Source organism: Pleuronectes platessa, chromosome 7 (assembly GCF_947347685.1).
Source record: "Pleuronectes platessa chromosome 7, fPlePla1.1, whole genome shotgun sequence".
Lineage (NCBI taxonomy): Eukaryota > Metazoa > Chordata > Actinopteri > Pleuronectiformes > Pleuronectidae > Pleuronectes > Pleuronectes platessa.
The window spans coordinates 17,365,437-17,509,615 of record NC_070632.1 but is presented as its reverse complement, the minus strand read 5'-3'; the positions used below and the strand labels follow the sequence as shown (position 1 = coordinate 17,509,615).

Here is a 144,179-nt window from a genome sequence, read left to right as displayed (position 1 = left end):
GTTATTAAAATAGGTGGATAAACAATACAATATCCTCAAATCAAACAATTGGATGGTTTGTCCAATGGCTTGTGAGTAATAGCTGGAAAACTAGGGCTAAGTTGTAGCACTGGCGGGCCCAAGCACCCGCACCTTGAATCCTGTTGCGGTCGCTGTAGAGAGAGATCGATGACCAAGCGCACGTCTCCGCTTTGCATGCGTTTTGCGCACTGCGGCAAGGATAAACACTCCACTTCCTGCGTCCGTCACGCGATGTCGATCCTTGCCTGCTAATTGCTCATCGCGGTCCACTGTATCAAAATTTTATGTAAATCGAAAGATAGTTGTAAAACAAAGCTTACTTCCTGTTGCCAGTAGGTGGCGCCATCACTATTATTACGCACAGACATATAGATCTGTTCAAGTAGGCGCTCTGATGTAGCGTGAGCAATTTTGTGTCAGTTGGACAATGTTTCCACAATTTAATTTTCACACTGATCAGTAGGTGACGCTATGACCCTGAACTAATATGAATAATAAGGAGCTGTTCAGGTCAGGATTAAGATCAAAGGTCAGTAGTTCGGAGCCGGATAGATAATGCAAAGTGTATTAACAAAGTACTTCCTGTTTCATGGCGAATCAGTAGGTGGCGCTATGACACTGAGGAAATATTGACACATAGAGCTGTTTAGGCTTGTATTCTTATCATGTGACAGAAGTTTGGTAGTGATAGGACAATGCACAGTGGAGTTATGACAACATCGTGTCCTTTGGCGAAGTGCCATCCTTCGCCGCACATCAATGTTTACACGATTTGAGGAAATGTCACAATTCTGACCATGATCCAATGACTTGAATGAGCTCTTTTGAGCTGTATATTGTAAAGCAGCCAGGAGCAGCTCATCAGTATAAAACATGTCACTTCCTGTTGCCACCAGGGGGCGCTGTGATTTCAAGTCATAATTCCTGTGTAGATGTCATCAAGCTGGGACTCTTGTCTTACATGTCTAGTTTGGACTCGATTGGACAGTGTATGTCCGAGATACAGAACCTCTTGTTTTGATGGCGTTTAATCAAACTTTGACGCCACGCGACGGTCACACGGTGTTACGAAAAATCGATCTCTAAATCAATATTCATCTCCATCTAGTTGTGATGACAGTCAGCTTAATTTTAAGTTGATCTGATGATAGCCCTGGGACAAGTACTTCAAAGTAAAATTGTAGAAAATGGCGAAAATGGCGGGCTTCCTGTTTGTTCTAGCATATCTATCCAAGACACTTATTTCTTTGTCATGAAAAGACACATGTCCCTATAGATTTTTGTAGATGTCGTCCAATCGTAGTGTCGGGGCTGCATTTTAGGGGGCGCTAGTCAGTGACTTTGACACGCCCATTCCTTAAAACCATCTGAATGTCTGCAAGGGGGGGCTGTCAATACACACATATTTAGTTTGAGGGAGATGGAGCTATGAACACGGAAGTTACAGCGATTTTGTGTGTCATGGAGAGCTGATGAACTTTGATGCCGAGCCAAGTAAAGTTTAAATTCCAATATAAGTAGGTAATAATAATAATGTCATGTTAACGGACAAAGCTGCGAACATGGCTGCAGCCTCTGCATTAGGAAACTCAGAGTGTTTGCTTTCTTTCCTCTCTCAAGGCAACTCACCTTTCTTTCCTCCTTATTTAGGCATTTGTTTCTCGATCTGTTTACATAAGCTGGAGAGCACATCGAAGCGAAGGAGAAACACAACCGCACACTGGGCGAGCGAGGTCAGAATCTGCATGCCGGATAAGATTGGACCTGATAGTAAACAGAACCAGGCAGCAGGTTCCAGAAATTGGAAAATAAAGACGGGCTCAGAGTGGTGATACGCTTCGTTTCTGATTTCCTCTCAACACTCTGCTCTCAGACCTGCTGGTTATTTTTCTTTCCGTTTTATTTAGCTCGGCTATAGTTATTTAATTCGCTTTATCCTGGCATGTGTTAATCAAACTGATAAGACCAGATAGGCAACATATCCCTGACTTCGTACACGAACGATAGAAGCAGGAGGTGTCGGTGTGAATGAAACAGACAAACTGGAACAAGATGAGGTAATGGATCAACTTCATGGAGATCAGTCCATTACCTGACCCCAAATCCCACTACTGACCCCTTACCTCCCCCTGCTCTCTCTCCATACCTCTCCTCACCTCACAAGCCTCACCCTCGAAAATCAGCACCAACCAAAAGGGCAGCATATAATATCCAAGGCCGCTGCAGCTTAATGGAAGGAAGAAAGAGCTAAGCCAGTAGCTTCTCCTTTTTGGGAGGCTACGTGTTCTCCTATGTCTGCTTCCTCTAAGTGCTTGAGTTTCGGCCCACACTTGTAAGATTCAACCTGAAAAACATATTGTCAATGAAAAATTACACAAACATAATCTCCAGTCGATCTTAACTCAAAGCGTATTTGTCCTTGGATCTTTAAAACAAACTACTTCAGTCTTCATTGCACTTTCTTCACTGCTCAGTAATACACTCACAAAGTTGACCAGACCAACGGTTGTCAGAAAATCCAAAAACAACGTTACTTTTATTTTTGTTTACCTCCACTGAGGTGGTCATATTTTGTTGCCATTTGTGTGTTTGTCAGTTTTCAGTTTTTACATTTCTGTTTTGTTAACCTGAAACCTGGGAAAAATTTCCTAATTTCCCCATAACTTCTCAGTTGTAACAGACACCAAGTGTTTGTCATATGTAACTCTCTGGTGTCTTCTAAAGTCTCTTTTGAAAACATAAAATGAAGTCAGTCATAGTTGTTGGTGCTGAAGATCTAAAGCATGATGTCATAATTAATGCAATATAGAAGTGCCACATTCATGAATTTGTATGAATTTACCAGTTTTACAATATTTTCCACTACAACTCATTAAACTCATGACGCCACTGCACCGCTGATATTTAGAGGAAAAAGGATTGCGTTATTGCTGATTGAATGATCTCTATCAGACTTTTTATTATGTACAAATACTTGATGCACAATGTTCTTTCTCAGTAACATGCACTTGTGTCCGTCCTGGGAGGAGGATCCATGTGGCTCCTTCAGAGGATTCTACATTTTATTCCCCCTGTTAAGGAGTTTTACTCCTGTTGAGGGTGAAGGACAGAGGACGTTAAACCTTGTTAAGACCTATGAGAAAAATTTTGATTTGTGAATATGGGCTATACAAATACGAATTTGAATTGAATACTTAGACACAAAGATATATCTGTTATATTTTAAAGTTATTGTGCCTTTGACCTTAGTTTACTTGAACTGCCTTGGTCTGCATTTGGTCCTCTGGCTTAATCTTAGATCAAATTAGATTAAAGAGGAGGGGCTTCCTATGTCTACCCCACACATAGACCTTACCTGGTAATGCGTACAAAGAGGCAGTAGAATTACATGTGAGAATACAAAGCTCAGCAGAGAAGCAGCAGAAGAAGCAGCACAAAACTCAGTAAAAACATTCATCCCAAAGGCACTGCCACATAAGTATCCAAAAGAAAAGAAAAATATCCCAGAGTCCAGTGATCAAATGGAAGAGACAATGAACCAAGATTGGAGGAAGATTACTCCTGAAGAGATTTCCAGCCAAACAGCTGACAGACCCAACACTGGTAATTCCACCGTTAAACAGACCATGGTCGTATTACCTGAGGTGAAGTTCCATCGGATCTTGGGCGAGAAGAACCAGAAAATAGCTCATCTGCTACATGATAACAGTTTCTTTGTCTACAAGCTACAACAACTGCATTCGTGGTCAATTGCAGTGAAAGACCGCGCTACCTGTTTGTTGATTGCGGCTGAAACGAGGCAAAGAGCTACTGTCCTCAAACATGATCAGCTAGAGCAGTGTCTCATTGCTGAGAATAAAAAGAGGGAGTTGCTGGAGTCACGCCTTGCCAAAGAGGAAGAGGAGATCTCCAAAGTCAGATCTGCACTGGCCCAGGCTGTGAAAGACACAGAACAATCACAAAGCCAGTGGAAGCGTGACGAGTCCCGACTTCTAGAAGAATACCTGCCGGTGACCTCCAGCCTCACAGCAGAACTGACCAGGTCCCAGGAAGAGCTGGAGGCAGAGAGGAGCCTGTGGAATATGGAAAAGCTCTAGCAGCCAGGAGCAGTTCATCAAAGTATAAAACATGTCACTTCCTGTAGCCACCAGGGGGCGCTGTGATTTCAAGTCATAATTCCTGCGTAGATGTTATCAGGCCGGGACTCTTGTCTTACATGTCTAGTTTGGACTCGATTGGACCATGTATGTCCGAGATATAGAAGCTCGTGTTTTGATGTGTTTAATCAAACTTTGACACCACGCCACTGTCACACGATGTGACGAAAAATCTATCTCTAAATCAGTTTTTATGTTGTGATGACACTCATCTTAAATATAAGTAGATCTGATGAAAGCCCTGGGACTAGGGGTGTCACGATATCAAAAATTCAGTAGTCGGTGCCAAAAACCAGTAAAATAACACGATTCTCTATGCCAATTTCGATACCACGGTTAAATTTTTTTTTCTAAGATACCATGTACTTGAACTTGAAACATGAACTTCTTTTCTTAACATTGCAGCCATTCATATGTTGAACGTGAGTGAAAGTCAGGTTCACGTTCGTTTTTTAAATCATCATCGTATCAGGCCATCATGAAATACCAGGAGCGGAGGAATGTGTGTGTGTGTGCCCCGGGGCTCCGCCCCCCGCCCCTCTCACATGCTCAGAGACTCACACAGTGAGATCAGAGCTCGTTCACGTGAAGCAGCCTAGGGGCTGCGTACGCAACCTAGGGGCTGCGTTCCAGGAGACGCTGTTGAGCCATTTTGCCACGCCCATTTCAAATTACTCCAGAATACTAAAATATCCGTAGGTCTTGAATTTCCTGCAAAGATTCATAACTTTTTGAGCATGTCTAGACCCTGAAAAGCTCCCCCAAAGTGAAATAATAATAAGAAAAATTCTTACAGTTTCAATAGGGCCTCTCACCATTCGGTGCGCGGGCCCTAATAACTAGTGCTACGTTGTAGAACTAACGGGCCAGAGCACAGGTGATTTCAAGTCTGTTGCGGTCGGTAAAGAGAGAGCGTTCAATGACCAAGCCCTCGTCTCCGCGTTGTGTGCGTTTGCGCACTGCGGCAAGGATAAACGCTTCACTTCCTGTAGTCAGCAGGTGGCGCTATGATTTTAAATCATGATGTCTTTGTAGATGTCATCAGGTCGCAATTTTTGTCTTACATGTCTAGTTTGGAGTTGATAGAACCAAATAGGCCTGATGGCATGTAATCAAACTTTGAAGCCACACCATGGTCACACGGTGTGATGAAAAATAGATCTTTGAATCAGTTTAGATCTCATCATCATCATTATGCTGACACTCAACTAAATTTTAAGTTGATCTGATGAAAGCTCTACGACAAGTACGTCAAAGTAAAGATGTGGAATATGGCCAAAATGGCCACTAATTCCAAAATGGCTCCTGTTGTGTTTTTCATAATGCACTGAGAGACTTTTTTGTGCATCTGGTCATGATACACAACTGTCCTCATTTTCGTGAGGATCGGGGAATGCTAAATGAGGGGCTTTTCCGTAGGCTGGCTGTTGAGCCATTTTGCAACGCCCATTCCCAAATCCTCCAGAATACGTCAATTTTCACCACTTTCTAATTTACTGCAAACTTTAAAAGATTTTTGAGCATGTTGAAGCCCTCAAAAAGCCCATTCACTACGCTCAGAACAATCCTTACAATTTCAATAGGGCCTCCCAACGGAGATGCTTGGGCCCTAACAATGTCTGTCACAGTATGTTACTGATGAGACAACTGTCTGTAGATCCTCATGATTGACTTCCTGATTGTCATATCTTCAATAAACACCATATATAATAATGCAGGTGTATTTCAGCAGGCTTGTGAAATGTAGAATCAGATTACACATGATGCCGCAACCTATATTCACCATCCCTGATTCTTCCAGAGAAGTTGGACCTATGATTTATGAAAACGTTCTCAAAGTACAGAGCTAAGTGAAATCAGTAATTCCAACTTTAATATTTTGTTGAGGCTGACGAGACGTTCGACTTCAAGCGGCATGTTCCCACTGCCCGGTATTCTGCAGAGGGTTTCTAACATTTCAACAGACGTCCTCCCTTCATGTCTAAGTTGTCGGGCCTCTAGCGTTTCAGACAGTGACGTCAGAAGGACGCAAGTAATCTCCTAAAACTGGGTCACATTCAAATCTCTCCTTGCAATTGGCAACAACTGCTGGATTAAAAGTAATTATAGTCTGGGACTTTGATGTGGCGGTCAATCTGTTTCAGATACATTCATACCCAAAGTATTTATGAAGGATTTCTTCTCATGCTGGAGGGGTTTGTTAGCGCTGGAGAAAAATAAACTCCTAAATACACTCCTAAAAGCTTAATACCAAGTAGTTTCATATATCATCTTATAACAGTCGTTCTCCAATCTTATTGAACGCTGCCCAACACTCTGCCCAAGAGGAATTGCCTAACAACCAACCTGTTTCATAAGTTGAATGCACTGAAATCCTATGGACTCTCAAGATACCACATGACGCTGCAGTTGTCAGTGGGTGGGTTGAATGAAAAAAGGAAAGAGTGATGCTATTTATATGCATTTTTCTCACAGGATCATCGCTGTGGCTGATTACGCTTTATGGATATTTTTAAATTGTTATCCATCATCATAATACCACCAGGGGGCTGTCTGATTGCTCCCAAATCCAATCTGCAGCATGACAACAACCCCCAACATGTAGACAGACACATAAAGAGATGCGTAGCTTTAGAGAATATTATATATGAGGGGTACTGCAAAGGAGGTCCAATCCTGTTGTTGAGCAGGTGCAGCTTTGTAGAGTAGTAGAAACACACAGTAAATGGTGATAGATATACAGGAAGGGCTGATCATGCATGTTTATCTGTGCATGACCCTGCTAATTTCCTGACATGGCTAAAATAAGCTTTTTTGTATTTAAGGTATCGTTGTATAGGAATTTAACTATTTGTGAAAGACCCCAAATAACAGTGCCAGACTTGAGACCCCCATTAACCCATAGGATATTGATTTGAGCTAGTTCACAGTAAAAAAACAAACAAATGTGCACTTGTTTTGCTGAAACATTGCAACTGTTGCTTTCACTATTCTGAAAATCACCTAAGGGGTCAGGTGGGGACAAAGGAGTGTGTACAATGTGGTGCAGATCCAAATACAAATCCGGGTATAGTGACTTTAAATGTGGTTTTATAAGGGAACTTTTGGGTCTTGGTAGAGGCATGCACTCTTGCCCTTTTAGATTTAATTTAAAGTATAATAAAAATCCCTTTTCCCCTGAAATATTTATTAATATTGTTTTACCCAACATGAGCTGTAACTGCCATAGTGAACGTGCATTCCTATTTCGGCTTTCAGTCTATTGAGATTACTGCCAATGCATCTTAATTAGGCTTAATTACTGAGAACACTCATACAAGATGGATCACAAGATTAAGTGTCAGCCTTCTCCCCCGTTTCTCTCCATTTCCTTCTTATCCACTTCACATGAAACCACCGTTGTATTTAGAATCACTTTGAAGCTATTGGAAAACTATAATGTACAAAAATAACCATATTGTGTGATGCTGTGTAACAGAAGGAAGCCAGCTGATGTTCGTATGAGCATAATACTATTTTGCTGCAGAGTGATTAGGCACCTTCCAAAAAAAGAGCTGGTGAGCTACTGTTACAAATTCAATATGTTGGCCCTAGACCCTTCGACATTGATGGCTCCTCGCCAGGGTTATTAAACAAGTTTTTTTTCTTCTGCAGTATCAACGATCCCCATTCTAGAGTGTGACCTCTGAGTTCTGGTCCAAGAATTAATACTTTATTGTGGCAAGTGTTGAGTTATTCCGTTTCCGTTCTGGGAGAGCGAATGACACGTAATGGCTCTGGCATTTAATTTTTTAAGTCAGCATGGAGACCTTCTGAAGATATGAGTGACCTTTAATTAGAAAAGCTAGTGAGGGGCCTTCACCCGCTAAAAGTTTTCAATTTCAACTTGCTCGCAGTTGAATTAATAAAAAAGGAAGAAAAGAAAGAGCAGTCATCTCGTAGTGCAGCGGACTTAGTGAAAGTCTCAAATTGTATTGCAAATGTTGTGTCGGAGACAACTGAGATGGTGTCATCGTGAGTCTGTGTTCACGACCCGTCAGAGCAGCTCTCTCACTCTCTCACTCTCTCCGTCCATCTGTCCCTCTCACCATCTACTCGTCTCCTTCCCTCCTTGCATTGTTCTTGCGAGATGGGTTGATTCAAACATGCATTATTCATCCGTGTGTCCTCTCTGTCATTGCCAAGCCGAGCTCTGAATATTAGGGGGGGGGGCAAAACGAAACTACAATCAATCAGCCGGGGTCTGACACTCGCCACAATGGGATATGTTGATTGGATGTCACAGTATAACCAAGCAAAAAAAAAAGGAGTGTTGTGGGACCGTTCTGTACAAACTGGGAATGTCTGGGACCTTTTTGTGTACAGTTGCAAGTCACTGGTTCGCGGTATAGACAAAACACCTGACTCCCCTGCGCACACTGATGACATGGAGTTGGTCTAAAAACAGTGTCACTGATAGAAGAACTCCAGGAGAATGTGTAGATTTTTAAACAGACAGTCTCAATCAGGTTGATTCAAATGCAAAGCAGAAGCAGTCAACAGATGCCTTGAGGGACATTTTCGTGTTTTCATCCTAAACATCTGTTTCTTCTTCCCAGTGAGGTTTGAGTGCTCCAGCGGGGATTCACCAAACTCTCCGAACTGCCCTAACTCACTCTGAGCTGCTCATTTCAACTTGATTAATGGCGTCTGTTCGTGACTAAGTGTTTGTGAGATGTGGGTCATTAGCATAACTGACACCTTCCCTTTTCTACATCAACTCGTCTGTGGCATTTTTTTGACAAGTTTCACTCATGTTACCAAACGATAAGTCATTTTGCTGACATCATAAAGATATAAGATATAAAGTACATCTACTTACTTACTGCACTTGGGTACATTTGTCCTGTATATTAGCCAATGTCTGTACTTTCTTCTCCACTACATTTTACAAAGCACTGCGTTAATGTTTTTTTTACATATTTAAAGTAATCAATAATGAGAGCAGCAGCACCACTGGTGATGAAACATGGATTCAGAAGAGGCTGAGACTCAACAATCATGATGTAATAGATTGTTGCATCAGGGAATATTATACACTCTGCAAGAACATTTACTGGTATTACTTCAAGTCTATCTAAATGCAAGGACTCACACACTTAAGTTAATGCGGTACTCTCAGTAATACTTGAATATATTTTTGTTTTTATATTTGTACTTTTTACATATTCTTTACTCATGGGAAATGTTTGACTTCTGCCTCCAAAACCAAATAAACAGATCCAATCAGAGCAAATTTAGCAGCGTCAGGAGATGTTCTGAAACACTAAAAAACATGAATATAGTTAAGACCTGTCATCAGTATAATAAGAACAAGAATAATAACAATAACAACATCAGATAAATAAACATACAAAAAGATGATGGTTATATAGTGACCAGAATAGTTGAATTTAAGGTATGTATTTTAAATTTTGTTAATTTCTGTAAATAAATGTAAATGTCAATAGAATATTATTCTTGAATCAAATTTTTTCCCTTGTGGAGAAGTCTGTCTTTCACATGACTAGTGCAACCCATTTCATTTAGGATGAACTTGACGATATGAAAAATGCATCCAGCTCTCTTGAATGGTTTGAATGCACCACTTCACTACAATTGGATCTTGCATGAGGCCCATTGAAACTATTTGTCTGACTTTTAATTACAACGCCCAGAGTTGGTCATGTGCTGGAGGTCCTTCTGCAGAATACAGATCAGCAGGAAGACAAATCACGTTCCTCCTCAAGCAGTAATTAACGGCAGAGTGAAGACGTTTGCACCACGAGATCCTGAGGTTTTCAATTTCATCACCTCAGTTGATTAAAATGCAATCTCAGGGAGCGGGGAAGTTTTCGTTTGCAGGCTGAGCCACTTGCCGATTCACTACCTGGAATCAAACCGACACACTTTACTGAACTTGGACCCTAAACAGTGGCTACTGTGTGGGGTTAATGCTTTTATAAGGAAAACTGGTCCACTTAGTATTCTGCTGCATACCTAACAGAAGGAGCTAAGTAGAAAACTGAATTGCACATGTGCAAATCTAGTGGTTAAAAAAAAGTGCTGATGCCCAAATGTAATTATGAATTTCAAACAAAAGAGTTGAAACGCGGAATTGGTCCCCTAAACTCATCTGTTCTCTATTTATCAGAAAACTCAATTTCACAGCTAATGGGTTCATTACTGTGGTCACGCTTGAAGGGTCTTTGCTGATAAAACTCACTCAGGAGTTGAGCGCTAAGCCGCTGGAGCACAGGTCTTAATAAGGTTCCCTCTCCGTCTCTTTGCTTCCCTTTCTCATGGCGGCATTACAGCGAAACTCTTACCCTCTTTCTTCATACAACCCCCCCTGGATTTTAGACCCCTGTGACGGCCGCGTGTGGAGCCAATCCAGTGACAGAAGAAATCTCCTTGTTGTCGGAAAGGGCACAGCTTTGCCTCAGCTGCTCCATTCACTACAGACAATTTATCCGTTGTACAGGGGGGGGGGGGGGGGGGGGGAAGACTTGCTGCAAAGGTCCAGCAAGGCAAGACAGGTCTGTGCTGAATACTAATGACAGCCGACTGTTTCCACCACACAGCCTTGTCATCCTGCATTCCAGCCATGTTCTCCTGCTGTCACACTGCGGTGGAGATGGAGCGCTTCATAGGACGATGCGGCGCAGTCTGCCTCGCTACAGCTCCCGTGGACCTCCAGCCCGTGTCTGAAATTGAATTCTTTATCGTCATGACGAGAATCCTCAAATCCAGCCTGCGTCATGCTGTCTCTTGTGTTTTTCTCACACGTACCACACCCCGATGCCCTGATTCAGCAGAAAGGGTGACCCGACCGAGGCTGATGATTTTGAAAGCCTTTCGGGTCGCTGTACGCCTCCACCTGTCTAATTCCACATGCATGTGTAGGGAGCATTAACAATGGGGGTTTTCCCCAAAATCAAATTTTACCACAATTGCAAATTACAATCTTAAACAGAATCTTTGGAACAGCATTAAGTCAAATCAACAGCGTGTATTTTAAACGCCCTCTCGGCTGAGGTGGTGTTCTCCCTTTCATCTGTTCCAATCTAACTCTTCCATGTAAAATTCACCAGAAGACTCTGGGCTTATCCTAATGAACCACGAGGTCTAAATAATCCACTCTTTTGTTCCCAATCTGATTACTCTCTCTATTTCTCCCTCTCCGCCTGGATCTGCTGCTGCTCGCTCTCTTTTGTCATTCACGGTCTCAACCTTCAAGGGCACTGTTCAAGATGTAACAGTGCGTACTGAGTAGTACATGTTCCTCCAAACACACAGACGCACGCACATGTGCACAGACATGACTAATGGAGCTTGTAATGTTGTGCGCAGGACGAACAAATGAACAGTGGCTCATGTGTTTGCAAGCCATTAGTCTGAGCAGGGTCAGTGCTCTCATCTAATCCAGTATAACTGACCGGCCTCCCCAGTTCATATTGATTTTCAACTTAAATAGAAGATAAGTCCTCAGAAGAAAGATGGAGTTAATATCTCTGGCTGCCAGCGAAGGAGAATTAAAGATATTTAAGTGTTGGCTCTAAACTTCTCGAGAGACCTTAGCTGCAGGAGGTGCGATGACAGAAATTGAATCCATCTCTATTTACCACCGTGTGCAAACCGTGGCATTGGACGAGAGTTTTATGGAAAACAAAAATCAGCCAAGAGGGTCAAGTGCTTTTTTGGGGAGCTTTCATGAGCTAACACAAAACCTTGTGTCCCGTTTTCTTCTGGGTAAACAAAAATAACTGTGTAAGAGTTTGTGCTCCTTGGCAAAAGCAGCAATCAGCTCTATAAATAGCTCCCACAGACGGTGCTGGCCAATTATGTATGAAAAATAATGGAATGAATTGCACAGAGACATGTCACAGTTCAAAACAACATCATCCATCTCTCCTTCCATCTCAGTTCTCATTGCCCAAGGGGTGTGGGGGGGTGTTAAAGGTACAAAAAAAAAAAAAGAATAGAGAGAGAGAGAGAGAGAGAGAGAGAGAGAGAGAGAGAGAGAGAGAGAGAGACGCAGAAAAACCTGTCATTTTGAAAAATGTGTGAGGTGGAAGGCTGCCTGTGTAAACCACGCTGACGCTTAACACATCGTCAACATCAACAGGAAGGCGAGGCTCCAGAAATAGCGAGAAATCAAATGTCTTCATCAAACAGTGTTTCAGGGTCAAAAGATATTGGGAGGTGAATTTATTTCTGGATCAAAGATGTATTTCTGCTTCCCGCTACACACTGTTCGACTCAGAATATCATTATACAACCACCCCTCAGAATAAACCTGGTTTCAGGTAACATGTTCCCTCCTGCATCCCCGAACAGCACTACACAACACTGAGGCTACATCTGCACAACTACCTTTTAAAACTAAAACGATCTCTATCCACATCGGTTTAAATCCCCTTATTTCGAGACCACTCATGTGCACTGGGCATGCACATGCCCATGTAAACAGGAAGCAATTGGTTGTTGGTTGCGAAAAAGGCGAGGCTACAAAAGAGCTTGCAAACAAATAAAGGCTTGGTCACACATACACAAACGTACTAAAACGCAGAATTTAACTGCACAACAGCTGTTAACAAAGACAGCAGAGTCCGCTTGTGATTGATTATTCATGTTGCATTATACACTGGTAGCTGAGCCCAATGTTATTTATTCCAAGAAGGGGGTCACGTGACAGGAGACTGACGAACCAGCAAAGGCTACATCATGACTGAAAGGGACCCAATCAGCATGAGGTTAGGAGTGTCTGCTTCATCGATTCCAAACATCTCCCTTTCTGCCCATCCAGACCAAAACACAGCCCCGGGGTTTTCAAACTGAAGTGGGGTCATCAACTTCTCTTTTTTTAGCGGCTCTAAAACTCCAGTGTAACGTGGACGCCAGGCATTGGTGCGTTTGTTCAAATGAAAACACTGTAGCGTGGGAGTAGCCTGAGACGATTTTACTTTCAAATACAAATGTATTTAATAATATCCGTAACAGCATTGGCAGTTTGTTTTAGGCTTAAATCAAATAAAAAAAATACTGTTGTGATGAAAGATCTAAACAATATATTTGATATAGTAAAACCACTGGTGGCCACAACTACACGTGAGGGTTCATCAGAGAACTAGACTTGAAGGTTCTAAAGGATGCTGCTCTGTGTCTTGACAGCAACCAACCGAGCATGTCACATTTTGGGAATTGAACAGGCCGGGCCCATCATCAAACATTACTCAGCGTCAATGTTTAGTTTAGTGTAAATATCAGCCGTGGGCACAGAGAAAAGCCTCTGCACATCCTTCTCGGGCTGCCTCATTTGCATTTATATAATATAACACTGAAATATTATTATGACAGCTGTGATGTTGGTGAACTCGGTTGAGGACCAAGTTATGTAAGTATAAAAAAAGCTAAACTGCATTAAATCATATTCTAACGGTTTATTTATATGCACTCTCCTGCGGGTGGATGGTGGGGCCTCTGGAATCAGTATTCAGAAAGTGTGCCTCTCATGCAATAGAACATATTCCACACTCCTGGCAGATTAGGTGTTTTCTAGTATTTGAGCTGCACACAGGGACGGAGGACTTACAACGGCACATGTTGGTATAATCCCACACCACACACACCACAGACCCCAGGCTAGATTGTGCTTTTTCCATTGTCTGTTTATAAACGAAATGGATAATATACATTTCAAAAAGAAATTCTGAGGTCACTTCAGGTGAAGTGCCTGGATCATCTTCTGCATTATAAGTCAGAGTATACCTGTGAGCTTTAAGAGAACGATGAAACAAATTCAAAGCAAAAAGGAAAAGTGTCCTGGCTGCAATTTCGATCTGGGACACTTTGGTTTCAGCTCTGGATAGTGCGAGGAAATGGAGACACGTCATCCATCTTTAAACAAAGTCAGCAAGATTCATATTATATTATAAATATAAAGTATTAACCCAGGGGAAATGCCTGCCTAACGCAACAGAGCAATCCAGATCTGTAATTTCCCTGTTAGAAAGTTCCAAAAACTTAACTGCACAAGTTTGCTCTCTTTCCCTTTATTTTCCTAATGACCTTTCTATTGGTTTCCAGTTCTGCAGCTCTCTCAATTCTAGCTGAGTTCGGAGGCTTGCTTTAGTTTATGTCTTGTGGCACACTTACCGTCCAGCAGGAAACAGCCAGCACCCACACATTGAAGGAGGAGCGGAGTGGCAGATGTTGTTTTCAGAACTTGATGTAAATTAAAGTAGAGGTAAAGGAGTGTGAACATCCCTCCAAACTGTCTTGATACATGCTGTAGGTGGAAATAGGTGTGTTAACGTTGTTTGCGGTGCCAAAAGTGACCAGAGAAGTCAATCTCTGCAAATTTCTTTTCCATGTTTGTCTCCTGTGTTTAGGTTGTTTGTCTGGGTTCTCAGGGGAGGGAGGTCCGGAGGCATCGTCTCTCTACTGAGGATGCGACGGGATGACCTCAGAGGATAGAAAAAGATTGTGTTAACAGGGCCACTTCTGCTACTGCTCCATTCTGATCCAAGTCCTTGGCTGTAGGCACTGGGTTGCTGGAGGAGAAGAGAAGAGGAGGAGGAGGAGATGGAGAGTGGGACCAGCAGCACAAAGGCAGCTCTGATACTAAAGAGGAAAGGAGGAGGTGGCTGATGATGGTGTGAGTATTCTAAAGGTGTCAACATTTGGGATTATTTTTGTTATCCCCAGGAGATAACACATTGTAAAGATTATTAATTTAGCCAAGAAAGTTATGTTTTCATCTGCGTTTGTTTCTTAGTAAACAGGATTACACAGACTACTGGATGGATTATCACAAAATTTGGTAGAAAGATGCTATATAAGTCAGGGACCCAATCATTACATTTTGGTGCAGATCCAGAAATCTTTTTCCACTTTCTTTCACATTGACAGACGGGTTGTTTATCAATATTTTGGGAATTTCTCAAAGGATAATGCAGAGCTCTTTCAGGCATGTGTAGAAGGCTAATAACTAGATTACATTTCCTATGGATCTAGATAATGATCTGGATGAGTCTGATCTCAATACATGTGTGATATGATGACATACAGTATATGTGTTAGAGTGCCTTTCTAGTTCTTTGTGTTGCTTTATCAGCATTCATCAGGCATGTAATTGGCTTTGTCTATAAAGAGCAAGCAGGTTGGCATAGCCGGCTTTGCATGAGATTACAAAGTTCAGCTCTGAAATACTTTTAATTCGGATCTTTGCAGGTTTGGAGAATTTTCTGGAAGTGATAAAAAATTCTGGAATTTATAATCGGTTTTGATGTTTGTCAAATCTGATTTTCTCTCAGAGAAATTTGTCTTTATTATCATCAAGGACTGCAAATTTGAGTAATGATTCGGGTCAAAAGAATTCTACTAATGCCAAAAGAATAACACTGCATCAAGATGATCTATGTCAAGAACAAATGAAGAGCAATGCTTGTTTTCTCTCTTTCATTTTGAAATAAACTTGGGGCTGGTTCTTCACTTACAGTATGGTTCAGAGCATTGATAGTAATGCTGTACTGTAGTACAGTACTGATATAATATACAATAGTGTAATATTCTACATTTTACCTTTGAGATACGTCTTTCTATAGTCCAGTCAACCAGAGACTCATTCGAGCGGAGCTCAGAGACTATGAATTCTCACCTTAATCCTAATTGTTGAAATAAATGGTTGTCTGAATAATCTTCTATATTTGCATAATATCTCTAATTCTTCAGTTGCTGAATGAAAGCAGGGATGATGTGAGCTATACATTTTCCTCTTTCTCATTTTCCTCACCCTCATCCCTCCATCAGTCCTGCATGTGGAATACACCTAAAGAAGAGCAAAGGCCCCCCGAGTTCTCTTTGATTTTTCTGGGTTATGAAGATAAGAGCCAACACTGAGCCCACATGTTTCTTATCTAGATTTGAAAAACGTGTAGCGTGACATTTTGGCTTCCATTGACTGTAACTTGCAGTGCACAAGTACATGCATGAAAGGTCTCAGTCTGTTCTCTGTCAATAGAAATTTCCATGTAAAAAGAAAATCATCTTTCATCGGCCACAAAACATTCATAATGATGCACGAGGCTCCAGGTGGAATACGGCTCTAGAGGCAGACACTTCTATTCAGCAGTGATAAAACTGACTTTATACTGATTCCAAAGGAAAGATCTCTTTGCTTCTCAGTTAGGTTTATTATCATTTGACAATATCACTAACAAAAAAATTGTCGAAAAAAAAATGAGACTGGGAGTTACCCATAACATTTATTTTTGATAAAAGCTCCCTGCAAGGGTCTGAACATTGCAGAGTAGTTTTGATTTTCGGGATGGGAATATATGGGCATCTCAAATTTCAATAAATTCTTGATTTCCCAATTGGATTTGAGATAAAAAGTGCCAATACTCTTGTGTTTTTAGTCCCTCAAAGTTCAATGTCTATAGCACATACCAGTGCCAGGGGCCAACAGTCCACTTAAATCCAGTGAAGCTGCACCAAATCGCACACACTCAGAGATATCAGTCTCGTAAGCATGTCTGATTTTATCCATCAAGATCCATGAGTTATTTCCTAGGAAATTGGTGAAAATATAAAAACAATAATTAAAACCTTGAAAAAAAATCATGGATCAGCCCCCCTTGACTGGATCCAAATTTAATGGGATCTCGAACTATCTGGTAAATAAGAGAATATTTCTTGTTAGACAAATTAAACACAGCGTGTCTGGGAATATAACGTTTCTTAGTTAAGATCTGCAGTTGATTGGAATGTGCGCATGTTGCGGTCTTTGACCTCTTTTCCATAAAAAATAACAGGTGTGTGATTTATTTAGATTTAAAATAACCTGCTATAAAAGGACGATTGACTCGTCTCACATTGCCAGTAGAGGAGTTTGCCTGACTGGCCCCCCCCCCTCTCCCAGTGAGTCATGTTGGCGTCATGAATGAAACTAAGAAGCGCTCCCACCTCGCTGTCTTGCCAGTATTGCATTTGCACGACACAAAGAAAGAAAATAAATACTGTTAAACGTTGGTCCTGAGATGTTTAAAATGATAGGTACACAAACGCTCATGACTTTTTAGACGGCAAAGCCCGAGAGTTCAATGCGAGTCATAACGACAGACAAATTAAAAAGGATTCTGGTTCCCATCACTGCCGATCAGAGCCACAGCTGATAAAAACCTGTCTTCTACAGAGTCATTTGACCCCAGTGTGAATGATGGTTGTATCATTCCCATTGCAGACAAAAAGCCAGATGGTAGTGAGTGTTTTGTCCAGTTTTATGAAAAAAAGGTTGTTCATGTGTCCCGGGATACATGGTGGTAAAATGCATCATCCGTGTCATTCATATTGCTAACATTATTTCTCCTGTAGAGAGAGGAGAACAAAATGAAACAGATAATAGAAAAATGATTTTTTTTCAGTCTGATCAAAGCCGGCTGAGGATAAAGTGTAACAGTGTGTGTTTGTTGGTTGGATCGTTGCTTTGTGCTGGGGCTTGTTGCTCCACTTTGCTGATGTTTCTCTGACTGATGTTGTTTTTCTACAAAATAATTCCCCCTTCATCTTCGCAATCTAATTATTGAGCATTGAAATAAAAAATGTGCCGACAATCAACAGCACTTTAAAGCAAAGTACAAAAACTGATTTCTTGGAATTCGTGAATTAATTCTGAATCTTGGAAGAAAATAATTGTGATTCTCATGTGAATCAATAGCCTCCCCCACCCCCACCCCCACCCCTACTTCATGTTGTATAATTTATCACTGAGTCTAAACATTGGCCCAGAATCGACTCCTGAAAATGCATGCTGCCACAAAGTGTTTTGGATCGACCCCGTTCGAACCCAAAATAGATGACGGCGCCTCCTTTTCACTGCTCACACCCAGTGTTTTCCTGTAAAGGGAAAATGTGCACCACCTGCTACAGTGGAGAAAGCCAGCAGCCTCTAAGTCAGGCCCAGACACACATCTCCTGGTCTTCTCAGCGTGTGGGCGGACAAACTCCTTTCCACTTGGTAACAGCCTGAATGCCTCCCTACGTGTGTGAACTTCAGTGGCTCCTTCTTTTAGGCAGCAGCCTCCTTCCTATGTATGTCTCAGTCATCCAATGACAGGTTGGGGGGGTAGACGTATGAGCATCCTTTTAGACCTCCCACCAGGAACCCACAATCCAACCCTGATGTTTCGCAAGATCACAGGTGGAGGGGAAGACAGACAGACAGACAGACAGACAGACAGACAGACAGACAGACAGACAGACAGACAGACAGACAGACAGGCAGACAGACAGAGAGGAGGAAGAAGAACAGCAGAGACCCAAAGGAAGAGGTGTGCAACAAAGAGACTGGGAGAGAACATCAGTGCCACTATGCAGGGTCCTAATAAAAAGAGTGCACATTTTTACCACAAACACCATTACGCAACTGCCATTGTGGGATTTGGTTGCATAAAAAGTCAAACACAGAGGAGGCGAAAGCACGGTTGTTATGTGCTATCAGAGCAGATCTGAGTTAAGAGTGGGCGCGAGTTTTCCACCCTCTTAAAAATGACGCCTTGTTGTAATGCAGACAGATGGCCTGATATCATCCATCCGGACCGTTTCTCTTTTTTTTCTTCCCTTTCTTCCAAACCCACAACCCTACACTGGACCAAACGGGGCCCTGTTGTTGGCCATCTGCTTACCACGTTTGGCACTGGATCCTGTATTTCCTGTTGGTTTAGACCATCGATTACTCACTTTGACACACCTGTCATAAAGGCAGCTTATCGCTCTGATCACTTCAACATCCTATTCACATCTTTCTGTTGAACATCTTTTACCTGAGTTATTCAGGCTGGACATTTTAAATTAGAATTTAAAAAAAACCGTTCTGCTCGATCGTTTCCTTTTCAGAGCTCCTTTAGAGTTTAGAGTTCATAGTGGAAGTGATTGTCAGTCTCTGGGTAATGAAAACAGAAGGAAAGAGCATTTGAATCCAGAATGAGCAGTTGTTAGATGTTTGTTTTGCTAAGTCTTTGCCTGTGAGTTTCTTACAGAAGACGGCAGAAATCCAATCTCTACCGATCATCCAGCCAGAAAAAGAAATTAGAGTCACTTTGTCAAGTGGAACAGAAATCTAATCTGTTTGTGTAATGATATGAGGCTCCTTTCTACAGGGCTCACTAAACAGCCTGTTTATAAGTCCCTCTGTCTTCATGGCTTATCACATCCAACATTTAAAGTCCCCCATGGACATATTTATTACTTTTCAGAGCCATCATGAACATGGACCCAGAATAAGTTATAAATTCAGCAAATCTTAATCTTACAACCAGAAACAGACACAGACAAATATGTCAAGGGTGTGATTTCACATTAAAAGCCATTACGACCCACTGAGACGATGACATTTTTTCAACCATTATTCATTTTCATATACCAGTCATATACTTGATCAAATACTATTCATATAAATTGTTATATTATGGCACATGTGAGCCATGTTGCAGAGCAATGATTTATAAACACCTCACAATGTTGAAGAAGGTGAAAAAAGAATGGTGATCTGCCCCTTGAGCCGCACCAAACTGTTATGGGTCTTTCCCTGACCCATTCCACATCCTTTACCCAAGTTTTGTAGTAATCCATCTAGTATTTTTTTCTGCTTATAAAGAAAGGTAGATAACCTCTTTCTCAGAAAAAACTGGTACCATGGTTCCACAATCAAAGATTAAACTTTAACATACGAGAACTAACAAAACCCACAGAGCCTGGTCCTAAACTATGTTGTAGAATCAACTGTGTCCTGCTCCTTCTCCTAATCTTCTGCACAAACTTCTAAAATGGTTCACGTCACGATTTGTCCACTCAGCTCAACCTGCCCGTTTCCTACATTAAGCATTAACAAAGACAAAAAAATATATGGGAGCAACTTTAAGTAGAGTGCATACCTTTACCAAGGTCAATTGGTTTCCCTAGAAAACTGGTAAATATTTAAAGAACAGCACTATCTTGCAATTTTAAAGAAAGTTATAAAAAAAAATCCTGGATCTGCCAATTTGTTTGGATCCATCTCAAACTGTAATTGCTCATCCTTAGCCCTTCTCATCCTCCCACCACGTTTTGTGGCAGTCATTTCAATCGTATTTTTGTAAATCTGCTGACAAACAAAACAACCAACAAGTGCGAAAACACAATAATAGTGTAGTTACAGAGACAGCAACAGACAATGCTATAGGCTAGAGTGAGAGGCCAACTCACTCTTCGCCTGTTTACATCACACATTTTCACACCTATTTACCATTTTTTCCATGTTCAAAAAGAAACCTGAGTTTTGTATAAAGAGAGACAGCTGTTTGGCCATCCACTCCCAGTCCCTCTGCTTGGATTCCTGCCTGGATAAAGTATACGATCAATTCACATTCTGCAGAGGTGAGTAAGAGCATGAGAGCGTCAGCACCCTCCATGCTGATAGAGAGAGTAATTAATAGTAGAGACTAACGTCTCTTAAAGGGAAATTATCACTAAATAAGTGGGTACCACTGAGAGATCTGAATAATGTTGTTGCTCTTGAATAAGCTGGTTTCCTGCCATGACACCTCACAGCAGCATTTGATCAGGATGCAACTAAACACACGCCACAGGATGCACATGTTACAGTGCACTAGATGACTCAGCCACTATGTCATCAGCAAGGATACATCGATTATATAGAAATAATTCAGTATTCGCATGACTCATAGTGACACAAGCCCAAGTAGTCACAACACTCAAGTTGTGTGTTACACAATACACACAACTTCCATCACACAGATCTCTTTTAGAGCCTGTGCCTTGACGGTGAGAAGTGCTGAGGGTAGTGACCGGCCCTCTGTTACCTTGACCCGGTGCCAGACAGTCAAGGGCAACAGCCTGTTACACCCACAGGCAGGGCCAACATCCTACTGCTCCCACCCACACAGACTGTCACACTCCTGAGCAACAGTCATCCCACTGGTGCGCCAGCGACCAGACTACACTGCACCTGGTCTCTCAGATGCTCTAAAAGGAAAGAATAACTGCAGTGATTCGAGTACGTTATAATTAAAATGAAATAAATTCTACAAATGGCGAGATAAATTATCTTTAATCTTCAGTTCATTCACAAGTTGAGTTGTGCGTGACTAGTTATTATAAAGACCTCTATTCACTGACGCACTTCCTCACTACAGTATACAGTCAGGAGCCTGGCGCTGCGTTTAATTCTTAATTACTTTTAATTGAGATCTATTTCCTCCCATTCAAAGCGCAGAGAAGAAACAGGAAAAAGATACTGCAGCATCCATATATCTCCATCCCAGCATGAGCTCTGCATGGATCGGGAGGTGGATATTGACCTGGGTTGGAGGAGGAGCCCAGGTGGCGTGGAGATCCTCAGTTGGCGTGAAAGACACAGAGTTAAAGGTGCTGAGCTTCGTGCCACTGTAGCTGGAGGCAGGCCTTAATGAAGAGGTAACAGCAGAGGAAGATGGGCTCATCCATGTCAGAGCCGGGGAAGCGGCCCATTAGTGGGGGACCGCTGACAGGAGAGGCCTCACTGACAAGGTGTGACTCGGGACAGGACACAAGACGACAGCTAACACTGGCTTATTAATAGTTAGGGGCTAGCAAGGACAGAGAGAGAGAGAGAGAGAGAGAGAGAGAGAGAGAGAGAGAGAGAGAGAGAGAGAGAGAGAGAGAGAGAGAGAGAGAGAGAAAGAGAGAGAGAGAACGGGGGGGTAGCAATTTGAGGAAGGGAACAACAGCAAAAGGCTTGTGTCCACAAGTTGTAATACTGAAACCCTTTCCTGCAAGCGTTACATCTGATTTGAAATAGGACACCAGTCAAGAGCCGAATAAATCACCGGACAGGAAAGCTGCTCTCGTCGGAAAAATAGAGCGCGAGAGTCACCTATAGTTTGCTTTTTTCGTTTGGTGAGAGTTGAGCTTCCTAAAGAGCGGAGATTACTGTGTGTTGTTAAAAAGAGGTCAGCAAATTTAGAATATATGTTCACTTTAGTGTGATGGTGTGTGGGCATGTGTACGTGCCCGTGGAAGAGTAACTCTGCTTATTAGCAGGCCTCCTGTTGGTGTTCACAGGCCCATCTATTTGAAGTTAATCCAGCCAGCCCCCTAAAGACTGAAACTGAGAGGAGAAACAAAAAAGAAAAAACAAGCATTGTTCAGCATCTGCAAACAACGGGGTCCCAGTGTTCCAACCACAAGCCGTCCTCACATGTGAGGACTGATCGGCAAATGTATTGTACATGCTGTGAGCACCTTCTCCCTACACAGCAAAGTACACGCAAACATGTTATATCAGCTTCATGAGAACTCTATGAACTCTACACGTAACTATAATGGTGCTCAGTATATTTAGTAGCACTTATATGGCACTTATCTAGAGCACTTTGTAAGCTTTCTTGAAGAACATTGTACTTTCTTGATTCTTGTCGTTCTAGGTCTGTACCCGCATGGTTGAATGCACTTATTGTAAATTGCTTTGGATTAAAGCGTTAGCTAAATGAAATGTAATGTAATGTATATCTGTGTTTTAACCATAAATATCAGACCCCTAAACATGACAGGAGCACATAATATACACGTGTTTCTGCTACCTTCATAGGTTGCTCTGTTTGCCCCTTTCTAATAGTGAATCATCCAACCATGGACAAATTACTTGAAGGAAATGCCAACTTCAACTTGGTAATGGCACACCACACTGTGGAAATAGCAGAAAATGGCAGCAAATGTCATTATGCTCCATTAAGAAGTCCTTTGTCTGTGCCGATGCGGCCTTTAGAGCCTAATGATCTTTGTGTTATCGGCAGGTCTTTTCTTTCGCTATAGGAATTCCCTCTCAATTGGGTCCCTGGGGGCTTCTGAACACAGGCATAAGACATAATATTAGTAGAAAGTCTGTCAGGAGAGCCATTGGGGCCGACAGGATAGGGCCACAGGCAGCACGGCTCAGTCTCAGCTCTTAATTACACCAACGCACTAAGACAAACACAAACATGCAATCACATACAAAGATAAACATCCTCAATACAGTTATGATACAGTTATCCTAATGAAAGTCAATGAAAACAAACTTGTTACCGAAGTCCTTCAAGTAGCGGCTGAAGGAGAGTGGTGAAGTGAAAATAGCCCATTTTCAGTAACACCACAGCTCCCAGGGGTAGCAGCATGAGCAGATGAAATAAGACAAAACAACACTGTGTGCTCTGATGCCTGAGTGTCTGCAGGGATGAGCATGAATATTTGTGTTTATCAGAAGAGTGTGTGTGGTTGTCCACTACGTGCTTCCCCGCAAGATTCAGTGTGGGGTCCCGCGTGCCCTCCCTTGCATTCCCACGCCTTTGCTGACGCTCTTTGACATGGCTAACATAAACAGATGTTGCACCGTGACAGGAAGTGGCCGACTTCTTAGGAACTGGTGGAAAAGAAGCCGTTCATCTCCATGAAACAGAACAGTCAGGAGGTCACACTGCAGCAGGAAACAGCCTCAGAGAGTCTCAGTCCCAGCTGAGCATGTGTAGGCAGGCGTGAGGGGGGGATGAAGAAACTGTAACGCCAATCTCTAACCCCACACTCAGGGTTAAACAGCTGACTTTAACTAGTTTGGCTTTATGGTCCTAACCTCACTGACCTGCAGTACCACCAGGGTTGTAAATCACTGGCATAGTAGAGAGCTCATGTCTAATCAAAGCAGAGGGAACGACAAGTGATAGAGTACACGAAGGCCACAGAGCTGGAAAGAAAAGAGAGAATTCATCTGATGAAATCCTATTTTCACAACGTAGAAGCCCTTAAATGACAGCAACAATGCAGCAATGTTAAGTGGTCCTCATGGGAGCTCTCCATTCAGCACCACAACTCAAGCCAAAAGAGGAACTGAAATTCATTAACAGAATTAAAGGCTGTCGCTGATACGATCTTTGGGGCTTCAAAGCTCAGTGACAATTACTGGGGGAATGGCCAAAGCTTGGACAGCTACGGGCTGTGGAGGCGCGACTGATGGGGCTGAGGTCAGGATGAGACAAGGTCACATATCTGACTTGAACCCTAGACGTGAGGTCATGGTAACATCAGCGAGCCTGTCATTTGGTCACGTGTCGCTGTCTCAGTGCTGGTCACTAACATTAACAAGGTCCTCGCCTGAGAATAAGGAATGATAATTAAAGTTAATGCATTATGAATAATCTTGGATTTCTGTTTCTCATTTCATGGGCTTTGGGATTTGTGCAAAGTGGTGCGGTGCAGTGGTTCGCACTGATGCCTCACATGAGACGGTTGTGGATTGAACCAGGTGGTCTCTGTGTGGAGTTTTCATGTTCTCTCTGTGCCGGTGTGGGTTGTCTTCAGATACTTGCTCTTCTACCCACAGTCCAAAGACAAGCATCTGAGGATAATTGGAGACTCTAAATAGCCAGAAGGTGTGAGAGTTTGTGTGCGTAAGTCAGCCCTGTGATGGATTGCCCCGCCTCCCACCCATTGTCAGCTGTGATTGGCTCCAGCACCCCCGCAACCCCCAAGGGATAAGCAGTGTATATAAACTACAAGGGTGCTCTGAGAAAGCATACCTCTACCAGGGCAAAGGCTTTATCGCGCCATGTCAAGATCTAGATCTAGAATGTGGCGCCATGATCTAATTTGTCCTTTGACAGCTTCGAAATTACCCTTTTAAAAATAATATCCGAGATGTCTAACGTGGTGTTTTGCTCTGTTAATGTATTTTATAGCAGTGTACAGTGCGATCTTCTACATGCTTGTGCGATCATCCATAAAGTTGTTGCTATCCAAACAGACGTTATGGTGGAGGACGTTATACACTGAGGACCGTGCAATGTGTTCTTGCCTTTTTCCCTGCAGTTTCTCCTCAAAAATTACATCCAAAGTCCTTGAGGTGCTCTATGGATAATTTAAGGGAGTGAATGAAATCATAAAAATAAAGTTCATACTGACAAACTGACAAAAAAACGAGAAGCACCATATTCAAGTGCAGATAAATGTCTGCGTGCCGTCCTCTGCGTCTGCCCACTTCCATCCCACGATTGCATGATCTCCTGCTGAGGTTTGGCATGCAAAGCAAAGACTCATAATAACGAATAAGTTGGCCTCCGACGTTTTTTTTTTATTGATGAGCTCAGACTATATACAGACATATCACACACACACACACTCACTCTGCAAGGGAAGGTGTGAGCAAGGAGTAAGTGTGGTACAGGCAAAGATACGCACAGGGTTGGGTATCAACAGGCAGGCGCAGTGGAGTCTGGGGACGGAGGGAAAAAGCTGGATGAAATATTAATGAGAATGAAATATTAACGTAATTCTTCTATTGAACTGTGGAGTTTTGGGGAATGCAGTGTTTTTGCAGCAGCGTATGTATTCCTCTTTAAACCGAGAGGATTCCTGAAGAGTTGTGGCGGGGTTAATATCATCGGTCATCAACATGTCGACTTTCTGCTTCGTACAGAACTCTTCTTATGAAACATACAGTGCCTTGAGTGGCAGGCAGTGACTGAGATGCTGTTTTGCAATGATTTGCTGTGTAATTATAGTCTGACAGCCAGATGGATCCTGTGTAGGAGGCAGATACTTGGGTTGCATCATGGTGCACAAACTTACAATCCTACAGAAGCACATACACCAGACCGAACTATATATGTACAGAGAGAGTTGCAGACACACACACACACACCATCAACAATAATTACAGTTCTTTCTTTCCTCACATCTGTCAAAGTCTTTCCTCCATCTCGAACACACACACACACACCCACAAACACACACACACACACACACACACACAAACACATACGTGCCAAGCTCTACATCATGCAGTGTGAATATCCAGTGAGACTGAGAGTTGATTACAGGCTTAAAAACGTGCAGTCAAGTATTTGCTATTCTAAATCCTGCAGTAATTGGTGATCTCAGTGTGTCAACCAGAAGGAAAATGCTTATCTCAGAATGATCAGTTGTATCCAGCGTCTTTGATAAAACTAGATAGTGATTGAGGTTTTCCCCTTGACCTCCAGTTTGCCTTTGGGACATTAATGGGGAAGAGATTCCATCAAGAAACTCAGTGGGATGTGACCAGAAAGCTCATCATGCTACAAACAACAATCATGATCCGAGGGCAACATTGTGAGAGGAGATTTGTCTACGGAGTATACCCAGAGTTTGCCTTTCACAAATGCACAACACAGCCAGAGGTTCTCTGCACAGACATGTTCACAACGGCAACAAATCCTCTGCATTATTCAGTTACTCCAGTTGTTCCATTGTCCACCATTACCAGCACCTGGACAAAGACACTGGTCACCCGTTGTGAGAAAACAAGTGCTATACTCTTTCTGGCACTTCTTTATTGCTGTAAAAAGGACTTACATTTTCCAGAAAAGATTTATACCAGGCATAGGCAACATTATTTTAACTGCAGATGAGTGCTCTGAACATTTGAATGCACAAAGCCTTCATAAACTTTAAAACCACAGCCTACAAGAACCTTTTACTTTATGTTGACGAAAACATCTTGTCTATTGTTAATTCAAACCCTGAATGTTTGCTTCACTAAAGGTAAATGGTCTGTATTTATATAGAAGCCTTTCTAGTCTTGATGACCAGTCAAAGCACTTCACAGTACATTTTACAATCACTCATACATTCATACAGTGCATATATGTGCAGCACTTTCTCTATGAGATGGGAACATTTGTCATGTATCTTGTCCAAGGACACTTCGGCATGTGGACTAGGGAACAATGGGATTGAACCACTGACCTCCTGGTTACCGGACGACCGCTCTAACCCATGAATGAGTAGATATTCGATTAATTTGTTAAGAATAATATGCTGTGGCATCTGAAGCAGCAAAAGCGGGTCAGGTAGGAATACATAGCTGTAGCTCATTAACAGAGGGACGTAGGAGAGGAGGAAAGCAGCCGACGGGCTTCAGTGAGAGGGCCTGCCAGGGCAGAACAGGTGAGATTGACAACAAACACAGAGCTGCATTTATTAATATTGTTATCATTACATTCATTTTCTTTCAAAACAACGTGTGGCAATTAAAAAATACTTGCATTCTATCACAATTCCTCAAATGTCATCATCACAGTGTTGGTTTTCAGGAAATAACAAGAACAATAAAGCCAAAGCTATTTAATTTACAATCTTATCTACTAATTCCAAAAATCTGTTTGTCTATGCAGCTCGCATATCTCAAGTGCCGGTCATTTTATCAGCATCACACGTGGCATGAGTGCTGTTAAAGGGATAGTTCACCCAAAATAAAAAATTCACACATCATCTACTTACCTCTATGCCGATGGAGGGGTGGGTGAAGTGGTTGAGTCCACAAAACTCTTCTTGAGTCTCAGGGGTAAACTTTGTTGCAGCGGAATTCCGATACAATTGAAGTAACCAAAGTCTTAGACTTGTTCAAAAACAACAGCAAAACCTAACATGCCTTCATACTGCTCGTGTGGTGTCATCCAAGTGTACGCCAGTGTTAATTTTGGCAGCTATTTTTGATTTAGTCTTAGTCTTAGTCTTTTGACGAAAATGCATATTAGTTTTAGTCACCTTTTCGTCATTTTTATCCTTCTTAGTTTTAGTCTAGTTTTAGTCTACGAAAACGAATTACATTTCAGTCTAGTTTTAGTCACATTTAGTAGCCACATTTAACTCCTTTTCTTCTCTTCTCAGGCCCAGGGACCCTGTGTTGTGTCTAAAACTGCACAATAGTCTAGCTTGCAGTACTTAGGTTGTCCATTAGATATCCCTACCAGCATAGGACTATAGCAGGGGTCGGCAACCTTTACTTACTTATTTTGCCCCCTCTTCCCCCAAATAAAATGTGTCTGGAGCTGTAAAACATATTTGATAACAAAGCTAATCAATTTTAATATAAAGTTATACTATACTAAACTATAGTTTGTTGCATTTACGAAATTATAGAACGACAATAAAGTAAACTCTTGACATTTTATTGCTGTTTGTACCTGTTACAACAAAGTAAAACACTGAACACTTATGAAGAGAAGAAAATACACAGGCAAGTGTCTGCCTACTTTGTAATTAATTAAACACAGAACTATGTAGGGTTATTTGAGTCCTCCCACTATTTGTGGGCAATGTATGAAATAAGAAGAACCCTATTTTGAAATAAATAAAAACATATAGCTGCAGCCTAATAGCTTAAAAATATATATTTAGTTTTAAATGTAAAAACGAAAAGTGAGAGCAGGTCAGACTGGAGGCGAACACAGAAACTGAAGCTCGGTACAAACCACCTGCAGCTTCTGCTCTGATCAAGAAGCTGCTGCGCTGATCTCTGAGCAGCTGAGACCAGAGAAACTCTGTGTTTTCACTGTTTCCACTGTTAAGAAGCAGCCGTTTCATGTGAACGAGCTCTGATCTTGTGTCTCTGAGCGAGTGAGCGGGGCGGGGGCGGAGCCTCGGGACCGGTGCGCTATCTGGGGCGCACAAACACACACACAGACACACACACTCACTCGCCCGCTCCTGATACTTCATGACGGCCTGACACAATGATGTTTAAAAAAATTATTGTGACTTAGTCAACCCCCAATATTTTCGTCTCGTCTCGTCAACTAAAGTTAAAATAGATTTAGTCATAGTTTTTATTTTCAAAGATCCGTTTTCGTTACGTCTTCGTCTCGTCTTCCTCATGGAAAAAAGATCGGTAACGAATATTTTTCGTCATAGTTTTCGTCAACGAAATTAACACTGGTGTACGCAAACCCCGACACTCATAATAGACTCAAAAGAAGGTATTTTACACCATGTTTTAAACCTAAAAATCCAATGGAAGAGCTTAAGCTAGCAACGTAGTGAGACTTCAGAAATGTTTATTGACTCAAACTCTTCACCCACCCTTCCAGCGGCATAGTGGTGAGTATAGAATGAGAGCATTTTCATTTTTCGGTGAACAATCCTTTTAAGGGAGGCAGTGCAGTGTTGAATTTTGTGCGGCCTTGACAAGCGATACATTCATCATAATGAACGCTGCATAAATAGATGACCAGCGCTCTGTAGCTGCGGCGGCTGGGACCCATCACCATAAGCGATGTTGTTGATCAATACAATAGACAAGTGATTCTTCAGTTCGTGGTTCTGCGTTCTGAGAGGAGCTTTACTGAACTTTGAATAAACAGGTTAACAGCTCTTCAGGGTTCTGTGGACTGAGTCCTTCAGCCGGTCTTCACTTGCTGCTGCTCAGTAACTGCAGGTCACTTTTACAGTTTCAGACAGAAAAGCTGCAACCATCGTCTCCACAGACCAAGCAAAAAAGCCCATTCCAAACTGGCAGGTTTAGAACGGATACTGCACTAATAATCTGAATGATGGAAGGATTATCAAATTCTAGACTAAGTATCGGTTGATCAACTGCTTGATTAATTCACAAATAGTTTCCTTAAAGTTACAGCTTTGACTCCAATCTTTGTTTCTGTATCCAAGTGCAGCGACTCAACACCTTGAAACATCTGCCTGCCTGGGAGCAATTATTAAACTGTCACCATCAGAATAACAACACGTTCTCTGTGAATTGTTAGCAGGTAGCCAGGCCAGAGCAACAGATCCCCCCATCTTCTTCACTGAAGGCTGTCAGGTACCGAGATGCCCCCTGGCAATAATTGCACCTGACAAATGGGCCTTGACAAAACAATGGGGGGTGTTCAACCTTTTACTGATCTGACAGAGCAACTTAATTGAAACTATCAATCAGAGCCACCCTCCTCCATCTCTGCTTTTTGTGACTTTTATTCTTCCCAGCAAAATCTTTCTGTCCTACTCACAAGCTGCAAGAATTTATGTCTCTGTCAATCTCCCTGCCTCTCATGCTCACTTGCACATGCATATTAAGACCCATGTGCGTAAATCAGTATCCAAAAATATTGCTTCTCTCTGTTGGCTCTCCGTCCTCATCATTCCCCCGTACGGTCCACAAACCCATTACTTGATCATTATATCGTGACAGGGCTTATTAATACATCAGTCCAGCATTTTTTTTTTTTTTTGTGTTTTCCCTTTAACAGTCTGCCTATCAGACTCGGCAGCATGTTGTCGAGCAGCGGCACCTAAGGTCCCAGTGCAAAAGCGTGGCAGAAGCATTTTTCTTTTTTTTTTTACTAAATCACTACAGCCCCAAACGGGATGTCACAGTCAGTGGCAGGAAAGAGAGGATAGTCGGAACAAAAGGAAATACCTCCCCTTGCTGGAGAGGAAAGGGTTAAGCCTATTACAGAAGACCAATCAGGAATGGGGGAGCACTGCAAACCTCCGCAGTAAGAGAGAGAGAGAGAGAGAGAGAGAGAGAGAGAGAGAGAGAGAGAGAGAGAGAGAGGGAGGGAGGGAGGGAACGAGGGAGAAGGGAGGGAGAAGAGAGCAGAGCAGAAGATAGAGAGATACCAGGAGTGTAATGGTTTGTGCTCCTATCCAGAAACTGAGGCAGGGAGAGAGCACAGCGAGATGAGGAGCATTTACAGACCACATGGATGGATGAGAGGAAAACCAGAGACAAGGGAAGAAAAAGAAGAATCCCGCCAACATCACTGTCAGGAGTAACCTCTGTGGACTTGTTTTTTCTCTCTGCCCAAGACTCAGGAAGGAAAGAGCAGCTGACAGTAGTGTGACCCTTGTGCATTCCTAAATATTCAATCCTAATTCTTGGATTACCGCAGAAAGGATCAGAAACCAGTCCGAAAATTTGTATATCTGTCGACCTAGACTGTTGCAGAGGTGGGGAAAGGAGAGGGGGCAGCGTGGTGGGTGGACCGGTCCCGGAGCATCTGTGTTTACTCTGCATGGTGAGTGTGTTTTGATGGGTCACTCATACTTTGCTCTGGTTTTCCGCTGAGAGGAGCGTATGTGACAACTGAGAAGACTCCAAAGCCAAACATGTCACAGCGAAATTAATGCAAGGGATTAGAAATTGTACTTATTTTTGTGTTGTTGTAAGACTATAATTTATGGTTTAAACGAGCGAACGGATTAAGATGCAATCCCCTCTTGCACTTGTAATTCTGACTTCCTGCTGCTGTGAACATCCCATTTTGAGAGGCTTTCGTTAATTTATTTGTGCAATAGGACATCTGTATATTCGCATTCTCTAAGCACGTCCGTTTTCTTCTCATATTCAAAACTGTCAGGCTCTTCTGATATGACTCCTGATTTGAAGTTGAGCACTTTCAAACTGTGCATCCTTATAACACGCATGATCCTCTGTGTCTTTGACATTGGGGCTTGGTAAAGTATGGCACCCATCGCTGAAAACAACCTTGAACAGTGACCGACATGTTCCGCTGAGGAGATACATTGATCACATAAAGTGACATCGGAGGAGGCGTCCGTGTGTTTATGACAAGTTCTCCGAGGAATCACACAGCGCTACAGCTCTAACCACGTCTGTCCTGAACCAACAACATGCAATAATCTCCACCAAGCATTTCCTGTAGTAATTCACACTGTAAAAAACAGGAATAGCAAAACACTGTAGTTGAAATTACATCTGAAAACGTGAACATGAGATGTAAAACAAAAACGGTTGCTTTTGTACAAACCCTGTTTTAGGGCTTCTGTTATGTTAATGAAATAGCAGAGATGTAAAGTGCATCGGGAGATGCACAGGAACATGATAAGACATCAGAGGCTTGTTGCTATGCTAACACGAGTTTCCTTGTCGCCTCTCTGCTGAGGATATGTTTCTTTTCATTATCACATCCCCCACAATTTGCTCTCCTACTCCTCCTACTCTCTATCTCGCTACCATCCATTACCCCTTTCTTTCTCTCTCCTCAGGTCACTGTGAAAGAAAGATGTGGGGCTGACTGACAGAAAAAGGATGATGTGTGTATCTCCTTGTTGTCTGGGGTCTTTCATCGAGAACCAACTACCTACGGCGGGTGGGCGCTCTGTCTGACAAACCCCCTTCTACCACCTCAAGGGGATGACCTTCCCCTGAATTGCAAAATCAACTTCCCTCCTAGACGCATATAAATACTGGCGATCACAAATGTCACAATGATCAAACTTCATGGTGATTGGATACGTATGCACCCAAATAATCTGCTCCACTCGAGCCCTCTCCAGTGATTGTGGGTTCAGCATGTCAAAGGGCAAACTGGACACCTGTGCTGGATTTTCAAATCAGTGGCAGCTGGAGCCAGGCGTACAGAGAGTGATGAGAAAGGTGGAGAGTGAAGGTCAGTTCTGTTAGCGGTCCCAGGGGACACCGGGGCCTGGACGCTGCCCGGACACACTGACCTCTCCTGGACAGATTCGGGACGTTATGATGCCTTATACTGGGGGATCGATATGGCTGACTGACAAACTCTTGGAGTACAAGCTAATGGATGCAACAGTTTTTTTACATTTACAGATCTGACGGCTACCTTCCCACTGGGAACAAAAAAAAGCAAGGATTTGGATCGTACTATGAGCAGCACATTCCATCTCTGTGCAGGGGATAGAGTCTGTGTTCCTTTGTGTTCTTCGTTGGCTTTGTTTCTCCTGTCTGGGAATATCATGAGATTATAAACAGGAGGTGGCTCCGACATTTTATTCCTGTTCCACTCATCCCTCAGAGCTCCCACCATCACTTAAGCAAACGGACCAGAGATAAGAGAAAAAGCCTGTAGGTGACGTTAGCCGACATCCACCGGGTGCAGGTGGCTGATTCCTCAGCTTTCTTGTAATTGTGGACAGGAAGAAGTAGCTCATAGACAGTGGAGTGAGACAGGTGCTTCTCTGGCTGTCAGCCTCTCTGGGAGGACCAAGTGGTGAAAAAGGAAAAGCCTTCTCTTGGGGGGCCTTGTTCTGTGGATCCAACATGGACTCTATGGCCTGATTGCACAGCCCTGCTATTCAGAAAGTGCTGGAGGGAAGGGTAAATATTACACACAAAAAAATCTATTACTTTCTACATGTCCTCTTGGATGCCATTCAGATTGGATGTATTTCTCGACGGAGGGCTGGATAATTTTCAGAATGCACATTCTAATTAATTATTTTAATTTGTTATAGAGTGAATGTGTATCAGATGTTATTCCCCTGATCCAACAGTAATTACATTCCCAAACACTGACATTATTTTTGGTGTGTTCGTTACTCCATCAATTATTCAAGACCTTTTTCAACAAACATCTTGTAGCCTATTTCAAAGTTTGGTTTATGAGCCTGTTGATGATGAGGTAAACAGGATTTTCTGATAGAATATTCTTGTCAGTTATGAACCACCTTCAGTTGCTCTCATTTGGCAATGACAATACTGCTGAGATAAATTATGATTTTAGTTACCAAGGACCATGGAGAGTATTTTATTAGTTAATTATTTAATTATTATAAATTCCACCTTAATGGAGGAAATATCTGCTTCGTCACCATTGCCCTAATCCTCTGTGTTTCATGCTAGCACATTAAAAACATGTAACCTTGTTAATCAATGGATAATAAGCTAATGCTAAGCTACTTAAAAGCAATAGCCATGAGGACTGACACGCGCTTGTTTTAATGCTTCACCATCTGAAGCTAGCATTATTAAGCCAATAACCAATCAAAGTTACTTGCTTGGAACACGCAACATATGCAGCTTTTGTGCTAATGTCCCATTCAAACTGTATATGCAATGCTCAAGGGAAGAACAAGGGAATTAAACTCCACTACCAGATGAACATGTGCCGGGATCACAACTTGCCTCGGGCTTTTCACCAAACTCATTCAGCGTTTTTTGTCAGACAGGACTTGTTTTTTCAATTAAAATGATTTTACTGGATAGTGCCTACTACGTGTATTGGCCTAAACACAATTTATTTAGCGTGTCTCAACCCATACCCAACACAGAGCAACCAAAATAATGCAACAGAACCACAGTGCAGTTTGGCAATGAATGATGTTATAGATGCAAAGTAATTAAGCAGCGTTTCCATTGAAACATCCAATGTGTACGCACTTTCAGGCCGCTCCGGCTGCGTGCTTAAAGAATTGAATTTGTTCCAAGAGGTTTCTGTTTCATGATGTGCCTCTGTTTTGTGTGCAACCATCTGATCAAAGGGTTGTGTTAAGAGGAGTAAAGGCTGATTGAGGTGAGGTAATTACTAATTACTTGTGCCATGCGCACAGTGAGATAATCTAATCTGGCAGAAAGAAAGTTCCAGCCCTATTAAAGTGTTTGCACTCAGCATTTCTCATTTTTAAATCAAAAGGCTGTCTTATCATTAGACAACTGGCGGCATTACAGCTGACAAGATTTCTCAGATATGTGTTAATTACGACTTTCTAGATATGCACATGGACACCGACTTCTTCCTTTCATTTTGCTCTTCATAAATTACTTTTCTCTCTTTCTCCCTGCATACAGGATAATGCATATCCTTCCCAACCTGGAACAAGAAGCCACCATGAGCAACGTCACAGTCACTGACAACACGGAGCCTATCAGCCGCACCATGAGTCCGGCAACCCTGATCCCGTATCCCTATCCTGTTAGTTTTCAGGTCTCCCTGACTGGCTTCCTCATGCTGGAAATCCTCCTGGGGCTCAGCTCTAACCTCACTGTGCTTGCCCTCTACTGTATGAAGTCGAACCTCATTAGCTCTGTCAGTAACATCGTCACCATGAACCTCCATGTGTTGGACGTGTTGGTATGTGTGTGCTGCATCCCCCTCACCATCGTGGTGGTGCTGCTCTCCCTGGAGGGGGACACTGCGCTTGTCTGCTGCTTCCATGAAGCCTGTGTCTCCTTCGCAAGTGTTGCCACTGCTGCTAATGTGCTCGCCATCACCCTCGATCGTTACGACATCTCAGTTAAGCCAGCTAACCGGGTCCTGACCATGGGCAGAGCCCTGACCCTGTTGGCTTTCATTTGGGTGTTGTCCTTTGTTAGTTTCCTTGTACCCTTTATTGAAGTGGGCTTCTTCGCCCAGGGCCATGCTGAGCTGAACCAGACAATAGTGGAGAATGTGGTTCACACTAACCAGTACTATACAGAACTTGGCTTGTATTACCACTTGCTTGCTCAGATTCCTATTTTCTTCTTTACTGCTGTTGTCATGCTCATCACCTATTCAAAGATCCTGCAAGCACTCAATATTCGCATTGGCACACGTTTCCACAATTCACAGAAGAAAAAAGCTCGCAGGAAAAAGCAACCATCCATGACGGCCATGACAACGCAGCAAGAGGCCACTGATGGATCACAGAGCAGTGGCAGCCGAATGCCCACACTGGGCATGCGTACCTCTGTCTCTCTAATCATTGCCCTGCGCAGGGCAGTTAAACGCCACAGAGAAAGGCGAGAACGCCAAAAAAGAGTTTTCAGGATGTCCCTCCTGATAGTGTCCACTTTCCTCCTGTGCTGGACACCAATCACGGTACTCAACACAATCATCCTGAGTGTGGGCCCCAGTGACCTGATGGTCAAGTTAAGACTGGGCTTCCTGGTCATGGCTTACGGGACCACTATCTTTCACCCTCTACTCTATGCCTTCACGAGGCAGAAGTTCCAGAAAGTCTTGAAAAGCAAGATGAAGAAAAGAGTTGTGTCCATCATCGAGGCAGATCCTACACCCAATAACGCCATCATCCACAACTCCTGGATCGACCCAAAGAGGAACAAAAAGGTGACATTTGAGGACAAAGATGCCCGACAGAAATGTCTGTCTTCTGTGGATGTGGAGTGAAGGAACCCATTACCCCGTCAATAAAAGCAGCTAAAATGACATCAGGTTATGATGAAAAAGGGAAAACATTAATCCAAAGCAGTAATGTAAATAACATATGTAACAGAATGTACAAAAAGAAGAGGTGGATAATTTATTACTATTTATTGAGAACAAAAGTAGCTTTCATAGATGTACCATATACTGTACTGTAGATATTGCATGGCTTTTTGTAACTGTAGCAGCAAATTGTCAGTGTTTCCAATTAATTAGGTTATTAATTCCTAACTTGTCCCACCACTGATTCTTAATGAACCCCCCAAAAAAACACTTCTCATAATAACATGAAAGATTTATAGCGTAGTGTTTTGCGCCATTCCTTCATTAGAGCTACGCGCCCTTGGCTCCACTGTCTGTTTGTCTGGCTCTGTCTCCCCCCCAACAATCTGACTACAGACCGACACGACAGGAGAAATCCAACCGTGTCAGTTTTACCATCTCTGGCAGAACCCTGTATATTATAAGTAATTTCTGCTTTGGATGCGCGTATTCCAATGCCAGGCATGCATTTCTCAACAGGCAGGCAGACATCTCCATAGAGTAACACCACCACAACCCACCACAGATAGAATCAAATTCAGTGGGAAACACTGCATAAAGTACATTGTGTATATATATGATACATGTAAAGCATAGGGTAAACAAGGTATATAAATAGAGAGAGAAAAGTAGGAATTGTTTATATGTATATGTATATTTATAATAAATTTTGTGTTCACTCACCTAAGGCAGCCAAAGGCTTCCTATTCTTCCCAAAAGTAAAGTGTTTGTGATTGTGTAAGAGCTGTGAGATTAGTATCATTCATCACCACCATGCCACTTGCTCAGACACCGGACCCTGCAGTCCTCAGTGACCACTGACCTTATTGCCTAGCAGCCCTTGGAGGGAAGGCCCTCACACTGAAATGAGACTATGGGGACACAACAACGACAGACAGGGCCAATGTGGGGACATAGGAATGGAAAGGAAGTCGTGAAATATTGTCTATTATGTTCCTATGGAAGAAAAGCTGTAGAGGAAACTGTTCACAATCACTGCTTTTTCAAGTTCAGGAACATTCGCATTCCTGAAACACAACAGAACACCATGGTTCTCATCATCTCGTGTGATATAAACCAGATGTGAATCAAAATGTAGTCTGTTTTATGTTAACAGCCACCTCTTCGAGCCAACTGGAAAAATCTGCAGTTGCCTTATTTTGTTATGATAAATTGACTGTGACTTTATGGTGGGACAGGGTCTGTGACAGGGAGAGCACATATTGGACACAGTAAAAAAAAATATTGTTTTAATTATTAAAGACAATGAAATTCTCAAATAACATTCACAATTCACTTAGAAATGATTAAATCAAACTAAAGGCACCATCAAACTATTTACTTTTAATAACACTAGCCCGAAACTCCAAATAAGTAAATCCATAACAATAAAGGCCGACTGCAAAAATCTTGAAGCTTAATCAAAGATTCTGTTTACAATGCACAATAACAAATAATGAAGTTCTTCTCCTTCGCCTCTGTATATCTACCAACAGTGTGTGCCTTTCTTTGTTTATCAAAGACGATGAAATTATATTTCCCATGTGGCTGCTGGTAGATAATAAATGCAGCTAGCCTTGTATTTCTGGCTCAACTTTTATATGAGTTTGCCCTAGATAAGTTGCAATAATTTATTCGCACAGCAGCAGAAGAACTAATGTGGTGAGAATTTACAAGAAGAAAGCTTATTAGATTCATTCTGTACTTTAATACTGAATCTAAGGGCAGAATTACAAAATCCATTATCATACAAAATCATGCTCAGCTGACAGTTAACGTCACTGCAATCCCCAGGTCAAGGATTACATTCTTCCTCAGATTTTGAACTGTATAGCGAAGTCACATCCATGCATAGAGGTGGTACCAGGCACAAATGCATAGGAACTCCATACCACAGTATATCTCAGTAATGAGCTTATTACGCCTTTGCTGTCTCAGGTTTAGTAGAAAATTGAGGAGCCCTTTAGCTCCTGAGAGCACAGAGGCTGTTGGCTATTACACAACCTTGATTGGAAGCTCCTCTGGCTGTCAGCGTGTGGTTTGTAGCACAACAGAGAGAGCTGATATTGGAATATTGATGCAGGCATGGTTCTTTATGACCCTGCTATAAACAGGCAGTGTTGATGTCACGTTGCCTTGAGGGCACGTCTGTGATTGAGAGTGGAGTTGGGATCACAGCCAGCGACAGATTACTCGACAGGGGAGGGAAAATGACCTATGAGATGAAAACATGAGCCAGAGGATACATTTAAAAACCCTGATGTATACGAGTCAATATTGTAGAACGCAAACTTCCAAGGTGAGGTATCAATATGTAAATGCATCAACATGTTGCTTTTACAAATATAACAATGATACACAACCACAGCTCTGTTCCGCTCCTGGTGAATACATCATGTTAGGTCCTGTTCTAAACTTCATCAGCTTCAGCTAGTGAAAAAAAATCATTAGTATTGATTACCTTCTAAAACCAACTCAAAAGGCTAATGCTATGACACCAAGCATTGGCCTAGACTTTGAGGTCACACTATGTTTTTCATCCTAACATGCAGCCTCACTGACCAAGTCAAACAGGCCTTTCAAGTACAACCAACATTACAACATGATGTTCTGGCTTAGTGAGCACGCTCTTTATGTTCTTCGCTGGTGTTTAACGGATCAATGATGTAGACCTATCGCCGCCTACTGGCTTGGCTCGTTTTTAATCATTGTCGTGTTCTCAGAGAAATGTTGTAAGAAGAAGGTCATGGGCACAGAGTTTTTTTGCTTATTTTATAAAAATATCTGTAGTGCAACAGTCTTATATTTGCTTCTTTTCCAATTACATCTCAGAGGTGTGGGACAGTTAGCATAGACTAAGTTAATTGATACAAAATGTTATTTTTGTATCATGCTGAGCAACGTTTATTAAACTATTTACCATTTTATTGTCACAGTAAAACAAATATTTATTTTTTCTAAATGTTCTAAACAAAATGGTAAAAACATGACTTCTCTTTAAAGAAACACTTTCAATACATAATGTTTTTCTGAGTTAAGAACTGTTTCTTGCTCACTTTCTTTTACAGCCTTTACCTTTTCTATCCAAACTTGTTCCAAATCTATTTGGATTCTAATGTATCTAAATATGAGCTACGTGGAGAACGGCCTTTTGAAGACCATTCACTCACTTGAACCAAAATATTATGCAAAGCCTTTGGGGATATGATATAATGTTTCTGGTTGAAAATAGACATTGACCTGTGACTCCAATTTTGGCTTAACCTGATTGTAATGATGAGATCATTAAAACCACCCACGGCAAGGCTACAGCAACAGAGCCCATGTCCTTACTCGTCAAGTCTACACAATTAGGGCTTCAGTATTCAAATAAATATAGATTAATGAAGCTTTAAATATTCTAACTCTACTTACATAATATCTATCAGTATGTAGAGGTGGGATCATGTTCATTACTGGTCATAAAAGCTGCCATGGATACAAACCCCCAAGGCAGTGGTGCTGGTTAGTACATTGGACATGTTCACCAGGCTAAACTCCACCTCTAACCTGAGGTGACCGGTGAATACAATAGAGTAGTCAATAGCAGTGGTTCAGTGATGTTTGTAAGAATCACTTGACCCTGGAGTGTCCTTTTCCTTCTCCCCAATACACCACATCAAGGCTGCTACTTGCCGCTGTCCCTATCACACACATTACGTCCAGCCCTCTCTCGCTCAATGGCTGCCTCATTCCCAATTCAGATGCCATCTCTTCAGATCCCCTCTCTATCCGGCTGCAGACACCGAATAAGAGCCTGGGAAATCACATTATTCTGTCCATATGGAGCCTCAATTGCATTAAGTCAGCGAACACTCAACTGTAATTCTGCTGCCGTAGAGAAAGCAGAAAGTTAATTGAGCACACCAGCTCGCGCGGCCTGACAAATTGTTGCTTGTGGTCATTTTCTAAATGTTACTCTCACCAAGCCGCATTTAGAGAGATGGAGGGACACTTTACAGAGTTGGAAGATATATGACCATGATATAAAACCAATAATCTCTACATTGGTAAATCTATGGTGGAGATAGAGACCAGGAATTGAAGGCAGACAGACATAATGGAGCATGACCTCTACCTGCTATGACCTTAATGGCACCATTGTGCGGTATTGAAGAAAATAAGAGACCAGTCTGCAAAGGCTGTGTAGATTACCGTTATCAACAGAGAGCAGACGCTTCATGACACATCAAGTGCTCTCCTTTATTACTCACTCTACATCAGATAACAAACGATTCCTGGAGGGTCAACAGGGGTAAGCAGCTTAATCTGCATGCCCAAGGCAATATAGAAAGACGTAGAATTATGAATTTAAAGAAAATTACAAACACTAAAATAGCATTCAGAAGAGCATCAACCTTGTTTTAGGACCAACAAATGTGTAATGATATCCCAAATCTAATGGGTCCTTCTTCAAGCAAACCCCCTCCACAAAATGTCATACAAATTGCCTGAGTAGTTTCTGCGTAATCTTACCAACGCAGGAACAAACACGGCCCAACAGTCGTCTTATGAAACCACAATTAAATTGACTAAATCCAGATTTCTATTTGGATCTGCACACACTCGTATCGTAAATATCAGTCGACCTTCACATACCAGATTGTTTCAGGTATGTTTAGGGGACATAATTAGCATTATTAACAGATTAATAATAATAAACAGAACGTAAACTGAATGTGAAAAAGTGAAAGTGAAAAAACTATTCCTGGACACACACACACACACACAAATTGAATGAATTACTTCCTGTCTCCTCCAACATCCATCTTCCAAGTTTGATTGTAATCCGGCATAATCCCACGAAATAAAACACCGACAAACAGAGACAAAAGCATAACCTCCTTGGCAGAGGTAATGATATACAAATAATACGAATACATATAAGGGTTCAACCCTGTTTGCAGTCAAGAAAAAGAAGCAGCTCAATATCCCCAAACTAGAGCCATAAGCGGCATTCAAAAAAAAATTCAAAGCTGCTTAAGTCAGCTCAGATAGTTTACCTGGATTTAGACAAATGACACCAGTTGATCCCACTCTAATCTCAGTTTGCATGTTTTCTTTTTCATGGTTTACCTTTTGCTGCATCTGCTGCCACTATTCCACGTGTTGTTGTTTTTCTTTTGCTCTTTGATTTTCATGGCATACCAGGAACATTATACTGCTCCCTGCAGTCCTGGAAGAACAGCATGTTGAGTACCCACAACATCTGGTATTTCTGGTACCAAATGTACTTTAAAAAAACAAGTACCATAAGAATGTTCTAATATTTGGCATCGACTTGGTTCGACAGTACTGGGTGTCCTGACATTCCTTTTCAGGACAAAGTGTTGTCCATGAATTAAATCAAGTCATGACAACTCAACTATAGCCAGTACCAATTGCACTGTACAATAACAAGAACCTATAGCCAAGGTCCTGGTTGGCAGCACGCTTTGCTTTTTCACTGCATTCCTCCACCAACCTTGGCTTAAAAAGATTCAGTACTTTTTGCTTATTCCTAGAAGAAAACAAACATGGTTTTATATAGAAACTGGCCACTTGACAAAAAGCGCTCGTGCCATAAAGCATGGTCATGGAAGCCATTCAGTGTGTTCAATTTTACGTCTAACAAAATTATATTGTGAAATCGTATCGTTTGTGAAATGTGGCTCAGACAATGGTTCTGACTAGTATATTCCAATCACAATGAAGCAAAACTGTGAAGGACAAAAAGAAGTCAGACGTTTTGTGCCAACATGGCTGCATGCCCAGTCACTGTGTGTATGTGCACCTGACAGTCAGCGTGCCAGAGTGCGTTTGTGCGTGTCTACTCCAGCATACGCAGCTATGTTCATACAGTGTGTGCATGCAGCCAATTGTTTTATCAGGCTGGGACAGTGTCAACCCCTGTGTGTGAGAGGGGAGACAGCAGATCGCTGCCTACCAGCTCTCCTCACACTGGTGACTACTGTCTGCAGACAGGCACTCTTGGGTTGTGCTGCCACTCAACTCTCCACATGGATGGATATGAATGGGAGAAACACAATGAAGCTCACTAACACATCCTGGGAGCCAGAATCTGAAACTACATGGTGAGCATCTGTACTCACTCCAAACACAAAAGTCTTTCACGTTTTAAATGGAGTCAATCTTCCTCCAAGTGTCCTCATGTCACAATAGAATTACAGAGTGTTCAGTGCTCCTGAAGTACAAGTACTATTGATTTTCTCTGCAGACATTGCTGAGTTTGGATGGACTTAAAAGATATTACAGTTGAATCTTCAGTACATTGATGAGCACCAGCTGCCTGTGTGTATAACTTTCAAAATGCTGTTGTGAGACCTATATCGATCTGAAGGTTCTGAGGGAAATCCTGCAGGGTGAAGGAATGAGTTATTTACCAGTGTTAACCAGGCAGAGGAGCCGAAAAGAAGGTGAACACGTTAACAGTTGTATTGCTAGTTAGTCTTAGTGTGAAGCTGTCCTAAATGGGACCAACATATCTAAACCTTGATTTGTCTCGTCAAACCATTGTTGATTCTTTTCTATTTTTTTTACAAAAAAGTCAGAGTTCTCACAGAGACATTTTATCACTTTCTATAGTTATTTGGTATCAAGCTTTTTAACCTAACATTGGGTCCCATACTGCACAAGGGAGAAGGGGAATTAGTATTATAACACAAATATGTGGTGAATTAGAAAAATTCTAATTTAAATCTCTGTTTTGGCATCCTGGATAAGAGATGCCCCCCCAAAAAAGACAATCATACTAAATAAAAGAGAATAAAACTAAATTAAAAATAGAACAGAAAAAATACTAAAACCATTAAAAAAGATAAAGAATAAACCCAGTAGAACATTCATCAGTTTAAACCAGTTGACTTACTCTGTCAATTTTGAACGATTAGATAATGACTCTGGGGCATTTTGTTCCCACATTCCCCCAAAAAACAAAATTTTTGAAGAAATATATAAATATATATGAACTAACGAATACATATAGACAACACTCCACCAAGCCCAGTCTCAACATAATAATACCCCAGCTGCTCATCGGCTCATCGCAGGCCTTTTACCATAATGACTGCTCCGTCTCCGGAGTTGTGACCTCTGAGACGGCGAGCCAAAGGAGAGCAATCAAAGCACATTCAGTTCTGCTACAGTCATTTGCCCACTCTCAAAAAGCTATCACAGGGAGCAGCTGTAAACCTTTTGCTGCTCAGCACTCATGAGCCATGCAATCAAAGAGGGTAGCAGCTATCAGTCCCCTTCACAGAGGAGGCCTGTGTGAACACTCTGAATACAGTGGAGAAGGCGAAATACACACACAGAATAGTCCAGAGAGCTGAATTGGGTCAAAACCCCTCATTATTTAAGAATACACTGAGGGCTATTCTGAAGAAATCCCAAGTCTCTGTTCTTGATGTGCAGAACTCATGTAATGCATTTGTTTGTGAGCAAGCCAACAGCTGTTTATGGTCACTTTTAAAGACACACAAAAACAAAGAGTGGTGTTTTCAAGTCTTTTCTTTATGAATGATTTTTTTTTTTTATGAACCTAGACTCATTAAAGGTTTAAGTATAATTTACTTGAGTACTGATGTGTCAAATACTTTTGTCTTTGCAGATCTCAGATGGCCATATAATTCTGTTTGACAGGCAGGCAACGGAAATCATATTTGGTATTCCTCAAGGGTCCATTCTCGGGCCTCTTCTATTCACATCTGCATACTCCCTCTTGTTGAGGTTGTGGAAAATAACATCTCTTACCACAAATTATGCAAATGACACACAACTCGGCATAACAGGGTCACCAGGTGATTACAGTCCCCAACATTTTTAAGTGCATTCAACAAATCCATGCGTGGTTATGCCACAGGTAAAAACATGAATCATTATTAAACTGCCTTTGAAACATAGAAAGAACAAATTCAAATTTAGGGAAACACTGGTCCTTAAAGCACAGCCCTGACTTCCTGTGTGTCAAATGATCGAATTTAAAATCTATAAACCACTTAAAGGTCTTGGGTCTAAATACATCATTAATCTGTTTAACTGTATGAACATAGACTGTATATAAAAGATGAAGAGGAACAAGCTGGGTCTGCTAGAACTCAGTTTATTATATATAAGGGCTTAAAACATTATTGTCTGCTAACTAATTTACTACATACATAATCCACTTAATCTTAAACTGTTTGTTTTCTTGTTTTTGCTGCTGTTTTAATTGCAATCTAATACAATTTTAATGTGTTTTCATTTCAATTTCAATCTTTTAAATAATTCAATAAATTCATAAATGTAATGTTTACCTGATGTCCTGTTTTTATGTATTCGATGAATGGTTTTTTCTTGCCTTAGAATCACATTGTCTTGAAAGGTCTGTATAAATAAAGTGTTCTTGTCTTTATCTGCTATTTTGCTTCTTTGTATATAAACTCTGAACATAAGGAGTATTTGGATTTTGGACCCTCTACTTCCTGCCATTACTGTTATATCATTAGATAACGTCGCCACCTTGTGGACATGGGTTCACTTTGCTTTGTGGAGGAAATGCCCAGAAAAGTCGACATATCCAAAGAGATATTGAAATCTGCTTGTTTTATTTCAGTGTTAAGCTTGGAGTTAAATGTAAAACATTATGTCCTAAATTCTATAAATAATTTCAATGAGTGTCTCTTCTCACAGGACTATTATTGTACCATGACATGAAATGTGAGAAGGCACCAACATACACACTCACACACAGACACACACAAGAGGGAGAGAACTGCTCCACATGATTAATCATCTAAATCTAGCTGTTCTAAGTTATTAAATAGTATGAAATAAAGCACTTGGTCTGTGTGGACGTTGGGTTCTTTAACAAATCCGAAGGGGCTGACCAATGACAGAGTTTTATTTAGGGCTGCAGGTCCTCTGATGGTTCCCAGCAGCTGTTGTGACTGTGGGAGAGAGCTTGTGTGTGCGCATGTCTGGACTTTCTCATTCTTCTGCTCGCTCAACTTTTCCTGGTAAGACAACAACTCTATTCATCTGTCAGAACAGATCGACTCCTTCCTGCTCTTAAAGAAAATGAGAACAAAAGCTGCTGAAGAGTCACGATAGATTTAAAGGTACAAGTATAAAAATAGCTAAAGGCTTAGGACGATTGCTGCAGATTTTTTGTTGTATGAAACAACTGTGTGGGTGTGCGTGTGAGCGTGCGTGCGTGCGTGTGCGTGTGTGTGTGTGTTTGTGCTCAGAATGTTAATCCACAATGTGAAGCAATTGCATTTAGTAGTTAAAAGAGTACACAGGATAATAGGCAAATAGTGATAAATAATATATATTCACATTGACATTCACTACTACTTGTATAAATTGATTTAATCAATATTGCATATTGGAAAAATAAAGTATGTGTGATAATGGCAGGTTATGTCTGAAAATGAAGTGGTTAACATTACATCAAGGCTGTTCATAGTACACATATTGATAACACAATTTGTGTTTATTCTCAGAATAACAATGACTCTGCAGTGGACGGCTGTGGCTCTCTTCCTCTATGGAGAGATAGTCGTCAGCCTCATCCTGTGTATACCCTTCATATCAGCACAGAGGTAACGCAGTTTAATACACAAACACACAACATCATCTAAGGTCTGTTACACAAATCGTGGTCTCAATCGAATTTCTCATATAGCATAAGGATGTGGCCCACTTCAGGTAATGATGCAGCACTACATGACCTCCTATCACCCAGACAAAAGGGATGTGAGTCTAAAGTGGCCTAAATATCCCCCCAAAATGTTGGCCCAAATATCCCGAACCGGAAAATTACGGGCCTTTATTTGGCAAACATACAGTGCTTTAGGCAACATGTTACCTGGATGTGAACCTAAAGTGATCCATGTTGTGAATGGTGAATATGACTCAAATAGCATAAAACTAATTCGTGCCACCTTTTGCACCTTTGTCTGTCTTGCGGTTTTGCTGTGGTTTACAAACAGAAGCGGGCCGCCCATGTGCCGTCATTCCACTCAGTATGTGGTCTGAAAAACAATGTGGCAAGTGTTGACCAAATCTGTAACCAAAACAATTTAGCTATGTGGAGTTGTAAAATGATAAAACTGAAAGATGCAGTTCCCACAAATCACCAGCAGAGTGAGACAACATCCTTTCTAGACAGATCCGCTGTTTGTTATGGCAGCTCCACTCACAGTCTCCTCTTGACCTACTTTTTCAGATGGCGTTTGGTTTTCAACTGGAGAATATGGAACTGGTTATCGCCATATTGGAACAGATGCTTCTTTACTATGATCATGGTCCTCATTGTTCTCTTCCTTGGTAAGCAGTCTCCTGTGAGTCAGACACAATCTGCTGTGGGCGATGACACAGACTAATACTGACAACACTGACATGGTGTGTGTCAAGCAGCAGTGGTAATGTTTCCTGTCTCCTGTCTCACCTTCAGATGCCCTCCGTGAGGTGAGGAAGTACTCGGGGCCCGAGCCCATGCAAGACGCCAACTTGAACCCCAATTTGTACGACCATGTGCTCATGAAGCTGTTCAGAGCCCAGAGGAACCTCTACTTATCTGGCTTCTCTCTCTTCCTCTGGCTGTCAGTGTTATTTCTCTCCATCCATTCAGAAACCAAGAATGAACATCAATATACCGTCCACACGAATGCCTATTTCGTATTTGACCTTTTCTGATTTACTTCCTGAGGTCCCATGTTTTCATTTATTCCACTTCCTCTCTTTCCCCCGTCCTGCGAACTCATCACAGCATCATGCGCCGGATTGTCACCTTGCTAAACCAGGCTGCTGTCACACTGGAGAGCAGTGACGGCCTTCAGGCGCAGATAGACAATGCAGTCAAAGCGGCCAAGCAGCACCAGGAGGACAACCTGAAGCTCAAACATGTGAGAAATACAGTTAATCAGTCCTTGATGACCTGAAGTTTTACTCTTGTCCTCAAATAGGCACTAACTAGTCTATTATCACGTACCATCCACCAAGGTTGAAGTTGTTGTGGGTCATGTCCATTGATTTAATATTCTGTAAGCGGCAGCACAATCTCGTTTTCGATATGTTTCCTACTTTGTATGTACCCTGTTTCGGGGCTGTTAAGATAAACCATTTAAGCTCAGTAATTAGAGAAAATCCTTTGTGCTCAGGCGCTCCTGGAAGAGGAAAACTCCACGTCATCAAAAAACCAGCAAGTGAGGCTAGAGGTGGAAGAGCTGGCAGGTCAACTGAAGACCGCGGACGAGGGTGAGTAATCCTTGCTGCCTTCTGACATCACACTCTGCATTCAGTTACACAAAGCAAAGCGGTGTTGATGCAGAAAATTATACATAAAAAGCATGAACCACTGTGGGTCACGTCTTGCATATAGAGCATACTGCTTACAGAGCAATTTATAGACGTGGGACTTTGTGTGCCCGCAGCCGTGCACAAGTCTCACGCTGAGGTAGAAGCCATGAAGAGGCAGGCGAAAGGTCTGGCACAAGAGTATGACCGACTACTGACGGAGCACCATCAACTCCAGGTAACACTCACAGGTGCACATACATGCAAATACAAAGTCACAAAATACTGGAATACAGAAAAATTGTAGAAACTTCATTTTTATTATAATTTTTTTTTTTTATCCACAGAATCTCCAGAGTGCAGAAGACAAAAAGGATCAGTAACCACAGGAACAGTCACAGTAGTCGTCTCTCCTCTGTCTTCTCGTTACAACTGTGTGCTATGAGCAGTAGCTCACCACCACATTTGTGTTGCACTTTTATTTACCTACATATCTGAACTGAGGCACATGTTTCAATCGTCAGCATTAAACACACAAAAGAAAAGGCTGAACGTACATAAGGTGTTTTTGTGTATTGCTCTATTATCTATTCACTCGACAAATGAAGGGAAAACATCTCTTAATATTTCCTCAGGGTCTTGTGCTTATCGGTAATACTAATATTCAATAATAATTAATAACCCCAGACCACCACAGTTTACTGAAACATGCTGCGTTATCTCCAGTTTTGATGGTATTCATGCTAATGTTAAGTTGCTACTATAGTGTGGCATGTATTTCACATTTGTTTGTATGTTTTAGAAGTTTTGATAAATAAAACCTGGACAAAAGCAGACCTTATTCATATTAAAGTTTAATCACATGATTAACTCTGCCAAGCAGGTTATGTTTTCACCCCTGTCAGTTTGTTGGTTGGTATGCACGTTTGTTTGTTTGTTTGTTTGTATGCAAGACAACGCAAAAGCTATTGGACAGATTTTACCAAAGGAGGGATTCAGTATAGATAGGGAAGAAAGAATCCATTAAAGTCTGTGTGGTTCTGGATCAGGGGGCAGATCCAGTTGTTTTCTTTCACTTTCTTTGACAAAGTCAGACAGGGTGCTTTAAACATTTTCGTTGATCTCAAATAATAATAATTCATGGATCTTAATGAAAAAAAATGTTTTAAGGAACTGATGTTTACGAGTGTGTGCAAGTTGGTGCAAATCCAAATAAAAATCCGGATGCAGTGATTAAAAGCTTGGTTCATTCGTAGACTGTTCATGGGCCTTTGCAGAGGTGTGTGTTTAAATATCTATCTTCGTTCCAACATATAGTAAAATGGGACCAACTGATTTTGACTTTGTTTTTGTAATTTGTAGTTGCATTGGTATACAGTATGTACATTGAAAACAAACAACGAACCTTGACTGTGTGTTCCGCACGTTCATACAGAGAAAAAGGCCGATACCACACAGAAACAACATAAGATTACGTTTTCAAAACAAAATGCAAGGAGCTCCGTAATGACGAGGCACACTGGTGGCTACTGTACATATATTATACAATGTGCAGTCAGGTACAGTACATGTGGTTTGTAAATCAACGCTGCAAAACGACTCCAAGGCTCGACACACGCGCACTTGTTCTGAAGCTGTTTACCACAGTCCTCACCAGCAGACATGGCTTCTTCCTCTCATGGAGACAAGTTTGGCTGCCGAGGCCACAGATTGTAATGAAACAGCGATTCTACGGCAGGAATGATTTATTCTACATCTGGACTGATAGCTTGGCCTCAACATATCATCTTTCCTTGGGCAGCTGTTCCTCTGCTGCTTTGATCAGGATGCTGACCTCAGTCGTTGGCGGGTTCGAAAACATCGACTCTGTCTCAGTGCAGCCTCACTCACACTTATTCCAGCAGATGTGCCACAGAAACTGTCTGCAGGCCTGTTTAACGCAGGAATCTCTGCCAAAGTGAAAGCGAAGCCATGAATTCAGGCACCATAATATGTTTTGAATCTGAGAAATGATTATGTCAAGTTTTATCAAAAAAACAAACATATTATACAAAGCACAATTACAATAGTTTTTTTCTAAAAAAAGGTTTCAATTCATGGAAAAACACAAACACAAATGTACACATTCCTGAAGCAGCATGTTTATAAAGTGGCTCTTTGTCAGTAATCTTATGTTTCAGCAAATCCTGCACAGATTTATTCTGTACTTTATTTTGTGTGCTCTGAAATGCTCCCGCAGTGTGTGTTCCTCTGCAGTGTGTGTTCCTCTGCACACCTGAGGTGCTGCTCCCTGGAGCGGACTCAGAAGAGACCAACCGGTTGTGCTGAGGCTCACAAGCGAGTTTCTCTGTCAGGACTGCAGTCCAAGGCCAGAACAAATTGCTCACAGTGGGTGGAGCTGTCCTCCTCTTTCCTTAGGGACTCCATCTCTGCGTTCCCATTGGTCAGGGCGCATTTTTCCTCCCTCTTAATATGTCTTTTCAAGATTGCAAAACCAAAAATACAAAAGAAGAAGGAGACTGTCCTCAAGCCCAGAACCAGGCCCAGGTACACTATCCTGCCAAAACAAAAAAAATGACTGTTAGGGTGAATTATATCCAAGCTGGTTTAACAGTGTTTCTCTTCAAACTAATTTATTTTAACTTTTATATGGAAAAAAAACAAGGTATACAAAAGATAATTAAAACAAAAACAAAGTACCCACTCACATGACCTTCCCTCTGGCACCACTCTAGTGGATAACTTATGTTTTGTTCAATATCTTTTATAAATATCTGATAATAGCAGGGTGATTCCTCTATGTTTTATTTTGTTGATGGGCTCACCGTACTGCCAGTGTATTTTTATTTTACTTTGAGTTTAAAAGGATTCCCACTTGAGGTTGTGCACTGAGTTTTATTTACCTGTAAGCTGCAGTGTTATATATTCTGCATGATCCTCTTCCTCCACACAGCTTGTATCCCCATTTGAGGCATGTTGTGTCGATTACTGCTCCAAAGTATATAGGGGCAGGTATTCCAGCTGTTGTACAATTAACAGATAATAAATAATAATCAAATGACGAGCTAGAAGTAATGATTTTCTTCCAAATGTACAAAAAAATCCAGTAATACATTCTCACGACAAAGAAAATAGAAAGGTTCTCACCGAGTGTGCGTGTGGCCAATGTGTGGATCCCCAGTGCGAGTGATTTCAGCTCAGGTTTAATTAATCTACAGAAACAAAACAGAGGCGTTAAGGAAGACTTAACTCTTCATCCTGACAACAGACAATTGTTACAATTTTTATTGCAAGACTTAAAACAGTATGTGTGAGCATTATATTGATAATTTGCTTTAAGACCCAAAATCTTTAATCTTAAACATCTGAATTTGATATGACTCAAAAAACATGTCTAATTTCGGTGCAAAAGCCAGGTTTGATGTCTGTCATCGCAAACTAATTCTAAGACTGGTATGAAATGTTTAACTATTAAAAAGAAATCACAGACATTGTCCTGCATTTAATATGAAGGTATTATGGTACATAGATTTTCTATCAGCACCCCAGCACCACAGCACCCCTGTATCTCCATCAATTACACTGTATCATATAGAGGTGAACATATTTTCCGGATCACAGCAGGGAGGGAAATCTGTCCAGGAATGAGAAAGTGATGCACTGGTTCAAAACACAGACTGCGTGTGAGGATAATGAAGCGATTCTTTTGAGCAGGTAAGAGGAGTTGTGGAGAGACCTGATGAGCAGCACATAGCCTGGTGTTCCCCCGAGAGAGATGATGAACGAGCTGAGGACGGACAGAGCCAGGAAGTATGGGAAGATTTTTTCACAGCTGTCCCCGCGCGGACACTGGCCCAGGCTGACCGTCAGATTTCCGGGCTGGGTGTTAGCCGCAGCCACACACCTGCAATTGTCAAAAACCTAAAACAGAGAAGGAAAATAATTTGATGAAATGAACAGGAAACACTTTACGTAAATGTGCCACTGTTTAGAAATGAGTAGCACCAAAAACAGTTTTTATGAGAAGAAGCAGAAGAAAACAGCAGCAATCTAAAAATGTGTGTTTTCCAGTTATGAAACAAAGAGCTACAATGGCACTCAGTAAAGTGCACACCTCCGCCAGGGGCCAAAGCTTCAATCAAGCTGCACAAAATTCCCCAAGCTCATATAAATATGTTCATTACTCATTCCCTCAGAATATGGTGAATAATGTCTTACAGTGTTAAAGAAAGTGATCATGGATCCGACCCCTGAACCTGATCGGAAGCAACATTTAAAGGGTTCTTCCCTTACCAGTACCGCATCCTTACAATTTTCTCGGAAATCTGTTAAGTCGCTGTTGTGTAATCTTGCTTACAAACAAGCAAACAAACAAATAAACAAAAGAAACCAAAACACAAACAAACAGCGAGGCGTAGGTTGCTATAGATGTGTAATGATGACAGTGTTGTGTGTCTGACCGTGTTCCTCCCAGATCCAGAAGACGATGTGCACCCAGCCAAGCACGGGGACACGTAGGTGATCCCGTTCTCTCCACACACCGGGTCCCACTCCCTTCCGGAGCACAAGCACTCCGAATTACAGTCGGAGAAGAGAGAGCGCTCCTGATGAGGCAAATTGTCCACCCTGCATGTGACGACGTGAAATGATAATACATGTATTATTGACTGCACTAGTGAAAAATACATGACATAAGCCCAATAGGACCAAGGCATTTTTACTCTTCATTTGAAATGAGACAGAACTGAGATTCATCAACACAATATGAACGGCAATGGTAGGCTGCAACAAAGTACATTTACTTTATTACTGTACCTGAGTTCATTGTATATCTTTCGATTTACTTTCAGGTTCTTTGCAACTTTACTCTATTACATGTATCAGCAGATTTCTATATTTAGTTGTACTTTTTCTTAAGTAAAATGTTTCTCCACCACTGACAAAATGAGCCAAAGTGTGCTAGCTGTGATCAATGACAGTCATATACACAAACATCACATACCCAGTGTATGAGACAGTGATCCCTGCCACGTTGGAGTTATCACAGCCCATGGCGAAGAAAAAGAGTGACAGGAAGTAGCCCAGCAGTGATGTCCCGAAGGCAAATTTAGCTGCTCCCATGATACCAAGCTTGTACTTCTTCATGATGACCCCTCCGGAGAACATCCCGAGGGCCACGGCCGGGATGTTGATCGTGCCTGACCAGACGGGAGAACACAATGCTTTCTTAAAAGGACTCAGGGGTCAGGAAAGATCTTCATGCAAAACAAGCCGCCAGCCAAAAAGGATCAAAGTCGGAATGCTCATTAATTTCAATGTAGTCTCGTTGATGTTTCATGTAAAGCACGTAAATGCACTTTAATTTGACGAACAATATTTTGACAATTTGTCGAAAGAAATATTTTCAGCAAAGTATACAATTTGCTAGAACAAGAAATAATTTTCAAAATACATTCAAGAGGTAACAGTAAACAAGGACTAACTGAAATGAGGAGGTTACTGAATCACAATATCCTGCTGTAAATCATGGCCCCTTTATGGCCCCTGATTTTAACTGTTTTATCAGCTCAAAAGAAAAATTAGCATATGAACATCATGAAACAAGGAAACATTCTGAATTATCAAAATAGTCTGCTTACCCATGAGGAAATTGGCTTTGGATGCCGACTGGCCGTAGTGTTGCTCAATGTACTTGGGTTTGTAGGTGACCATCCCGATGAGAGAGTTGAACTGAATGATGGTCACGCATAAGTAGATGATGTACACAGGATTTCCGAGGAGACTCTTTAATGCTGGAAGAAATTCTATGAAAAGAGAGAGAGAGAGATGTAACAAATGTCACCAGTCGGACTCAAACTGGAGCCTTGTGGTTCACGATGGGCGTCTTAACCACTGAACGACCAGGACACCGGTTGTTTAGGGGTTAAGACACACATGTTAATCGAAATCTATAGATTGTAATCACCAGCATATGGCATACAAAGGTAGACCCCCCAAATGTGATCAAAGTGTATAATGGGAAAACCTGAAGAACAAGTTGTTTTTAGACCTGAACGCAAAATTTTAAATCACAAGAGGACGTAAAGTTTTTAAAAATATATATATATATTGAAATAGAGCTTTTATCAGACACAAGCTCAGCAGGATATTGTTCATGGCAGATACTTTCAGGACAGCAGCGAAATCTGCAGAAGATTGAGGGCTGGCGCCTGGGCAGAGAATACATGAAGCATGACATGATGTTCAAATTTCGCAAAGGAGATCACGTCTTTTGTTTACAGAACATCAACACAGGTGTCTTAGGCGCCAAAAGCTCTTGAATCTCGTTGTCTTTTCTCTCATGTTGACATCTCTGTCAGTTGTGCATCCATTGCGTGTTTGAAACATCGTGAATACGCCCACTTTCTTGAGCTGAATCCCCTGGACAATATCCTGCTGTATTCTCACATGGGCTCATTTGGACATTATCAGAGGGCTGGCACGAGAAACTCAAAGAAGAATGTCCGAATCAGACATGTGTTGTCACATAGAGCCCTTCAAAATGACATTAGTTCAGTGCATGTCTGAAATCAGCTTATGTCTCTTGAGAAATTGGTCACACAGATTCAATCAACTGAACACATCGCAATGCCAATACTCAATATTCACTGCAATTGTCGTTTTCTATACCTTTGACCATCTGATGTAAATTAGCCGGCTCCTCGGGTCTGAACTTGTGCTCCATGGTCGGGGAATCTTTGATGAACCGGGTTTGCTCTGGAGTGCAGCTGGTGTTGTGTTTATCCACGGGGATTGGCAGCGACTTGGCCAGGAACCAGAAAGGAACAGCGGACATGAGAGTGATGGTGCCGGTGATGAGGTAGCCCAGCCACCATGCCCCCACCCAGCGGGCATCCCCGGGCGTGATAGTCACAGTCTCTGCCAAGAGAAGAGAAATTATATGAACGTCATCACCAATGGGTCATTTTCATTAATTTGCTTCACGGAGGAATTTAATAAAGATACATATTTCTTTTAACTATATTTAAATATAGGTAATAATAGGTTAAGCAAGTCAAGACTACTTAAATAAGACTATGCTTTACATACAGGTCAACCTTTGGGCTTTGGTAAATGTTCAAACGCAACATGAGGAGACCACTGAAAGGTTTACAGCAGTTTCAAAGTGTTTCCTTCCCAGTAAGATTATACTGCAAGTATGATACTACAAAGACCCATCTGGCTAACAGTGGGGCCATCACGTGTCTCTAACGTCGCAACCTGTCCGGTCAGGAACAGGAAGGTAGACTTCAGATGGCTCCCTCGTGCCTCTCCCGCATTTTTAGGGAGCTAGCAGATGCTCTAGACGGGGCAGGGTTGTAACACATGCTAACTGTGGCAATCCCAGTCCCAGGCAAAAGGGATTACGACCGTGTACTGACATTGCCAGTGGAGCCTACAGCTATATTTGGCCCAGAAGCAGTGAAGTAATGCAACAGGCACAAGAGGTGCAAAGCGTCACATATCAGCTTGTCGGATGCACACGCTTTAAAACTGTCACGTACAACAACCACTTACCAAATCCTGCTCTCCACAGTGGAGTGTTAGTGTAGCTTGTTATTGTGCACAAATTGGTAATACACAATAAATCCATACCAAGTTCAAGCTGAGTCAGTCAGTTTATTAATGATGTAATGTTACTCACCCATGTCCACATAACCAATGTCGACGTAGATTTTGGCACAAAGCGATCCCAGCAGGTAGCCAAACACAGGACCAATTATTGATATTGTTTGGACACAACCTGTAATACACGACAAGGATATTTATCCGTTATCACTTGCTACTGTAACGGATAAATGTGGTAAAGTCAATTAAATAATCATAATGACATTCAATTTGTCTAATGACCATATTTTATCTGATAAAATACAGTCTGAACATTAGACATAACCATGAGAGAAATCAGGTAATTTATATATGTAAATAACAAATTATATATTATTACCAGTTGGCTGAAAATTTGATATATTGTAATTCTAAAATAAGACTGTAAAAAAAATCGGCTTCCGAATTTGATGATTTAAAAAATATTCTTAATTTTCAAGGTATAGGTGTACACATAAACAGAAAATAAGGTGCGCTACCGATATAGAGGGCAGCATTCTCAGACTGTGCATAATCATCAATGTAGGAGATTCCCAAAGGCTGTACTGGAGTCTCTCCAATCCCGCGCAGGACATTCCCCAAAAACACGTAGATCCACATCGAAACACTGGACTCACGCACACATCCTGCAGGTCAAAAGTTGACAGAAAAATTAGATGAGTTGAGTGGACCTAGAATTGAAAGTCTCAGAAAGTGACAGAACGTTCCTCTTTGACTTAATAATATCATAATGATGCGGACCACAGACTGTGTATAAGGACGGATGACACGTCTCCACGTCCCGATCAAGTCTCATCCCCCCATTAATCAAGTAACTAAATAAAACCAAACTTATTGGTTAAATGAGAACTTGATCATCCTACCTTAGTACTTAACTACCTCAAGTGAGAGAAACCATTTTGTTTTTTCATGTATACTTTCACTTTTTACTTTTGTTCATGGAGCTTTATGACCTATACTGCAGCCAGCCACCAGGGTATGATGAGGATTTTGGCATCACTTTTGATGAGCCATCATGTTGTCCATCTTTATATACAGTCTCTGACTCAGACTAATCTCCTGACTGAGCACAGTAAGAACCCCTAATCTTACCTTTAGAGGGCAGTATGGAGGGTCTGTCACCTGCCCTGATGGACTCAGGTGAGCTCACTTGACACGGAGAGAGGCTATTGGTGGAATTCAATGAAGATCTAACGGACGTTTCGATCTTATAGCTGCGTACAAAATACCAATGTGACTGTTAAACAAGGGGAGGAAGAAAGTGTCACGTATCGTTAGATACTCTGTGAACACATTCATCAGCGATTAAATGGTCTAAATAATACATACTGCATTGTGCTGACAGTGTTAAATACAGTTATGAGAGTTTTCCTACCGGCCAATGATGAAATGCGGCATGGCGATCAAGAAGGTCCCGAAAGACATCAAGATGCACCCGATTGCTATGATCTTGGGTCGGTGGAGTTTGGCGCCGAAATAGCTCACAAAGACAATCACCAGCAAATTCCCTAGAGGGTGGAGAAGATCAGAGGATGAGTCAAAGGCATAAAACATGAGACCCACTTGAGAGAAGATCCTAATTACAGTATGCTATCAAAGCTGTTTACAGTTTCTACTTGCATGAAAAGGGTCTTCAGATCTGATAACATGAAATGAATCCTTTTTTATTTATTCATCTGATGATGTGTGCTGGCACATGTAAACACTGCCTCTGATATACTGTATATGGAGGGATTTAACTGTCAGATGTCGGCTATTGTGATTTTCTGATCCGTATGCCACACAGTATGATCACCACCTTCAAGTGCTGCTCCAGCAGGGAGAGCTAGTCTTTACATTCAGACGACCGCACACATACACCTTGTTGAAAGAGGATCTGTTGGGAAACAGGACGAAGCTTTTTCATGTATTGGTCCTATTTCTTGACACTGGTCTGTTTTTGTCTTTCAAAGCAAAAACCTTGACAAATGCTGTGTGTCTGTGTTTGTTCATTTGGAAAGATTACATTGACTGGACAAAGCAGGGCTCTTTAATATTTGAGTATGTGTCTGCAAGTCGCTCACAGTGTGTCGGTCACTGCGAACTGGGTGTTCACACCATGTAAAGGACAGATGTGCCTAAGTCGATTATAGCTCTATAGCTTTTGATCAAAGCCAGTGTAAATAATTAGTAAATCAGCACACATGTACTATGAACTATTCTTCATATCATATTTCTCTCCAAGCCAACGTCAAATGAGGATCTCTCATTTAAAGTCAATATGTTACGCGAACGGTGACTATTCAGAGCTCAATGGGGGGTTGCATATATGAGGCAGTGTCAAACCGGCTGACATGCTGCGGACATATTATCAATCGACTCTCATCAGCCTCTAAATGATCAAATTGTAAAGTCCATGGATAGGCACAGTGATAAGAGACAAACACTGAGAAACTCACCTACTTCGAAGCTCCCGTCTATGATGCCGATCAGATAACTGGAGATGTCAAATCGCCTCTCTAGTTGGGTAATTGTGCTCTTCATATAGCTGCCTGATAGAGCCTTGGCAAAGTAGGCGAAGGACAGGGCTGCCAGGAACATCTACACACATACAGACAGAAGACAGAAGACAGAGCACAGTGTAAAAAACCATCCTGAATAATCTCTCCTCGCCATTCACACTCAGAACATATCATATTTTTCATTACTTTTTGGGGATTTTTATATCTCATGGTCAATTAAGTCGGCTGGCGGAAAGTAAACATGAGAAGTCTGAAAATGTTTTTTTAACCAGTAAAGCAAAACTCTGTTCCCAGTGCATTCATTTAACAATAGGCACTATCTTGTGGTTTGGGGAATACAAATGAGTGTGTACATGTATGATGCAAATTTGCACTGCAGATCCAGCTTTGTATCGGCCATATTTAGCTTCCTCCTATTTGTGCTCAGCCACCTGTGGACACTGACTGTCACTAACAATGGGAGGATTAGAGAAGCCAATCCCATAGGACACAGACACGTCCAGTGCACTGTGAGCTGACAGAGCCAGCGACAGGCTGCATGATTGGATACAGGTGAGAGGTAAACACAGCCCGCACTCTCCGAGATCAGGAAGCTTCTGCACGCCACGTAAGAACGCTCCTGTTTTTCATCAACTTTTCCACCAACAGAATTTGTTCTAATCTCATATGTGAGATTATATGACAAGATAAGTTGGTAAAAACCCAATTAAAAACCAAAAAATCCTGGTGCAGGTGTTATTTCAATCTTACTACATCTCTTATCAATTCATATGAGATCAATGTGACATTTGACCTTTGACCACTGTAAGCTGATCAATTCAGCTTTGAGTCCAAGGGAAAACTGTTCATAATATTCCATATATAAGAACTCATTCCCTAAAAGCAGCTTGAGATGTGACGCTCAAGAGGCCAGAAATATGTTTAGGGGTGGCCGTGACCTTTGACTTTTGGCCACATAAAAGTATTCCGTATAAACATTAGCATTAATGAACATTTGTGCCAAATTTGAAAGGAAATGGCATTAAAAACTTAAACAAAAAAAGTAAGTGCAATTGCTTAAGTTAACCACTTGGTCCATTTAAAGTGTATTTGGCACATTAGTACATTTGAATGCTTTGAGCGGGCTCAGTAAACAATGAATATGAAGTCTTTTTTGGTCCACAGGGTGGATACGTGGCTACCACCGCTGTCAATCACTGCAAATAAATGAGAAAATTGCATGGAGATAAGAAGGAGCGGAGGAGCTATGGCAACCATCAAACTGCTCCACACCTCTTAAGGTAAGTGCAGGCTTTGTTTTAATGTCAAGGGTATAATTATGTTTCCACGTTGCCCAGTATATTCGGATGTAATGCTGCTGCAGGAATGCTGGGGCACGACGGTTTTCCTCCGACTGCATTAACTGGGCCTGTTATGGTTAATGCTTATTCTCTGTGTGACATGATTTGTATTTTTTTTATTTTAACAATTTCTGAGAGAATTTTGACTCTGATAAGAGGGCGATTAACTCTTTAAAAGCCCTTGTTAGTTGTATTGGTTGATATCAAAGGGATAATCAATAGCATGGTGTTGGTGCGAATAGAGGACATTAAGACTAAAATCATGGTGAAAACGACATCTTTTCGAGTTGGATATTTTATGTCTGACAATCTAAAACATTTAGATGCATACAGGAGTAAATTTGCGGCGTGCTTGATGTGAATGCACCATAAAGCATTATACTTTTAAGTCTGAACTTGAGAAATAAACCAGCAAGAGTCTAAAACAGCCTGCTACTTTGTGGCAACAGCAATTTGACAGCTACCTGTACCTCACAATATTTGAATGAAAGGTTTGCTGCCGCAGCAGAAGCAGCAGCAGCAGCAGCAGCAAAAGACAGAGTCAGCTTCTCAAGATAAACAAATGTTTCATGTGAGGTTCACAGTGGGATTACCACACAGAAGGACTAAAAACACATGAGGACAAAACGGCAGCGTGACTGAAATTCCTCATTATTGTTGCTTGTAGCTGAAGCATTTCACTAAGCAGCTTTTTAAATTATTGTCCAATGTGCTTCTTAATCCAAGCAGGTGGTACCCTGCCCTGAAGTACAAACTATGTCTAAGGAATTTTTTCACGGCCACTTAATGCCTGGTCCAAAGGGCAGAGGGAACTGCTGCACTCAACACCATAGAACAGTGGTTCTCAAAGTGGGGGGCGCAAACACTCTCCAGGGGGGGTGCGATGTCACAGACGGAGAAAAAAAAAAAAACGACCGCCGACCTGTCACTGGTTAGTGAAAGCTCCCTCAGTGGTGAAATGCAAGGGGCTGGAATGACACAAACAAATCAAAAACTGTTTCGTTCCTGATCCACCAATCAAAAGAGGAGTGTTATCATTTGAACGCGAGTTGCACGTATGCTTCCGAGTATAAAGTAACTGCACGCATGGTCAGCCCTCACCCTCACTGAGACTGAGTTTGTGCGATTGCTCTTGTTTCCTCTATCATTCAGATATTCATTGCTTTATAAACAGTCTTTTTAAAGACTCACTCCTTCCTTAGTAATATACTACTGCACTTGCAGTAGGCCTATGCGTGGCCTAATCTAAGGAGTAATTTGCTCCACAGTCTTTATAGAAAGCTTGTAGCCCCAATAGCCTTCTAGCTAGCTAACTTCTTCCAACTGCAGCTAGCCCTTTTCTCCTTAACACCTCCCTTTAAATCTTCAATCATCCACCGTGTTGCAACAAATAAAACACCAGCACTTGAATACTATTCTGTGCTGTCCCTTTCTGGACAGTGTACTGTTAGTTTTGTTAGGAACCATTGCCTATCACAGCCTTATTCATTATTCGTGTGCAAGTCGATCACAGCCACACATACAAACACACTCACAAGACCACGACGTTGCAATTAGAACTTTATTAGCTTCACACACAATGTATCAGCAAACAAACACAACTATGGACACATTTCCGATCTATCTATCTATCTATCTATCTATCTATCTATCTATCTATCTATCTATCTATCTATCTATCTTTCTATCTATCTATCTATCTATCTATATATGATGGTGTTGTTGAGGGCGGCGGTGGCAGGCGGCGGGGGGGCCCCAACTACCCCTAACCAGCTTTGGGGGGGGGGGGGGGGGGGGGGGGCCAGCTTGCAAAAATTTGAGAACCCCTGCCTTAGAAGATAAACTTAGCTGTGATGTTGACCTGCAGCTACACAAAAACAAAAGTTGGTAACCTGCATCCACTGACTCATGTCAAGTTTTTTACAATTTTGACATGACTAACATTTCAATGATGACACATAATGTCTCTTATCATTCAAAATACTATACGTGTATTTTGTGTTTGTTGGAAGTAGATTAGTTCTATTTCATTGGTTTTTAAATAAAGTACCAATAAGGATGTATCGAACATAAAATGTTTACAAGATGCACGAGAAGACGGCTCCATAAAAGTGAAGCTACAGCAACTTGATCACTACCTGGTGGCTGGCTGCAGTATAGATTCCAACTCCTACATGTTAGTGGATGGGACATGGACCAAACAAATACACATAAAAAAAAATCTTCTCAAATATGGTTGTCTCATTTTAGGTAGTTCTTATCTGATTGTTGTTTGTAGACATCTCAATTTTTTTTCGTCAGTTTGGTTCGCAATTTGTTGAGCAAGCTTATCAACGGGACCTTTCTACCGCAGTTCCATCCCCCAGTCGCTGCACACTCTGGCTCCAAATACGGAAAATGGCCGTAATCGTATCTTGGATATTTCAGCTTCACTTCTGGATAATAGAAGGAAATTGAGATGTGTCGCGTGTGCATCAATATTGTTTTATTTCGATATATTGGCTTTAATTTGACTTTTTCTTTGTTAATTAAATGTTAACGAAGTTCATTTTGTCCCCTTTGTGTATAATTAGGCTGATCAACCAGTATTTATGTGACCCTTTTTGTTCTGAAACTGTTATCCCATTAGATTATTGCTTGTTTCTGTTAAAAGTTATTTTCAATTTTTTTGTGTAAATAAAGCACTTATTTTCAAAATCTAACGACTCCTCATTCCTTCCTGTTCAGTCCCTCACATTGGCCTGGTAGAAACATGCAGCACAATGCTGAAGCTCTCATCAGGAGTTAAAAAATGTATGGATTCACATTAAAACACACGGACAATACCTAAGTGAATTTATCTAGCTCATCGTGTGTAGATAATCTGCTTTCTAAATGACCGGGCAAAAAAAATTGTAGGAGGCACCTGCTGAACAATGGCTTCAACATATGCCTACTATATGTTCTATAGGAAACACATATTGATACCAACAAATGTAGCCTGTCTCAGTTTCTTATGCCAATGTGATTCAAGTCATATTGGTTTGTCTTCGCTTGGCCGGTCAGATGTCAGTCAGATGTCGGTTTAGTTAAGTCACATATCAGAACATGCTTCACTTTATTTTGCATGGTTTGGCTAAAGGTTCAGGGGTCGTCAGTGAGGATCTCATTTCTCCTCAAAGTACAATACCTTCAGATCGGGATGGCAGGAGTTCTTCACTGCAGAGGACATCTGGTTGTTGTCTAACTTCCAGCTGCCTGTGGCTGAGCTGTCCTTCTTCTTCATTTCAGCCTCCTGTTGTGCGTTGCCTGAGCGGCGGCTTTTTCTGCAGACTGTTTACTTTGGCTGTCCTCACTCACACCTATAGGAATGAATTCAGATTTAGATCAGCAGAGATCTGTGGATTCATCTGGCACATGTTCTAGGAATAAGATGTTGCATGGGCTGAATTGAATGTATTTATATGTTTGTGGTTTCCTTTGTTACATGTAAGCATGAACAAAGAGATTCCTTGAATTACAGTCAGTTGTAATTTCCCCTGGATAATCTGCTTCCTTTCACCCTGGTAATAAGTGGGTCAAGACCATGAATGAGTCACAAATCTCAGCAGAGGAAGCACGAATGACAAAGAGGATATAAATATCGTGTATGTAAGAATGAGTACATCTAAAATTCAAGGCCAAAGAGAATTGACATGGTTATACAATTGCAAATGTTGATTCTGTGATGTAAAAAATGCACAGCATGTCATGACATAGTCGGTATATACAGACTCTTGATTGTGTTCACACACATGAAGGTCAGGTATGCTCACATTAAAAACACACAGTGCACACAAGAAGGTGAATCAAACCAAGACTTCTGAGTGTGCGGGTAGGAGAGGAAACTGCAACGAATCGGTTAGAATCAAAGTGACAAAGATAGACAGGATAGAAAAAGAGAACTTTCATTACATTTTAAGAACAACTTGTTCAGTGGCAATGATTACACTTTGAGTTTTTTTAATAAAAGGCAAACGTTAACATTGAGAGGATTCATAGCACTCAAGGGAAAAATGTAAAGTAATAACCCAATGAGGATTAAGTGTAATCATTGGGCTGAAAATCATGGGCAGACATGCTGAGTCCTTTCAGCCTCAGGAGTTACACAGTGCTTCTTCTTCTTCTTCTTCTTTTGAGATGCCAATGGTTATAGCATAATAATATCATATTTACAATTCACTTGTTTTGCAAATGCAATCTGACCAGCGATGTGAAAGTAAACACAAAAATGTAAATACACTGTTAGGCAACGAGGGAGCAAACCAGGAGGGGACATAATGTTAACATGAGCGTGGGCATGGAAATCTGTTTCAGTCATGAAACGACAACCTATATATTCCGCCACCAAGGAGGTTATGTTTTCATCTCTGTCTGTTTGTTTGTATGTAAACAAGATTACACAAAATCTACAGAACTGATTGCAGTGAAACATGGCGGAGGGATGTGGTGGGTCAGGGAAGAACCCACATAACTTCATGTAGATGCAGATTAGATGACCCAATATTCTGAAATGTATATTTTAACATATTCTTTCATTATTTATCCTTCCTGATGAAAAATATCTGACACATTTAGGGGACTGATATTTATGATTGTATGAAATTTGGTGCAGCTTGAGTGAATCTAAAGGGAATATTTGGTCTAAGCGGAGGTATGCGCTATACAGAGCGCCATGCTGGTTTGCCAATGTAATCTGACCAGTTATGTAAACGCGAACAGGGTTCGGGAAAAATGAAAATACCTGCCAAATACGCTTTTAGCCAACTAAAGAGAAAACCAAAGAGTTTGACCGGAAAAGTGTGTTGTTTTAGTAACAAGATGACAAGTGATCTTTATCTTCATCAAGGAGGTTATGTTGCAGGATTATATGCAAAAACTACTGTATGGATTACGATTAAACTTGGTGAAAGTATTGTAACAATAAATGTTGTTGCAGATCTGGTTAAGAGGGTGGATCCAGGATTTTTTTTTCAGTCTCTTTAAGATTGCGGGGCAGACATTCAGAGAATAATTCATGGATTTCGATGAAAACAAAATCTGGTTTATTTAGGGAACTGATATTTACCAGCGAGTGAAATCTGGTGCAGATCCAAATAAATCCAGATCAAGCAAATTCAAATTTGGCTTCAAAAAGGGACTGTTGGGCCTTAGCGGAGGTATGAGCTCTACTGCTGTCATTCTAGTTGGATTATGTGTCTCTGGTGTTGGGGAAATATGACACTATTTAAAAGGCACTAGGCTCATGAAATCTCCCTAAAGATCCCCGCCCCATGCACCAAACTGAAAAATGGCTCTGAGCTCCGCATGAAACAAAATGTAGCTGGAGCTGACGACACACAGGCTCATGCTCATCTATCATTAATGGACATTCAGTAGAACTGCATGTAGGCACAGCAGGTCTATAAACTCTGATGACCTCCCTGTTTACATGAGCTGCCTTCGTTTCTTATAACCAATGCACACAGAGTATAGGAGGAGCGATACATCTCCAACAGTCTAATGGCTGTTTTCCCACACATGAGCACTGGGAAGATTTCTACATGCAAGAGTCAAAATATTTCATATTTTAAACAAATTTCATAGCTTGTCTCCATCAGTGGCTTTGCTCGGGGCTTCATTCACTATACACACTTTTATTCTCTGCCCTCTCCTGAGCCACTATAGGATTTATAAAAGACTGCTAACTCAAGTCTATACAGAGGGGAGGGGGAGTTTCCCAAAGGTGAGTTCAGCACTTTCTCCTCTCTGATAACAGGTCCCCTGTGTGCCATTTATCTCTATGTAATTTCCAGTACACTCTTCAAGCTATATAAAAGTAATATCTGCTAGTCTGAAATGTGGGCTACTGGTGTAGATCTAAGGGTGGGGGTCAGGGGGGTACTGACCCCAGTTGAAACCTGAGTGGCCCTCTGAAGTTTACCCCTGTCCTGTCAGCACTCATTTTTTTTTTTTTTAACTAGTCGTGGTGAATATGATAATTTGATAGGGCAGTTTTTCAAAGTACACAATGTGCTTGAACAAGGATCAATATTCCACAATGTGTGGCTTTGAATTAAAGCTGTAGAGCTAACAGTAAACAAGGAATTACATAAATGTACATACTGAGTCTGTAATTGTGCATTGATGTAAGACATACAAGTCAAGCCCCCCCCCCCCCCACCCACCCCCACCCACACACACACACACACACATAGAGACGTAAATTGTGGCCCCTTTATGGCCCCTGATTTAAAGAAATCCTAGATCCGCCCGTGACTAGGTGCACTGTTGGCCTTTGATTCTTATTTGTTCTGACAACCTGCTATAGGCTACCACTTTGCCCTATGTACATGTTCAACAATATTGTGTCATAATTATTATGTTTTTGTGTATTGCCATTATTATTTTATCATTTGTCCTTCCGGACCAGGATCCCTGACAGTAATTTTGAGAACATCTTAAAAAGGCAGATGATGAACTTGAGTTCAAAGCAATTTCTGATAGTAAAAAGCAACAGTCACATTATACTGATATGAAATGCGCACATGTTAATTGTTAAATTATTTAAATTTCTCAGTGGATGCAGGTCATCCCCTTCAGCTGACACCTCTGTGCACTGCACCGTTAAGTGATGCAGACTTGATGCTTCACTGACACTGTCATGATTTCACTCTCTCCCTTAAACCTGCATTCACCTAGAACCACAACTTGGCTTTAGGTGGTTTGACTGAATGGCAGTGAGTCTGATCGAAAAAGAACATCATGATACTTACACAACTCGCAACTTCCCACCTCTCCCGCTCCTCGGTGCCTGTGAATGCCTCTGAAGAATCCAAGAAGGACAAAAGACGCATGAATGAAATATCCCGGTGCTCCAGTGTGAAACGACCCTCCGTCACCTTGTCTGAGCGCGCACACGCCCCTCGCCGTGTCTTTATAGACAGAGTGAGGTTGGAGCGCTGTCCACTGAACACCGTGTTCACACAGACGCACACGTGATGCGCTGCAGAGAGCTGCGATTTGTACCAGACCGGATCCCACCCATGGCTGAGCGACGAGCCCACCTTCTCGCTCGGATCCCAGCACATGTCAAAGGAAACACATCTGCAGTGTGACGATAAAGCACAACACCACGTTTGAACCGTTACACCTGCAGCATGAGCAGTTCTGCTATTCATTCACAGAAGTATTGCAAAAATGTTTAGTTTTTTTGTTATCATATCCCCCGAACTGCATATTATTCCCGTACAACACCTTTTAAATATGACCATGCAATTAACATAAAATAAGATTAGAGAAAATAGTAATAATCATAATAATAATCATAATGCTACTACTGCAAAACATTATAATAATAATATTAATTCTAATTATTATTATTCCTTTTATAACATTAAAATACATTACAGATTAAGATTAAAGTAGACAAATATAAATAAATAAAATAAATAAATAAATGAAATATATATATATAAAAAGTCAAATATAATAAGTCCCGTAAAAAGTCTGTAAAGCACTTTTTAAAATTGTTACATAACAAAGGTGCAATTTATTTAAATACGTATATGTTCACATCATGCAGTAATGTGAGAACACAAGTAAACTGACTAAATATGCAGATCTCTTCATGTTTCAGTCTAATGGAGCACACATACAGGTCTGATAACTCTTCACTCACCACGACATTGAATTGATAAGCGTCTCACACTATAAGCAAGTCACTTATTCCAAATATAATGCAAATAATAATGTTTAAGATTTACACAGAGCATCACTTGCTCGTCCATTGTTTTAAACTTCTCTTCCTCAAACATTGTGATATTATGTTTTGGGTTTCTTAAATAAGTCACAACAATGTGTTTTATGGAAACCTATGGAATTTGAGATACATTAGCTCAATTCCAAGACTGGACCACCTTCACCTTCTACAGTGGGCTTCATTAGAGTCATCGAGGCAGCAAAAGTAATCTCACAAATGTAGGGATTTGATTTCATAAAGAAAATAAACAAACACTTTTAAAACCCATCTTTAACACAGAGGTGTGTCTTCAACCCTTGCCCCCACCCCCTAATAAAAATGTATCATAACATGAGGTCAAATCCCCTGTTGAGCAACTGCCACACCAGGAGATCAGCTCTAGTTTCTCATGTTTCTCTGATGCCATAAGTGTGACTGGTCTAAATGCAGCTGACACATATGCCAAAAATGACATATACATGTACAGCTGACCCACGTTAACATGCACACACCTCTGTCCTTGGATATAGGTTTACATAAACTATTAATGTCTCACAGTGAGATGCCGAATTGGCGGAGGGGTTAAAATGTTCTTTTCAGCATTTGCAATATCGTGTTAGAAGGGGAATATAGACTGTTGACTGTGTTCAGGAGATTTAACAGATAGTTATACTTTTGGTTCATCAGCGTGGGTGAGCACAGGTTCTCCTTGCTGCTTATTTCCGTAAAAAAAAGGTTTTCTTTATTATGGATTTTTTATAATAAAATTAGGATCTTATTTCCCTTAATATAGCCCCAAAACTACAATGTATCATCTTCTAGTCCGACCTTCAAATTCAATGTAACATGGTCAGACATGTTCGGGGGACAGGACTTGTGGAATACCTCTAATCTGTTACAAAAATATTATATTAGACATTATATTTAAGCTAAATATTTGATAATTTCATTAAAATAGTATGTAATTAGGTTGTTCATCTTGGTTTGTTAGATCTCAAAAAAGCTAAATGTATTTGAGCATTAAGGAGAGATAAGAAAGCGGTTATTGTGTGCTATTTCAGCTATTTGAGATGTTTACAAGAATTTAAGAAAACTAACCATTCATTAAAAAAGCCTTTAAATGTATACACCCATCTTGAGGAAATGGTTCAAGACTAAAATTCAAGTACATAGAACCTAGAACCGGATACATCATTATGTTCTACGTGTCAGTATGAAGCAGAATCCATATTTCAATACACAAAAGAACAAAAACAACTCAGACACAGGGATACCACAGAAATTATAGTCTTATAATTCAATGTATTCACATTACAACATCCACATGGTTCAGTTTGTGACAACTTCTAATGATCTTCAAATATATTCACTGTATGATACATAATACCAATATAGGCACTTCCAGTAAGTCTGGCAACATTGCAGCTACAGTATAGTGTCTAAATTACAAAATGGTAAAAATAAATAATGTATATCTAAAAGAGTTTTTGTAGTTTTAAAATTTCTTTACTGTACAGCATATATGTGTATTGTACAAAATGGAGCATCAACCTGCAAGGAGATTAATTACTATTTTACCTTCACAAATAAAATGTATTTGGACGTATTCTTCCTCGTGTAAATATTAGTACATGTGGTAAGTGCAAGGTACTAGTGAGAAGAAAGCAATTCATTATTTAACCATGTGTCAACTATATAAAAATACTTATTTTTGTTTACATAATTGTAAAGCTTGTTTGGTTCCCATGGTTACAATTATGCTACAGGTGTGGAATAAGTATGACAATGAAATAAAACCAATTAAGACATTAAAAACACACAATCAAAACTGATATCAGTATTGACTTTAGGCTGATGTGATTGGGGCAGAATGCATGCATCGTTAAAAACAAAAAAATATGATGAAGAAGAAATGAACAAAACAAGCAGAACCCCATCCCCTTTAAGGATGATGATGAAGAAGAGGTTTCATGGGGAATTTGTTGGGGAAGTTCTGCGAGGTGAGAGGAAGCGCAAGGACAAATGTGCGGCTGTGTGTGAATCCAGAGGAGAGAAGATCCAAGAGAAGAACTGAGGCACCGCTTACTGCATCCCTCCTTTCTCAACAGTACAGTTAGTCCAATAACGGGCCATGTCCCAATAGAGAGGCCAGTGGAAGAACACAAATAGACGCAAACACACTCTCCAACTCTCTCTCACACACACACAGACTGTATACATTCACAAAGCAGGAGCTGAGAGGGAAACTAGAAATATAATAGTATTACACTCAAAAAAGAATTGTGCCAAAACGATGACTTTATGTACTTCAATTACATTTCCTCATAACTTTATCATATAAATCCCATGTAAAGATCACATTTGATGAAGCGTTTTCCATCATGTTGAGTCAATGTGAATAAATCAAATAATTTTCAGGGTGATTCGATCAAAATAACAGTCTTGTTTTCTGATTGTTGGTCACTTCTGCAGACAATCCCATGGAGTGATACAATCCAGTAGTTCTCAGATAAAATATCACTCGTATCTTTCACAAAGCTGTAGGAAACATAACCAATGTCTCATTAGCATGAGGAGCAGGCGATGTACAGAAAACAGCAGGAACGTTGGCTACAAGACACAATGGATGACGTGATCACCATCAATAGAAGCCCAAAAAAATAATTACGCTTTTTCGATTCAGTGGCCTTTGACAATCCTACTCTGATATTAGGGTTTTGGCTAATGACCTTCTGTCTAATGCCTTTCTAATCAGTGGGTCAACCAATTACCTTCAACTCGTGGGGCCTAAACTGCAGGAGGCTGAGTCCCCCCCCCCCCCCCCGCAGCCAGACACAGACTGTGGTTGAGCGAGTGCAGCAGTAAATGGGTCATAATGGATGTAGCGTGCTATTCAGCCCCAGACAGGAACATTAGCTGGTAGGAGGGAACACTAACGCAGGACACAAAGACATGATGTTCTACACTCTTGTCTTACAATGTTATTTTGATCAAAGGAAAGCTCTATCATATCATATTAAATCGTAAATCACTGTAAACCCTATGAGACAAATCGTGATGTGTGAATATGGGCTGTACCAATACATTTTGATTGATTGATGTTTGATATTAATGGCTCCACTTCTTTGATTTTAAAGAAATAAGGTTATGATTGAAAGCCCTGTTACAGTACGAGTTACCAACCCATAGAGAGATGTGGCTTGTGTCTCATGAGTCAGATGAAGATGTGCATATAGGTCATGTGAAGGGGATAAGATCGGCAGTGGATAATTCATACATATTGCCTCGCTGCACATGTATGTGACCGTTAGCTGATTCACCAACTCAGCGTGGAGCACGTTACTAATTACACTCAAGCTCTATTCATTGGTCCCTCCTGCACATTTTCCGTTTAAATGTGAATTATTAAAGGAGGGTTGGATATTCAGCGGAGACATTCTGTCGCACATGTAACATGTTTACCTAATGGAAAGTATGGGGGAGGCTGTTATGTGACTGAGTTTTACAGCTGAAACAGTTTGTCATGCATCAAGTCCCTGATCGTTAAGCTGTCATTATGTTCTGTTATTATGTCAAGTCACATGAACATGTCGGTGTTGAAAATGTTTCCATGTCCTTTGGAAAATCTTAGAAAATGCAATTTGCATTGCATTTTTTGATTTCTACAGTTAAATGCCTGGGGTGACTAATACTAAGACTCTCACTACCTGTCTGTAAAAATCGTAGCGATTATGAAGCAATAAGAAAACAATGTCCCAAAGATTTGCATTATACATGTATATAGATACTCGAGGCATTGTGCTACTAATACAGTTTTTTGTCATCATGAAACTAAATCACAAACCAATATTTCAGGGCCAATGTGGAGCTAAAGGAACATGGAGGAAGCATGAGTGACAAAATATTCCAAATGACAAGTTTGACATTTCAAAGTGCAAAAATTGAAAAAAAAAGAACACAAACACCAGTCGTCACTGTTATCTTGGCCATTCCCTCATCACTTGTCCTACACCATAAAAAGGTATATCATACAATAAGCTACAGCTTAAGATGCTTGTTTTGGCTATCGTCAATATTTTGAGGACAAATTACCTGATGATGAATACTTGCCAACACAGCCTGCTCTTTTATCCACCCTAACTAACCTAACCCCAACAGTTTAACAGGATATCTTCCTCACTGCATGATGCACTCCGGAGTCTCTGTCTGCTCTAAACTCGGAGAGAGTGAATATCTCCCTGAGGTGCTGGAAGAGGAGTTCAGGCAGATTAACTACGACTCTGCAAAGACGATATAAAAGTCAAAGCAGAAGATTTAATATTGTTATTACTATTATATTAAAGTAACCTACCGTCCCTGTGTGTTTTTAACTTACTGTCCTCACAAGTGATCATTTCTACAGTTGAGGGTTTCCTGAGGGTAAGAGGTCAGCATCGTTTGCGGGTGTTTACATGATGAGGACCAGTAAGTTTAGAGCATAATTCAGCACACTGAGCCGGCAAACTGAGCAGGGCCAACATTTACTGAAAAGACAAAAGAACAATAGTCTACCTGTGGTCTTTTTTTAAAGAATTCAAAGATTATAGACGTTTTACCTCCGCCAAGGAGCTTATATTTCCGCCTGTGTTTTTTTTGTCTGTTAGTTAGCAGGATTATGGAAACACTTCCACTGAACCTGGTAAAAGGACGCAGTACAGGCCAGGGAAGGACACACTAAGTTTTGGGGTTAATCCAGATCAGGAGGCTAATTCAGAATGATTTTTTTCATTTTCTTTAACATTGTGACGTTGGGCGTTTTACTCGATTTCATTGATTTCTCTGAGAATAATTCACAGATCCTGATGAGAACAATCAGGCATGATTACCTGCGTTGTTGTTTTCCTTTTTACTTTCCTCCTAACACTTTTATGGTATGTTCTGTGTGTCTCCCCTTTTTGTGTCTTTTGTCTGCACAGATTCATTTCCAGCAACTCAGTGTTGCTTTGTCAGTGCAGCATGTTCAGTGATCGTTATGTTTTCCCTGTGACTGCAGACCAGAGACGGCACGAGTAAGAGGTAATCTGCTGACTTCATCTACGTCCTCTGCAGAAGAATTTGTGCACATGAGCGCATCAGTTTAAGCGAAGTCCCAGTCGCACACATGCAAACACACAGACAGTGTGAGGTGCCTGGACATCTCCTCCCTATAATAATATGGCTACACTGAATGATATAAAGTACCTAATTTGGCAATAACTGTAAAACACAAAATGAGTGATGAGTATTTTATGCAACAATGCAGAGGTGAGTGATTCAATTTGGCAGAAGTTGATAGGAAGAAAGATACACCAATGTTCCTCATTTGATTGACTCCCTTTATGATCCATACATAGAAAAAAAAACATATTATGGCCCATGTGAGACCTCCAAAACTCTTGCTAAAATTGAAACACAACTACAGGTAACTGTGATGTCTATATATAATTGCATTCTGAAAATAATTATTTATAAATTGGCAGCAAATTTCTGCAGTCCTGTGTTACCACAATGGGTTGAGGTCTGTGCAAGCAGTCTTCCTCTTCTCTTGACAGTAGCAAAAGAGTCTGTATCCCAAAGTACACGAAGAATCCCGTATTGCAAGATGGAACGCTCCTTTAAATGTTTTGGATATTCAGATAAAATGTGTAAAGCACAAATTTTTCCCACCCTGTTTTTCTCTGTATAGGCACACATTTCCAAAAACTTCTACAGTGTTGTGTCTAAGTGATGTGCTGGCAAGAACAGGAGTCAGTTGATAGGATAAGAAACAAAGAAATACTTTTTTTCACGTCCTTGCCCTGACTGACGCCTTTTTTCCCATGGGCTTTTTTCACTGCGGCTCCCCCTCCTGTAGTTCCTCTGGAGGTTCAGATTCCTCCAGCGGAGACACGGGCCACTCCGCCTCCTCCACTTCCTCCTCAGGATCCTCTCCTTCCAGCAGCTCCTCTCTGCTGCCTGGCTCCTCTTCCTCCTCATGAATAGCCAAAATAGGCTCAGCTACATTGTTTAAATGGGCAGACTCTGCTCCTTGGCCTTGTTTCTCGGTCTCATCCTCAATCACCTTCTTCCACATCTCATGGTTCTCCATTAGGTGCTGGGTGATGTGACAGAAGACGTTCGTCCTTTTCTTTGAAGCTTCTTTCTCTGTAAACCGGAAAAATAACTAAGTTCATTCGTCTTAAAATGAATGTACAATAGCAGCTAATTATCAGTGCACTCATATGATGAGTGCATCGGGCTGTATGATGTCACTTTCCTACTGTTCTAGCTGCTGTTGTTGATTTAAAGCCTCAAGCAGCTTCATAGTCATTCACCTTTTATACTTATTAACTGGTCATAACTTTAGAGGTCTGTGGTTATTCAGCTTTCAACTACAAATAAAAATAGTTAACTAAACAAGTTTTATTGTGTTGATTACCATAGCGGCACATTATATTTCCTTATCCATAATAATGCATTGTTGTCTAACGTTTTCTACTAATAATGACAATAATATAACTTTTGTAATCATCAGTTTGTCAGTGTCCTGCAGAGCTGAATATTAATTTGTATAATCAAAAGCATAACATCTATTTATTTTCTATTAATCTGGCAATAGCAGAGAAATGAATACAGAACCAAGCATTCTAGATTGGGAGTCTTGGACCACAGCGCTTACGTGATGCTTCTGAGCTGGTGGATGTGTCTTCTTCTGCAGTATCCTCCTCATCCTCTTCCTCATTCTCCATCTCTGGCTCCTCTGCCTCTGGGTTGGGCTCCACCCATCGTCCAGGTATGAGGCTGGCTGAGTTGTACGAGTTGCACAGCGGTCCCACGATGTGCGTGATGAACGACTCCTGGAGTTTGGCCAACTGTGGTGCTGCTCTGTCCATGAAGGGGCTGACAGGAAGACCCAGACTGGACTCCTCATCTCCCTAAATAAAGCATTAGACACATTAGTGCAAATCAAACACCAGCTGAATGCAGTGACGGCCTGTCAACACTAATCAATGACTGCTTACACCTCGGCTGCCAAGCAGTGGTCTGATGTAACAAAGTAAATTTACTTTAATGTTACTGCGCTTAAGTACATGTATCTTTACTTAACATCCGTAGATATATTTACAGGCACTTTTACTCCATTTATCAACTAACATCATTCTACATTGCATTCCCATTATTTTATTTTCATTTTTAAAAGTGATCAATAACAAGAGAGGAATCTATCAATTCATCCGATTAGAGCGGGCGGGTAACACGAAACTCCGCCTACTGCAGGAGCAGCACCACTGGGGAAGAAACATCAAAAATACATTTGCTGAAACTCAGCCATAATTATGTAGCATGGATGGATAGATACTTTGATAGATACTTTGATAGATAGATAGATAGATAGATAGATAGATAGATAGATAGATAGATGCGGCTCAGTTCGAGAAACCTCCAATTGAAGAAACTCTCTAGTTTCACCTAGAGGGGACCGTTGCATTAGGGAATGGGCTACGCTCAGTTTTTCTGTTTTAGAAAAGTTCATGTGGAACTTATCCTTTTATTTGAGAACATTTGTGTCCATATTTTAGTACTTTTACTTGAATCAAATATTTGAGAGCTCCCTTCCCCGCTGCTGATGGGATGCCACCATTATTCTGGGTCCCAGCCGAGGGTTAGCTTACCAAACCTCTTTTAACCTTCAACTATTATTTATAATCTTGCTTTTCCTTTCTTTGTCCTTTATATGTAATTTCAAAATGCTCTCATTAATTCAAATAATTTTTGACACCCTACAGCACTTTGAATTGTAATTTTATTGTTTTTCTATGTCTTCATAAAACACTCTGAATTACTTGTGTCTGAATGGCGCTGTATAAATATCTTTGTCTTCCTCAAACTTGATAATCAGATCGTTCTCCGAGCCCTGACCTACCTGCCCCAGAGATGATAAAAAGGAAGTGCAGAGACTTACAGTAAATGAATTAAACCAAGGTGAAGAACTGCCTGCTACGATAACCCCATTGACATTCACTATAGCATTAATCATAACACAGAATCCACACGGCAAGGTCAGGGAACATTTATTTTACATAAAACCTTGGGAACACTTTGAGATGTCTGTAATTTCCTAATAGCTTCCCAGAAAGAGCCATTACAGAGAACCAATGGAGATGTCCAGAGTCCTTGGAAGGACTGAAGTATTATAACTACTCATGTATTTATTCATAAGTTATCTGTTATTGTAGATATTCCAATTGCACACCTGTAGACAAATGTGCCTTTGTACCTGCTGGGTACTGAATAAATGACTCAGTACTTTGGCTTCAGCTAGACTTGGAGTTAATCAACTGAGAACACTGTTTCCATTTCCCTGTATTTAGTCTATAATTACAGACTCCTTTCCAGGAACCTGTGATAGATTTACACTTACATAGCAATTAAAATAAATTGGGCCTGTGTTATTAAGTGTTATTCTAACAAAGGAATGAATTTATTGTTTAGACACACGCTAGTGTTGGAAATGAGTCCAAAGCGTCCGTGTCCGCCCTCTGTGATTTCCTTATGGATGGAAATGAGCAACAGCTATAGCAAGGTATCCTGGTTGCCTTGGTGACTGACCCTTATAGCCAGTCCCCTACCTTGTATAGTAAAATGCCTCCGTTACTTCTTTGAGCTGCTAGTGTAAGGCACAGTGAAAGTCACAAATAAATGGGATTCCGAAAAAGGATTTGTAATTTGATGGTATTTGCTGACAGGCGAACAGAAATAAAGGGGAATAGGTCCAGCTGGCACCATGATTACAACCTGAACAGAGTTCAGATGTATTACAAGGGTGTGTTTTGCAAATTAATACTTTACATCAAGTGCTTGTCTGTATGTGCTTTCCATACATGCTGGAACATGTACGCTGGATTGCTTTGCTGCTTTTTTCCAAGGATATTGGTCTCCCAAGGCTGTCGGTGTAATCAGAGTCTGCTCCACCTCAATGACAGTTGCCTGGGCAGCCTGCTTGCGTCAACACATCTCACAGCACTAAAAGTATTGTTCCTGAAGAGCATTTCTCCTGTGAGGCTCCGGCTATCTGTGTCTCCTCCAATAGACCTCAGTGTCTTGGAACAAGCTAGCTGTGTAGCTAGAGTAAACAGTAAATAGGGGCCTGAGCATTCTGTGCTTCACCCAGAGGCAATTAGCAGAGATTAGCAGCCATTCAGTTCCAAGAGGACGTATTGTGACAAAGGTCACTGAATGTGGAATTAGTTTGAAAGCTTTACTCAATTCTGTTTGTTACAGCTGCACTGTTTATCTAAAATGAGTCTTAACATAATGCAATTACACTGACAATAAATTACTTTGTTGAAGATATGTAAATACTTAACCCATTATTATTAGTATTGAGAGGGGGAGGAAGGAAGAATTACAATTACACATGAGTCTGTTGGAGGGATTAAATTAAAAAGGGGGTAAATATTAATTACGGCTGTCAATGCTATGACTCAATTAAAGAAAACATTTAATTTGGTTCAGGAGAGAATAAAGCGAAGCTATCTCAACTTACTCACACAGGAGTTGCTGATCTTTTTTATATTTCAGCAGCATAAGTACGTACAACACTTTCCCCTCTCTGATAAAAAGGCAGTAAATCTGAGAGGGTAAGCCCCATGGTACAATGCAGACGTTGTGAAAATTGGACAGAATGTGGCATTTGACCAATTTAGAATTTTGTGTTAGCTGGGGAGTCTAATAGCCAACAAGGGAGCACTCCTTACTGCCAGAACCTCCTATTATTCATCATTAAAATAGAAAAATAGGAACATCCCCAAATTCCTCTTCATTACTGTAGCCTGGGACCAATACATTTCACCTTATATATGCTTCCTTCAGCTAAAACTATCAGTAAGATTTTTTTAATTTCAACAAATTTAATAAATTAAGAATATTAGATATAGTCTATGCTGCAGCTGTCATGCCTCTATAATGTGACCAAATCTTCAGTGGTTGGAATTATTTCTTGATAAGTGAACCTAAAAGATTTCATAATAAAATACTTCAAAAGTCAGCAGTAAGGTTGTTCAAGTAAACACTTTTCAAGGGAACAACACAAGTTGAGATACAGGCGTCTGTTTTGAATTATTTAGATAGATGGAATATTATTGTTCATTTATCTATGCATCTGGTAAATTCTTCTTGCTATAGTTTTAACGATGTGGGTATGGGAGTAATCATTTTATATGTGGAATGTAATAAAAACGATAAAATTGTTGACTTTGATTTTGGCTTAAAAAGCACTGATATTCTCACAAAGGAGTGATTAACTATTATAGAAATACTCTTTTGGATTGTAGTGTATGATCCAGGTTTTGCGAAAACAGACAAGGTCTTAGTTCACGGTTCACAGACCTGCTCATAGAATTCGTTGACAATGCCCTCTGTCCACTGCAGATGCAGGTCCTTGCACTTCAGAGGTCCGTTGATGTCAGCCAGTTTAATACACATCTGGCACACCAGCAACCGGTCATTCTCATTGGACCAATCGATGCCTGGAGATGAATCGTCACCTACCTGGAGGACCGACAAATAAACATGTTGACATTGAACATATTCTAACATGTGAGTTTGTAGATGTTACGTAACTGCGATACAATTGATTATGATTTAAAATGTAGTATTGGGGTAATGGGTTCTAGCTTTTAAAGTGATAAGTGATAGTTGATACCGATGATGTCACAGTCGTGCACAGAAAGTGCAGTTTAAGATAAATTAAATAGGGTCTAAGAGTTGGGGTCTTGACAAGCGCTCAAAATAACTAATGCCACTGTACTTCATGGTACTCAACATAGTCTTACGTCAACTGGATGAGAAGTACCACTTCCTGGTACCCCAACAAATATGATATTAAGGGGATGAGTGGTTATCAAGAAAACTAAATGAAGGACAGACAGACAGCCGGATATCTAGAGAGTTCTAGATGCACTGTGATGAGTCATAAGCAATGATGACTTAATATTTTGATACTTGTAGCTTCTACTTCTGTTGGAAAGTACATCACTGGAGTTTTTTCTTTAATGAAATGTGCTTTGTTTAAAATTATAGAGGAAACAATCACTAAGCTTCAAATATATTAGGACCACTCCCAGTTTCTGTAAATTGTAAACTCTGGATTAAATCTGTCAAATCTTAGATTATCACCTAATGTCAAGGGACATAGCATCATTCATTTATTATTTCTAATCATGCCTAATGAGCTTCAGCAGAATGAACACTGATTCTCAGAGTTTTTGTGATTCTAATCTAATAACCATGGAAACTGATGAGATCAAAACTTGATCGGTCCTTCACGGAAAGCTAATTTGGTTCCAGGAAGAGCATAGCAGGCCGCCGTACAGTGAGAAACATTACTTTAGCTGCCAAGCAAGCAAGCTCAATGCTAGCTGACAGGCCTTGGCCGTCGAGCACCACCGCTGCATAATAATCACAATGGAAAAACCTGAGACCCTCAAATCTGAAGCCAACTTTCTGTCTGCACTTACAAAAGTTATTGAAAAGCAGCAAGGGGCTTTGTGTGCTGAATATATTGGAAGTGATGCAATCTTATGCACATACATTCCTGTTTTTTTTGTTTTTTTACATCAAAACAGCTGAGGGATCAATGTAACTCAACAACCAATGAACACCAACAATGTAATGTTGACATAAAATTTAAGTAGAATTTTTCATCCATAACAATTGACCTTACTGTATTCATAACTCAGTATTGGCATTGACTTAAACTTGTCTAAGTTAAAGGTAAATAAAGAATCATATACGTTTTTATGGTAATGATTCTGTTAGATGTAACATTTTTAAGGGATTTAATCTTTAAACCCTCCAGATTTAATATAATCTTATATTTTCAAAATTTAATATAAAAAAGAACTACCTTGGCATTGAACTCAGCAACGAAGTCAAAGTGCTTCTTCAAATCAGTGGCCAGTATGGCCTCAATCACCAGGAAACGGAAACGCTTGAAAGCCACATGGTCCAAGTTGACGAGGAAGTTATACTCTGGTCTCGACATGAAGAGGTTCCAGGCTGAGGCAGCGTGGTGGTTTTCCAGAACGGATCGATCATTGTAGAGCACTGCCTGTGAACACACGCAAACACTTTACAATAAACCAGCTTAAAGATCTATATACTGTATATGAATCCAACAATCTTGCGTAAGCAGAGAAAAATATGTAATGAATGTCAGAGGTTCCCAAACAGCCCAGAACCCTCAAAAAAAGCTTAGTCTTGTGATCCCCATTTATCTCAAAGGAGTCAAGCGAGTTCACAAACATTTACCTACGTCCACACAATGTTTTTCTGTGGTGTTGTAAATGTACCTGCTAAAACTGATGGTGTAACTAATCTGTGTTAATCACCTCTGGGGTCACATCTGAATCTGAAGGCTGATGATTATTTGCAAGGTTTTTAAAAAAAAATATCTAGTATGTTTTGGTTTTAGGAACAATAATGGCAAAAAAATATGTTAATGAGAATCGTTTTAAACATATAATATATAAGTATCTCTGGAAAGCATCTCCTGACCCTCACTCTGCGCCTACTGACCCCCAAGGGTCCAGACCCCTATTTTGGATTCCACTGAGGTGTGTAAAATTGAAAATGCATTATTGTGAAATCGCTACATAATTAGCACTTTTACATTTGGTACTTAAAGTATACTTTAAGTGGTAATACTTATACTTTTAATTAAATAAAATGTTGAATGCAGAACTGTATCATAAATAATAATGTCACTATATTGTCATTTTCTAATTTGTTGACACCCTGTTCCCCCAACTTTTGGAGAAAGGCTGAGATAGTAATGAAATATGCTGAGACCTAAAATGTTCATCCAAAAAACAAGTCCAAACTCATGACATGTCAACATCTGTCACAAGCAGTGAGGCCTTACTGTAATTGGTGATTGTTCAATTACACTGTCAAAGGCTGAAGAAATACACATAGTTGAGGAAAAAAGCCAATCAAATGATAAACTTTCTGATTCCAAAGAATAAAGGCGTGTGACAGTAAGTCCAGAAATGACATTTCACATTCTTGAGTCTAATTCAAAGGCTTATCCAGTGCATGAGTACCTGCGGGGCGCTGGTGGCCACAAGGAACGCGTTGGTCCGCCCTGGGTGGTCGTAGTCGTGCATCGCGGCGGCCACATAAAGGGCCATGAGCTCCAGAGCAGGTATGAGGCCTGACATGCAGCCGTAACCGTCTTCTGACACAGTGTAGGTCTTTGAAACCAGGAAGCCCATGTGACTGTGCGTTATGCCGCTGTCGGAGTCTAGCCACGGTCGGAGTCAGATAATGTGGGTGAGGAGCAGAATTTACACAATCCTGACATACTGTATTTTACATGTACACACACACACAGATACACACACACTTGTGCACACGCATTCAAATCCACTTATATGTGGATCAAAGGGATGGCCCTGGTAAGGCATACAAATGAAGTTATGGAAATATGGGTGAGAGGGAACTCTAATCTGCCTTCAATTTCATGCTGTTCTAGACTTCAAATAGAGTTTGGTACGTAAATGAAGGAGCCAAGAGCCAGAGTGGGGTAAGACAAAGTGTGTGTAGGATGAGAGCACACACTCCTGTAGGTCTGAATCTCTGTCATGACGGAGATGGCCCACAGTGATGCTGCAGGCACATAGAAAGAAAAATCGAAATACAAAAATCTGGCCTACTTGTACAAATTCCTCACCGTCACATATTGTTTCAAGTAAAAGTTTTTAAAACATGGGCTCAATTCTTCTTATAGTGACATCTTAATCAATATTAACAACTTTCCACACACTTGTCTGGACCTGATGGGTTCACATACATGCCAGCACTCGACACCAGGTCACACACTAGTCCACACACCTGAGTCACTGGCAGAGCCGTGGTCGGTGACGAGGCTGGGCAGACCGGGCACAGCCTGCGTGGTGAGGTACCAGACTGCATGGAGCACATCTGTGGCATGGACCCTGTTGTGATCTGGGTCAGAGGAGAAAACAAGTCTGCTCAGTGTGTGCAACCTTCTCCACCAGGTCGCACTGTTGGGCTACTTATGATCCTTGTGACAACGCATCACATGGAACTCAACGCTGTGTGATGTTTCCCTCTTGTGGCTGGTTTCGTTGCTGCGGCTGCGAACGAGGATCTAGATCAACTGGGCAAAAACGAAGCAGATACGAGGAGAGAGGTGTTGAAGCTTACATGGTATGTCTCTGTAACCATTCTCGAGGGCGTGGAAGTAGTTCATGAATTCTTTAACAGGAATCTTGAATGTCTCAAACAGGCCAGTGTCTTCAAAGAGCCTGTAAGAGACCTGAAACACAGCAGATCAAAGTGTCAAGAGTCTGAAAACACCAGCAGGTACAAATAAAAAGGTTTCAATGACCTTGAGTATGGCTTTAATATCGCGGATGACAAACGCAAATCATTGATTATATGTTTGCATACATATTTATGAAATACAAAGTATTAGGGCAACTTAAATTCAAATAAAATTCATATTTTTAGAATAAAGTTGTAATTTTATGCTACGTGTCATTTTAGAGGGTGAATATCCTAAGATCAGCCTATGGAATGTGGAGCCTCTTGTTAAGTTATACTTATTGGCTCATCAACACCTAATTATCATAAATATCAAGTTTGCGCAAAAACTGTCAAACCACACGGACGTGGAGGAGGAAACATTTGGTAGTGGAAGACTGAGAGGACATCATTGGTTACATCTGCAAGATAGTCAAAGGGGTTTAGACTTTGGATCCAGAAGGGTTGGAACTCCTCGAGGTTCTCTTCTTGCAGCTTATTTTCAGCCTCCTGTTTTTATCTCATTTAATTGCATCTTTGTTGTCGTAATATTGCGAATTTCTCATTCATGACTTTATTCATGTAATATTACGATTTTATTCTCAAAATAATTTTTCCCCCTTCAATATGACCGTCAATACTCTGTCGAATGGATGCAAAGAGTCCTAATGTTACTGAGTATAATTATCTCGGCAGTACGTATGACAGGTCCTAACCCTATAGATCGTTCCTCTGAGCTCATTGGTTGCTTTTCTCAGGTGCACTTACCTGACTGAGGATCCGTCCACATTTCCCATTGGTCTTCTCCATCAAGCTGAAGATGGGGAAGTTCCAATTGTTTAGCTGACTCATCAGAGGCTCTAGGTCCTCCATTACTAACGGCTCTGGAGCCAACATTGGTTGGTCCTGTTCAAGATCACACACATGGTTAAGATAGAACAAAATGATGCATGTTACAATAAAAGTGTTTGCTATTCTTGAACAGTTAACAGTGACAGTTAGTCAGAGACTCCCTGTACCTCTGGAGGTATGAGTGAGTGGAGGATGACATTCTGGCCAGGGTTTTTTCCTTCCTCTGTGTCCTCTTCTGTATGTGCTACATCGCTGCATTCACTGTGGTTGGCTTCGTGGGTGCTGTCGTAGTCTGATGACACAACCACTTGGTCCTCTGCTGGTAAAGGAAAAAAGAGAGATGTCACAGCACCGGAGGGAACAAGCCCCTGTAAATCTTCTTAAACTGAAGCACATCAGATCCTTGTTTTTGAGTTGCAGGGAATTCACTTCTCTGGTTTATCACTTTCCACTAATCCGGGTTTGCTTTTCTCAGAGATGAGGAGGGCTCCTGTTCATTAAAACTGGATCAAATTGATGATTGCTACCGCTACTTAAAACACATCTTGGTGGATGTGGAGGATTTTGCAGCCTGTGCGTCTGTAGCATCAAGGAAACTGGGACATTTGCAAATTCTAGTGTTGGATATTACTGATCGATTGCTGGAAACGTTGTGAATGTGTGAAGAATTTCTTGCCCTATGATTCTGTTTCTTTGTTTGTTTTTATGAAGATTACACAATAAAAAAACTGAGCACATTTCCCCAATCCTTGGTGGAAGGATGTGATATGGGTCAGGGAACAACCCGTTCTTTTTTGGACCAGATGTGAATCAGGGGGCAGATCCAGGAATTCTTCTTTCACTTTTTTTAACATGGTGAGAGGGTGATTTTCAGCATTTTCCACTTTATGTCAGAGAATAATTCACAGATCTCGTAAAAAAATCATTCTATACTCTTAATTGGGTGTTATGTCTGTTGTATATATTAAGCTATTATATGCAGTCAGAGGCAGAGAGACACACTGTGATACTGTACGTGATGTATGCCCACGCTCTTCCCGGGCAGCAGTTGTAATGTTATAAAGAACAAAGAGTGACAGCGTACCTGACCGTGGTATCCTGTCTCCCTTGTCTATGGAACCCTCCCCAGTGCTCAGTTTGATGTACGGTCTCCCACAGCTGCAGGAAAGAGGGGTGTGAGAAGTGAGAGATGAAGTGCAAAGGAGGACACGTTTCATTTCACTGCATAGCACATGATATGCCCCGTTGTAACTCTGGGATATTTGCAGCGGATGTTATTTTGCATCTCCAAATACCACATATATATGTCAGATATAATACATTTCAATGACTGAATATATTCTAGAGGCTCCACACTGAAAGACACAGTTAATATTCCCCAAAAAACAACATGTTATCATCATCTCTGCCCTGACATGTGCGCACAGATGATTTACAACATCTGCTGTCATCAAAAGCAAGAATGTTTTGTAGATTTTGTAGGATAAGATCAAATGTAACTTCTGAGCAAGTTTGGTGTAAATAATAATGTAGATTTTTTTAATTAGCAGGTAGTCAAAACTCAGTCCAGACATCGAAATGAACAGAATGAAGAGCAGGCCAATGCAGAATAGTCCATATGTGTGTTTGCTTGGACAAAACAAAATGTGGAAGCCATTGGTGTCTGTATAGTTCTGCCAAATAATTGGGAATAACGCCATTCGCTACATCTGTCTTTCGCGTCTGACCAGTCGGCGGAAGATGTCAAGAAGAAAGAAAAAATCGAATGGGATTCCTACTGTGCCGTCCCCACATGAAACAGACGTTCTGCAGATGCTCCGAGAACCAAACCCCTCTCATTCATGAATTAATGGACGCACAGATCATCGCAATGGGAATACAGAACAAATGCAAAACAGTTGCTACACTGACGACGTTATAAACGACTCATTAGAAACGGAGCCCACCCTCTTTGAGAGTTACGACAGACCGCTGACAGCCACAGACACGGCGTACTGCTGCAGCCACAACCTCAGAGACAGATGAAAATATTCACATTTACTGACCGGTTTACAAATCACACCATGAATATTGTTTATTGCAGTGTGCTGGTTAGTTCCCCGTGTGACACCGAGCTGGAGCCTCCCAGGGCTGCTCTCAACAGCTTTTCCATGTTTCTCCAGCTGAGGCCACTGTCAAGCTGTAGGTGGTTCCAATTAAAATACCTCTCCCTAAATGTTGTAAAACCTGCCTATGCGGAGCAGGAAATGCCTGCCGTTAGAGCGTGGTGTCACAGGGAGCACAAAGGCCTGTAGTGTGTCTATCTCCTTCTGATAAATTGTTTCTTGAACACTTTCGAGCCGTACCCGCCCCGTCTAATGGTCCTGAGGCCCCAACAAAGGAAGTTCTGTTGTGTTTGCACGGCCAGGTCGAACCACTGTGTGTAATGCCTAGCAGGTGTGGAATATAAAATAGTTTGATAGTTTGGCGGGCGAACAGTTAGTACATTATTGTCAGGGGGGTCTGGGCAGGCAGCAGCGCTTGGCATAAAAGGTTTACTTAATGAAAGTTGAAGAACTGGCAGGCACTCTTCCTATTCTGCTAATGCAGCAGAATAACCTCGGCTACTGACATTGAGCCTTCAGCACAGAATATAAATAAGAGGGTCGGCCATTTTCACTGGAGGAATCTGTCAGTCAGGTATCAAGTGACTCTGCTTTTATCACAGAAAAACCTCTACCGTCTAGTTTCAGCGGTTTGCTCTGCAGTCACAGTAATTTATCTGGTCCACTGAGATATACCTACATTCCTCTGTGTGTTTTCGTTTCGACAGTGTCTCCTACAAATGACATCTGAATGTAAATGATTTGATTTGATTTACACTTTAAAAAAAGAACATGGCTACTTCCTGCAAATGTGCTTTTCAGTGAGAGAAACATCCTGCATCCTGCAGAGGGCTTAGAGACAACACGAGTAGTCGGGTTAGGATTAAGAAAGAACCACGACAGTACACTTTTATATAAATAGATAAATCCTAGCCTGTACCAAGTCCTGTGAGCCGATTACATTTTAAAAACATATTTAACTAAGTATTATTTCATCATGGATCAATCTGTAAATATATACTTGTATATGGTGCATTACTATTTGTTTTAAATGAGTACTTAAACATAATCTGATGGGTAGTTGTTTGCACCTTTTAACAAGAACCAAACAAAGATCACAAGTCAAACTTGCTCAGTTGGTTTTTCCTTAAAAACTAAAAGTGTTGTTTTGTCCAACAGTCAACTGGAGTCTCTCCCTGGAGTGGAAAATCATTCCTGTTCTCACAAACTCTAAAACAAACACACCTTGGAATTCTAACTGTGAGTATGAACCTCCATCAAGTTAATTATCCTGCAATAGGAAATACTGTACAAATTGCAACATTGTCTGACTTCTTCTGTGAACGGCCCCGCCGCCTCTCCTCCACCTCTGCTGCTTATCTTAATGTCTTGAGCCATGTAATAAGCTCTGACTGGCCCCTGCCTGCCTGCCGTCCTCTCTGCTGCAGTTTAACTCCCAAATTTTATACTCAACCACTCAGCAGGTTGACAGATTACTCTTGGTTCAGAGCCTGAACGGACAGTGCCCAAGCCACGATAAACACAGCAGCCATTATTTCTGTTTCCAGTAATCTACCTACAGTCCAGCCAGATGACGTGAACAAGATAACAGCAGAATGGGAAATGGAAGGTTCTCAATCGCACCCATTTTTTAAACGAGTCTGTCCGATTAAAAAAAGCCGATATTGTGGCTTTGAAGTCGGTGTTATTCCTTCTTAACGCCGTACGTCACAGAGAGCTGACCTGATGGAAAAAAAGGAGGGAGGAGAAAAGAGAAGCCTAATGTCCCAATTAAGATTGTAGAGATTTGATGATTGAGCAGAGAGGAGGCAATTGAAGCCATGTGTTCTTTCCCCACCACTCATTACAATCAGCAGTGGTTATGGTGTTTTGTTTGATCTGTGAATAAATGTGTTTGTTACTGCCGTCTTGGCCGGAACTCAACAGGGATAACACTGGCAAACAGATTCCAGCGTGTAAACACTCCCTGCTACTCTTGTGATGCTGTGCTATGTTCGAGAACGCTCGTGCCAGCAGGTTGCCTATTGCTGCACAAGCAGGATCCCAACAAGTTGTCTTTTTTTAAATATACTTACGGGGAACATTTATTGGACAGGACACACCAAGCATGAAAGGGGGAGAGAGACGGGGAAGACATGAAGAGGCCACAACCTGAATCGAACCCGCAGCCCCTGCAGAAGACTGGAGCCTCAAAACAACAAGTGGACTTTAAGCAAGGGCCTTGGTAAAGTCTCTTCTAGATTTGGTTCTAAGGACCAACCAGATTTCTTATTTATTGTATAAAACTCATCAAAACTCCTAGGGTGTCTGTTCTCTCCAGTTGTGTCTGTATAACCTGTGTCAGAGGCAACAGCTGTGACAGTGTGTTTAAGTTTGTGTGTGTTTGTGTGTTAATTGTGGGGCTCTGGTGACAGGGGAGAGGTCCAGGTGTTTGTTTATGCTCACACCACCATAAGTGGCAATGCTGCTGAGCCGGGCCGAGCTTCAGGACCAGGCGACGGGCCTTTGTGTACAGAAGCTGCTCGGTGTGCTTACATTTACAGAACTTGTTCAAGTATCACGCTGCCATGGTGGAAAGAGTCCCAAACAAGCCACTGACAGACGTAGCCCACACAGGTACAGAGGACACAAGACAAACCTGTTGGTGCTGACCTTTTTTTTTTTGCTGTGTCAAAAAGTTGAAAGTTGGATTTAGACATTAGTTATAGCGCTTTGTATCAGCTTGGGAGTATATTGTTTCCATAGTGAAATGTGGTAAAACTGTTATATGGAATCTATTACAAGTTTTAGAAGAAGGATACAGGTACAATATTTACTTATTATATCAAAGTATTATTCAACTACTTATTGATTTGATAGCATCAATGCAATTTGGGATATGATCAAAAGCCTGAATATGACTTGTGACCATGAGCATTAACCTGCGACTGCATGAGCCAGCATTCTCCACTTGGGACAGCTTTCCACAAGAATTGGAAACCTGGCTACTGGGATTTTCCCCCCATTCAGTCACAGGAGCATTAGTGACATTGGGCACTGTGTTCGGCAAGAAGTCGACATTCAAAGTCATCCAAACATTGTTTGATGCGGTTGAGGTCAGGTTTCTGAGCAGGGAAACCCAGAACTCCACTCAAAAAAACACTCTCATTTGACCTCACTTTGTGCTCTAGAGCAGTTTCATGCTTCCCATAAATGTTTGCCACAAAGTTGGACGTAAGCTGGTGTCTAAAATATCAGAAAGAAACGTTGTAAAATTAAGATTTACCGTAATTGAAACGCAGGAGCCAAACCATAAAACACAGCACTGGCCTTACAGTAAACAAAAGCAAGGGGACAGATGTGTCTACATACTTTTGGCCTTATAGTGTGCATGGGTCAGATTTCGGCGGGAGGCTCATTTCACATATTTCAGAACCATTACTGTCACAAAGTCAGAGATTATAACAATGTGCAGGCACTGAAGTTGCCTCAGCTCAGGTGTTACATGATCCGTCCTGATGGATGCAGCAGAGCAATGATCTGCCCTTTTTAATAAACTTGTAGGAATAATCCCTTCCACATGCCGATAAAGTAGAAAACAATGGAAAAATTACTGCATTTAATCTTTGGAGCAAATACTGCAGTTATGTCTATATAACCTGAGCTGCAGACAGAGTCTGGCTGTTTAGTTTGTCTGGGCAGCTTGGCTTAAGTGACTGTAGCTTGGAAGACAACACATGCTTTTATGGGAACAGCTCAGTTTTACAATACAGCCATAATCAATTAATATCTTCATGCAACACACGACAAATAATATCTGCACTCAACTGAAGTACATGCATTGCTTATTTAACTGGCAATAACAAAGTAGGCATCATTTGGAGTAAGCTTTGGGAAAGCATACGTATATCAACTCAATACATTAGGACAGTAACCTTCAGTAAGTCACCGACATAAACCCTTTGTATAACTGATTAGACAGACGTACCACACGCCAAAACTTTCCGAACCTATCCACCAAAATTTGTTCTAAATTAATCTGTGGCAGGAATTGTTCCATGCAGCTGCAGCGTCAAGCCTCATTTTACATCTAAAATACATAGCTTTATAAACTGCAACAAGACTCCGGGAGTTTGCAAAAAAGCGTGAGTTAGTTTGCGGACTGGTCCAGTGTATGAGCTAACTGATTGAAATCTGAGCCTAGATAGTAAGCGTATAATGAAAGTGAGGTCGAGTGACAGTTTTAAATTTCTCATATGAATATATATATAATAAACTCAACATTTCACTTAATATTTCATATTTTAACCTGTTAAAATCAGGCTCCTCCTCGAAAATGAGATAAAATGAATAATTTATCTCTGTAACTACAGGGTCTATATGATTTTACATAAAGGTAACACTTTCTGAAGAGGTGTAAGCATCACTATAGATGTTGTGTATTCAGATGCTAGGTCAGTTTAAATGATGATGGAACACAACTTTAACCAAATACGTCATGTCCGCCTTAAAATGTAATTTTAGATTGAATATCCCCAAATCATGACCTCCTCGTCCGCAATCTGAGGCAACAATTGTTGTTGCCTCAATATTCACATTAACTTGCAGCTGAGCACTGCAAAGTATTTCATCAAGTGTATTATTGTTTTCACCGTCATTATGAGCCAGACATCATGGTTTTCTTAAATTCTCCTACAAGTTAATAATTAAGCTCAGTTTAGAGGTCAGACTAATGTTCTCATGCAGTATTTAGAAAAATAAGATAACAATTACATGCATGCCTTTACACTAACCTACATTATATATACCACTGACATATCTGTGCTGCTGCTTTGCCTCGATCAGTAGACTTTATGCCCGTGACACAGATTCATCAGGGGACAAACTGAACGAGGAAGATGAATCACAAAGAGATTCTTTCTTGCTGAGGCGTACTTAATATTTTAAAGTCGGGGAGCATGTGCTGTCGAGCACCACTTGTGCATCCACGTCATAAAAACATTGCATGCACGATAACTCATATTCACGTACACGCAAACACATGCACAGCTGGTAGCTCTCAGGCTGAATCTCCCTTTTCTACCACATTGAAATTCGGGAAAAAAACCTTATTACCCTCGAGCTGTTCGGAGATTATCAAAACATAAGGTCAGAGTAATCAAATAATAATTCTGCAGAATACAGTCTCTGCACAGTTCACAGTAAATTATGCTGAAATTATTCACTTGGTAATCATCACTTGGTTAATAAATTAAAACTGTGTTTATTCAAGATTTATTGCATCAATGTGATTTACGTGCAAGTAAGAAAACAGCAGACACAAACACAGCTTGTATTTTACTGGGTTTACAGGAATACGTGGCTAACGTGTCTATGTTTCATCTGAGTCTGAACGCAATGGTCCGATTTCCTCAACCTCAGCTTTTACTTAACTACCTCTGCACAACTCCACCACACGTATACTGTATGACGTGCTTACATGCACAGAGAAACCCATGAATGCATGTTAACACTCATCCCTAAACACATAAACTGTAGCCTTCTCTGTCCAACAACACTCGTACTCCCCAAAAATGCAGAGAAACTGTTATAAGACCTGAATACCATGCAGTTTCCATTTTATCACACGCACACAGGTCAATATCCATGAAACTTTTGTGTAGCCTGAGTTCTGTGCTATCTTCAGCACTTATGTGCTGAGAGTTTATATGTGTGCCTTAGTTATTCAGGTTAATGTGTTCGCCTGTGGGACATTTTCCATTTTGGCTCCCTTTGCACACATATCTTTTTCCTAACTGCTGTACCATTACTGTTCACTGCTGAGACCAAATCTCATAATCTTTAGAGTGACGCGTCATTCTTTTTGTCTGAGTCCTTCTTAAATCATTTGTACCACAGCCACCAACAACTAAAGTGCAAATTTGGCCATAATTAGTATAATGAAACACAAAAATCTAGGGGTTTGCTTCAAACATAAAAATTATACAGCAAGCATGGGACCTCTTAATGCACAACTTGAGCAAAAGTGAGGGTCTGAAGAAAGAGTAAGTGCCTGCTGGAATAAAAAAGGAACAACATAAGAGTGAGACCAGGCGCAGGTCTGGGTTCAGGGGTCACTGGCCCCTGCTTCAATCTGATTGGCCACTGAAGTGTACCTGTCCTGGCAATAGTCTCTCTATATAAACTAGTTACTTACTAACAATATACTAACAATAAAAATGACAACGTGTTATTTAAAATAATTCGGGATTTTTTTTTGAGAACACAATGAGCCTGAAACCGGAATACATTCAATGATGTGTGGCTTTGACTCTAAGCTATAGAGCTAACAGTAAAGAAGGAATGACTATCCATCACTGAGTGAGGTGTCAGTCAGTTGTTGTGCGGCTACCTGCAGATGAGCGTTTCATGGAAGGGTTTGATGCTGGCGCTGCGATCCCTTCGGACGGGCCCGGGCTCTATGGTGGGCATGCCTGTGGCGGAGGTGGTGGTGGTCCACGTGGAAGAGATCCTCCTCAGAAGACCCGGGTGGAGACTTCGCCTCAGACGCTGCACAGACAGACACACACACACAGGGACGTTTATTCCCAGACACACACTGAACATGACTGAAAAAACCTTCTAATCACTGGAAATTAATTCAATCTCCCCTCATGAACTACAGGAGACAAACAACATGGCTGTGATTGTGTTTGCATGGACATAAAAGCTATAAAAGTGCCCCCACATATAAGATATCATTTATACTCATTCACTCTGTCTGTCTGCAGTGAATTGAAGCATCTAAATGAGACAGTTGTTTTTCCTGCATCTGCCCGAGATGAAACAAATGATGCAGGTGATATGACTTGGAAAAATGTTTGTTCATTTTATTCAGAGAATCAGCGCTCGCACCATCATTGACTGGGGGATATTGGCCGGCAGCTGGGCCAAGACCGCTGCTCATGGTACATTATTACATCCAATTTCACGATTGCATTTCACAGATACATTTCATCACCGGGATTCTGCAAGCGTGATTCTCTTTGTCTCGTTCTCTCGGTCGCTTTCATAATCTGTCTTTTCTCTGCTTTCTCTCTGGGATTCCCAGTGGTCTGTGCCCTGGTGACGCCTCCATCTGTTCGGTGCCATGCAGCAGCAGCAGCAGAGGCAGCAGCAGCAGCAGCTTGGCATGGCAGCGCTAAACATGGCAGCCCTTCTCTCTCTCTCTCTGTCTCTCTCTCCCTCTCTCGGCCCTCTGCAGGGTGACCTAGTAAAGATCGTCTCGGAATCCTGAATGAGCCCATTCACAGCGAGACGTCATACACTGCGTACACTCTCTCATACAGGGTGTTGGTAAGGTCACTTTAGGGGACATTTCGCTGAGTAACACTCCTTTTGGAGCCGTCAAACATACACAAAGACAACAACCATGCACAATTGCTATATAGGATGACACACAGATGCATTTATGCACCACAAAATTGCATATATTCATTGACCAGGGTCTACAATGGTGCTATTAAAATGTTTTTTTTTGTAGAGTATAAAACAAAAATTGCAGGAAATTGTGGATTTAACTTCCGAATATGAAAATGGAACAATGGAGCTGTGGTGTGAATTTGCAGTTCAATTGTTCCATTCTTTAATGAAAGCCCTGCAGACACAGACCGAAGGCAGAAACAACCATAACACAGAATGGTACACACACTGTATCACTATCAGCAATTGCTTGAAAATACCAAGTCCTCCTCACAAAGAATATCTGATTCAAGTTTATAACTGGATTCATTTCTACAACTATTTAAATGAGAAAAGTGAGATCAGTCTAGCCTCAAATGTTTTGCAGGTAGCTAAGTCTCATTCATGTTTTTTAGATGTCCGTACAGCACGTGCCTCTGATGCAGTGGTATTTTTGCAGCACACAATAACTGCGTTTTGGGAGAGTTCTTGAAAGGCATCAGTATGCACCACGATAGACATCAAACTCTTAGCCAGCAGCCAGAAAAGCAAGCGCAAGGGTTTTCAGTCCTCCACTAACCGCCTCTGCTGCTCCTGCTATATTCTCCCCGCAGCCAGTTAAGAGCCGAGGAAGCCGTCCCTGGGGAGTGGTAATGAGTGCAGCCTCACTGGCCTCTCCACGCAGTTTGTCTTAGCTACTTTTACAAAGTTCAGTCCGTGTAAAAATACACCTGTCCAACGAGTGACGGCACAGCAGCCATCAACCACACAGAGGCCTCTGAGACAGCCAGGGTGGGTGTCTTCCTCATGTAATGGTTTGACCCCATATTCGGGGTAAAGAGCCTCTTTCTTTGAGACGTTGTCTTTGTAACCATTTGAGAGATGTGTTCACCATCATGTTGCCTCTTCTCTTCTACTCAAATCACTCACACACACACACACGCACATGCACACACACACACACACACACACACACACACACACACACACACACACACACACACACACACACACACACACACACACACACGCAAACACTTTGTCTGGCTCTGCACATCTGTCATGTTGACACAGCTGTGGCTATATGAACGGTGCTCCGAGCACTAGACGTGCTCTATTTTTCTTCACTCAACTCTATGAAATATGCTCCTTCATTTGATGCTAAAAGCTCTGAGAGCAGGAAACACTCATTAGCTGAAACACGGGCTAAAAGATTAACATGTGTGGGGAGCACTGTGTGGTGTATAAATCATTTAGCCTTATTAAGGTGGACCACATTTCCATCAAAGGAGGATTTCAGCCGTTTCCAAATGCAATCATTCTGGGTCTGGGTCTCAACCACTTTTGATGAACAATTCTGACTCTGACTGTTTGAGTAAAATATCGACACTTTCATCTGGGCTTCCAAGTGTCTTACCAGTAAAGTCAACCTTCACTTGTTTCTCTACCTTGTGGATGGATGTCTTCTCCCCTTTCTCCGGTCCCTCCTCCGAGTCGGAGCAGGTGTAGGCATCGCTGGGGCTGAGCAGGGAAACAGGGCGTGGCCGGTGCAGCGGCTGGAAGGTGAGCTGGGTGGTTAGCAGGTTGCTGACAGCCCGCAGTGAGGTGCAGGTGTTGGGGGGCAGCGAGGGGTCAGCCAGCAGGTCTGTGATCAGTCCATGGGCCTCTCCCATCACTGCTATGTCCACCATGACTGTGGTGCCTGATGACTGCGGGGTGACAGGAAGACAGAGAGACAAAGAGATAACAATCACCGCTGCTCCAGCCATTTTGAGTAGATGCTCATTAATGGCGGGGTGTGATAGCGGCTGCGCACAGCGTCTGGGTGGAACGCATGAAGGGCAGGTACATAAACTATTTCAGCAGCTCCCTCGTGAGAACATAATGTGATTAACTGTGACATTGGCATAACTTCTGCCATTTTTCCTACAGAACAAAGTTATCTGTAGTTATGTATTGGATTATGTTTTTGCTTCAAGACTAAGTGCATTATCTTTCACCCTCATGGAAAGTAAATAGCAGCTTTAAAATGTGTTGGTTGGTTCACTGAAATAGGAAGAAATAAAAAGAATGGAGCTTTTTCACTCCCACTCCTCACCCTGAACATCTGTTCTTGCTTTGTGTAACTATGCTGAGTGGATACAATCTCCTGTGAGAAGTGTATGACTTACTGATAGTCGCATCTTAAAGGGAGAGTTCACCCTAAAATGAAAATTGACTCATTATCTATTCACCACTGCAGATGGAGGTGAAGTGTTTGAGTCCACAAAACACTTTAGGGGTCTCAGGTTTAAACAGTGTAGCAGTCAAATCCAATACAATTTTAGTAACTGGTGACCGATTCATCAAACATAAAAAAAGAAGATGCTGAACTGTAGATCAGTTTAAAAGACTTAGAGGTTATTAAAAACCAGCGTGTTTTTTTTTTAAATAGTCAGTTAGAAAACTTTTAAAATAAGAATAATTCCAAACAGAGTTTGGTGTATTTGTTACAGCTGCAGCTCCTCTGGTTCAGGAAGCTGAGGATCAAGGATAATATCCATCGGTCAGTTGCTTATCATTTCAGTGTGTAAGATTACGCAGGGTCAGAGCTGAGGTCAACAAATTGATAGACTTTGTGTTACATGAAAACCCCTTAATCACTCGGACATGGAGCCCAAATGCATAAATCACTGTGTGGCTGCAGAGGGCACTGTTGCTCAGTAAAAGTTTCATACTGTTGCTTTAAATTTGAACCAACCAGTTCAAACCAAAATGACAGAAACGCATTTTCAAGTAAATGCTATAATATTATTCCATGTTTGCCATATAAACCTTATAAGGTGATAATATATTAGTTGTGTTTAGGACTTATTGTGCTGCATTCAAGTTTATTTGAATTTAATTTAAATATCTAATGTCTCTACTGATCTTTAAAATACAATACTGGCCTATGAAGTTTCAGCACTTATGGGAAATTTAACAGCAGCTCAAAATGTTGTTTTTACTGACGTCCAGTGATTGAACAGGAAGCATCAGTGCACTGTGACATCATTGTCAGATGTCAGACTGTGGATAGAGGAACACATGACACAACATGAGGTTAGTCAACACGAGGTTAGTGCCCTGCTTTTCCTTTTATATGCTGATTTCATATTCATGTATAGGTAAAATAGAAGTAGTCATCCCACTGATGCCGACAATTCTGTTGGAAAATTTGTATTTGAATACTTTTATATTTGTATTTATTAGGGGATTTACAATAAGTTGATAATTCTAAAAAAATTTAAGTCATTATTATTACTCTGCTCTATCGCTACATTTACTTTGGTAAAGGATCTGAACACTTCTTTCGTCACTATGCTTTATGTACTCACAATAAATGATATCACAACAAAAGAAGCTGATGTAACAAGGACAGTGAACACTGCAACAGCGTTTATGCAGATATAATGTGAGATGCCAATTGCACAGCAGTAAATATTAAAATTCATGAGGAGCTTTGTCCCATGTTGATAGAGAATGTGTTATATGAGGACACTGGCAACACACACGGCCATGAACAGAACATCATCAATCAAGCGACAACGAATGACAAACAACAAACAAACCAACCAACTGAAGAATCAACGTGCAAACTAACAAACGCACCCACCAACTACTGAACCAATAGACAAACCAACGAACAATACAACCAGCCAAGCGCGGATCTTTACGATTAACAGGCATTTCTTGAGAGCAATTCCTTGAGGGGACACCTAAGGGGAGCACCAAACGTCATGATCTTCGCTGCCTCTGGCCCTATCCTCTGTGCTGAAGCTGGCAATAGGGTCCTCATGATGTGCTGGGCCCCTGTCACCTGGCTCTCTCTCTGGATCTGACCCTTCCACCACTCTCAATGACCCTGAACAGTCTGTCTCCTAGAAGAGGAATAAGGTGCTCACAGTTCAACACAACAACAGGACCAGTGTTTAAATGCGAGAGGGCCTTAGCATCACAACTTGGAGATAATATTTAATAGGAGCAGGTTGTGAGTGCCTTAATAAAAAAGTATACAACTTTCTCAAAATGTCTACAGTAAAATATTTTGATGCTTGACATACAGATAGTGGGGTCACAAGAGGGAAGTGAGCATTATTGCTCACCTCTTCAAGATTTCTAATAGTATTAAAAAAAATAGAGCGTTATCAATGCCATTGGTAAAATGGATCCAAACTTCCCTTCAATTTTCTCAAAATGTCCGCAGTAAATTCTTCAAAAACTTGACATGCAGTAGGGGTCACCATGAACCAGAGTTAGGTGAAAATACTTTGTCACTTTCCCTTTAGTTTTCTTAAAAAACAGACGGCCTTTCTCTCCACTCCAAGACGAAATAGACGTGCAATATTAGTAAACTGTTGCACAGCTACCACTTACAAGAAGTAAGAACCATGAGATCATATCGCTTTGAGAGAGAGAGAGAGAGAGAGAGAGAGAGAGAGAGAGAGAGAGAGAGAGAGAGAGAGAGACAGAGAGAGAGAGAGAGAGAGAGAGAGAGAGAGAGAGTGTGTGAGCAGAGGACAAAACCTCCATGAGGCAGGGAGAAGGGGTGTGGGTGGTGGGCAGTATCGTTTCCTATGTTTGCAATGATATTGAGGGGGGCAACTCTCTGAATGAAGCAGGGACCCCCCTACCCCCCCTGTCCCTCCTGGGAAATCAGCCCCTGCAACCAACCACAGAAACAAACAACGAAACAACCAACAAACCAACAAATTAACTATCTAACTAACTAACTAGCTAGTGAACCAACAAACCTACACTTACTCACTGACAGCAGAGTCAACAATATAAAATAATAGACAATTGAATTTGCACCTATATTATCACAAGATGTATATATTCACTCATAGCGTGAGTCTGGGATTCTGCGAGGCTTTTAAAGTAATTTATCCTTGAGGTTTCACAACAATTATACACACACATGCTAAAACACACACACGTAGACTTAGAACCACTCACACACGACAGGTTTTATTGTGCACCGTATATGGCTTCTTTAAGCTCAGAGAAAGTAAAATCATGAGGAGGAGCAGGGAGTTGTTCTTCACAGTAGGAGTTGTTGCACCCGCAGCTTTTAAAAAGACAACATTAGGCTGAAACGTGTTCAGCAGAGCTGCTTATTACTTGATGCTTAATGAATGGACTCATTAGCAGTGAATCAGCGGGGATCTGACCTTTGACTTCCTCGCTCCTGACCTCTGAGACGACCAACAGCCGGTGTCTGTTCCTGACCGTCTGCTCTGCGGTGGTGTGAGCCGGCCTTGTTTTCACAGGGTAAAGTGAAAAGTTCACAACCCTCTCCTAATAGCTGGGCCTAGAGCAGCCGGATAACCACCAGCTAAACACAGGTCAGTCTCGGCTGCCAGCTAATTTATCTAATAAGCTCAAAACTTGTCCTTTATCAGATATTTCTCCTTCAATGTCCTATTCACTTTGACACCAGCTGCCAGGCACCCAGCATTATTCTGTTTACACTGGCTAAGTGGCTGGAGGTTGACCTGAACAACACGTGTTCGCTTTCAACAGGTGTGTTCAGCGGTGCGAGGACATTCCCCTACACATCTCATGAAAAATCTGACACGACCAGCATTGGGATCAAACTAATCTCTTTTAAAGACAAGAAGATATCCGGAGGGACGTCCGATGGATCATTTCTGGACAGATGACTATTGTACTCCTGTCATCCTTCCTCTCCTCTGCATCTTCTCTTCTACTTCTCCCTTCTCCACTTCCTATACTGTGCCCTGGTACCTGCTGGGAAGACTGTATGTAAACACCTGTCTCTCAGCTCATTTACAAGCTGATTTAGGAGTTTGTTAAATGGGGGTTAAAGCAGAACATGGCTGCTGGAGAACATCTGTCTGGACAGACAGCAGTAATAGATAGGGGCTGCACAATACAGCCACAAATTATATGACTTGATGCCAATCATTTTCGCCATAAATGTCATATAATAATTTATTTTTTATTCTAAAGACTGCTTTGTGTTTAGGTTGTGGTTTTAAACTCGTCTTTATGGACAGAAAATGACAAACAGGAAAAATAAATTACAAATCGGATCAATTATGTGTTATACCTCCTCACTGTGTGCAGTCCAGTCACATCACTCATGTTGTGGGGACATAAATCTGTATACACATAATAGGGACTTGTCTTCCTTTATTGGGACAAAAAGCAAGTCTCTAGGATATCAATGTAAGCGATTGTAATGCCAGCTGAACTCATGGAGTATGTGTGTGCACACAAACATGCAAAAGTTAACCCCTACTTCTCACACATTCAACTCACCTGCCAAGTGAAAATAGCAGTGACATATCCAGAGGTTGACACAAAAATACACAGTGACACTGTCATGTAAACAAATACAAAGGGCATTATCCTGAGTGTTCAACATAGAGACACGTGTGTGCACCCAGATAAACACACTGTGCAAGGAGGATAAGCAGTGCTTCCCTAAGCTCAACTCACTCAGATTCCGAACCTATAAATGGGATTGTAATGATGAATGTGTTGGGTTTGATTTTACTCAGGGTGCAATCCATTTAATGGCCAAACCCTGACATGAAAAGCATAATGTGGTGGAACGTGTGTGGGGAGCCTTGGAGAGGTCAGCTTTGGGACACAGTGGAGTCCATGCTTCCACTGAATTTGTCCGATAAATGACCTGAGATCGCGTCTGTTCCACTATACAAGCCGTTACCTTAAAGAATATGTGTGCGTGTGGTGAGGAGCTGGAACTTCAAAGCTGGCGGCAGTGAAAGATAAAGAATCTAAAGTCCGGACCATCCCTGGCTCAAGCATTTTTACGTAAGCTTTTATTTTGCTACGGTCTTGGCCGGACGGTGCCGCCTGATGTTTCTAATCATCCAACAATCTGCAATCTAAAACTTGAGAATCATCTTTGTTCATCCTGTGACACATCAAACCGAGACTAAGTTACATAATATCAGAGGTTACATAAGCATTTCCTGTCAGGTTAGATGATCATTTTCATTCATCAGCCACATTCACCTCTGTAGCCGCTGAGAGCTTAGATCCGGTACGAGCCCCACTCAGAGTCTTGGGAAGAACTCTTGAGTACCAAAGAAATAAAGGGTTTTGGACGGATGTTATGATGCCGCGTTTCAAAGAAGCTTTATATATTTCCAATGGTACCATAGTGATCTTTCCTACCTTGGACCCCTTCGTAATGTCCATCAAACACAGTGATTCAAATCAAAGTTTTTTAAACCTTCCACTGTGGCTGTACATGCAGGTTTAATCACTTATTTTAAAAGTTTCCACAAGTATACAAGCTCGTTTTACTGCTTCCACATTCATATAAACTATATAACAACAATAATTCACATCTGCGAGCTGTCAACGAGTGGCTGCCACTGGCTCACACTCCTCTCAGCAGAGATGTGTCTGAGATATACACCCTTCGGAGTTGGTGTAGGATGCAGCTCCTCTGAGAGATGGGGAGCAATGTACTTTAAAGCAGTCGTACTCTCTTTGATCATCAAAACCGCTTCCTCGGACTGAAAATGATTAATCGCTCCTCTGTTTCCAAGTGAGATGGATCAGTCTTTATAGGCAACTTACACTCAGTCGATGGTCCCGACAACAGCTGGCAGCAGCAGGATGCCATGGTGGGAAAGTGAAAAACTGACAAGCTCTCCTTTAGCCAGATGAACACACTGGATGAGCTGCTCACTTGGCTAATGCATTTACAATTTTATGTTTCAGTTTGGATACTTGTGATTTGAATGATCTCAGCCAAGGGGTTTTTCTTTTCTTCTGCATTTGTGTAATTTTGTGTGGAATGGGTCAAGGAAGAATCCATTAAACTGTTGGATCCAGGATCAAGTGGTGGATCCAGGTATATGTTTTCAACTTTCTTTAACATTGTGAGCTGTTTTTTCATAATTTTCAATAATAATTAATGGTTATTGATGAAAGAATCTGGCATATTTAGGGGACCAATATATTTATTATGTGAAAATTTCAGATTCTGGATCTAGTAAATTCAATGTCTCCATGGTAAATGTGAAGCTACTGACAGCAATCAGTTAACTTAGCACAAAGAATGGAAACAGGAACAGCTAGTCTCACTCCATCAAAAAGTAAGAAAATACACCTCCCAGCATCTATAAATCTCACTAATGAACACATCTATCTTGTTTGTGAAAATTGTTAGCTTAACTATTGCCAACTAGAAGAACTGGATCTACTTTCATTTTTGTAAAAAAATGATTTTTAACTACTGGTATAACTTTCCACAAGAGAGCAAATAAGTGTATGTCTAGCAATGATACTCCTAATCCAGCAACTGTTCACGACCTCGGGTCACAAATTCACCACAAATCTTTCGGGTATTTGATCACAAGGCTCCACTTTTGTTTCTACGTTTTATTAGACTGACTCCAAGCATCAATATGACTCCAGTTGACTCCACAGCAAAGCAGTTCATATACCAAACCCTGCGTGATCATTCTGTTATGACATTTTACGATGAATAACAACAGTGTATATGATCAATGATCGTACTGTTTGAACAGTACATCAATAGACTTGCCATAGATTAACACCAGAGCAGCAGTTCATGTAAACCCAAGCAAGGGCCAGTCAAAACAAACCAGCCATCACTCCTGAGGAGTGAAAAGCTGTTGGTCCACACAGGCTCTCTGTGCTCGAGGCCCTGCTCAGCTGTGTCTGTAGATTCAGTTTCAGTAAGCAGAACCAAAATTGGACCAGATCATGTTTGTGCTGGGTTCATCTGGATACTGCACCAGATCGATGGAGATTTGACTTTATTTGAAATAAATATTTATTTAAAAAAAGAATTATCAATAACTAAATTGAATTACACCCATTTTTTATGTGGTATTAAAAAATACATAAAACTAATCATGCTGAAAATTCTTTGCCAAATATAGTATCAATATTTGTATTAAAAGTATTTAAATGTGGCTCAGTACATTTATGTAGGAGCAGTACTTATATTTTATCAGTGATCATACACAGTACAAGAAGTACAAACAGTGTAGATGGTGTAAACAAAGTCTGAACAGTCTTTGTATTAAGTTGTGACCATAGACTCTACATAAAGATGGACAACACCTCTCCATTTCCTCCAATGAAGCGAACATATCCTGGATACTGGTGCTGCCATCTTGTGCTTGACGTCATTAGGAATCTCCATATTGACTGATTGATGGTGACATTATTGTGACAAGGACTAACTATAATAAAACCTATCTATACTTTGACTTTTAAGTTTGTCCCATCCACTAACATGGAGCAGGTGGGGTGTATGCCCTACACGGCAGCCAACCACCTTGGGGTGATCGAGATGGTTTGTCTTCACTTTTGGGAGCCATCATGTCGTCCATCTTATCATACAAGAAACACATTTCTTCCTTTTACCTTCTTTGGTATTTTGTTGAGTAAACGTTGAAACTCAGATCAGATTTGCCGTATCATGTATTTAACTAAACTTTGTACACAGTCTGGGAGGTGACTGATTTTCCTTTAAACATTATGCAGATTTTCATTAATGTACTCAATCTGAAATTACATTTTTCATTTCATAGCGAGCACAGAATTTACCGTTCTAATGTAAAGCATAATTTTCTTTAAAATGTGATCGTTGGTGTTTCGGCTGTGGCCACATATTTTGTTATCCAATAACTCTGCAGAGGACAGATAAAGTGCATATGATGCAACAAACATAACCCTGATCCTTCTGTCTAATGACGATTATTGATGTCATTCACAGACAGAGAGGTCATATATTTGTGAATTCTGAGACGATCCCTTACTTGCACTTTTAACCCCTCGACTTCCCTATGTAAACATACAGTCCCTGAAGCCTCCAGTGGAATGACGATGATATGTGGGCTTCCTGAAATTGTGAAATGGTGAGAATATAATGTATCCCAGAGGAGGGCCAGAGACCGGACAAATGCCTCAGGGGCCTACTAGAAAAGCAACTGTATTTGATTCTCTTGGTAAACACATTTTAATAAAGTAAGCATTTCTGGCTCTTCACAAACAGCTACACACACTGTGGTGCTTACTTTGCAATTAACACCACACACAAAACCCCCACACTCTGAGAAATGTAGGAGTTTGCTGAGCAAGAAATTGGAGAACATAATAAGAAAAAAAATACTCATGTCCCATTCTCTTTTTCTTAGGTTGATTCCATTTGCACGGAACTCTCAGTATCTTTGGCCGTGCAGTTTTTGTACTTCAGTGGCAGAATGGTTAGTGGAATGGCCCTGATTACATCTTTTCAGATGGATTAGATGAAGAGGAGCCCCGGAGATTGCGATGTTGACGATTTGGAATAACAGAGCAGTGATACAATGTGAATCACAGCAGAACGGTAACACAAAACTCCACTGAGACCTTCCTCTTTCTGAGCCTCGGCTACTGCAGCCAAAACTACGCCCAGCAGCACAACACGTCCTGCTTCTAAACCAACCCTCATCGCCACCGCGCCTCAACTTACAACCTACACACAGCTCCTCCATCGTTGAAGACTGAAGCTGTGCGGCAGCCCGGTCCTCAGCTGCAGCCATGTGACTATTACCAGCTATTACATATCTTAATCAAAAAGAGGTGGGGGTGATGTTTGGGGCGGGTGGTGAGGGGAAAAAAAAAAAAAAAAGAATTAGCGTCTCATAACTACTTACTGGGAAAGGTCAGGGGCGATTGACTCCTGTCCAACATGCAGCCATGATGATTCCAGTAAAGGAGCCAACAAAGATTAAATTGTAACTTCACCCCTGAGTTCTGACTGAAGCACACACACAACACACAATTGAGCTAGAGCTAAGTTATCTAGGTTGTCTGGGACTTGAGAAGAAGCACACACACTTTCTCGCCTCTTGCCAATCGCCAAGATCACCATTTTCCAGAGCTGCTTGAGCCGTCAGCACAGGTCGTTGTCTTAGACTACAGCGTGAAAGAAAAGACCCAATCAGCAAGCGGATGTGAGTGACTATGTCATCGTTTCCCAACATCTCAGATTCCACCAGTCCAGACTAAAACGATGAACTACAGTTTTCTAACTGAAACGGGGCATTCAAAACTCTAAAACTCCAGAATGTGGAGAGCAGGCGTATTTCAAATGAAATGTAGTATTAAGGAGGTCGCCTCAGCCAACAGTTCAGACAGTGTGTGTGTGAGACAGCTGAGGGACAGGAGAGGAATGGAGGGTAGACGATGTGGTGGTTTTGTGGTTTAGATTCAACATAGATTTGAAAATGAATGCAGATTTCCAGATTCCCAATCACCAGCGGTTTTGTTTGTGGCGGACTAGCTCTGATTAGAGTCTGTTAACATTTTCTAATGTCAAAAGTAAAAGTTTTTTTAACATTTTATTTTAAAAGCAGCAGTGATGTATTTCATCAAAAAACATATAATTTGATTTACAGCAACAACAAAAAACACATTTAAGTGTTTATTATCTCTATATATAAAAAAGAACACAAAAACACAATGGTAGAGGCAGGAACAAGAATTGAAGGACAGAACAAACAAAAGAGATGCATGAGGTAAAACAGATGGTGCAACGAGTGAGCCATGATTTACTACACGATACAAGTGGTTAAACATAAATCCATCATCTGCACTGCAGCGGTCGCAGTCATAAGTCTTTTAAAACATCTTGCAAACTGAATAGCTCCACAATAAATGAAACCCAGTTTCTCTCTCCCAGAGTAATGGCATCAGCTCAGACGTGTTTTACTGTTCCATGTCATAAAAAGCAGGAGCTTGAAAATTGCGAAAATTGCTAAATGCTTCTGTATCATTTGTGGCAGATCCAATTATTTTCCCAGGCAGAGGACAGGCAAAAAGTGCAGGTAGTTCAATGTTTTCATGCGCTTTCAGCTTTAAATTTAGTTTTGCCACAGGCTCCACTTTAATGAGAAAATCCTCTCCTCCACTGTCATGATGGGACCAGCCAGAGACAGGGCAGTGACCTCTTTCAACTCCCAAACCCGCAGTCGAGGAAGCGCTGATCTGGAGCGTTTGAAGGGCTCGTGGGGATTTCATGAGAAATCTTTAACATGACTGTAATGTCACAGCTTGTCTGTCTTATAGACCACTCTTCCAGGCCTTCTGTAATTTAGAATAACACTCAAAAGAACCGAGCCTACAAACACTCTTTTCTTCGATAATCTTCAAGGGTAATGTTCCAAAACCAATGTGTTTTCAAGTCGAATACAAATATTTAAACAACCCTTTCCATACATAACTTCACTGTCAATCCCTACACTGAAACATCCACCGCAAGCTTTGGACAGGGACATGAAAAAAATAAAAGACGTGGTCTGGAAATTGAGCCTGCTTATGTGCGCATGTTGTACGCAATACAGTGGAGATCCATCAAGCACTCTGGTGACTAGTTAAAGAGCAAAGTGTGAGATCTGCACATGTTACGAGGTGTCGCAGCAGAGGGGAGCGCGACCAGCTTCTCTGACTGTCGACCTGGTGGAGGGAAAACAGCCAGAAGATGCAGAGAGATGCCAACATAAGCCTCGACTTCTTACACCTCGTGTCAGTGTCCGGACTATTACAAGTTTCCATTGATGAACGCGTAGCACCGGGCCCAATAAAAAAGACTGAATCGACCACTGAGTTTATATGGCAGCTTGGGGAATGCATCAATCAAAAACCATGTGCTTTCCTACTAACTCCACTAACAAATTGATTTTAGCCTTGGACAATATTTGTCAATGTAAATTTTGCCTTTATTTGACAGTCACTGGAGAGAGAGAGAGAGAGAGAGAGAGAGAGAGAGAGAGAGAGAGAGAGAGAGAGAGAGAGAGACAGAGAGAGAGAGAGAGAGACGAAATGCAGAACAAGTTTTACTGTGTCCAAGAAATGACACAGTTTAGGATTTGATTTCAAACTCAACCCTGCACCGCACAGTAAAGATTACTTTTCATGAAAAGCCTTTTAATTTTCCTTCCAAACAAAACATGGTGGCATTCATTGATGACCAAACATGCTGTACATTCGGGCATTCATGACAACTGCATTTTAGTAGTTTCAAATTAAATTTCACTAGTCAGTTAATCACAGCAGACATATTTTCTCTGACCCTCGTCATTGTGTGAGAGAGAGATTGGACGTTCGGTGATAGAACCTTTAGAGAATCCTCTGATCGTCTTCTGCCTCTGTTGGAGCTTCTCCTAGCTAACTCTGCAGTTAGCATTAGCCCGATGTGGGTGAAGTGGTGGATGGTTATTTACCCGAAAGTTTACCTGCGCTGGTGAAGTATTTCCACACTGTTGATTTTAGGGTAGCATCTAAATCTGGTTGAACGGCCATGTTTCTTTCAGGCTCTTTCCATGTCTGCTGCTTTAGCGCGCACGCTACAGGATTCAAGTAACGCCAACAAATATGGCTCGTCAAATGCTTGTTAATAACAGCAGCACCCCCTGCTGCGTAGATACTGTACTCAGCTTTACTACTGAACGTGCTAAACCCACAGATACACAGCGTCAACTAGCGGTTGTGAAAGTCGATTCTGAAACCCCCACTGTACATCGTAAGCATAGACACACAGTCTATTCACTTCTGAAGGATATCCTCCTGATAGGACAACATGCAGCACAGAACACACACATAGTGTATATGGCCGTGACAATGCCAAGGGTATTGTTTGTTCTCCACGTACTCCAGAGTCCTGCTCTGTGGCCCTGTAACTCTTCAATACATCAATTTCAAAACTGTGCACAGTGTGGCCCCAGTGTGGCGATATCAAGGATGTGGCTTGTGTCTGTCCTCAACGAGCCGTGGGTCCTCTGCCAAGGCTTCCAGTTTCTCTACCCTGGCCTTTAATGGCTTCTGCAGCGCCTCACGGCCAACTCACCGGCCTGAGTCCTTTTCGCTAACAGAGAACAACAAGGACTCTAGTTGGAAGTGACACCTCTGGACATGCTGTTTAACCACGGCTAAAATGAGTGGGTGAAAAGGCCCCATTAGAGGCAGGACTTTTGCTGTTTGCGTCATTTATAAGGTGTGTGTAGGCGAGTGACAGAGATTAGGGAGCTGGTTCCTGGGTGTGTGCGTGTGTGTGTGTGTGTGTTTGTGTGTATGTGTGTGTGTGTTTTCCTGTCAGCTGTTTATCATTATTGTTATTACTAGCGGGGTCTGTTTTTTTCTCTGGACAGTGCTAACCTGTGATCCTCGGGAGCCTCTCTTGTGGTCCCAATCCGAGCGGGAAAGCATCTGTGAGAAAAACAGAGACACAAACATGTTCAAACCGCAGTCCTGCACATCCTGTTTCTGTTAGTGTCCACACAACAGAGGCAACACAATCATGGAGCTATACACTGAGAAAAAAAAAAGGTTTTGTCTGTCCCCCCAACAACCACAGACATCTAATGCGATTTCATGTGCAGGTTTGGTTTACTTTAGCTGCTATTCTCTGCCCGGGGGCCTGGTAGAGGCTGGAGATTTGTACGCTGCCTAATTATAAGCCACTGTGTCCTCCCACAGGCCTTTTAAACTCGTTTTCCACTTTCTTTGGGAGTCACTAAATGCAACAGCTCTGTTGCTGATTGTTGGCGAACACGATGTGGGAGAGCCAAGTCAACACTACACCCTCCTTATCTCCTGCCTCTGTTGGGGCTCTCTGCCCCAGAACTGGCACGTCGCTGTGACAAATTTCTGCTGCACACACACTCGGCAATCGGCTCAGGATAATAGTAAAATTGATAATTCAGGTGTAATTTACTGAGCTGGTGGAGGTCACTGAGTTGTGTCACACCGTGACTGAAAACGTTAGGAAACCAGTGGGTTTCAGTCGTCTGTGTTATGGGCCTGTGTGGACGTCAGTGTTGTTTGTGGAGGGTTTTCTCACAGTGCTGCTTCAGTCTAAATGAACTCAATGTTGGAGTCCCTGCTCCTGTTGCCTTATTATAATAAAAAAAATCAACTCCGATTTATCCACTTAGAGTCCTTTAGTCTTATTTTCTTTCCCAGTTTCATGTTACATATTTGTATTGCTCCCCTCATTCCCTGGAATTGTTGGTGAGCAGTAGTTATTATTTATTGTATGTTTAGTCCATAAGTGACCAAAAACACTGGTAGTGATATGTGTACAGTGATTTGAAGGCCGACATGTGCTACTTATTGTTTACCCTCTAGCTATATGTCTAACAAACAGATAGTTTAAGTTTCATGTGCTAAAATTTGGTTTGTCTCCAATTCACTGCATGTGAATATAAAATTAGTTTTTTTCTTGAAGCTATTAACAAAAATCAACTGCACTGTGTAAAATGGAAGCATATAGTGCTGAATAACTTATTATAGTGGAAACTGAAGGCCTATTTAACAGTCATGTGTATTGTATGATGTTTTAAATGAACCAGACTTTAAGTTAAACTAAAGCTAATACCGAGCGCCGTACATGGTCGCTCACTGCTCTGTGTGTACTGCACCAGATGGGTCAAAAGCAGAGATTAAATTTCCCTAGCTGCATGAGTGTGCCTTTGCATGACTGTGCATGTGTTTGGGACGAATAAATGCATCTTAAAAAAAGAGTTAAAGGCCTTACGCGACCTCTATGACCTCTACCGTAAATTGACTTTGGATTCACAGCAGTCCTGTGTCTTGAATTTTTGGTGAGGACTCTTTAGGTTTTACATTTTGCATATTTAGCAGAACAGGATAAATATTCTGCTCTGTTGGCCACTTTGTGTGATAGTTATTGTGCACCTCATCCCTCGGTCAAGGTTCTGGCAACAATGGGTTCTGCTCCACAAGAATGGTAACCTTGACAATAAGCCAACAAGTTCAATAATGGAGCAATCCCACACAATGCAGTGCACGCCCGTTCATAAAGTACAACCGCCTTTCCGTACTTTGACATTTAAGAGGTTGTAAAAAAAATGTAATATGAGGGGTTTGCCCTTTCATGACAAATAGCTTCATTCTACCATCCTCCATTTTCTATCCTGAGCACCACAGCCTGCAGTCTGCGTTCATCAGCACGATAATATCTGTGAGTCACATTAAAGCTCCGTCAGGCGTGCACGTACCTTCTCATGCATTAAAACCACCGTGCAAGAAGGAAAAGGAAGTCATCAAGCAATCATCTGTGTGAAATGCTCATGTATAAGATGTACATTATTGCAAATGATAAAATGATTAGATAGGGAGTGAGATGTTTCATCTTCTCCTGCATGTCTCTGATTGCGGGGCTTTGCTATTACAGTATTGGAGCTGGCAGTGGGCTCGTCCATGGTCGCAGAGGAGTCCGGTTCTATTACAAGGTCCTAGTATCAGTGAGGCTCTCCAGGCGCACACGCACATAAACAGCCTTTTGGTCTTACGGTCTTATGTAACCCAACCTTTCATCTGCTTGCTCTGAGAGACAGACCCAGACTACATAGACGTCTACAAGGACCTTTTGATGTACAAAACAAAAAACCCTCACAAAATCCAAGTTGAGTAAAATCTGAGTGGCGCAGATAGACTCTTGTACCGGGTGACTCTACAGGCCGCAATGGAGTTAATCTCCTCTGAGAAGTTGACAAAAAGCTACAAATACATGTTGATGATGTACTACTCACTTACTGAATCAAACAGCGGTTGCAGTCTGGTGCCACTGTGCAAAAATGTGTTTTTATTTTGTAAATCCATGTGGGAGAATCTGTCAACAAAATTTGAACATTTGGTTTCAGTGATTTCCAGCTTCAAACCACCAGCGTTAGTTATAAACATGAAATGGCTGTCACGCCATCATAATCAGTTTTTCCAAAGTGAAAAGCAACATCAGTCAAGAGGGTTGAAAAGATGTCGAAAAGAGACAAGGACGTCAATCACAATGCTAGCCTCTGATAAGACAAACCAATCGGCCCAAGGTACAAAAGTCTTTGTACTGGTCTATGTTTTTTTTCATCCAAAATGGTTACACATTTCAAAATAGAAAAGACCTTCAATAAATCAATCTCATACGCAAACCGAAACTTTGTTAAGGCGTTTCAGAGAGTGGTTTACTTGTTCAGGATAAATTCGATCACAGGTTCATGTTTCCTCTTTTCAATGTGTGATCCTTGTGTTAGTAGCAGGTGTTGTGCTATTAGCATAACTGGACCCCTGACACCCTGAAATTGAGTTGGAAGCAATCAAGTTCATTTCGCAGCACCTTCATCGGAGACGAAATTCTTCTTGTTCCTAACGGATCATCATCCTCAATGCTCAACAACATTTTATCTCCTATAGCAAATTTTCAGAATGAATAGAATAATAATATTGATCAGACTCAGTTTGTGAGGTTTCTGTGCCTGACAATTCAAAACGCATTTTAAAAAGTGCATATGAAAAACAGGGACTTGGTGTGGAAAGAGTCTCCCATTAATCTAACTTTGTTCTGCATGTCTTTAGACTGTGGGAGGAAGCCGCAGTACCCTGAAAAAAAGCCACGCAGAGACAGGGAGACCAAAATCAAACTCCACACAGAAAAATTCCCACAGACAAATAAAAAAAACAAAACAGACATTGGTAATAACATAACCTCCTTGGTTGAGGTAACAACAATCTCACAGAGGCTAAAAATGTATATATCACTGTCACAGAAATATGACATAGCGAAGAAGCTTTACATGTTCTGTCCAAGTCAGTTAAGCCTTTACATGCGCTAATGATGAAGAACAAGAAAAACCAAAACAGAAGGTCTTGTTCAATCTTTATCACCATGTTTTGCTCCAGGCGGACGGAGAAAAGCCGTCTACGATTCTCCTTAAAATATTTGACAGCTCACTGCCAATATTATGTCTGAAGAGGTAAAACCACACACGACTGATTTTTTTAGATATCTCCGGGTTTTTCATGGACAGCCTCCAGGCAGTATAACACAGTGGAAGCAGTGACGTTGCCAAATTGATTTGTTTTTGTCCTAAAGCTCCCAGTGCACCTACTGGGAAAAATAGCAACTTTGTAGAAGTTCTGCCCTTTGTTTCACCCTCTCCTAGATCAGAATAAGCCAGATGTAGCAGTGGCTCTCGATCACGTATAGCAGCACATGTGATTTACATGAGACTGAAACCAGTCTTCACAAGGGAAAAAAATGCTTTGTGTCTGGACAATGGAAGCACGTCTTTCAATCACAGCGCTACAGACACCAAAGAAACACGATACACTCTGTGAGGTCTGATGCCCTATTAGAGACTCCGGCTCCATTGTGAATTTACTGCACTTAAACCGGAGTGATGCCCTCAAGAGACAAACAGAAGAAGGAAGGGATTGTGCTGGTTAGTAGTATTAGTCAGTGTGGCAGCTGTAGGTTAACAGAAAGAAAAGATCTTTCAACAAAATACATTGGAAACTAGGCAGCAGAGTGCATCTCGCCACCAAGACCACACATTCCCTTAAATATATCGAGCTGCACCAAATTGCACAAACTCATAGATATCAGCTGCCTGCATATGCCAGATATTTTTTTCCTTTAAGATTCATTGAGTTATTCCATTGTCAATGTTATACTTTGTATATAAATCCTTTCTTTTTTCAGTGAAGGCTGTTTGTATTTGTTTTTCAAGCACTCGACTAATCCAGTCCAGTTTCTCATATTCACAATATGTAAGGTAGTACAATGTAAAGTAGCCCATGACGGCGACTGTTGACCTACATCCTGGATTTAATTGGTCCGGTTTTTAAGTATCTGTTTGCTTTCTGCTTCCATTTGTGGTGCTCTCAGCACTAAAGAATTTTATTTAAAATGTTCAACCGCAACTTGCCTTTCCAGGAACAATGTCCCGGTTGCTGTGGATAACCCCAGACCTCACAGTTAACAGTTTTCTTTGGAAGTGTTTCTACCTATGACGCCTTTACGCAGTGAGGTCAAAGCGAGCTCTGGAATATCAGGAGCAACTGAGACATTGTTCCTGGAAAGAGATGTTGCTTTTTTAATGCTGTAAGTATCAAAACAAAATTCCATTCACCGTCATTGTGCTGGCGTGGAGTCAAAACGCAGACAAATTAAAACAAGTGAAGAAATAAGTGACAGGTTGGAATCAACTTAACCTTCGAAGCAGTCTGCGTTAGCCAAAGAGAGAGAGAGTATGAGTCAAATATTGGTTTTAGTACAAAAGTTTCTCGTTACATTTTTGTTTCATTAGTAAGCTGCATCATAATAATATACGGAATATGACTGATACTTCTAAGCAGGTGTATTTACTGGAGGTTTGTTGCTAAATCAAAACACTGGTAAGTTAACTTTAAACAAAAATGATGATTATGAGTATAAAATATAGTATTTGTGAAACCTAAACTAAAGCTAAACTTAACAATATGATCTGCATTCCTCATTCACCTTTAAACGTCTCTAATTCTACACTATACAGACAAAACTTTAAACTTAATTTTTGCTTTAAAACCAGGAAATGTGTGTTTTGTTTGTTTGGTATTTTTTACAGTGTAGAGGGAATCTCTTCTCGGTCAAAATGGAGAATAATAATAAAGCTGAATTACGTGACAAAAACTCAAACACATATGTAGGCTGGATAAAATGATGATGTCAGACACACAAAGAAAGCACGCCTCCCTCTGTCAATGTTCTCTCATGACTCTAAATAGAGGCGGCCAAGTAAACCCCCAGCCTTCCTCTCACCCAGAATGTTAAGAGGGCAGCAGTGTGGATGCCAGTGCGCAGCCATGCCCTGTCCACCACCATGGCTCAGAGCCACATCCCACTGCTGGCTGCCATGCCTCTGAGGTGCTGGGTAAACACCACGGTGTCAAAGCACAAACAAACTACTGGAATATGCTTGTTGTTTAACTTGCTGCAGCCAATAACCAGTAGAGAACCACTTCCCCGCTCGTGTGAAGTGGTGGGAGCTACGACAGCAGCGGCAGTGCCCATCGGTGAAGCTCCCCCTCCACACGGATAAACCATGAAGCCTTGCACTGGGATTGACCCACTGTCATCGACTTACTTCAGAACTCTCTCCTAAGTCTGGCTGCAGTGGGAGCCGGAAACAGCCTCGTCCTTCTATAGCTCCATAACTGCGAGCAGTGTTTCTCAATCATTCATTCACAATCCTACTTTTTTTCCCCCGCCGCCTCGCGCGTCCTATTTTGTCCCTTATTACGGTTTTGATATGAGAGGAGTGGATGTGTGTCAACTTGGATCTTCGGGAGCTGTATTCACTCGTTAGCGTGTTTGTTTTGCCGGGACGTGAATTTGGTGTCCACTGTGGACATGGGTTATGAAAAGCGTTGAATAAAGCTCTCCTGGTTTGGAGAAAAGAGATGCTGAAGAGAGAGAGAGAGAGAGAGAGAGAGAGAGAGAGAGAGAGAGAGAGAGAGAGAGAGAGAGAGCGTGGCTGGGTTAATTAAAGAACCAGGAGATCAGTCCGCAGGATTTCAAATCAGCTTGACCCCAGGGTTTTATGCACCATCTCTTCTGTCCAATTAAAGCCACTGTGCTCTTTCTCACTTACACTCAGGTCTGCAAAGTCATGAATTCCCACACATGCCGGCTTGACTGCGCACACACGCTCGACTCAGAGTCACACAGGGTCTCTGAAAATGTTCTCACTTATTCTACCTCTGTTCATATATTACCCTCCGTCAAAGACGTTCTGACAGCGGCGGAGCTCAACGTCCCTCAGACACCCCTGCACTCACTTTCACTCCCAAAGAAAGTAGGTCAGATTCTACTTAGTCTCACTTATGTGCAGGGCTTCAGAAATGACAGTAGCTTAGTGAGGACACCAATCGAATACCCTTGTACTCACTTTCATGGGCGTTGGAGCCGCAGTAAACTCTATACTGCTCCTCATGGCTTTTGAAAAGGAGTTGTAATCTTGATTTGCACCTGCAGATGGAGGTATTTTCATAATCAGTGTCATACAGCTTCTTCTCTCTTGGGACCCTCTTTGGGAAACTGTCTTTTCTTTTTTTTTTGTAAAATAATTATGTTTATTTGCAGGATTCACCTCCTGGATGATGCCAGAACTTTGTCGCACCAGTTTTAACAATATAAATATTCATCCAGTGTCATTATTAGAATGAATGTCCTTTACATGAACCCCCTGATCTACCTGCTGTGGTTGATCTATCTCTCACTTTGAACTGTAGATGGATACAGGCCATCAAAGTAACAGATTATCCTCTGTTATTTTCTGTTAAAGATATTTTGAAATTAAGCGTTGGCTCTACAGAAACAGCAGATACACAAACTTTGAAAATGAACAACATACCTTAAAATAAAAAAAAATCGTGGCTAGATTTTAACATGATAAAAAAAATATAACAGATGAACACTGTTATATAACTAATATAATTTCAATCCTTAATGTATTCACCTTCTTTCAACTTTCATTAAGTAAACATCCTTCTCCTAGGGAAATCTATTAATAAACTGAATTTAATTCGACACAATTTAATAGTAATAGAAGGAGGCAAAGGAAAACAGATATTAAGGTGTTAATACCTAATAGGGCTGTGTACAGTACAGAGTATAACTGGGGGAATAGTGCGGAAAGTCTTTGGTCCAGGCAGAAAAACAATTCTGACTCAAACTATCTGGCTCTTTATCCAGGTGACTCCAAAAACCTCACCCCACCTTCTCCTCCGCCACATCCACCCCGAGCAAGCGGGCGAGTGAGCACGACAGCCATCCGCTGGAAGGACGCCTGTAAATCCTTCCCTGGCTGCCCGCTGCGGGGAGAGTATATGGAGAGTCATTCCTTTTCACGCTGGCTAATGTTTTACAGGTTTTACCGTGGGGGTCAGTCATCGAGGGTCATTTGCGTCATCGCCGGAGGGAAGGGAACTATTGAAGTGGGCTGCCAAAGTGGAGGAGGCCGTGTTGCGGGGAATGAGGAACACATTTGTGTGTACGAGGAGATTAGCACACACACACACACCTAAAAGCTGCTCGGCATCCGCACCCTCTCATGTTCTCGCCCTTCTGCACCGGCTTGTCAAAGCACACACACACACACACAGACTTAATGAACTAAACCGCACGTGCATGTGCATTAAAACATGCACATATACAAATTTGACCCCTTTAATATGTTTCTCACACCAGCGTTGTGTCTGCACTGGGCTTTCTGTTTACCCCTCCCCTTACTCTTCACACTTTCTTACTCAGACTCTTCTAATTTCTAAAGTGTGACTAATGGGATTTATCGTCTTTACATTTCCTGGGAGAGACTTAGCCTGATCCCAGAAGAAACCCAGAGAGTGGGTCTCTACCAGAGATAGAGCTGTCGAGCTCCCAGCATGAAAGCCGGGGCCACAAGGATACCGCGGCCTAGAGAAAACCTCATCGGGAGTACCCCATATTCTGACTTCATAAGTGAACATGGCGGTATGAAATGAGTCATAGACAAAGCGAAATTAAAAAAAATCCTCGTGAAAACCTGTATGGTATGAATATATTTTTAAAACCACATCCATGCGGAATCACGGTTAGATTTTTTTTTTTGGTGTAATATAATTTGTGTAAACATTGTTTTTCTTCACTTATGTGTCCTGGCTGGCTCCCTCTCTCAAGCAGTTTGGTTCCCAGCTCCGTACTTTCAGCTGGGTGAAAAAGAGGGGATCTGGCTGGGTATATAGACCTGGCAAACCACCTCAAAACAGCATGCCAAAGCCATTAGTGTATAATGGTCCAGTCAGGATTACTGCTGGGGCCTGGAGAGTCCAGAAGGGAACACAGCCCTCACTTGTTTGTTTGTTTTACGGCCCTCTGCCCTGTTCAGTCTGCAAGGTGCCAGTAGGCTTTTGTGCCGTTTAATTCACAGTCGATACAGACGGCGACCAGTGTGTCAACAGACGCGGATCCTCGCTGGCCGCAGAACACTTTGTTTCAAAGATTTACGTCCGGGCAAATCAGTTGTCACCCTGCCACTCATACCTACTTCCTCAAACGTCTGTTTGTCTGTCTGTCTGTCCGTCTGTGGAAAGCATGTATTGCAAACTGCTCATTTTAGATTGTGTATTGTAAATTGCCTGAGGAAGTGAAATATTAAGTTATTAATATGGACAAACACGTGTCTTCTTCTACGTCTTTTGATAAACTACAGAGGTCGGAAACTGGTGGTCAAAATCACCCTCAGATCATTATGATAATTTGTTAACAAACATAAGGTTTGTTTCGATGCTGCAATGCTTTATACGAAGCTGAATTACAGAGCTTTTATTTGAAAAGTTGTAAACTTGCGCCTGAAGATTAGGTGGATTGCTCAACAGACCTCTGATAACAGCCGACACGTAGTGTATGAAAAAGCAATTCAGTCAATCATTCAAACGTACATATAAGCCACACCGGGGAAGAGTAACTGAGCAAATTACGTTAAATTTTTACTAAAGAAATTTTCATTGCAAATAAACCAGTTAAGATGTATGCAAAGTTTTCTAACTTCACCCTGCACCATACACTGAATATTTAATGGTCAAGCAAACAGACAATTCATAAAAAGTATGTTGAGAACAAATACTGCAGTTTTATGAATATAATTTCCCTTTTTGTCTTCTGAAAATTACAGGAGGTAAACCTGTGCTGTCACTCCCTCAGCATATTCCTCAGAGGTAACTGTACCGCTAATTCCCCCTTATATGGGCTTTTCATATGTTATTGTCCTGGTCGCATGTTTGTCAAAAGAAGGAAGGTGGGCAGCATTGAGATAAACAGCGCAACTTCCCGCCGTCCATCAACATGGCAATCAGCCCTCGAGCCCGCTTCAGCCACTTGGGATCATTTAGAGCACAGCTTTCATTGCAAAATGGAAATTGTAATATTGATTTGTGTGTCCTCTTAAAGACTCTCTGTTACGTTAATGAATTATATTACGAAAGGCCAGAGGATCAAGAGTGCAGTGTAATAAAAAGGATAAGCTATATTTTCCCTTTATTTTGTTGGGTTAGGGTTAGTGTGCTAGTTTCATGCACAGTGCAGGTCTCAGACAACAGGGCAGGGTGTTACAGTTCCACAATAAAATGTTTTTATGAAGCCATAAGTCTGACCGGGTAGGCAGGCAATAATTCTTTCGGAGGAGGTGATCTACGTCAAAGAGTTTTTTTTTTAAGTTAATGAACAGTTGAATAACAAAACAATTTTGAGTTGACCTAGACATGAGAACTGAGGCAAATACGCTGAACCTTTGAAAATTGCTATTATTGGCTCCAGTGAATTTTTTGATATGACGCTGATGTCGCTCGAGTGTCCAACTTAAGCCTCGCTATGAGATAATTTGATAGATAGGAGATGAGAGTCTGAGGACACAGAGCTCAGTCAAAGGCAAGGCAGTATGGGAATTTGTCCACGCACGCTGCCTCCACTTCATACGTTATTTCATCTCTTATCCACAGGGCCTGACTCAGCAAGGTAAGCGTTCTGTGCTCTATCTGTGCTCATCAAAGAGAGGGCCACACACGTACAGAAATCCCCCCCCCCCCCCCCCCCCCACACACACACACACGCACACAGCTTCTCATAGAACATTTGCAATCCCTATTCCCACAGCACTCCTGTAAACAGACAGCGAGTGATGTACTCAAAGTGAAACACTGAAAGGGTGTGAATGCCAGCCTCTAATAAAAATGCATGTGTACCTATGTAGGGGCATAAATCTCTTCTTCCTCTTTTTTGCAGGTGAAGGGATATGTGTTGCTGAGCCAGCCAGACCTAAGAAGAAGATCCAGTCAGCCCCATGGGCAGCTTTTCCACCATTAACTTGTAAAGTGCTTGCTTTGTCAGTGAAATTCCCAGCGGGCTTTAGTTTCCCCATGTAGAATGAGGGAATGCAGTTGGTCTGCGGAGACCATAAAGGTACTGGGGAAAAAGAGATGGCGTTTGCTGACAAACTCTGAAGGGGCTGCTCACTATGTGGAAATGGGCAGAAAAATTAAGAATTCAGGCATCACGCTGATCGCCATCTTGGAAACCTGGCTAAAAATTCACTTATTATCTACTCACCACTATGCTGATGGAGGGGTGGGTGAAGTGCTTGAGTCCAAAAAACAATTCTGGAGTTTCAGGGCTAAAGAGCGTTGCAGCCGGATCCGATAGAAGTGAAGTAAGTTGTGCCCACATAATAAAACAACAGAAAAAACATAACATGCCTACAAACTGCTCGTGAGGTGTCTTCTCAGTGTCCGGACGACCCGACATTTATATTTGACTCAAAATTGCATCATTTACACCATGTTTTTAGCCTAAATGTCCTCTGATAGCCTCGTCAGGGGTGTGTTCACATACCCATGGTCCCCTTAGAACACCACACACACTCTTGTCCAAGTACATGAGCCGGTGCATGTTCGTGAACTTTCAGGCTTGAAACATGGTGCAAAAGACGCAGTTTTGAGTCGAATATGAATGCCGGGGCTTGCTGACACTTGGATGACACCACATGAGCAGTACAGATGTATGTCTTTTTCTTTTTCTGTTGTTTTATTACATCTGAAGAAGAGGACACCTTAGCTGAAACACTGTTTACACCTGAAACCACTCAAGTGTTTTGTGGAATCAAACACTTCACCCACCCCTCTATCGGCATAGTGGTGAGTATATAATGGGTGGATTTTAATTGTTCGGTGAACTATTCCTTTAATGCAAAAGCAAAGATTCAGGAGAAGCTGGTGCTGTCCTTTGGGGAAATAGGCTGCAGGGTCCATGAGTGACAGACATAGATCTCCGTCTATACCGTGCTCGCTGTGATTCGATGTGGTTGAGCAAGCCATAAAGAATATATACTAACTCAAGCTGTCTGTCCCACTTGATAGCAGTGATAATGTGTTGTCAATGTGTCATGCACTAGTCATGCCTTTGACGCAGTATATCATGATGTACAGACTACTGAAAAGTGACAAGAAACATGAGAGCAGTGAGAGCATATGGGCCACTGCATGGGTCGTCCAGCAAATAGATTGAACCGGGCTCGACTTTTGCTGCAGTGCAATGTGACATTATCCAGCGACGTACTGTGTCAGCCAATCACATGCATGCAATGCCCATGGTCGATTACGTTGTAATGTGAACATCAGTTTACACTGTTTCTCTCCAAGTGTAATGGAATGTAAGTTTAGAGTAGCATAAATGTAAAATACTCAAATAAATGTTTGGTGTAAACACACACATCTGTATGAACAGAGCAGTTTTAATGTGTGTGTGTTTGCACAACATGTCTGAGTTTATCTATGATGGATGTACAGTATATCCTGATACAGCACACCCTGTATGTTTCTGTGTGGCTCTGTTTCCATGTCCGTGTACAAGAGATTGTGCAACAGTGTGCATGTATGTGTGTTTAGGATCTGAACCAGCATTAAGGGTGACACAAGCTAGGAAAACCTCTTTAACCAACATTTTTTTAGTTTGATGTTTAAGCATAGAAAGAATCCCAGTAAAGATACACAAAGTATTTGTTTCTTTTTTTCACACTTGTAACCTTAAAGAGATCAACCTTTATCCTGAATGCTTCTGATCAGAGCCACTAGCTCACACGCAGCAGGCCAAACGGCTTCTTGTGTTTACCTAGCCATGTGACTGCAGTAACAGAGCGTCCAGTGACGTCAGCTCACATTCCGCACATTCATCCGTCTTAGTTCTCACTGATACTGTCTCAGATGATGAGGAACAGTGGGATCAGAGATCACACATTATAAAAGCAGCAATCATTCACTGGAACTGTGCTCGCTGCATTTTTCTTTCCCTGATCAAATAAATAAGCGCTACTTTGTATTCGCCATCTGTTTTCATAAACAGTTGTGTGCTCCTGAGCAGCTCCTGCCTGAAATAGTCTTCCTGTTCCACTTAAAACATGGAATCCATAAATAATTGCAAAACTGCTGTCAAGAGATGGGTAGAGGGAACAAACAACTCTCTCTACATAAATATGCATGAACACTTCCGTTTTAAACTACAGTATAGAGTTTTTGTGGTTTTGCTTGTCATGTTGGCAGCTCATTTCTGAGTTAGTATTTTTCTTTCTTATATTAAAGAGGACAATGGTGGAAACATGGATCCTACAGTATGTGTATATGTGGTAGCTGGAGGAATCATTTGAATCTGTTGCAGCAGTAAAGCACACAGGAGGGGGAAAGGTATGATGTGAAGAGTGTCAGTGGATGGGACGTGGGTCAAATTAAAGAGTCAAAGTACACGTCAAATAGATCTTTGTCAAAGATGGTTTCTGTCATTTTAGGTAGTTCTTATCATACTGATGTGTGTCCTAATGGCTGTTTTTTTGGTAGGGTTGGTTTTGATTGGTTATTTGATTCTATGAAAACAGGATGAAGCATCATGTCTGACAGCTGAGCCTGATTCTCTGTTAGTCAAATGTATGTTTCTTACTTGAAACTGATCATATGGGCAAAATGCTCCCTAACTGTGTACTTCATCCGCTCTTTTACTGTGTTTGCTCTTTCTACACAATCCTGGCTTGCGGCCCCTGCACCACACTTAAACTGCTCAAGCATTCATTGCACTTGTTTAAGGGATAACAGGAAGATTGTGGTCTTTGTTTAAAATGGACTCAGTCAATGGTAAGTTAAAGCACAGTTAAAAATAACCAATAAATGCAATTTATTGACCACACCTATTAACCAAAGGGCTTTCTTTGCCTAAACTTAAGTACACATGTAGTTTTCACTGCTGACCACCTCTCTATGGGTTTCATGCAAGACAAAAGTTGTGCACCTCCTTCAAGTGAAAAAACTTCAACTTAACTTAATCCAGGCAGCAATTACATTACACAACGTTAACATTGATTAGTAACAAATAAAACATTATTTGATTGTTGACATGTATTTGTACAATACATCTAAACATGAGCACGGAAAAAAAGCTTTTTTTGTTCCAGTAAAAAACATGTCCACGTCCTTAACTTTAACTGGCTCGTTTTTTTCTACTTGACAAAATGGTAGCTTTATGCTTCGCATTCTCTCGCTGCAAAAAAACTCTCACAACAGGGAACATGTACAACAACAGAACTCTCAGAGACCTTTTACATTCTCAGCCTATCCTAAACAGTCCTCTCCGCGGCACAGCTGAGGAAATAATTTTTCCTGAGACCTTTTGCCTTTAACACTCTGCTCCCCACGCTATGCTCCAAAGACACCACAGAACAGCAGGCTCATCTTGCTACCATGAGAGACGAGGAAACATAACAGCGAGTGTGATGGTGGCCGCGTTCAATCGAGCTCAATCATTGCACGGACCAAATCCTCATTTGTTATTCTCTTAATTGGCGAATCAGTAACGCTGGCAGGATAATTAATCAAACAATGAAAAGAAAGATTTACTCTGGTTTTTAAATTGTGTTCACTAGGGGTTCACATCCCATATATGTCCAACAAAGTTGCTCTGTAGCCCGAAGGTAGTGTGACTTCTCATCTGTAATTGCAGTAATTGCACTTCCCGTAGACCAAGAAAAAGCAGAAACAAATAACGTCTGCCGCAGCTCTGAATAAATGACGACCATCAGCCCGGGTTGTTTTCACAATCCTGAATAGAAAAATGCCCAATTGGATAGGATAATTCAGTATTATGGGAAGTAGTTCAATTAATTAGGAAGGTAAACCAGAACAGAGGTATCATAAAACTCAGCAATAAACAGCCTCTACTGCGCCGTTGATGAGGCCGTACTGTGTAAGACTTGTAAATACAAAATGGCCACCATGGAGCTACAAATTGTGGAAATGTGTGCACATAGTACTTTATTTCCATCCCCCAAAAATTGGCACATGTATTATCTGCATGTGCGCATCAGTCCAATGGCAAACAGACCACAAAACGAATGAGCTCTCCCCCATCTAAGCTGATTAGCACGGCAGTACCAGCATGGCCCACATGGACCGGGTACAGACAACTAGCAGGGATAAGGAAGAGGGGTGGGGGTGTGAATGAGGAGCTTACAGATCTGGTCGCCACTGTAGAACCGTAAAAACCCTGGTGTCAATAATGGAGGAGGAGGAGACCTCACCCAACCTGCATCCACTTCGAAACCATTCCCTGTGAGTGATTACGACATCGCAGACCGATCAGAGCTACAATAAGGAGCAGTCAGACGTTGGAAGCCGATGGCCACATGATGTATTTGTCAAGTCAAAAGGGAGATTGTTTAGCATAGTAGTGCATTTTCTTTCATAAAGAGACGAAATAGCTCCCTAGTCTCTTCATAAGCCACTTTCAGACATGAACTCCTGAGAATGTCCGCGCAACGGGGTCCGGACTTTCTCTGGAGTTTGTCTTTCTGTCTCCACAGGGGTGGCACAGCAGGCAGCAGTTTTGGCTCTGAACATAAAAGCTCTTGAATCTTGTTGTTGTCTTCTCATGTATGACACCTCTTTAGACGTTTGTCCACATTCACATATACATTACAAAAGCCATCAATTTCACATACAGGCCCTCCCGATCATTTCAGATTATATGGAGTCTAGTCTATGTCTGAAAACAGATTCATGGACTGGAATATGTATTAAGAAGTAAGCTTAAGAAAAGCTGGTAGGCAGACAGAGGGCAGTTTCCCCTTCCGTCAAACATTAAAAATGATTATTTGACTGTTCAAACAACTTAGTTTGAAGTCGTCTTTATCACATCGTCTCTGCACCGTGTAAATCCAGCTGTCCTGGACACTTCATTCACTTGGTGCTTGTCCTTGACCAGGTTTGATACCTGTGCTGAGCCGGCAGTGCCACACTAAAATGTGAGCAGCCAGGAACCTGTGCTGGCGGGACTGGCCTCGCCTCAGGCAATTACACCCTCAACTGTGACTCGCTGGGTTACGGTTCGATAGTGGTCCCAGGGTCCCAGGTCACAACTCCAGTCACATGCAACAATGCACTAATGGGCACGCCTCTGCCTGACCCCGCAGGCCTCTGAAAGTCAAGGCCAAGTCAGTTAGAAGCCCAGCCATGACTCGAGGCTGGGCTGTGAGGCGGCACGTTTTTTATGGCCATCATCTGGTATGGCTGCCTTGCTGGGAAAACCGCACATAGTCACACTCACTCATGAACTATTCCTCGTGCTTCCTCCGTCTGCCTTTTTCCCCTCTCTCTCTCACACACACACATCTACAAAGAAACTCCACACACACACACACACACACATCCACATGCACCTGTGACACGCGGCCTGTTTTCCACTAAGGGTCTAATTGATTGGAAAATGGAGATGGACACCTGTGCGAGCGGAGCCCTGTTGATTTACCAGACACGCAGAGTCTATTACAGCGGCCCTGCTCCCGACCCAAACACGTCACCCAGACAACCAGTCAGTCTTCACTATTAGCTGCCTATTGCACACACTGGCTGAGTAACGGAGCCACACATCTACATCCACACAGGTGGATCAATGCAGGGTTTGGGAAACAGCGATACCCATCTCCTATGTAGAGACAGACAGACCGGCAGCTATTGACAGTTTGATGGTTTAACGATTAGAAAAAGAGTCAGACTTGGAATTATAGTACACTGGTTACTGGAGAGGTAGAACAGGTCTAAATATATCTGACTTAATTTTAAGTTCAGTAAAAATTAACTAAAAATGTATTTGCACTCTCCAGGAACTGTAAAATTAAACAAAAGGGTAATTTTTAATGATACTCCTCTTTACGATGAAGTGATAAACCAAAGCTGAACTTGCTTTATTGTCCTCTCGCCCCCCCCCCGAGGATGGCTGGAGCCGTATTAATCTCATTGTGCACAGATGCAGGAGAGAGTATGTTTCCCTTTCATCCGAGCTCGTCCTCACACCGGAGCAAGGAAAGAAAAAGAAAAAGGAGAAACCGTAAAGAGAGGAGAACCTGCAAAAAGAGAGGGGTCGGCCCTTCAGTGGAATTCAACAGTGCATGAAAGGCAGGGAGAAAAATGAACACATCTGCCATGGAAATAGGAGAGGTGGTTTGTCGGGCATCGCAAACTTCGCAGATGAGAAGAAAGGAGAGGGGAAGAGAGAGGACGGAGAGTAAAATGGGGACGAATCATGAAAGAGATGGAGCTGGGAGGCAAGGAGAGACAGAGGATTACTAAATTAGGGACAGTGAAGTGAGAGAGAGAGAGAGAGAGAGAGAGAGAGAGAGAGAGAGAGGGGAAAAGGTTCAGAGTGAATTGTAGAGAGATGGGTGGATGATGAAATGAAGAAGGAAGTGGAAAGTAAAAGAGACCAAAGTCCGGGGCTTTAATCATACCGGCGAATGGTGAAGCTATAGATTAGGGGGAGGAGATCTTAGCGGCAGGTCTCCATCCGGGGCCGGAGCTTTGAGCGCACACAGGACAAGATGTGGGGGAAAGAAGAAAAAACGAACGCGCCTCCCCAGAGTGGGGAGCACTGTGTTACCACGGAAACAGCTCTGACGTCAGAGCAGGCATTATGTGATTACTCATACAGTCTGTTGAGGAGCAGGCCAATAAAACAGGGACCATTTCTCACACACACACAGCGAGACGGCCAGAGCTCCGGTTACATGCATGTTTGCATATGCACGTGCACCCACACCGCACACAAACAAAGGCATGTGATTGCACACATGTACACACACAGCGCCAACTCATTCTAGTAGCTCAAGTACAAATGAAAAGCAGACGATGATGATACTCTGGATTTTTACAATCCAGACTCAGTTAAATTGGCGAAATTTTACAAGGGCTTGTGATTTGGAACGGAAAAGGTGCAAAGTCAGCGTTTGCCAGTTAACCTTGGTGCTGAGGAATGAGGCAAAAAAAAACTCCAACACTCATCGCTCGGCAATGAAGCCTCAATGTGAGCATCGCCTCTGTGACTGCAGACCACAAGTCCAACTCTCTGCCGTGACAACAGAGCAGCTCTCACTCTACCTCATCAGCACAACCACGAGCATATCGCTGGCAGAATCTGCATGTTCTGCATTCCACACATTCTGACCCGTGTTTGACAAAGTACATCAAACACGCACGCTGACATGTGCGCCATTGTGCGTCACAACACACACGCATTGCCCACTTCCTCTCCCCATCTCCCACACATTCTCCACTGGGAGTTAAAACACTGTTAGGGCTGATAAGGATCCAGGCAAACAGTGTGGATAAACAGTCACACTGGTAATTAAGAACAGCGGGCCTATCAGAGAAGAGCATTCTGAGACAAACATGTGATCCAGACTCCATTACTGAGGGCCGGACACATTTCCACCACAAAGACTATTAGGTGAGTCCAGACAGCGTCAACAGACCCAAAGACCACAGACTGACTCCAGCAGATTCCGCTGTGATCAGATTAACTGAGTTTTCAAACTAAAATGTTATTCAAACCGCTTTTTGCCATTGTTACATGGGAATCCCTTATGTTTATGTTTATCTTCATTCAGATGTGACAAGAGTGCTTATGTGGTATTTGGTGGCAGCAGCAGAGCAGTGCCATTTCCGGATAATAGTTGAAAAGTAAAGATACATGGCTGCATCACTGATTTTTGAATTTGCTTTTTCGTTGAAGCCTTAATAAATAACCATCATGCGAGAGATGCTTTTCACCAGTGACCTTCCTTCTGCATTTTCTTATTAAATTATAAATTCCTTCAATTTATTTTTGATAACCTATAGATTGAGGTTGCAGGTTATTGTGCTTTCCACTTTTGTTATAGATTGAGAGGCTATGATAAAAAAAAATCTGCAACCAATATTAAATATTGATAGACACATTGATTCACAAAGCTTTTTGGTTAATTCAACAGAATTTTAGAAATAGGAAGTTACTATGTAACTGTATCTGTATCTATGACACTGCTCTTAATAAGGCCAAGATCAAGATGTCTACTCAACCTTTCACTGCTTTGTCATGCTCATGTTAAAGTGAAGGCCTCAGTTTATTTAACTCAACCCAATGAGACCACTGTCACAACACTAGCATCTAATATAAATAACAAGCTTCAAGTTGAAAAGGGCTCACGGTTCGTGGTTTGCAGTTTTATAATAACTTTTTAATCAAAATTACATATTCACAGAAATTGAATATGTCGACGCCATGCAGACAAATATACGAAGGGTTCTTTCAATGAGCAAGACTGGAGCGAAAGTGCAAATACACCGTTCAGCGTTCAACATGTTCTCTCTAATTAAGTGAGTAAAAATATGACTGATAATAAAAAAATTGCCTTTTTGGCTCATGGCATTTTGACGTCAACTTTCCACACCACTTTAAACTAATCTCGAAAGAACAGTATTCATAATAAACACAGATTACTTTTTTAAGAATTTTTAAACAGCTATAGTAAGGAGCCAACATGTTTTGCCAGGACATTATTACTATTTAAAGTTTGAAATATATTGGACAACAAAGTTTGTTCTGACACTGGAGTCACCTGTCCCTCTGTGTGTGTGTACAAAACGTTACATGTGTGAGCTCCATCCAGCGTCAGTCCATCTTCGTCTGCAGCCTCTGTCCTTAATGTGCGTTACGCAAGTTCGATTATTGCATTTGGGACAAGTGTTCCATGTCACTTCTCTGCCACAAATGTGACTGAGCTCTGGCCAAAACCTGATATACTACACTCTGCATCATCACTAATTTGGTTACAGTGATACCATATCTGAGTTGATCTAATTAGAGGCTTACCAACAGCCCAACAGCTCTCCCTCCTGCTGTCTGTCCTCACAAAGGGTGTGAAAGTGTCTTATTTGTGCACCTCTTAGCAAGCACACATGCATAGATTCATGCAACACACTGTACGCGTGTGTGTGTGTGTGTGTGTGTGTGTGTGTGTGTGCACACTAAAGAAAGCTGCAGTCCACCTGGCAGGCCAGTGAACTTAATGAGACTCGTATTCATGCAGCATGTGCAGTCACATCCACTGCCTGAGGGTCCGACCAGGTGCTCTGACACAACCCATATTCAAACAACACGAGCAGGATCTTCCCAGAGGCTGACCAACATTATGTACCACCCAGAAGCAAAGTTTACAAAGAAGCAACAAAGATTTTCCCTCGTTAACATTACCTGACTAACCCTAACCCTACCATAACCCTAACCCCCCAGTGACTTTGACCTTTCACATCTAAAGTCTAACCAATTCATCCATAAGTCTAAGAACACATTTGCACCAAATTCGAAGGAATTCTCTCAAGAAGTTATAGAGATATTGTGTACACAAGGTAAAAAAATTGCTTTATGAGGTCACAGCAACTTTGAGCTTCAACGTTTTACCATCAGACTAACAAGTTAATTCTTGAGTTCAACCGAACCTTTATCCTGAATTTGAAAGAATTCCCTCAAAGCGTTCTTGAGATATTGTGTTCACAAGAATCGACGTATGTACGAATGCATGGACAACCTCCAAACATTATGTTTAATCACTCAAACATGGAATTGGAATCTCTCTTTGCACCACGGTCTAAAAGCAGTGAGAAACTTTTTAGATACATGTGTCGTTGGCTCAGTGGGAAATTTCCTGGCCTGGTCTGGCCTGGGTCCACACTTGGTCCAGTCAACTCAGACCTAACAACACAAATATACTAATGAATCACAGCTGCAGGGTCTGAGAGGAAGGCCTCCTCCACACTCTACTTCCCCAAACACTCTGCAAAGCATTCCCTCACTCTCTCACTCCCTCTGCTTTCTTCATCACTCGTTTGAGGGGATCTAGACCTGCACTCAACAGTACCATTTCTTTGCTTACAATAATATCTGTCTGTTTTAGCCACTGATGAGAGACTACCACAGACCTTCATTCCTGATCCTCAGACTCCCTTGGAACAAATGTCCAACTTTTGAGGGCTTGTGATTCAAGGAGTGACCCATGGAGGAGATGAGTGTTCAAATGTGTTGAGCCTCCAGACGTGTGAGGCAGAGTCAGGGTTTACTTTGTAGCCCACAGGGTCGTTGTCTGCTGTGATCTGACGCTACCAGGGTGGCGGTGAAGGGCACGATAGGACTTTGAAGTTAGTGTGTGTGTCCAACATGCATCATCTCCCCTAATGTTCTCTCTCAAATGTGACCCCTGGTTCCAGTTCCTTTCCAGCAGCTGACCACCATATGTAAAAGGGCCGCACAGGTCCACTGAATCCCTGTCTAATGGCCTGCACAGATGCCACTTTCCTGGAACAATTCCTCCTCTGTGCGTGTGTGTGTGTGTCTTTCTCCATGCAAACAGATTTTATCGTTCCACACATTTCCCCTCCGTATGTTTCACCACTGTCTGGAAACAATGAAAGGTGCGAGGGTTGGGGGGAGCCGAGAAAAAGTGGAAGAATTCTGGAAAATGGCACGTTGGGAGAAAGGGAAACACATAAGGGGGAAAGTTATGCTGCTGTTTGGACGAGCGTTGTTGAGGGTAAGTAAAAAGGGAAGTAAGTAAACCAACGGCAGGTCAGTTTTGAGGGGAGGAGAGGGCAGACTCTTGGCTTTCTAGCAGAATTCAAGCTGTCAAGGGCTTCAGAGACACAGTTTGTGTAGTTTGGACCAGGCCTGGTAGAACGTGCGGCACGATGATGGAAATCTTACACTAACTCAAAACAAGCCAACTGACCTTTTCATCTAACGGCCCTTGAATCAGTCCTAATATTCTGCCAACGTGGAAATGAATGAGTGCTTATTACATCTGTGGCAACTTCACAGACACTGGCCGCTTCAATACAGGTGTGTGTGTGTGTGTGTGTGTGTGTGTGTGTGTGTGTGTGTGTGTGTGTGTTTGTGTGTTGTCGTCTATTTGTATTTCCTTCGACATCCAAGTGCATTCCTGCTGTCAAGCAACAATAAGGGCGCATGTGAAAGGAAGCAGAAATAAACTTTATAAGCATGTAATGTTCTCAGCTCACCGTCCCGCAGCAGCAGCGGAGTACACAACCACAAGGAACTGGGCTCGACGATAGACGTTAAGACCTTAGTCACAGTAAATTAAGAAGTTGCTTCTTGAAGGTGACCAATCTTCATTACCAAGGACATTTCCAAAATAATGAGATCACAGACAGTGTGAGAAGAGTTCCCACTGCAGGAGCCACCATTTCGTTGTCTGGACTTTGTCTGAATTCCAAACGCAGAACAAAATAACAGTCTGACCCGACATCTGCCTGAAACGATATAGCCTCTAACTTTTCCCTGAGGAAAAAATAACAAAAGACGGAGCAGCGGCTGCAAAAGCGGAGCCAGATTAAAATACTAAACAATATCAACATATCAATAGCACACAGCCAAGCTTATGATTAAGATCAATGGGAATTGATATTTTCCTTTTCCATAGATCTTAGACATTTGGCAGTTTTTTGTCAGAAATAGGAAACTGACTGCCAGCTGCGGCTTGGCAGGTATTGAAGTAATAGAATTTTTTGAAATGGAGAAATGCTCCTACTACATTATGAACAGAGACACTTATATGCAACATAAAAGAAATCTTCATATTATGGATAAGTCTAACCTGTGATGTCGAGACAAAGATCCCAAAGATCCCAAAGACGCTCAGATTGCAGATCAGCAGGCTCTGCTCACTAACTTCTCCAAAAGAGGACTGCTACAGGCATCGCAAATGAACATACTGTGTCCAGGGTTTGATTTCATCTATATGAAATTTGTGCAATGTCTGAGTTCTTTTCCTCCTCATTACCACAAATTATGTACACGATCAGTTACACCACAAATCGTGATGTGTGTATCGAGTTTAGAGTCTGAAATCAGATTAGACGGAACATTATCGACTCCCACAGGAGACTGAGTTAGGACTCACATGGTGGCGGATGACAAAACAATAATGTGACAAAAATATATTTTATAAGAAGGAGAGAGAAAAGCAGAAAAACACCTTGAAACAACCAGAGGAGCAGAGTTTTGGGCCACTTGGGGCAAAACAAAATAAGCTGTAAATACAATAAGGACATGAACGGTATGTTGGCGAAGTTTTTAGCTAATTTAATTTAGACGTCAGGCAAATAAAGAGTAAAATCCATCCATCCATTATCTATATGGCTTATCATTTGAGGGTTGAGAGGAGCTGGAGGTAGTCCCAGCTGACGTTGGGTGAAAGTCGCCAGTCTGTCTCAGGGCCAACACACAGACAACCAACCAATCACATTCACACCGGCGTAATCTAGTCTCCAGGTAACCTCATGTGCATGTCTTTGGGCGAAAAAATTGCCGAACAAATCTCAGAATACTGGCCCCCATACTAACGTCTCTGGCTGCTACAAGTCTGTGTGCTGCTGAGCAAGGCAGCAGTGGGTTTATCAAAGTTCATATACTACGACTATAAGCAACACCTTTCACATACATCTATCTGACCTATGTGGCTTAATCGTGATTGTCTATAGGAGTTACACAAATATAATGAGATAAAAATGCCAAAGGAGACAGAGGGCCAAAAGTATTGGGTTTCATTTTATGATGCTGCACTGGAAATGTCTGTCAGCCTGGAGCAGTTTGATGTCCCCAATCTCTTAGAACAAGCACTATGACAGACACCCTTTACATTTTCAATCAAAGGTGAAAAAGGTGCAAAAAGCAGAGGGATAAAGAGACCCGGTACAGCACCATAGCATGTCTAATGAGCTAACAGAGCAGGAAGAAAAGCTTTATGTAATGTCTGAAAGTGCCAGACTGATGGCAGTGATGGGAGGAGATTGCCTCTGGCTGATGGAGCCAGTGGAGAACTGAATCGGTGATTCTCTAAGGCCTAACGTCACCTTGTCCATTTAATCGTGATTTCGATTATGGGGTCAAACGATCTCCAAACTACTATAATCGAGTTGAAACGATTATTTGCCAATTTTTCCGAAAGAGACGAGCATGTGAGGAGCAGCAACCGCTTGTTGTTGTATGCAACCCGTTAAATGTCGGGGTTCGAGGGTAAATGATGAAGGTCCTCATAGCCCCCTCCCCACCCCTCTCTTTCTACCTCTGTCTGTGTGCTTGTAGTGGGGGGGCAGATGGGGACATTTACCGGAACCGGAAGTGACTGGTACTTCCGGTTACAGTCATTTAAAGAATAAAGCATAGACTTCAGAATAAGGGCACATATTAATAATCGTTTGAATAATCGTGATTTCGATATTGTCCAAAATAATCGTGATTATGATTTTTACCATTATCAAGCAGCCCTAACCTTAAGTGTGCCATAAAACTTTTTCCACACCATTACACCACCAGCAGTAGCCATGCACCTTTGACTTAGGGCAGGTAGGCTCCATGGATTCAAGCTATTGGGACCAAATTCTGACTTAACCATCTATGTGCCTGGGCAGAAATAGGGATTTATCAAACCAGGCAAATTTTCCAGTCTTCAATTGTCCAGTTTTGTTGAGCCTGGGGCCTCAGTTTTCAATCATTGGCTGACAGGACTGGAACCTGATGTGGTCTCCTTTTGTTGTAGACCATAAGCCTCAAGCTTGGATACGTTTCTGCTCACCACAGTTGTAAAGAGTGGTCATCTGAGATACTGTTGCCTTTGTGTAAGCTCCAACCAGTCTGACCATTCTCCTCTGAGCACTCTCATCCGCAAGTTGTTTCCATCTGCAGAACTGCTGCTGGATGTCTTTTTTTCATTTTACACCATTTTGAGTCAATTCTAGACATGTTGTCAATGAAAATCCCAAAGCCACAGCAGTTTCAACAGTTCTCAAACCAGCTCATCAGGCACCAACAACATACCACAGCAGAGCCACTGTTTCATGTGACAATCGACTGAAGCTCCTGACCTGTATCAGAATGACTTTATGCTACATGACTGGCTGATTGGTTAATTGCACGAATACGCAGGTGTATAGGTGTTCCTTACAAAAAGCTTAGTATGTGTAAAACCTGAATGACCCTGTAACAACCTCCCTTTTGTCATGTTCCTAGTCTCCTGTCTGTGCACGAGCTGATAAACACATCATTTCCCGCCCATGCACAACCATAAACCAAACGTGAAACCGGCTTAAGTCTCTGTGCCGCCGTTTCTTTTTCTATGGGTACTTTAACGGAAAATAAAGCAAAGAAGAAAGTGTGCTTACAGGGTAGATATGCGTTTGTGTGTGTGTGTGTGTGTGTGTGTGTGTGTGTGTGTGTGTGTGTGTATGAGTGTGTGTGTGTGTGTGTGTGCATGTGCACAGGATCATCTGTGCAACATCTGCTCAACCAGCCCAAGGCTCCTCGCCTCTTGAGAAATGGGTCACGTTTCCCGATGACGTCAAAAGTCCTTCTGCCTCTCCAGTTTGTGGAGCTTTGCCAAAACCACCACATGCCATTCCTTGTCCTTACAATGGAAACACTCTCTCCAGAACCTTGATGAATCACCTGCCAAACCTTCCCCCATTTCTTCAATCTAAACACTGAAGTGGGTCTGACCATGACAGCACGACACAGGGTAAAGGGTTGATTAGCCACAGAGGAAAAAACACACCAAAATATATTTGTCAACATGCATTTTTAACATAAGCTCATAAAGAAGGCCAGGATAACTAAGAGGCCAAAGAGAGGTACAGATTATAGACAATGTTGGTAGCACCGCTTTAGAAAAGAGCAGATATGCAATGTGGCCTCAGAGATGATCCAGGATGTGAGGTTGCTAAACTATCTAAAGTCTGAGGAGAAGACTTGAAAGGTCCCCAGAGGAAACCTAAAAATCTTTCCACTGACAGAAGATGAGAAAAGTAGGGATTTGTATTTGCAAGGACCCTCACGGTATTATCACGTCACGATATCTCACAATATATTGCGATACAATAAATATTGCGATGTATAGCAAAGACGTAAAAATCACAACAACAAAACATATAACCTGACATTAGTCATTCAATTTCAGCTTCACTTCTAGAAAACAACATTATACGGATAAATCTCTTTAAAGTTGTTTTAAGATAAAAACATTTATTTTTACAATTCCACATTGCCATGTCACTTTTGAACTTACTCTCTTATCAAACGTCCGTTTTCTTTCAGCTGCAACACAGCCACTCTTTATCTGTTCCCGTTGTCCAACTGTCCCCAGTACGAGGCAGCTCTGTACTGATTCCCTCACGTTTAAACAATGTATGAGAAAAAATATGGATATTGAGAGCGGTGCCATCGAGGAAGACATTACTGTGAAAGTCAGCTGTGTCATTACTTTTACACAGCCCTGAAGAGAAGATTTCATTGAAACTGTCCAGCCCTGAAGGACACAACACAGGGTGCAGCGACAGCCTGAATGGAACAACAGCTAATAGAAAAATATCATGGAGAGAGTGTGTGGAGTCAGAAACCTGAGGCAGCCCAAAAAAAAATAATCGCCCTTAAAATAAATTCCCATCCTATCCCCAAACCCTTCGTTGAATCCCATCACCTTGACTTTACAGAGACTTCACAGAAACACACAGAGCATGTGTTATCTGTGTGGACGAAGGGCAGAGGATGGAGATTCATTGGAAGTTTTCCAAAACAAGGATATGAGTCTTATCAATGAGGCTCACATGTTGTCATGGCACGTGTCTTTTCTCACTTCTGGTTTCCCAGCCCGAAGACGTGACCGGCACCAGCGACCATGGATCCGGGGTGGCTTGAGGTCCGTAAAGAAATTAGCCAGTTAGCTGAGCTATCTTTGGACGGAAGGGGTGTCTGGAAGCAACAGTCCACTATCTCCACGACACAGGACCACACACACTCACACACACACACACACACACACACACAAGCAGCCTGCTGTTCATAGCCATTGATTATGGCCGAGTATAAACGGATGTCACCTGCACACGAACGCATCAGCCTTGACATCATTTAGCGTCTCCAGGCAATGCAGAGCATGGCAGTAACAAATCAATGAGACCTTGCCGAGCCAGTCTGCTAAGCATTCATGCAAGTGTATGTTTGTGTGTGTACAGTGTAGTGACATTCATTGAAAATGAAATATAAGGTCCTGTATTTTACAGGTTTCTGGTGTTTTATTAAAATGTTTGATACATCTAAGAAGATATTTACACTTTTAAGTATAAAAGACTATCTCAATGTAATATTACATTATTATTGCATTTCCTCTTTCAGACACAGGGCTTTTTGAGTTGGTCAAGGAATCACAATAAGAAAAGAAGAGAGCGTCCGAGCCTCTATTCTGACTCATTGGTAAGTGACACATAACAATGGGTGATGCAATAATACTGTAGCTTGCCACACTTTATGAAAATGCAAATAACTGTCGGTCAGCACTGAAGTGAGCCAGACCATCAAATTCAGATTAAGGTGCTCAGGTGTGATTTGGTGGTTTACACCTGGCTGCTTCCACCAGTGAGCATCGAGGCCAGACAGAGGAACAGGCATGACTGCAGACGACCACTGGGGATTTCATGGATGTAATTTGGCAGCTGGTAGAACAAGGCTGGAACACGACATATAAGAAATATGCTGAAGTGGGCAGCAGCTAGAGACAAAGCCGTCAAGTAGTTACATTTTTTTTTCAGAGCTCTGACTCCAGGCAGTGAGTATCATCTCCTAACTGGGAGTCATTAAGCCACTTGAGCTAATTTCAGACATTCCGTATAATCTCCTGAAATCAATCGGAGGGGATGTATGTGATAAGTAAAATGCACATATCAGCTGACTGCGGACATTCTCCGGACTTTCTCCTGCCATTCCCGCAGTAAAAATTGTGGATAATGTCAGAGTGAGTCCGTGTGAGAATAGAGCACGGGATTATACAGAGGATTCAGCGCGATTGAGAGACCAACAGACGCACAGCTGAGAGAAAGATATCTCAGGAGGAAAGAGAGGAGCCTTACAGGTAGAAGACGTTGAAGAAGGTGTCCACTTGGAAAGATGATGTAATTTAAAGAGCATTTGGTGATAAGAGCCGCTGTCTGAAAATAGCTTTAGAGAAACTAACTGTTAAAAGTTGTGTCCAGGTGGGCCATGCTGGAGGCGTAGCCCAGAGAGGTGGATGACATCACAAAGTTACGGAATTCCAGTTTTCTGCACATTTTCATATTGATGGACTGACTGCTTTGATACTTTCGCAGTATTTATATTGCACCTATATGCCTAAAATCTCACTTTCTACAATATCTGACCTGTAAATATTGACTGCACTTGGCACATTGAAGGGAAAAAGGCTCCTTCGAGTTTTTTCTACACTAACAGGTAATCATCAGATGGCTATTTTTTAATTGATGAAAATAACTAATTTCCTTGAACTGACCATCAGCGGTCTGTGTTTACAGAGTGGATTCAGAAAAGGGACCAAAGAGGCAGAAAAGGATCCACACTGTTTAACTGAGCATCATAACCAGCATTCCAACATTGGTATTTGTCCATGTATCCATTAAAAAATGTAACTCATATAGACACTGTGTACCATCATGCAAATTCGGCACAGCGCTGCAGCCATACATTGCGTTTTTAATATCTGACTAATTGAAAGTGACTGTGCGAAAACAGCCCTTAACCCAAACCCTAGGACTCTCGCCCCTGCGAGGGTTGAAATAACCTGACTGACAGACAGATGTACAGACAGATTTTTTTTTTCTCCAACATATTTAGAGAGTAAAACATAGCATTGAGCGGGGAACAGCAGAAGCCTTGTTGGCTGCAGGGACAGACGGGCTCATGGTGAGCCAGTGAGGCAGCGGGGCTGGACGGACGGGGAGGACTCACCAGGCAGAGGTTACAATAACACATTTCCTCGCACCGCGCCATCAGGCTAGACACACATGCAGCTTAGTGACTGAACCTCATAACATTCAAGTTCAAAGGATACTATTCCAAAGTTTGAGCCCTACCTGTGATAGATACATGCTTCTAACAGGAATTCAGTTGGTAAAGTTTTTTTTAGGAATAAAATCTGGTATCAAATCTGGTGGAATATAACTAAATACAATCAATTGTACTTAATTAATACGTTGTAATACATAGTCCGCTTATAATACTCACTCCATTACATTAATTGAAAGCCATAGCTATAAGTTACTTTGTTTTGTATAAAAATATGATGCATTGTGACACATTAACCTGCCTTAGAGTTTTGAAATGAACTCGACCATGATAAGATATTAAAGTAAAATACTTTTTATACTCTATAAACACTTTGAGAATTTGAATCCAAAATGCTCATTAACTAAAGAATAATAATACATTTTATATTTTGGAAACTGTGATGAAATTACGAGGTTGTAATGTTTTGTGGAAATTGTGTACTTCATGAACAATTTGGATCAAATAAAAAATAGATGCAATAGCTCGTCCAGTTGTAGACATGTGCAGCCAGCCAGGCAGTGTATTTCTAAAAACAATCGTCCCTCAGTGAAAACTGCGTCACTCGTCATGTTCCTGAAATAAATAATCAATTAATAGCTGACTATATTTGGATTTATTGGACAGCCTCAGTCAGAGGGGTTCAAAATGTTCCTGCCTGTTAAATGAAACGTAGCAGCAGCAGCAGCAACTGTGGCCTGTTCTGTTTCTAACAGAACAACAACGGTCAGACTGAACCTGAACGAGGGATTGGCTAGGATTATGGACGCCAATCAAAGATCATGAGATCAATTTTTGAGAGACCATATTCCCAGATGTGCACATGCACACTCAGGGAAGGGAAATTAGCCAAAATCGTTTCTTCCATTTGTTTTTCACACATCCTCCTAATGGCAGCTATTTACGTCTAGAACTGCACTCCCCCCTCCAACTCTCCACTTCTACCTCCCTTTCACAAACATGCACATATGTACACTCTAGCACACACTTCCCGGGGCAATGTGAGAGTGTCTATTCATTCGGCAGAGGCCAGCTGCACACCTGGTGACAGCCCAGGATGGTGGTGTTGGCTCAGGTCAGGGTGTGCGGGGAGAGGAGAGCCAGGGAGGGGGGGGGGCTGGTTGAATGGGCCCACAGGCCCGTCCTTCAGGCTGTGCTCAACCTGCACATTCCAGCTCATTCAGCAGCAGTGCAGGCGCAGGAATGTCCCCTCATGTAAGGGATCACTGTCTTAAATGTGGGCTCCTCGTGTGATTGAAAAGGCCCTTTAAGAAGATAAATACAGATGAAAGCCAAACGTGTTGCGTTCAGTTCCCCAAAGTGATGTTCTGCCGTACCGGATATGTTCTGGGAACTATTAACCTGCCCATCCTTAACAGGAGGAAAACATTGCTCCAGCGTTACTCACAATTGCTTGTTTTCGCACATAGAGCATGGACTGAACTTGACCTAAATGTGTTGTTACTACTGAGTATCAAAATGTGTAATTTGTACAAAAAAGTACTATAACTAGTAATCATTTATTTCCTGTTTTAGTGATTATATTTCCTTATTTACACAATGTTCACAATGGCTAAAATTATCTTGTTCAGGGCAAATGTAGAACAGCTATCATGAATGTGGCTAAACATCCTTTCCTTTCAGGAGCTTCAGGGGCAGTGCTTTAATGTGGAGGAGAGAAACTTCATTTACCGCTCAATTTGGGCTTTTTAATTTTGCAGAACTTTTACAAAAACAAAAAAACTATGAAAGGAGAATTGTCGTAAAAACTCAAAAGAGGTTTAGTTTGTCAAGTTTGAACGACTGTAGAAAACATGGAGGCCTCCATAGAGAGGACCTGCTCCCGCTGTTATGATAAAGTATTTAAATAAAAAGGGCCCATTCTAAGTTAAATAAAAAATCAATTCGTACAATTTAGATGACACACATTAGTGAAAACATCACTAGGATTATTTTCTATTCAATTTGTGCCAAAAGTTCCCTTTCACTTAAATCTTACACACTGATCCTTTATAAATTGACTTTCAAATGACACATGTGCTCCAAACCACAAATCCAGAAACCCCAACCAGCCCCTACACAACAATCTCAGATACTGCCAATGTAGACGCTTGGGTCTTTACAACATCAAACATTTGAGAAGTTGGGCTTCTGTTAAACAAAGAAATGTGTTAATAGTTCTCAGAGTTAATTATCAGAGAGCGTATTTTTATGGTAATGCAACTCAAATCCAGGTGTCATATTATATGCAAATATGCAAGTGAATTCAGTCATTCACCAAAACACACACTCTCTCCTCTCTTTCTCCATCTTTGCCTCACACACAAACACACTCATGCAGAGGCACACGCATCCACATACTGTACGCATACACACATTTGTGCCAGGAACATTCTGTTCACCTCCATCACAGAAATAGTCAGTCTCTTATGGTAACACAGAAAACCTGAGTGACATAATTGCCTTGGTCTAGAACGGACAGCAGAAGAAAGTACAGCTTGTAATCTATCCTTCAACGCGCACAGAAAAATTCCATAATTCGCTTAAGACTCCGCCATTCTATTCAAATAGGAGGCAGTTATTAGAATCCTGGGGTGTTAATATGTGTGCTGTGTGTCAGGACTGGAGGCCTCTGCCTGTCTAACAGTTCCAGCTGCGTTGGGTTGTGTCTGTGGTTGGAGGCCCTCCGTGTTTCTCCGAGCGGATTCAACCTCTCAGCCTGCAGCATCTGGCAGCCATCAAGCTGCTGGCAACACACACACACACACACACACACACACACACACACACACACACACACACACTTACGTCCACACACATGCTAACACAGACGTGCTTCCATAATTTCCATGGTAATCCGTAGGGAGCCAGATCGTGGCTGTGCCAGGGGTAGGGAAGAGATGGAAGAGGGGCACTGCACTTAGTGCTGGACCTCTGGTTTGGTTGGCTTAGGTGATCACAGACACGGGGCAAGAATCAGGATATGAGCTACTCATGTTGCCATAAATGAAGGTAATGAAAGAATTGGACACATATGGTGAGCCATGTAATGGAGAGTTTAAAGAATAATTCCACTTTATTACAACGTGGGTCTCATTTTCGTAGTTTGACTATTATTGCTGTTGGTAATAACAACATTGTTCTCATGCAGGTAATTTCTGAGAGCATGGCAACATCATTAAAAAGTGTTTAAGTGGAGTAATAAGAAGGACGTTAGACGATTATTTGCCTTTTAAAGGAACAGTTATACACTACATGCCACAGGCATGACTGGGGTGGTTACTGTTGATGTTGTGACATCACTAAGTTATGTCAGTCCTGATGGTTATCTTAAAGGCACAGTTTCTGAATACAGGCTTTGGGAATTTCTCTGTGTATTGAATGCAATGATACTTTCATAGTATTTTTTATAGCACCAGCACTTGCTTTTTTTACACTACAACTTTCCTCACCCACACTGCATCGTCCCAGCAGGTTTCATGTTAATCTGTCCAGTAGGTCTCATATATTTTTTCTTACAAACAAACATACAAACACAGTACAGGACCTTTAACTTTATAAGCAGGTAGCAGCTGCTGGTTTTTGTAGAACTGTGCAGAAGGTTGGTTTGGGGAAAAATGTTTGTAAAATATTTACGCCGCCACACACATCAAACCTCAGCTTAATGTGGCACACACTGGGAAGCCAACATGGCAGACGCAACACATTCGAATTGGGTGCACATCATGCGAAAAGTTGCTACTCAGTTTCAGTTGAATGCGAGACCCTTCCACCATTCGGGGGGGGGGAGTAAGCCTGCTGTTTTGCCTGGCTACTAAACAAAACCTTGAATGACCTACTTTCATTTCTACCCCAATTCCTCCACCCTTTGCCTCCTTGCACACACGCACACCGCAGCTAATACACTGGGACTGGATGAGGATTCAAAGTGCAAAGTGAATCCCCCAATCTCAATATGCATGACCCCTTCCTTATATCAGCTTCCTTTCCAAATGCAGAGGGAGGCTTTCAGCAAGACCATTCCTAACCCGGAGGCCAGTCCAGTGAAAAGAAGAAAAAAAAGTGAAAAGAAAAATGAAAAAAGAAATCATATCCCATGAGGAGGCTGTGTGTTTAGAATACAAACAAGCTGTTTGGGATGAGAGTGCGCACTGGCCCAGTAGTAAATCACTGCCCTACAGGCTATCAACAGCCTCCTCCATCCAAAACACAATTCAATTATGGATGGTGCAGCAAAAATAGAGTAACAGGAAACATTTACAACAGCAACAGTAATTGTGTTTGGATCCCATTCCACAGGAAGTCATTATCATAGATTTCAAGAATATCTTTATCATCCAAGTTAAGAAAGAATTTCCTCCTCTGGTTGGGATAATATTTGTGTTGGTGTCAGTGAAAGGACAGAGCGCTGAGGAGCGGGAGGAGTCACCGACCGAAACGAGAGGTGTTTCCAACACCTCGCTGAGAGAAAAGCAGAGGCAACTCACTAAAGTCTCCTCCCCTCCCTGCTTCATCAGTTCTGCTCAAACTTTGTCGCTCAGGTAGGCTTGGTTAGAAAAAAACATTTGACGTCTGCTGGCAACATGGCAGCCTTCTTTCCTCTGCTTGCGAGGAGAGATTGTTCCATTACAGAGCTGATGTCTGCAGCAGGAGAGACCTGGACTCAAATTTCCTTACACGCTGTGAAAAGCGATCCACACCACGAGTCCACACCTCTTCCTCCAGTTCAATATCCCGAGCTGAAACACAGAAGACTGGCCTGTCATTTTGTATTAACCCACGAAGACGGACTATCCCGCGGAGGCCCCCGGCTAACCGCTATGAGATCAACTGATAATGACTTTCTTTTATTATGCCAGTGATTGGGAGGATGACCCCAGCATTGTGAGATCCACCCACTTAGCTGAGCTGATAGAGGCTGGCAGCCAATTTGTAATCAAAAGGAGGGCGAATGGCTGTTTATTAAATCTACAGTTGAGCAGATTGAAGCGTAGCCTCGGAGCATGGCTTTGTGGGAGCCTGGCTTTGGCAGAGCGGCAAAGGGCAACACGGTACCTTTAAGGCCTGCGAGGAAGCAAAGGCAGATGGATTTATTTATAATCTGTTTATTTTTTGGATTAACTGTTCTTAAATAATGACCATCAATCTGAAGGGCCATTATATAAGACTCTGGGAGGGAAGCTTCCTGTAGATGACGCTTCCTGTGAGCTGCGATCCTCCATACAACATGACACAATCCTTCAAACACTTCACAGACGCGGAGCTAATGCAAACACCATCGGGTCAACAAAGTGCAGATCTAACCCTCTGTCATGCCTCGGTCTCTCCTGCTTCTTTACAACATCACAACTCTATTTGACACAGCGAAAGCGCAGGACTGTTAAAACATCACACAGCCCCTTCAGGTCATTGAACTGAGAAGCACTACCTGGAAAACTATGGCCTTCGCGCTTCCTCGCAAACCTCAATTTGCTGCTCGAGGCAGCGTGGGTTGGTCACTTCATGCCGTCTAACGTCGCCCTCTGTTCCCATCAGCATGTGGTGTCTGCATTGTGGCCCCTAACGTGTGTCTGACCCCCCTCAGGGAGGCCAGTGCGAGCGAGGTGATGACTTGTGTGGGTCAGCATGGGCTTGTTTACACATTACAGACCACACAGACAAGACACGGTTAAGACAGCATATGTATGCCATGTGTGTCTCAATTACAGGCAGGCCATGACTGGCCAACTGCTTTTTGCACAACCGCCACACATGAGCGGGGAATGCAAGATTCAGGCTTTTCTACAGAAACTCTATTGGCTCTTTCTAGCTCTTATTTTGTAACCTAGGAAGACAGGCTGAGCACGGCTGTCTTAACGTGCCACAACTAAAGAAAACAAAAAACAAAACATCATCATAATAAAGATGATCCCGGGCCTGGTGGAGGTGTCAGAGCAGAAGAGACAGAGATGTGATAAATGTTGTGAGACAGATGTTGTTTTCCTGGTATGTTTCCTCCGTTCTGCTCAGGTTTTACAGGAGCAACAAAAATCTAAAACAGACCAAAACAAGTTAATTGCCACAGTGGCATCAATGAGAGCAGTTAACTGCTAATGTCTTAATTTTAGGGCTATTTTTATTGTTCTCTAGGTTACTGCATCTTGAATCCCTTAGGCAAATGGGGTCTGAATCTTAATGTGATGGTATCAATTATTATCTACTGTTTATTATGTATTTGGTGAAATACTGCATATAGCTTTAGCAATAAAAACCAATGATCCAACTCTTTGGATGATCAGAATATCTGAATTTGTTGTTTTAGAATTTTTATTTTTCATTTTCGCAATATTTGTAAACATTTTGCATGATCACAGTGTGAGATCACACATAGTAAAACCACATAATTTAATGCAAAAAGAGATAAAAACGTAAATTAACATGTGTATTTTCAAATGTAAAAAATGTGTTTGCTGATAAAGTAGTAGTTCTTTCCATTATTTGCAACAATACTTATTTAATACACAGCCGTGTGAAATAATCTGACATCTGTACACATGCTTGTTTACAGAGCAAACTTTATAGCCAGCAATTATGTTGCTCATCACTCATTCAAAATAAAAAATACATTCTCACTCCGTCACTGCAGCACAGCAACAAACGCATATCAGATTAATAAAGACTGACACGTGAATAATCTTCAGCTCAAACCCTAATAAAAATAAAGCGTAAAGTGTTTCCAGTATATGTTTGTGTGTGTGCGTGTGTGTGTTTGTGTGTGCGTGTGTGTGTTTGTGTGTGCGTGTGTGTGTGTTTGTGTGCGTGCGTTAATGCGTGCGTGCGTGCGTGCGTGTATGTGTGTGTGAGACCACAAAGAAAAACAAACAAGCACACTACAACACTAACTAGCCCCGAGAGCTGAGGGCATCTTTCAAGTGGCCGGGGGCCGACAGTGCAGCCTCTGATCTCCCAACCTAACTGCACCCACAGGTCACAAGGAGAGCTTTGATCACTGTGAAAATCTGTTTCCCATTCACATGCCCAGCATGCTCATTGATTTTCCATAAGGTGGACTGAGGAGATGATATGAGTTTGGTTGAGTGAAGCCCCCCCATCGCCTCTTTAACGCCGGTATGCATGTGTATTAGTATCAGAGGAGGTTTAAAATTCAAGGCTGCTACATTCCTGGGGTTTTGAGGACAGCGAGCCTTGATGAGTGAGCAGAGCAAGTGGCAATAATTAAAATCATGGACAGAAAGATCAAAAATGCATTTGTCATTTTTGGTGGCAGTGGCTCATCTGGGGGAAAATGTTTGACATAAATAACCAAGGATGAGATGAATCACTGACATCATATCCTCAGCTTTCCTTTCTCATCAACACTTAAAAGCAGCATTTCTAAAATAGCTTCCCGCTGGCAACAAAATACCAAATTTGGTCCTTTGGTCTTAAATGACAGAAGAAAGCTGCAGTTGCATCCATGCTGTACATATATCCACATGAAATAAAAGCCTTTGAGCGTGTTCTGATGGGTGCAGCCTCCTGACCATAATGTTAGAAGATAAGGGAAGGCTATCATACTTTCACATTTAAGAGCAAAGACATTCTTGAGGTCTTACATAAACAATGGCACAAAGAATACTGTGAATTGTTATATCGGATAACTGTAAATTGTTTTAGCTGTTATCCCAAACTGATCAAACCAATAACAACTGACCAATGCACATTACAAGCAAACTGTAATATTCTCAGTGCAATGTAAAACAGGATACACAAAATAATAAACATAATCATAATAAAAATAATAAGAATAATGCTGTGTAGATGAGACGTCACCATACGAGACTTCTTTAAAAGCTGTGAAACCTCCAACAATAAAACCACTGCTTAATAAAAATAATGATAATGATAAAATAATGGTGAATATTCTAATTAGAGTCCAACAGTCCTCATGTTATTGGCCTTGCACTGCGCCCTCCTCTCATCTCTAACATCAAACTCGTCATTGGAAAATAAAAACAAGCCCAGAAATAGGAAAGTTGAACGGGACAGAAACTTCTTACCTGGTCCCTCTGGATGCATGGCAGAGAGGTCCGGCGATGTGACTTACTGTTGGACTGACTGTGTGCCATGTCTGACGCTATCACAGAACTGGACCTCCTGCGCCTTTTAAATACAGGGATCTCTTCCCTGGCTCCTGTCACGGGGGTGCAGCCCTCCTTGTGTCTCCCTTGGTTAGGCAGGAGCTTGTCAGCATACCTCGCCAGCAGGATGCCCAGCGCTCCAACCAGGTACGCCACGTACGGTCTCCAAGTGGCCCTGACTTTGTGCAGCGAGAAGAGCGAGATAGTCCTGATCAGGCTGAGGAGAACGATCACGGATATGCCCCGGTTCAGCCGCGCTACCATGAGTGCGCCGGTGGCCACGCAGACGAGCGCGACAACGGCCGCGGTGGAGAACGAGAACAGCCGCTCCTCCTCATCTGTCCCGTCCAGGAGAGACCACGCCGCCGCTTCGCCCAGGTGGCACACGGTCAGGAGGGAGAGGGCGCTCTGGATCAGCACCCCGCAGCGGAATAGGTACACACCGACCCAAAAGAAGGCACATAGGAGGGTGAACAATGGCGAGACCACACTCCAGCAAGTTTGCAACAGCTCCGCAGCGCAGCCTGTAACGAAGTGAAGGGAGGACGATGAATGCGAGAGTGTGTTGTCAGCGCTGCTGCTGCTGCTGGCTCCAGCTCTCCAATCTGCACATTTGACCAACAGAGCGAGAAAAACCGAGAGCGACCCCACACACACCGCACTCCGGAGTCTCTGGGAACTCCATGATTTTGTGAACATTAGCCTCACCCACGACTCGCAGCCTCGGTCACGGCACAGTGGGATGACACATGCTTTCACATAACCATTGCGATCCGGTGCGCTTGAGCTTTTTTCGTGAGAGCTGCCCTGCACACCGGCACTGTCAGATTGTGCAGGCATGGCCATCACTCATGGCAGATATGAAAGTATGAGGAAGTCTTTAATGCATCTATACCACTGCGGTCACGGGGCCGGACGTGGGTTAATGAGATGAACAAACACGCGTGTATTGTCCGCATGTTGAAAAAAGTACCGCGAATACGCACAGATGCGTCTCCATTTACGCACGGGGATGAGCCGCCACTGGACGCATTCGCTTTGTTTTCCCAGGTGCTGGCTGAGACACTTCTGCCCTGAACAGCATGAATGGAGGCTGGGATGTCCGAGTAACTCAGATGTTGCTCAGATCTAGGGCACCGCTCCTCCGCACACACGCGTCCTGCTTTGCCCTCCTTTGTGGCGCGCCGTCTCTTTCACCTCTTCTGCCATTCTCCTCGCTTTGTGGCTCCACGCTCGAGTCCGGGCAGTAGCAGCAGCAGCGGTCTCTTTTGTGAAACATCAGTCCCGGTCCGTGAACACACTCAATCGCAGACGGTGCGCTCCGTGGCCATTATTATTATTTGGCCACTTCCCTCCTGAAATAGCAGAGGCTCCACTTACTTTCGAGGATAAACTATCTGCCGAGGAATTCGAGCCGTTTTGGAGCGAGGGTCCGTCGGGTTATTGTTCGTTTTTTGGTGTGTAAATCCAGAGTGTTTTGTCACCCGCTCTCCAACCAGCCGCCTCAGTTTACACCCCCAAGTTCCGGCTCCCCACACAGGGAGCAAGATATTGCAGCAGCATTGAAGCCCCCCAATCATCACTCAGCCGGCCCAGCAGGCGCTATCATCATCACATCTGAGTTTATGTACACATCATTTTATGAATATTATATTTCTTAACCTAATTAAATACAGCAATCATGAGGGTTGACCTATATAATTACATTAGTAAATGAATATGGTGCATCCACGCTTATCTCTATTGGCGGTTTCAGTGCAATGTTTTCAAGCTTTAACAAACTGCCTCAACAATTAAATTATTTTTGATTAGAGCAGAAGTGTCTGGGTGCTGACGAGAAAAAAAACTGGGGCTTTGCAGGAAAACTGTTTAGCTGTGAAATTCCCAGAATCCTCCTGTGGTTGCCCTGCAGCTTGACTCTTTATGCCCCCCCCCCCTCCACACACATACACACGCACACACAAACACATACACACTTACACTCTCTCCACAAGGCCATTGAAATATTCATCCCACTTTAAGTGTAAGTGATGAGCCATTGCGTCACAGTGGAAGGTTGCCATCAATGTTTCAGCACAAAGACCTTTCCTGGTGCACATACAGGCCTACATGTGTTCACAGTTCAAGAGGCAAATGTGTGTCGCCTCAGATGTGCATGTGTGACGCCCTCATGGGATCACGCCTTCTCACATA

At 41.8% G+C, this 144,179-nt stretch overlaps 4 protein-coding genes across 9 annotated transcripts; 2 read left to right on the top strand and 2 right to left on the bottom strand.

Moving 5' to 3' along the window:
* Positions 1-30,588: 30,588 nt before the first annotated feature.
* LOC128444574 (G-protein coupled receptor 22) lies at positions 30,589-37,156 on the top strand. Its single transcript, XM_053427127.1, has 3 exons — positions 30,589-31,039; positions 32,031-33,117; positions 34,588-37,156. The coding sequence occupies exon 3, from the start codon at positions 34,592-34,594 to the stop codon at positions 35,906-35,908; it is 1,317 nt and encodes a 438-aa protein (XP_053283102.1). The 5' UTR covers positions 30,589-31,039; positions 32,031-33,117; positions 34,588-34,591; the 3' UTR covers positions 35,909-37,156.
* Positions 37,157-44,892: 7,736 nt separating this feature from the next.
* LOC128444561 (B-cell receptor-associated protein 29) lies at positions 44,893-48,171 on the top strand. Of its 2 annotated transcripts, none has more exons than XM_053427105.1 (8): positions 44,893-45,021; positions 45,511-45,609; positions 46,236-46,336; positions 46,464-46,611; positions 46,779-46,914; positions 47,170-47,266; positions 47,443-47,543; positions 47,653-48,171. In XM_053427105.1, the coding sequence occupies exons 2-8, from the start codon at positions 45,518-45,520 to the stop codon at positions 47,686-47,688; spliced, it is 711 nt and encodes a 236-aa protein (XP_053283080.1). In that variant the 5' UTR covers positions 44,893-45,021; positions 45,511-45,517; the 3' UTR covers positions 47,689-48,171. The 2 variants fall into 2 exon arrangements, with proteins under 2 accessions (XP_053283080.1, XP_053283081.1); XM_053427106.1 differs by having other exon boundaries at positions 44,985-45,123.
* Positions 48,172-49,636: 1,465 nt separating this feature from the next.
* LOC128444558 (solute carrier organic anion transporter family member 1C1) lies at positions 49,637-57,532 on the bottom strand. Its single transcript, XM_053427100.1, has 13 exons — positions 57,391-57,532; positions 56,328-56,460; positions 56,045-56,166; positions 55,432-55,578; positions 54,990-55,088; positions 53,975-54,223; positions 52,945-53,109; positions 52,308-52,503; positions 51,766-51,931; positions 51,042-51,226; positions 50,453-50,517; positions 50,209-50,326; positions 49,637-49,862 (listed from the first exon to the last, which is right to left on the bottom strand). The coding sequence occupies exons 1-13, from the start codon at positions 57,530-57,532 to the stop codon at positions 49,637-49,639; spliced, it is 2,013 nt and encodes a 670-aa protein (XP_053283075.1).
* A 10,270-nt stretch (positions 57,533-67,802) lies between these two features.
* Positions 67,803-143,488, bottom strand: LOC128444267 (cGMP-inhibited 3',5'-cyclic phosphodiesterase 3A). 5 transcript variants are annotated; one of them, XM_053426638.1, is made up of 14 exons: positions 141,906-143,488; positions 105,435-105,485; positions 92,684-92,944; positions 90,187-90,344; positions 82,796-82,869; positions 81,879-82,030; positions 81,628-81,765; positions 80,761-80,872; positions 80,425-80,538; positions 79,635-79,834; positions 78,437-78,640; positions 76,918-77,079; positions 73,208-73,463; positions 67,803-72,693 (listed from the first exon to the last, which is right to left on the bottom strand). In XM_053426638.1, exons 1-14 carry the CDS (start codon positions 142,830-142,832, stop codon positions 72,380-72,382), a joined length of 3,123 nt encoding a protein of 1,040 aa, XP_053282613.1. In that variant the 5' UTR covers positions 142,833-143,488; the 3' UTR covers positions 67,803-72,379. The 5 variants fall into 5 exon arrangements, with proteins under 5 accessions (XP_053282613.1, XP_053282614.1, XP_053282616.1 ...); XM_053426639.1 differs by having other exon boundaries at positions 81,879-82,027; XM_053426641.1 differs by lacking the exon at positions 141,906-143,488 and adding an exon at positions 112,831-112,943.
* Positions 143,489-144,179: the final 691 nt, after the last annotated feature.

Excerpts from the sequence above, each read along its gene's own strand:
- LOC128444574 (XM_053427127.1), top strand. The coding sequence starts at position 34,592 with ATGCATATCCTTCCCAACCTGGAACAAGAAGCCACCATGAGCAACGTC.
- LOC128444561 (XM_053427105.1), top strand. The coding sequence starts at position 45,518 with ATGACTCTGCAGTGGACGGCTGTGGCTCTCTTCCTCTATGGAGAGATA. Across the intron at positions 47,267-47,442 it reads ACTGAAGACCGCGGACGAGG|CCGTGCACAAGTCTCACGCT; the intron begins GTGAGTAATCCT and ends GTGTGCCCGCAG. Across the intron at positions 47,544-47,652 it reads CGGAGCACCATCAACTCCAG|AATCTCCAGAGTGCAGAAGA; the intron begins GTAACACTCACA and ends TTTTATCCACAG.
- LOC128444558 (XM_053427100.1), bottom strand. The coding sequence starts at position 57,532 with ATGTTCCTGGCAGCCCTGTCCTTCGCCTACTTTGCCAAGGCTCTATCA. Across the intron at positions 56,167-56,327 it reads CCGCATTTCATCATTGGCCG|CTATAAGATCGAAACGTCCG; the intron begins GTAGGAAAACTC and ends TTTTGTACGCAG. Across the intron at positions 53,110-53,974 it reads TTTACATCAGATGGTCAAAG|AATTTCTTCCAGCATTAAAG; the intron begins GTATAGAAAACG and ends CTCTTTTCATAG.
- LOC128444267 (XM_053426638.1), bottom strand. The coding sequence starts at position 142,832 with ATGGCCATGCCTGCACAATCTGACAGTGCCGGTGTGCAGGGCAGCTCT. Across the intron at positions 92,945-105,434 it reads GAGGCTCCCGAGGATCACAG|TCATCAGGCACCACAGTCAT; the intron begins GTTAGCACTGTC and ends GTCACCCCGCAG. Across the intron at positions 81,766-81,878 it reads ACTCACTCATACCTCCAGAG|GACCAACCAATGTTGGCTCC; the intron begins GTACAGGGAGTC and ends GATCTTGAACAG.